Consider the following 128,064-nt stretch of genomic DNA (forward strand, 5'->3'; position numbering starts at 1 on the left):
GGAACGTCAAAAAGCGCAAGCTAGCACGACAACGTCGAATATTCTAAAATATTTATAAATTATAAGAGTACATACCGTCAAAAGCTTCAAATTTGGGAATTAATGAACACATTTTGTTGCTCTGAATCTGGTCTAACCGAAACCACTTCAAAAAAGCAACATATTAGGCTGCAACCCTTCTAAAACTGCTGTCCCAATTCGCCCCATGTGTCTCGATTCGCACCAGATGACGGTACCACTTTTGTATGGGCAACTACCAAAAATTGATGCAGATGTCCTAAGTTCTAGACAAATGAAAAAAATGTACCAAGGCGTCATCCATAAAGTACGTACGCTCTTAGGGGGGGAGGGGGGGTTACCGTAGGTGTGACAAGATGTGACGAAGGGGGGAGGGGGGGTTAGCGAGACTGTGACGTCACGCTATGTTTTTTATGATTGTATAATATTAATTCGAAATGTACACAATTAAATTAAATCCTCTTTTCTAAAATTGTTTGCTTACTATTATGTAGAAGTACCGTCATCAGGGGTGACATTGGGTCATAAAAATTTCTCCATTTTTGTATGACCCAAACTCTCCCCCCAGACCCAATGTCACCCCTGATGACGGTATCACATTATAATTTATTATATAGTCACTTTTTTTCAGCTTAACTTCAAAATTTTGCAAATTAATAAGAAAACTGCTAAAAATGGTTTGAACTTACAAAGCTGTGAAAAACAGTTTTCAAAATTATTTAACACTTGAATATTATACCAGGTCTTCTAATTTTTAAAAGGTACAAAACTGTTTTTTTATATCGCAATGTTAATTCTAAAAAATGAATAATTAGACAACTTATTTTTTTCATATTAAAATTGTCAAAAATACCAAAATTGGGTACTAAAGCCCTATGTCAATTTTTATGTACAACGATAAAAAACACGATTAAAAACAATTTCTGATCACTTTTTTTTCTTTTTAATGCAATTTTTTTTTGACAAGACAACATTTTTTCGATGGATCAACTATGGTCCCCTTGGAACGAGCTGTCAAGTAGGAACTTTTCTGTCAAGAAGGACCGCGAGGTTAATTTTTCAAAATTGATTTAAAAATCCATTTTAAACTCTTTGTGGTCGTACAAAGGGTCATTGTACTCAGAAAAATAAGCTTTATCGCTGTAAACAATAATATCAGCAATCTAAGCTTCATTTTAGGACCCAATTATGAGAGTTTAAAGAAATAAAAACTATACAAAATCCCATCGAAAACAAGGGAGGGGGGTCTGGCAAAGGTGACGTACTTTTTGAGGGGGGGTTCAACCTTGTGTGACAAAGTGTGACATAGGGGGGAGGGGAGGTTAATTTTGGCCGATTTTTGCGTGACATACTTTATGGATGACGCCCAAGAGATCTGCATATTTCGGGGAAATTGCATCATTGAAACAAAAAATAAGAATCCTTTTTAGAAAAAATACATTTCAAATTAACCACATTTTACTGTTCGCTACAAAACACGTTACTTTACGAACTGTGTAAGAGCATCCCGCGGCGGTTTGAATAAATTACTGTTTGCAAAACAATTTGCGTGCCCAGAAACCTTGCAACGCACGCGATTATTTCGAGTGTTGCGATAATAAAAGTTTTCCCAGCGTTGCGCGAATCGCGCTCAACAAAGTGGTTCCTGTTGGAGGAGCATCCTTTTTGGCGGGGCGTAAAAGATACGGCGGCGATGAGGCGTAACACTAATGAAGTAAGTTTTTGCGCGCCCGGCAATAAACTGCATTGACGTGCTTCCGGCGCCGATGTTTTCTGAAACGATTAATTAAGTGTCTGCTGAACGGAGCATTATTCGGATGAATTACGACTAGAGGGTCTAATTATTGAAAAGAATTAGCTATGGGTAAAGTGTTTTCTTTTTGTCTATCAAATTCAAAATTTGAAAAAAAAATTGAAAAAAAATTTCCTTTTTCTCTGTATGCATTGTGTAAAAAACAAACCACTTTCAAGATAAGCGAAACTTCCGTTTTAGCCAACTCTTAAAAATCTCCCCCTAAATTGCGTTCTTTTTTTTTTTGCAAAACAAAAAGCTAAAGAAGAGAAAAGAACACAAAAAAAAACTTCCGCGGTTATGTTTATATTTTTATTATACTTTCCCAGTGCCCTCACACTAACATCAAACACACACACACTCACTACTAATGCGGTTTTTCCTCCTCGTCAGGGTTGATATTGGCTCTCATCCCCATTTTCTCCTCCCCCCTCAAACATCAAACTAAGAGTGGGGAAGAAGAAACCGTTTGGTGGCGGCTGAGCTCCCGAAATCGTTTATTTCTCTCTCACTTTCATTCTTCCATGCTCTTTACTTTTGCCTGATGCTGCCATGGCAGGGTGCAAAACTTCCTCTCATCAGGATGTCAGCGTGGCGATAAGTTAAATGTGTTTATAAGTACATCCCATGCCAGCCCCCGACCACGAGTTTTGGTGTTGTGGAATGATAAGTTCAGAGGGGGTTTTGTTCTGAAATTGTTTGACTTGTACTGTATAAGTCTTTATTTTTAAATATTTTAATAATAACGATCCTTATGTTATTTTTGAAACTGTAAACTGTAATGTATATTACTGCAGACGTTTTGTAATACTTTTACCTTAAATACGTTCAAAATTTTAAATTGGAAAACAAAAATAACCAACAATCTTTTTTAAACAAAAATGAAACAAAGCTCCACCAAACACAACAAGTCTTTTCTCCTGTAAAGAAAAACGCTTTGTTCGCCTCAGCGCACAGCATTCTCTCCAACAAAGAAAACCCACCGGCCAAGAAAATGGAACCGGAAAATAAGCCCCATTTGCGATAAGCGATCGCAGTCATTTTGTGGGCTCTCCTTTTTTTATTCTTCTTTTCTTCTTGCTTTGCAAGCCATTTTCTCCCGGTTCATGACATTGGCCACCCCGTAAAAAAGGGAGGGACCATTTGGCTGCTATTATATCGCGTTCAAAAGCACTGCCACTAGAAGAAAAGGTCCACAGCCCCCTCTAGACTCTAGTCATAAAAATGTGAAGAATCAAGTCCCACGAGGAGAATAAAAAAGCAGCGTAAAAAAAGGCACAGGCTAATGTTTTCGACCCACGCCTGGATGTAGTGTCGTTGCCACCAGGCCGGGTCAAATGGCAATCGCCAAGGAACTTTGGCCCGTTGGTATCGCCCTTGATGCTCCTCGGAGCGGTGTAGTCTTATTCCGTACATTTCTCGGGTTACAATGGGTTCTTTTGGCCATTACGAAATCAAGCACTAATTTGTATTTTTCTTTGAAACTATTGCTTTTTTTCACTTTTTTATGCAATTGAGTGGAACAATAATGATCTATATCCGAAGAATGAAATAATTGCTTATTAAGCTCTGAAAAAAGGCAAAATTTCCAAGATAAATTCAATTATGATTCATTTTGGCTTTAAAAGACTGTAAAATGTTACATTTTATAACATTTTTTGCAGCAAGCCCGTAGATCATTTTTGCCCGCGTGTAAACATGTTAGAGATGTGCAGTTCTCACCAACACATATAATGCTGACGCGTCCCCGAGCAACCCTTTAGAAAGAAGAATATGTTGGTGCTCCGGCACGGTGGTAGCATGTCGGATCAACAACCAAGAAGTTAATCGTTCAATCCTCGTTCTGGCATGATTTTTTTTCTCAATACCAGCAAACAGCAGTCGGTAATGTCGATAATTGTCGGTAACGGGCAAAAATGTCATACCCCTGTATCGCAAAAAATGCATGAGGACAGATTTCATGCAGAATTTGATATACTTTCATGTAGCCATTCATCACAATCATGCGACCGCCGTTTGGGTGTAATAAATTCAATAATTTTTAAAAGAGATAACATATAAGCGAATCAGAGAAAACATTCACGGTTAATTCGATTTAGATTGTATATAATGTTAAGAACAAGATTTTATTATTTATATTACGTAAACAATTGAATAGTTGATAGTAAACCAGGTAAAATTAAGACTTAAAAGTACTTTTTAAAATAAAAACACAAGATTTTACTGGTTCTTTTGCCATTTTGAACGTTCCGTGAAATTTATTGTTTTGAAATCATGGTCCCCGTGAAAATTTGAATTTTTGAGCGTGAAATTCCATTTGAAAAGAGCCTAAGCCGAATTCAATGTTATCCGATTGGGATCAATTTTTTTCTGCGTGTTTCTTGGCCGAAATAATTAGATCGGTATTTTTTCCATTAGGGTGACCAATTTTCGCAAAAACCACATTTAAAAAAAATCATAACTGCGTGCCGTATCAACCGAATTTAGCTGTCTTGGACGCAAATGAAAGGAGATTAGTTTGCCTTTCAAGGAAACATAATTTGGAGCAAAGAGCCTGTGTCTGAAAATATTTTTGTCCAAAAATCCAGTTTTTATTTTCAAAAAATCATATCTCAGAAACGTACAGATCGACATCGTAATTTTTTTTCGAGGAATCCAATAAAAATATTTTTAGACATAGGCTCTTTGGTCCAGCCACGGTCAAACGCCATTTTAAGTTTTTATACGACTTTTTGAAATGTTTGGCTGGTTTTTTTCGGATCTCAAATTATTTTTCCTTGAAAGGCAAAAAATCACCTTTCATTTGCGTCCAACACAGCTAAAATCAATTGAAACGGCACGAAGTTATGAAAAATGTGGTTTTTGAGAAAATTGACGAAAATGGCCGTTTTTGGGACCACCCTAGCCCGGTATAGGTCACCCTACTGGCCAAAACAAAAAAAAATACGAGTCTAATTATTTCGGCTATGGCCACATTAACTTTGGAAAAAAAAAGTCCCGCAATATTCTGTAATTTGGAATACCTAGTATTTGTAAGTAACTCAAATATAAGAATTGGCATCGCTGTCTAAAGTTGTGTGTACTTATACAGCAATCACATTTGAAAAGAGCCATAACCGAAAAAAGTTTCCCTTATTATTCCCAATAAGGGAAACTTTTTTCGGTTATGGCTCTTTTCAAATGTAATTGCTGTATAAGTACACACATCTTTCGACAGGGTTGCCAATTCTCATATTTGAATTACTTCCAAATACTAAGTATTCTAAATTACAGAATATGGCGGGACTTTTTTCCAATGTTAATGTTTGAAGCATTTTTTGTAAAAATATTTTTTTTTGAAATTTAACTCTTGTTTTTTTATTACAATTGAACCGTTTTAAGATATGTTTTCCATGACAAATTGGGCAAAAATCAGTACAGTGGATGCCAATTTTCGAAAAAAAATCAGTATCTTTGAAAACTCTGGAAAAAAGGTCGAAATAGTTTTAGACTTTATTCTTAAAAGTAAAATGAATGTAAAATTAAAATTACTTGCAAATATTTCGATGCTTTCGTTTTTGCATTTTATTTTAAATAATTTGGAAAATTTTAAAATATTATTAGGCCGATGCAAATATTTTAAAAAGTTTTTGTCCCTCGGCTCTGGCCGGAGTCGAGGGGGGGGGGCAAAAAAATAAAAAAATATAAATATTAAAATAACATGCCATAGTTTCAACATTTGCATGGAAAAAGTGTTTTAAAATGTATTTTACACTAGTTCAGTTGTTTTGCAATAAAAGTTTTCAAAAAATGTAAAATTTGACGAAAACAAAAATTTTAGCGAAAAAAAAAACTTTAGCGTTAGTAGACATCGAAAATTTTCAAAAATTCAAAAGATTTTTAAATCAACCCAAACATGTTAAAAATGATTCTAAACGCAGGGGAATTCATTTTAAATTGATTTTAACTAATTGCACTTAAATTTTCATAAAAATATTGAAGTTTTTTGAAAAAATATTTTTTTGCCCCCTAATTTTTCGGATTAACAAAAACTTTAAATAAAATGTGTACCAGCCTTATTCGCTCGGAAAAAAACACAAACTGAAAAAAATATTTTGCGCAATATTTTTTTCTGTTAAAATCGAAAAAAAAGTTTTTTTTACTGTAACTTTTATTTATTATAGCTCCTAAGAAATACCTACAATTTTGCCTCAGACAACAAATCGATCAGATAATCCGTTTTTAAGATACAGATTTTTGAATATATTAAAAGCATTTTGTATGGACAGTAGTAAGTAAAATCCTTTTTCCAAAACAGCATTTTTGCTGTTTATTTTGAGTAAATTCTTTCATTTTTGGAACGATTGGTTAAGTCCTCACCAATTGAATTTTGTATGGCAATTTGTATGAGTAATACCTTTTTTGGATTTCGATATTTAAAAAATCAACTGATCGTACAATATTAAAATCGGTTTCATATTCGGTTGCTCTGGAAGGAACTGGGGTGAATCGGGACACAGGCTGAAAAGAAAAAATTACATGCACCTCGGAATACACACATTTTGTTGCTCTGAATCTGGTCTAACCGAAATCACTCAAAAATATCAAAATATTAAACTAAAACATTGCTAAAACTGCTGTCCCAATTCGTCCCATGTATCCCGATTCGCCCCAGATGACGGTACAGCGTCCTTAAAGCTGGTCTATACCTTATTTTTTGCTCGAAAATCATGTTTTAAACCAGTTTGAACATCTTTTTTAAAGGCAAGTTAGCAACATAGCTTCTTTGGGAAAGTCGTCGAGCAACCGAATATGAATCCGGTTTTAATATAGCGTGCAACGTGGATTTTTTAACCCTCTAACGCCCAGAGCTGTTTGCTTATCGTAAAAATAGTAAATGATTAAATTTTGGTACAATAATGCAGAAATACTTTACACAAACATCGAATTGGTGCAAAAAAGTTGCATTTGAAGTGGTGCACCAGAGCACCATCAGGAAGAAAAGCAACTTTTTTTAAATAACAAAAACTCGTTTTCTTCAAATCTATTGGTTCAGTTGTTTGAAAATGTTTCGAAATGTGTTGAAAACTACTTTTTTGCAATTCCGTCGTGAAACTATTTACTTTTCCTGTCATTCTTGAACGACGAAACAGCATACTTTTCTGTACCAAAAATAACAGAATCGAATAGTAAAAAAAAAAAAGTGTGGTGTAGAACACTTCGGCTGTGCTTCGTTCCAAGCCCAAATTAAATTTGATTATTTTACCGTGAAAAACTCACCGGCTGTGGTCAAGCCTTACACCATCCAACGACCGGGAGCGGCAGCTGGGGTCCCAACGTGTTCGTAGATGGAGGATCGCAAATTTTGAGGATTTTTCGAGGTATTTACGTCTGTGACCAGCGATAAAATTTGGAGCTAGCAAGCGCCGTCTTGAACAAAGCCTTGTTGAAACAAACAAACAGTCATTGAACGTCTCTGTAGTAGTCAAGTCGTCGTCAGTAAAATTATAGCTTGCTATAATCTTCTTGCGCATGAGGCTTCTCGCGCCGAATCTCCGGGCGTATTTACTTTTTGGATTTATCGTCGTAACACCAATTATCGCACACTTCTAGCTGTCCCAGGCCATGTCCGACGATGAAGGAGATCATCGCTACTGTTACGTTTGCGGTAACCGAGAAGTAAATGCCGAAAGGCTGATCGAGTGCGTCGTCTGCAAGCGGTTTGTACACTTCAAGTGCAAAAGAATTTTCGGCTTTTCCATCAACACTGTGAAGGCGAAGCCTTATCTGTGTTCGAGTGAGTGTAAAAACATGCAGTCAGCAGGCGGCAACGAGGAGGTCCTAAAGGAGATTCGAGCCCTTACGGAATCGGTTCAAGCATCGATCAAGGAGACTGCATACGTACGGGGTGCCCTCGTCCAGATGCAGGAGCAGATGAAGGTCATTGCTGATACCAACAAGAGCATCGAGGAGTCGCAGAATTTCATATCGAAGGAATTTGAAGTTCTGAAGGCTAATCTGGAAGCCTACAAACAGGAGGTGCACGAACTCAAGCAAGGGAACTCAAAGGTTCAAGAGTGCGTCAGCGATCTGTACGCAAAGAACCATGAACTGTCTACACGAGTGGATCAACTGGAACTCGAATTGGATCGCGTAAACCGGGCACGTCTGACGAAGAATGTTGTAATTATGGGTCTCCCAACCTGCGAAAACGAGAACACGCTGGCATTGGTGCGTACTATGTGTGGCGCTTTGGGGTTCGTGTGTGGGGAGAAGGATGTCCTGCAGGCTCGGCGTCTTGTATCTAAAAAGGAAGCCAAAGGCCACCCACCAATTCTGGCCACATTCAACACGGATAACGACAAGGAGAAGCTGTTCGAGAAAAAGCGGAACCATGGAGTACTCTTGGCGTCAGCAGTCGCGAACGTGTTTGCCGGCTCAACCTCCAGAGTAACAATCCGGGACGAGATGACAGCATTTGGTAGGCAGTTGCTGCAAGAAGTCAAGGAAATGCAGTCTTTTCTGAACCTGAAATATGTTTGGCCAGGACGTGATGGGAAGGTTCTAATTCGCCGACAAGAAGGATCCAAAGTGGAGCAAGTATCCTGCAAAAGTCAACTTCAACTTCTGTCGAAGACAACCAATAAGCGCGCGGCTGACGGAAGTCCATTATCGTCGTCTTTCCAAGAACCCTCGTCGAAGAAAACGAACTGCAACTGATGGAAACTTTATTGTAAACTGATTTGTTAAGAATTTTCTTTTTTCAATGTATTTTACACACAACAATATATCTTATGATTCTTTAACTGATTTAAATAAAAATATTTGCAAAACTAGTAGTTCTAACTTAAAAATACTTCAACTCAACGTCAGGAGCGTACGAAATCCAGAAAAATTCGACCGAATTCGAGAGATTCTGGCTTTGTATGTGGGAAAAATCGACGTCCTGGTACTGGGGGAAACATGGCTCACCGATGGGATTACCGGATGCTGTGCTCTTGATGGATTCAAAGGTGTTTTTTCGTGCCGAAACGGCTCACTAGGGGGAGGTCTTGCTGTCTACGTAAGAGATACTTTGGTCTACGAGGAGTTGCTGAACGAGAAGGACAACGGATTTCATCACCTGTACCTGCGTTTGAAGCTCAGTGGGGAGTCGTTCGATATCCATGCCGTCTATCGACCACCGTCCTATAGTACAACTGTCTTTCTTCAAAAGTTGGAGTCCTGGCTTGTCGATGGAAATGTCCAAAAGGTTTTAGTTGGTGACGTAAATATTCCTGCTAACCGGATAGAGTCAGGAGAAACCCAGACTTACGTTAACTTACTGAATTGTTATAACTTTTCAGTAACCAACACAATTCCGACAAGACCAGTCAGTGGAAACATCTTGGACCACGTTGTTTGCTCGGAGTCTCTCCAGCCCAGGGTGATTAATGAAACGATCTTCACTGACATCAGCGACCACTCTATCGTGTTATCATCGTTCAATCTCCAGTCCAAAACTCAGCAAAAGATTCTTTGGAAAAACATTGTTAACCACGCGAAGCTGAACGAGGACTTCGGGGTTGCACTGACCAACATGCAAGCAGGAACGCCAAATGAACGCCTAGAGTACACACAAACGATCTACAACAGTCTTAAAGAGCAGAACACTAGACGAGTCGAATGTCGAGCCAGAATAAAGGGGGACTGCCCATGGATGACCTTTGATCTGTGGAAGCTGCTCAAGATCAAAGAGAACGTCCTGGCTGGTAGTCGGAAACGACCACATGATTCTCACCAAAAGGAGCTGCTTGCCCATATCTCAAAAAAACTTCGAAAAGCAAAAGAAATTGCAAAGAAGCAGTATTACGAGAAGCTTTTCTCCAACGGAACGCAAAAAGAAACCTGGCGCAACATCAACCAACTCATCGGTAGGAAGCAGGAAGGTAAAGATGACATCACACTTCAGATTGACGGACAGCTGACGGCAGATGGACCATCTGTCGCAAACGCGTTCAACAAATTCTTCAGCACAATCGGACCCCAGCTTGCCTCGACTATAAGCAGCAGAAGAGAAATCAACAAGTTCGGCACTCTGAGACCAAAGCCGGACTCCATCTTCCTGAGACCTACAACTGCTGGTGAGGTCGTAATCAAAATCAACGAGCTCGACACCAACAAGAGCTGCGGACCTGACGGTTTATCAGCAATGCTGATTAAAACGCATCACCAAGCGTTTTCACAACTACTACGAGACGTGTTCAATGACTGTATCAAGACTGGCATATTTCCACCTAGCCTGAAGACAGCTCGAGTTATCCCGATTCACAAGGCCGGAAGCAAAACCGACGTCAACAACTACAGGCCGATATCGGTACTCTCGGTGCTCAGCAAGATCCTGGAACAACTCCTCGTGGGACGTATAACGGATTACCTTCTCAAAAAGAAGTTGTTATACACGCATCAGTACGGGTTCCGGACAGGATCCAGCACCTTAACAGCAGCTATCGAGCTCGTGGACGAGATCTACGAGGCCTTCGATGAACGCAAAATCGTGGGTGTCTGTTTCCTGGACCTCCGTAAAGCGTTCGATACCATCGACCATGACGTGCTGCTCAAGAAGTTGGACTGCCATGGTGTTCGGGGGAAATCAAACGACCTGATCAAGGACTACCTGACTGACCGGAAACAGTACGTCGTAACGAATGGAGCATGCAGCGATGTCCGAGGGATGTCAGTCGGGGTACCCCAAGGGAGTAATCTGGGGCCGCTTCTCTTTCTGGTTTACATCAACGATTTATACAAGCTGAAACTCCATGGGAAGCCTCGCTTGTTTGCCGACGACACCTCTCTATCATATGTCGGTATTGAAGCTGACTCCATCGTTGAAAAAATGACGGAAGATTTGAACAAACTGCTTGGATACTTCGCTGAGAACGTGTTGTCCTTAAACTTGTCAAAAACCAACTTTATGCTGTTCCATACCCCTCACCGGACGTTAGACCCCTACAGAGAGCTGATCGTGAACAGCACAAGGATCGAGGAAGCTGAAACATTCAAATATCTCGGCCTCATCTTCGATAGACATCTGAAATGGACCCCTCACATCAAATGCCTGCAGAGAAGCCTCAGCTCTACGTGTGGTCTTCTATGGAAGGTGTCAAAGTACGTCCCAACAAAGCAATTGGTTGACATGTACCACGCGTTCGTCCAGTCGAAGCTGCAATATCTGGTGTCGATTTGGGGAAATGCTGCCAAGACCGCTCTAAAACCGCTGCAATCTACACAAAATCGTTGCTTGAAGGCTGTTTTCCGGAAACCCAGGCTCCATGCAACACTTGAACTCTTCAATGATGCTCCTCCATCAATTCTTCCTGTCCTGGCACTAAGTCACCTGCAGAGTCTTCTCCAAGTGCACAACATGCTGTTCAAGCCAAAAGCCCACCACAATCAATCGCTCGAGAAAGTCAACCACAAATACACATTAAGAAGCAAAGGAAATCTAGTCCTCAAACGGCCTAGAACTGAAGCTGGAAAAACAACATTTGCATACCAAGCAAAAAAAGCGCATAATGCACTTCCTGCCAACCTGAAATCTGAACGAAATTTTCAGAAATTCAAAGGCGAAGTGAAAGTCCTCATTAGAAGTCGTCTCTCCTGTTTCCTCATCTAATGCCAAATCCCACTCCCCGGTTACTCCTCAAATCCGATCCACCTTGCCCAGAAAGTAACCATGCAACAAAATAAATGCTTAGTGAGATATCACATTGCCACCGATGATAAGCAAGTAGTGTCAACAAAACTTCCAACACCCCCTTAAAAGAGATGCTCAATCTCACTGGGGTTGTCAGTTGGTACCCTGCTAAACTTTTCGCAAAACCTGTGATTTAATCAAAACTAATGCATACATTGCATTCATCTGCTTATTTCGTTTCCGCCACCCACCGCCGCCAAGCCGCCACCGCCCACCGCCCGCCACCCACCGCTATCGACCGCCGCTCACCAGCCAACAAATCACCGAATATTTAGGCATATGTAAAAGTAGATTGATGTAAATTGTAAAATAATTGTAAAGATGCAAAAATAGCATAAGGCAAATCGAGCCTAACCTTACTCCAGTAAGGTAGGTGAATATTCCTAGCATGTATGCTGCGAAGTGCGAAATTCAGCCTTTCTTAAAAAAAAAAAAAAAAAAAAAAAACCCTTTTCAAAACAAATGCTGAAAAGTTCTACTTTTCAGCACTCAAATGGGTGCTGAAAAGTTGAACTTTTTTATAACAAATGTATAAATTGTATAACAAATTTATAAATTGTATAACAAATGTAAATTGTATAACAAAATGTTTTTGCCATGTTCCCTTTTTAATTTTGTAATTTTTGATATATTTTTTTTCAATTTTAATTTATCTAGTGGTCAGTATTTTACTGTTTTTTTTTTTCAATGAACATTCAGTTTGATATGATTTTATGTTTTACCACTTATTTCAAGCAAAATGTTTGAAGAGACAATTTTTTTAACAGTTTCGCAATAACTCCAACTTTTTTGGATTATTTTTTTTTGCAATTTCAAAATTTTCTTTATGTTTTCAAAACGTAAAAAAAAGTTTTTAAATTTTGAATTTTTATTTAAACAATTAAAAATATTTACCAAAAAAACCATTGCCAAACTCAAGTTGGAATCTGTTTTCAAATATTCAATCTATGTGACAAAATGAAATAGAATCATAACTCTAAGCTGGCCATTAGGCTCTATTTTTATATTAGTTTATCATTAACCTAACCTCTTGTTTGATAAACAAAAATTAATAGAGATCATATGATTCATGAAAAATATTATGAAGATCTGTGTCAAAGACTCCAATACTTATTAAGATTTTGAATGTTTTAAACAGCTTTTCCATACTCAAATATATTGAAATAGTGAAAAAACCTTAAATTTTAAGTAAGTAACTAAAGTAGAATTGACCGATTTCAATTTGAAAATTGCACAGAATAAAAAATAATTTTCAAACAAGTATGCTTTTTTTCCCGACTTTTTGACAAAAAATCATAAATTCCCGATTTTTTGCGGATTTTGGCGAATTCCCGACTTTTTCCCGACTTTCCCGACTTGAGTGGCCACCCTGCTCGTTAGATAAATGTACGACTCATGCTGAAAAACTCCTCTTTTAGCAACTTGTTGCATAAACTACTAATTATTGGCTGTTAGATCATATTTCTGAAGTATGAAATACAAATTGCATAATCTCTGCATTTTCAGACTTCTTTGATTGGCTCATTCAAAACTCACAAACACCCATTTTCAGCAAAAATATGGAAAATAATAAAACCATCGGTCTAATAACAATGTTTTGTTTTGTTTTTGAATAGTCATAACGTTTATAAACTTTTGATTAAGTTTGAAAAAATAAGATTTATCTGTAATTTAGAAAAAAGTGCTCCTGAATATTTAGTTCTGGAGTTTTTTTGAAAAGGTCCAATAAACCAAATTTTCAGTTTTTGCTTTTTAGGTGTTTTTACCCCTGACTCAAGGCGGTTTTAAAAACACCCAAAAAGCAAAAACTGGAAATTTGGTTTATTGGACCTTTTCAAAAAAAAACTCCAGAGTTGCTCATATGCCTAGGTGGTGCTCTGGTGCATCAAATTGAAAAGGTCGAAAAACATGCAAAATCGGTCCAAACTCACAATGTTATTAACAGGGATTCTTTTCCAAGTTTCAAATGATAGCAAAACATGTTTTGTTTCATAAAATTTTGTGTTTGATAATTTTTACGGGCTTTCGAAAACATGTCTTATTTATTTCCCTAAAATTGGCCCATTTTTGTTAACATTTCGCACTGTAGCTTTGCTTGTGCTTAAAAAAAAAATGATGAAATTTTGGTAGATGTTAGTATACATTCTACATGAATGGATGGACCCCAACAAGAATTGAAAATATGTTATGCTCACTAAATTTGGACAGCTGCCAAATTGGATGGAGACATGTACAGACGAACTTATGATGCAAAATGACTTCTTTGGTCATAGGAAAAAGTACAACACAAAAAAAATCAGGGAATAACTCTTTTAAATTATTTAGATAAAAAGAACTAATTTTAATGAGAGTTTGTGGGACCCAAAACTCAATCGAGTGTGTTGAGAAACCCGAGTTAAAATTTGTCATCAGCGAGCAAGGCAGTTAATTTATAAGAAGAATGTAATGTGTCCAATTTAGCTAGCGAAACGAAGCGTCAACTGATTTTATCTATAGAAAAACATTTTTCTTTTCAACATTTAAGAAGAAAAAGTAAATCTCCAACACTCCAAACAACCAAACCATTGTGCTCCCATCTGAAAAGCGACAACTCAAATCCTTTCGTTTTCAATTTGAACCGAATTTTCCTTCCACCACCTCCTCCTCCGCCAGCAAGTCGAATAACGTGCAATTTTTCCTCTTCTCAATTTTCGCACCGAAAGAAAAAAATACCGTTTCACGCCCTCTTGAACGCGATTGGCGCACAAGGATTTTCCTCCTTCTTCCAACGACACTCACGACTGTTTTCCATTGTGGCAAAAGGGGTTGGGTTGGGCGATATCATTGTACACATTATTGTGGCCCAAGAAAGAATCTATATTTATTTTGCCTCAATCCTCTCTTTTGTGGAACGCTATTACGAAGGGATTTTCGCGCGGCAGACTTGCTCCATTCAAGTGTGAGAAAGAGAATAAAATAAGAACATGTGAGGAAACGGGATTGTGGTGATCAATAAAAGAAGGAGTCTAGAAAAAATGTTTACGTATTTTTGTCTTTTTATGCAAATCCGGAAAAATAAAATAAAATCTTTTCGCCTTATCCATGCCAAGCTTAACGTTAAGTAACAGAGTTGTATAAAAACACTTTATAATAAAAAAAACACCCTCAACAATCCACCTTAACAGTACAACAGTGCGCGTGTGTGTAAAATAACAAATTGCCACGCTAATTTCCCCACTCCTTCTTAAGCCAAGGTGGACCGTTTGGCCACGAAATCCCTCGACGTAGGTTCCTTGTTGGTGAATCGTGCGTACCTGGAAAGATAAAAAAAAGCCAAAGTTTAATTCTAACCTCAAAGCAGCTCGGGAAGCTGTTGAAACTCACGTGTCCTTGTACTTTTGCACATCCTGGGGGCTCAGCGAGGGCCTCGTGCTGGCGAAAGCCTCCAGCAGGTGGCGCTGGCTAATCGTTATCTGCTCCGGAACATGCTGAAAAGAAGAAGAGTATTATCGTTTGCTGTAACTAAGAGCGTAAAAAGACAAAAATGAGCGTGTTTCTTAAGGTATTTCCGGCGCAGAGAAAGTCAAGTGTTCGCCCTCTTTATCTCATCAGAAGCAATTTAGCAGCTATTTTTGGGTTAAGAACCGTATCATCATCATAACCATCAGCGCGAGATGCGATGTGTTTTTAAAAACGGCGCGGATAATAGCGCAGTGCATGTGGGGGAGTGCTATTATTTTGCGCTTTATCCTTTTGCCGATACCGCAAACTCTATGTGAGCGTACTGCTTTAGCTAATGTACACTAGCGATGTGTGGGAGAAGAAGATGGGTAATTTAGATTGGGAGTCACGATTTTCGCGAATGGTGTTGCCTCACACTAAAAAGGACCAGCAAATGAGAACCATTTTCGATACAATGACTTTCGGTATTAGGGAGAGATTGATGAAAAATGCTAAAGAAAAGATCTTCATTGATCATGACTGATGATGTATGTGAGTCAAAAAAACACGGCCGAAGTTGACCCAAAAAAAAACTTTGCCTTCCTCACCTCACTGAGGCAAGGCTATAAAATCACTCGAAAAATGAACTTCTTAAATACGACTCCTAGATATACCTTCACGTATACCTATCGACTCAGAATCAAATTCTGAACAAATGTCTGTGGGGATGTGTGTAGACATGATTTTTTTCCACACGATTATCTCAGAACTGGCTGTACCGATTTTGGCCGGATCCGCCTTATTCTGTTCGTTTTGGGGTCCCCTGAGGCCCTATTAAATTTTATTCTGTTTAGTGAAGTACGTTTAAAGTTATGCCAAGAAAAAGTTTTTTGTAGCTACAAAAAAGGGTGATTTTTGACTTTTTGACCACGCGGGGGATTGGCAGCCACACCCCCTTGCATGCGTATCGCCCGGTTGCCACATCGCTTAAGCAGTGTCTGCGTCTCTTCTGGAAAAAAATCTGTATTAATTATGTTGCTGCATCATTTCGAGCCAAACATTTCATTAGGGCACAAAACCAAAAAGTAAACATTCGGGATTATTCCACTATTCCACTCCATAGTACACTCCCTACATGCCCTCCAAGAATCAGATTGATAGCAAACAATTTCCTATTGAAAAAATCAAAAAAACAAAAGGGCACATAACAATGTTCACTCCAAACCAGAAAAAAAGTTCAATTGTGCCCTTTTCTTTTTCGTTAGTTTTTCGTGGTTAAGGAACTTTCTATGTTATAAAGTGAACTTTTCATACATTCTTAACACTAATTCTCTTCAAAACAAAGTTTGGTTAACGTTTCACAAAGGGTTTCTGCAGAAAAAAAACTTCGTCGAAATACAATATTGAATACGGCCCGCGGCTGCTGTTCAGTACACTTTTGAAGAATTTTAATGTTTCACATACCTTATCTGCTCCATTCGATCATAAAACTTCACCAATTATCAAAATTTCCACTGAATTCCTCATTATTTCTAACTAAACAAAGGGGCCCATAAACATCATTCAAAACAACAATCCGGTGACAGCGCTTTAGTGCCCTTTTAGTTCTCTTCGAAATTGCATTTAGAAAGGGCCCATTATGAACAGCAGTTGGAAAGCTAAAAGGGCCTAATAACGAGATTTTTTAAAATTATGAGTTTTATTGCGAAAATCAACATAAATTAAGAAGCAGTAAAGCAGAGTTGAGGATAATGGTGTGTTTTATCGAATCATCAGTAAAAATACCATCAGTCATGCTTATTTTTTAAATAGGAATTGAAACAAGTTGTCCATTTTTTGCAAGCGATTTTCTCGAATCGCGGTTTTTGCTTTTGTGCCCTAATGAAATGTTTGGCTCGATTTTGTCTCGACAAAGATTTACACGAACTTTTTACTGAAATATATAACTCATGAGACTTTTCACCTTTATTTTGAAGAGTTGGTAAAAAAAGAATTGAAAATTGCTGTTCAAGTAAAATCAATAATTAAAAAAAAACAAATAAAAAAAATAAAAAAAAATTTAAAAAAAACTCTTAAATTAATTTAAAAATACCACCTAAAATACAACATGAATGCGAGGAAGGCACCAACCACCTTAAGGTGGATAAAGTAACGTTTTTTCAAAACATTAGCAAAATCACATAAAACAAGTTAAATCAAGCAAATCCATAATTTAGTCCTTATATGAATCCTTAATTCGTAAACTTTTTGAACATCGAAAGTAGTTTTTTATTGTAATTATTAATGGTGGCAGTACTTCCGAGAACCAGGCTTATTGTGTTGCATTATTCTTATGAGAAAGATTCCAAGAACGGCCATTTCCAAGAATCATGCGGAAAGAAAAGAGGCGTGGACATGCCGTACCAAACGCTCCAAGTTATTTATAAATATAATTTGCATAAAATGGCCAGTGGTTTTGGCGTGCAAGGGACTTGACTTTGTGACATTATTTCTTCACTACGGAGAAGCTAAATTGTGGAGTTTAAACCCTTCGGTGGCCGATTGGCTAGATATACATATATTTTACAGTTAAATGTGTAAATTTGGATGATTCTTAGTAAAATAAAAAAAACCTTTCAAATAGTTTTCCAATAGTGGATGCCAAATTTCATATAAATTAAAAATGCCGAGAATAGACTATAAAAAATCGATTTTTTCCATATTTTCAGTCACAAATTATCAATTAATGCATAAAAAATCCGTAGTAACAGTTCAATAGGGCGAATCTGCGTTTGTAAACAAGCAGTCTATCCCCTTCTTACTTGAGGTGAACTGTCACTTGAGCAAAAGAGATAGTCTGCTTGTTTACAAATGCAGATTCGCCCTATTGAAATGTTACTACGGAAATATGAATTTTTATGTCTTTTTTCCGTTGTAAGAACAAAATTCAAAATTTGTTAGAGGATGTTCGCATAATTAGATGATTAGATTCCTTAGGCAAAAATAAATCGTGCTTTCCATTTCATTAGGGCACAAAACTTTTGTAAACAAGAGTGTATTCCTCAGGAGTTGGACACTCAGCACGCTGTGCGTGCACTGACTTAAACAGCCTTGCACAGTTCGCGCACACTTCGCGCACTCTCGCGCACCATCACGCACCATTCTGGAGAAAAAATGATTAAAAATTTGGCAACACTTCTAGAAACGTCATATTGATGAATGTTTACAAACAAACTCTATCAAGATTTTTATAGGCTGTGTGTTCCGGCCGGATGACGCCGTTTGCTTCAATGGAATCGACATCGGCAATAAACACTCGGCTTTTGGGGAGGGCCTAGTGCAGGGGTGACCAAAGTATGGCCCGCGGGCCAAACGTGGCCCGCGAGCTGATATTTTGTGGCCCGCGGACCCATTTTAAATAATCATGTAAAATGGCCCGTTGACGTAGATTTCAATTTTTTATAAGGTAATCTTTTTTTATTTTTTGTTAATAAAAAACTTATGATTTATCAATATTTTGATCCCCACTTTAGGATACAAATAATTTATTCAAAAATGTTATAATTAAAGCAATTTCACACATTTCAATGTGAGTGAAACTAGTGAAACTAGGCGACATAAAATTTGAAAAATATTTGCAATGGCTTAACAGAAATTATTTTTTTCGTTTCGTTTCGTTTTCGTTTTACGGAGCAAGGTGGGGGACGCGGCCTCAAGTCAGTCCAAGTCCGGTTTCTTGTGGAAGAAAGGGTAGTGGCCGAACTAGTATTGCATACCAAATGAACACCACCGGAAGATATAGGGGATCGGGAGGGGGGAGGTGAAAGAAAATTAGTGTTGATGTGAGTAGTAAGAACTTGGATGATTTGAGCAGTTACGGTAATCTAACACTGAATAAAGAAAATCTGAAATTGTGATTCAAAGTAAGAAGGTCCGGAATAAATTAAATTATTAGTTAATTAAATAAGAAAATGTAACTAATCGGAGATCTATACAAAAGAAACCTATGATGTATTCCAAATTTAAAGGAAATAAAAAATACTAGAGAAAAAAAGGTGAAAACTAACTGCCGACCTGTCACGTCCGTCAATAGTCTTGTCGTACATTACAACTAGAAACAGATCTGCCAATGAAATGTTACACTTCGTTCAAATAAACTAATCATTTAAGTCCAATTATTCATCTACGGAAAACTATCTAACTTTAATCAACAACCTAAACTAAACTGTCTGAAAGTAAATTTAATCTCAAATCCCCGAATGTTTTATTATAACGCCAAATAAGGTAAAGGATCTTGTTTTTAAACCAGTCTTGCCGCTTCCAAAAACCAATAAACATAAATGAACAGTTCATAAGTTGAACACTAGTAATTAAGACGACTATTTCATGCCATTCATTTCATTAGGGCATAGAGCTTTGCAAACGAGAGTGCATCTCTATTATACCTTATGTAAACTGTCATTTGAGTGAAGGAGACACACTCCTGTTCACAAAACCCATGCGCCCTTTTGAAATGTTAGGCTCCATTTGATCGTCAAGGCTCCAGTAGACCCTCGATTCGCAACAATGGTCGATACAACCATAATCCGAAAACCGTTAGTTCAACAGATTAACGATTTTTGTCCGATATCATCGCACTATTGATTGACCGAGACTCTATGGAAATTTTGACATATCAAAATGCTACGTAACATTTTTTTTTAAATAAATTTCAAAATCTATTCTATCCTACAATGCCTAGAAGAGGCCTCTGTTTCTGTTGTGAGTAAGCGCTGGTTTCAGAGTTCATTTTTCAATTTAAAAGGGGTGGGAGACGACTAATTTGCTTCATGAACTCCTACTCGGCCTTGGGACCACCTCTTAAGACACTGATGGCTCCTAGCTAGGAATTAAACCTAGACACAGCGTCGAGGCCCGCTTCGCATGGCAAAAATGTTGGCTGGGGGGAAGTGATATTATCACGAAATTTTATTTTAAAGCCAACATTGCTAACGGCGTCGAGGTCCTTACTCATGCCCAAGGAGGCTTAACAGAAATTATTTTTTTTTAATTAAAATAACGTAATTTAATTTCTTCTAATATATATATTTTTTATTTGTAAATTTGGCCCGCAAGCTCATTTGAGCTTAAAATTTGGCCCGGTCTCCAAAAACTTTGAGCACCCCTGGCCTAGTGTGACGGAGCGGTCCCGCTATTCGGAGTTGGAGGAGATTTTGTTCCCCTTTTCGTTCATAAGCCCGAATAAACGGAGGTACGGGTGCGATGGTTCACGGCGAAGGAACCGGTGGAGGAGGTTCAGAGGAAGGCACCTTCCAAAGCCCTTCCACCGGGCCGGTTTAAGCTCCGGGAGGAATCTTCTGATTTCGAAGTGAGAAACGTCGTCGGCGAAACTCTTCATCGGCTGGATTGTGTACCCACTGAAAGGCATGGAGATCCGGTTCAGATTTGCTGCAGCATCAATATTTGGTACTATTTCCCAGCATCTACATATCGAAATGTGGCTTCCCCGGTAACAGTACAGATAACGATCCGATTAGAATTCGGTGCCCAATTAAGTTCATAAAGGGCAGGTCGAGCTGATACACCACAGCGAGTTTTCCTCATTTTGCTGCTGCTCGTAGACCTCGTAGATTTAATGGATTAGGAAAATCGTCCTGGGGAACTTGGCATTCACCAGATAAATTCAACGTTTTTTTATTTGGAGAGGGGGGAGTTTCTTTTTTCAATGCAGTTTTTTTTATTTGTGAAATATTGAAACAGATTGAAACAATGAAATTGGGTATTTAGGTGCAGCTTGTTAGTGGCTTCCATTCCAGCGTTGGAACCCACATCATGATGACGTCCCAAACCTCCGAATGTTGTCGAGAAGAATCTGTCTCAGGAATGTGTCACCGCGATCCAGAATCCTACTTTTCCGTCCACTTGATTGGTGTGCAGCTTTTCGATGCCATGGCCCAAGTTATTCTTATAGGCTTTGAGGAAAAGTTTGAACCGTTTTACAAAAATGCTGTCCTACTTGTCCTCGACCGGCGTAAACTTTATGATTTCCATCATCGGTTCATCGGTAGCTTTTATGTCTGCCTTGCTGCTGCTTAAATTGGCAGGTTTGGCCTCGTTGGCGAAACTGAAGCCGGTTCCGAAAGAGAAACTTTTAGAACCGAACCCAAGATTGGTAACATTAGAGCCCGTTTTGCGACGGCTGATTCCTTCGTGTCCATCTTGCTGAAGCTGAATATCGGCGTCAGCCGGATTCTCCTTGACGCGACAACGACAACTCTCTTCTTCGGCGGATTTCTAAAACAAGAAAAGACTATCATGCTCGGATCGGTCATGCATGGCAGCTCCGTCGTGTCGCCGCTGCCGTACCATTCGTAGTTTCACGATTCCACTGAAGAACGGATCGATGCCGCCGTCACTCCGAAGAATCCTCCAAACACCAACGACAGACCCCCTGAATCTGTGCTGCCGGCAAATCCGCGCCGTCGACCTGTTTTTAATTCACTTTCTTTCAGCTGATTTCAATTTTGAATATTTTTAGTAAACAATGATTCATTTTGACATTTTGAGTGAAGTGATGCCAGTTATGCGAAGAAGGTGCTGTGACAGTTCCACAAGTGTGATTTGTGTGCGCGCACATCGCCAGCACCTCAAACACCGCGGCGCACTCTTGAACACAACGCTCTATTCGAAAACGGTGCGAAAAGTCTAACCCCTTGGTATTCCTCTAACACCATATGCAAACTGTCATTTGAGTGAAAGGGATACACTATTGTTTACAAAAGTGTTGTGCCCTTTTGAAATGTTAGGGTCCAAATAACGGACAAAATTTAGCGAATCGGTTAAGAGTTCAGGGTCGCTATGTAGGGGAAATATACCCATTTTAATCACACTAAGCCGTTCGACCAATTCTCATCACTTTTGCCGTTTCTGCTATTATATCAACATTTTCAGATGTTTCAACAATGGAGAGTTGCTTGCTCACTTTTATTTGAGCTATTTATTACTTTGGAACAGTCAAAAACACTTTTTATAAGCTGTAATTCATGATCAAAGTGCTGATAGGCCGATAATAGAAATAGGCTGAGAAAGGGTATAGTTCCCCTATCGTTGAAGTTGGTGAAAAAATCTTTCCATACAAAAACGTCTTCTTTGAGCAATTCCATGTCAAATAGGGAATCGGTTGTACCCGACCCTCTCCGTTTTCAATCAAACTTTGTAGACATGTTATCCTACGCTTATATAAGCCATTCTTGTGTATATGGAGCCTATTTCACTCGATTATGACATTTGAGAAGGGCGTAAGTGTTTTAAATATTGTTGTAATTTGTAATTTAAATGTTGCTGTAGGAAATTTGACGGGCTAAAAAAATTCAAAAACCATTTACTGAAACTGTTTTTTTTTCGAAAATGCTCTAAACATAATTTTTTTTTAAAATCTTACACGAGAGTCGATTTTCCAGACAATTTTACATAAAAGTCTCCATATTGACCATTGTCCTAAGTCCAATCCTTGTAAAGTTACAGCGGTTTTAGAAATAAAAATGTTGAAAAAATAGGTTTTTTGATAGTTTTTGGCAATTTCTTCATGACAGACTTGATTTTTTAGTCTCGAAAATATGTTTACCGGAAAGCGCCCCCACCTAGAGCGTGGCATACTTTATGGATGACGCCTAATCCCTTTTTACACAAAGCGCGAAATAACCATGTTTGAAAATTCTAGTTTCATATCCAAAAAGATGACAAATATTACCAATTTTGAGCTACGGCACAAGTTGGTCAAAATTCATTTGCCATTTTTTGGGAAACGCAAACACAATTTTTGAAAAACCTGAAAAAGCGCTGCTTTGAAAAGTTCGTGTTTTTGGTGAAAGCTTCCAATTATTATTATCAAAATACTCTTAATTTGTTTTTACATGTTTACAATACATTTTTCATAATTTCAAATGATTGTAGAAGAGTGTTGAATATTTTATGTTTTGGTGTCTTTGTGGAGGGAGAGTCCAATTTGCTCTTCATCCGCATTGACTATTTCTTATTCATGATTTTCTGCTTTTCTTTTGCTTTCCTTAACTATCCGTCTCCTTGTTAGGGGATCATCGATCCATCCGAATTGACCAACTATCTTTAAATTTTTCTTTTTTTTCCACTTACTATCAGTCTCTGTGATACTGAGCTCAATTTGCGCTCCATCCGCATTGACCTTTTCCTAGCTATGATTTGCCTTTTCATGCATAGTTAGAAGCAGATATCGAGAAGATCGACAGCCAGAGAGTCGACTGTATTTACGTAACTTAGAACAAATGGAATAGGGTGAATTCATTCGGTTGTTTATTGTGTTTATTCAATCCAAAGAAGGTACGACTTGAAAAATAAAAAAATGTTTATTTTTTAGAAATTTTACTTTTAATACTTCATCTTAATGGGAAATCTGGCCACTTTTTCAATTTTTTTGTAGAGATTTTAAAAGCAAGTTTGCTAGAGATAAAGTATCATAAGAAACTTAACCCAAAAAAAAAATAAAGCAAAGTAGCATTGTTTTCCTGAATTATTAAATTAGAATAAGACAGTTGCAAATGTCGTCAATGTTCATTTCGAAATCTAAATAAATAACAATATTATGAAATATATTTCAGATCTATTTCAAAACTCTCCAAAACAATGTTGTAGGGGAGATGGGGGTAAGACGGCCACCCTAAGCGAGAAGTCTCATAAAATTTACACAACAGATTATTTTGATCTCAAATTACGTACATATTGTTCTACTACTAGTCCATTATAGAAATGACATAAATTAGTTGGTCTAAAAACCAATTTTCAATACTTTTCAGCAATTTTAAAAAAATAATTGAAATCGTATATATATGAAATGCGCGGGGTAAGACGGCCACCCATGTGGGGTAAGACGGCCAATGCTATAAATTAACTTAATAACTTTACTAAATCCACCCAAACACCTACATGGTTGGTTCAACAGACTTCTCTGAACATCGTAACTATTTTGGTTGAAAAAAACCAGGTTTCAAATGTGAAGAAAAATGCTGTTTAAAAAATTTCATATTTTGGCTCAGTGAATTTCATATTATTGCGACCACATTTTATGAAAAACTATGAATTTTTACTACAAAACAAACACAATTTGATATAACAAAAATTAGTTAGTGTATTTCGATTAGAATAAGTAAATCAAAATTATGTAAACAATATTAAATTAGCGATTTTTATGAAAAGTTTGATAGGATTTCATACTATTCAATGAGTTTTGCTATATCACAGTAAAGAATGTTGTCGAAACGGTAGTTAACAGCATTTTGATTAAAAATGGATAGATTTATTGAAAATGCTTTTCCTTTATCTACAAATATGTCTTAATAGTCAAAAACCGTCAAAAATATAACCTATATCAAATAAAATCTAAAAATTACGGGTGGCCGTCTTACCCCCGGAGGAGGTGGCCGTCTTGCCCCCAAATAAATTATTTTTTTAAACATTTTTTGTAAACAGTTCATCGAATTTTTTGAACTTTTTCGAGGGACATAATCTAGGGAAAACTTCATGAAGTAACATGAAAAAATATTTGAAGACAGAAAAACATATTGTTATTTAACAAAAATGCCTAAGTTGTAATTCATGAAAATTACATCCAGTTTCAAGTTCAAAAATTATTTTTTTATTTTGAGCTATTTTTATACTATTTTAAACAATATTTCTGGCAAAGGTGACTCCACATTAGCGTGTCCCAAAAAAACACGAAGTCGAGGAATTCAATGTGCTCAGTTCTCAAATGATAGAAAATCATGTTAGAAACAACTCTCTCATACATGAAAACTTTCGGAAAAATCGTTTACCACGTTCCCTGGGCATTTTTTTGAAAAAAGTCAGTTTTTTCGACAATTTCACAAAATCTGCTTAGAAAAAATGGAAAATTTTAAAATTTCAAATAGCCTATACCATTAAATGATGGTCTGTGGTCCAATAAACAAGTTATTGTATCGATTTGGCCTTTTAAAACTTTGTTTTCACTTTCCCGGTAGCTTTTATGTCGAAAAATACGAGTTTTTGCTTTACTTTTTTTCAATCTTTTCCCTCGGTATTGAACACAAAAATTTCCTCATATGTGAAAATACATGCATCTTGTAGGAAATTTTCCGCCGAAGATTTTCGTCTAAGCAACTTTGAAGTTTCATCAACTCTGAGCTGAGATATTCCAGTTTTTGTGAAGAAAGAATATTGAATATTTGAAAATGTTGATATTAATCATCATTGGAATACAATATTAGGGATAATTTAAGCCTAATTTGAAGTGCGGCTGTATCGCATCTGTTTTTAAACATGATTGGTTCATCCTTCAATACTAAGGGCCACCTGGTGTTGTTTTCTCATGGCACACTACGTGCTAAATGAATGAATTACTTTTAGCAAATAACTCATATTTAGAGCATTTTGCATTTAAACCAATCGATGCACGTTTGCTGTGTTTCCATGGATACAAATAAACAAATAACAAATCGATGCATCTGTGCTCTCTTATGCTATCTAGATAGGAAAACCAGTAAGCTTAGTACAAGAGCACAGAGGCATCGAAATATATGGTTCGATTGTACGGGGTTGGCAATTGTCCACGCTCCAACCAAAAAAGTTTTTTTTATGGACAATTGACCATGAGAAGGGGAGGGAGCTGAGATTTAAAAAAAATGTCTACGTGATTAATGGATGGATCCCTATAGAATAAATTCCAAATATTAGTGATATTTTTAATTTACCTGAACATCGGATTTATCAACAGGAGTTATAAGAAGGGAGTGTAAACGTTACGTTGTGGTTCAGATCACGGAAATGCGTACAATTGAACCTTATATTTGTTATTTGTTTATTTGTATCCATGGAAACACAGCAAACGTGCATCGATTGGTTTAAATGCCAAATGCTCTAAATATGAGTTATTTGCTAAAAGTAATTCATTCATTTAGCACGTAGTGTGCCATGAGAAAACAAAACCAGGTGGACCTTAGTATTGAAGGAAGAACCAATCATGTTTAAAAACAGATGCGATACAGCCTCACTTCAAATTAGGCTTAAATTATCCTTAATATTGTATGCCAATGATGATTAATATCAACATTTTCAAATATTCAATATTCTTTCATCACAAAAACTGGAATATCTCAGCTCAGAGTTGATGAAACTTCAAAATTGCTTAGACGAAAATCTTCGGCGGAAAATTTCCTACAAGATGCATGTATTTTCACATATGAGGAAATTTTTGTGTTCAATACCGAGGGAAAAGATTGAAAAAAAGTAAAGCAAAAACTCGTATTTTTCGACATAAAAGCTACCGGGAAAGTGAAAACAAAGTTTTAAAAGGCCAAATCGATACAATAACTTGTTTATTGGACCACAGACCATCATTTAATGGTATAGGCTATTTGAAATTTTAAAATTTTCCATTTTTTCTAAGCAGATTTTGTGAAATTGTCGAAAAAACTGACTTTTTTCAAAAAAATGCCCAGGGAACGTGGTAAACGATTTTTCCGAAAGTTTTCATGTATGAGAGAGTTGTTTCTAACATGATTTTCTATCATTTGAGAACTGAGCACATTGAATTCCTCGAATTCGTTTTTTTTTGGGACACGCTACTCCACATGCATTATTTAGCATGAGGAACAGTATTGCTGAACATTTTAGTAATATTCATTAGTATACTTATTAAAACAGTGGGGTGGCCGTCTTACCCCCAGCTCCCCTACAGTGAACAATTTGATTATTGATCCCCCTCAAAAAGACCAAAAAAGGTATCATCTTCTTTAACACAGCCTTCCCCATCAAACGACACCCGGAAGCGCGGATCTTATCAGACTCTGCTGCGTGAGTTTCCCGAGAGTGAAACTTTCAACCGCCCTCAATCCGCTTTCGGTGAGGTAATTAAATCGACTTTCAAAGGAGCGTTTCCCTCACCCTCGTAATTATAATCTTCTGTAATTAAACGCGTCCCCCTTTCTTGCGTCGAATCCTGACTTGGCCTTGACTCTCTTGACAAAATCGGCTTACCTCGTCATCCCCGGCCAGACACTCCTGCACCGCCTGCATGTTCGCCGTCGTCAGGATGCTCTGGATGTCCGCTCCGGTGTAGCAGTTGGATTTCTTCGCAAACAGAGAAAGTTGAACATCGGCGGCCAGATCCAGCGATCTGCTTTGGTTCTTGAAGATTGCCAGTCGGGATTCCTGTAAAGTTTGAAGGTTAGTTTAATTTGATTTTAATTTTGAACAACTCCAAATTTACCTCGCTCGGAAGTCCACACTCGACAAGCCGATCAATTCTTCCGGATCGTAACAACGCCGGATCGAGAAGTTCTGGCCGCGAGGTCGCTCCAATCACCGTAACCCCTTGAAGACCCTCAACGCCGTCCAATTCGGTAAGCAGCTGATTCACCACTCGATCCGTAACCCCCGTCGAGTCGTGACCTCTCCGCGGCGCCAAGCTGTCAAACTCGTCAAAGAACAGAACACAAGGTTTGGCACTCCGTGCCCGGTCAAACAGATTCCTCACATTCTCCTCACTTTGACCAATGTACTTAGCGAGCAGTTCCGGACCCTTTACGGAGATCATCCGCAAATTCCACGTCTTGGCCAGCTTCGACACCAGATAAGTCTTGCCCGTTCCGGGTGGTCCAAAGAGCAAAATTCCAGCCTGGTTCCGCAGTGGTGAACTCTCAAAGATCTTGGGGAATCGGCTGGGCCACATGAGGACCTCCTGGAAGACATCGATGGCATTTTCCAGACCTGGGATTTGATCACCCGGCACGTCGTCGTTCTCGTCCAGGTCGTCCGATTGCTGCTGGTGCTTGTGGTTCTCGATGCCCTGCAGGCAGTACGAGTTGGTCACGTCGAGCGCACCGGCAAGCATGTCCTCCGTTATGAGGGGAGAGCGGGAATCTTAGAAGAAACAAAAGGATAATAACAAAAAACGGGAAATATTGAAGAAACACAAGACAATTCTAAACAAGCTCTCAGTGAGCTGATGATCAAGTACTCATTAGGGTGGCCCAAAAAATTGAATATTTTAAAGTTCCAGTTAAAAACATTTTGATTTTTTGTGAAATTCCAATGTAAATTAACAAATAAAAAAATCCAGGATAAATAAAAAACTCACTTTTCTTGAACGCATAAAACACCGCCCGATCTACCATCTGCACCAAACTGCCAATCGTGTAACCCTCGGTCGCCACCGCCAACTTCTTCCAGTTGATTCGCTTCTCCAACTTGCACTTTTTATTCACAAACAAACTCTTCAACGCCACCTCGCGGTCAGTCTTGTCCAGGTTCGGCACCCGATAGATGTGGTGAAACAGATGGAAGCCCCTCGAAGAAAACAATCTCCGATTCAGCGTACTAACACTTCCAACCGTTGCAATCACCGAAATCGGATTCACGCTGGTAAACTCGTCGATCTGCTTCCGGATCACGTCCGAAACCCTGCAAAAATAAGTTAGACATAACCTCAATTTCGTTTCTCGAAAAACCTCTTCAAGACGCGCCCTCACTTGTTATGATACTCCGCGTCCTGGGTGTTCTGCTCACCGGCTTGGTGCGTCAGCACGTCCAGCCCTTCTAGGTGGATCACGGCTGGACCGTGGAACATGCACAGGTACAGAAAGTGGCGCAGATCCTTCTGGATCGAGTCCGGTTTGCGGCCCTTGTGCTTCGAGCAGTGGAACGTCGCCGAGAAGCAGTGGAACGGGGCTTCGCCGAGTTGGGTCAGGATCGAATGGACGATGCTCTTCTTGCCACCCTGGGAGGAACCTGTGGGAATGGTATGATGATTTAGATTTTTGAACACTTCAGTTTTTTTTAGTTTATCATCGTGTACTGAATTAAATATGTTTTTTTTTTTTGTAATTTATAATTTGTTGTTTTATTGGTTACGATAGCCTGTTAGTAGGGGAAATTCTCGTATGTTTGGCAGGTTAAGCACTCGCTCCTAACTCCATCCAATTTGCTGATTTTCACTATTTAAACAACTAATTTTGCGAAACTTTTGATAGAAACTTGCTTGCTCACTTCTTATTGAGCTATTTATCACTCGAGTTCAGTTGAAAACGCTTTTAATCAGCTTTAATTGAATGTCAAAGTTCTGACCTGCCAACATTAGAGGCACGCTGGAATTAGATGCTGTTCCCCTATAAACTGTGCACCAGGTCAAGAAATCTGAAAAAAAAATCACGAATAATCAAATTTTTCACATTTACTATCGGCTATTAGTTTCTGAGATATCGGTATGTTTCTGTCACAAACCGCCCTTTTCAAAATCTTCCGGACTTTAACTTAAATCGTTCCTTTAGCATAAATTTTCAATTAATTTATTAAGCTTTATGATTTTCAAAAGGAACTTATTACACCCTAAGTCGGCTCGAATTAGACAAAAACGGTCAAAATCGACTAAGCCAGTGTCAAGATAATTTAGTGCAATTATTTTGATCGACATACCACACAAAAACTTAGACATTCGCTCAGAATTTAATTAAAAAAAAATTATATAAATTGAAATAACAAGCCATAGTCTCAACATTTGAATGCAAAAAGTGTTTTTAAATGCATTTTACACTAGTTAAGTTGTTTTGCAATTATTATTCGCAATTCGCAATTTTCAGTGTAAGAACGGGCCTTGACCGATCTTATGCACTAGGTTCCCGACGAACACGCACTGCCCTTACACCTACATCTCACCCTTGCTCTGAGTCAGTACGAGCAACACGCTAGAACACGCTTTGAGTGTTTTTTAACTCGGTACATTAAGTAGGGTTTGATGTAAGTATAAGCGCCTAACCATTTATAGTGTGCCTATCAACTTTCATTAAATCAAAAACTGTTTTATTTTTAGTTTGAATTCAAAAACTAATTGTTATTTACTGTGTATTGTTTTCTCCTGAAATCTTCCCTATTGTTGAGTCTGTTTATCTGTTGCTATTTCTTTTGTCGCAGTATTTTGTTACAATTTTTTTGGTCCTAAGCATTTTATAAAAGTTTTTCAAAAGTACAATAGTAATATTTGTGTTAATTCTTTAATCATTCCAAAAATTGAGTAAGGGCTCGAACCTCACTTGCTTAAGAAAAAGGTGAAGTTTCAAAACAATGGACAGTGAAGGAAATATACTATGTAGAGAATCAATAGTAAAAGAAAAATAGTAATTTATGAAGTAGATAAAGACATTAACAATAGCTAATAAATAGAGGTAACAAACAAGCTTAGATTGTATTGAGGACAATTTATAGGGAAAATGAGAAATTATTCAAATACATAAATAAAGAAAAGGCACATGATAAACAAAATTGACATCGCTGCCAAATTAAGGGAAAGCAGACAGTTTGTTACAGCAGCATCAATTGGTAAAATAGAGTGGAAAAGCGTTGAGAAATAAGAGAATCAAATGAGTAAAATCGAAATCAAATGGAGGATAGTAAACAGAAGCTGCGTTAGAGAATCAGTGAAACAAAATTAACAGAATATAGATGATAGAAAAAAATGGAAAGAAGAGAAACCCCGTTGTGTGATGTTTCAGATACATCCACAGCAGTTGACTCAACATACTGCGAATCAAAACAATACCGTCTACAATCACAAATTACTTCCCTTTCCCACATTGACGCGCCCCTTTCTTCTAGCCGTCTCGACTCTGACCCTCGCTGGTCAAAGGTTTACGAGTCGTTTCCACAGGCCACCAGCTAGGTTACACCTTGTCATTAGAGGGTGACGAGCGGGAATTCCCGGGAAATCGACCATTTTTGGACCTCTCGATTCCCGGGAAATTTGGTCGAGACTCCCGGGAAATTTTAAGCTTATGAATATCGTAGCAAAATCATATAAACTAATCAGCTAATCAACTAATTCGAAATTGTTTTTGTCATTGGATGTTAAATTTAATATTCGGTGTTCAAGTTTGAATAAGCCAATGCATCTCTAATCTTCTTATTCAGAAAGTTTAAATTTTAACTTAAACATACTTAGCAGTTATTCGTTTTCGTTTTCCTTTTACGGAGCAAGGTGGGGGACGCGGCCTCAAGTCAGTCCAAGTCCGGTTTCTTGTGGAAAAAAGGGTAGTGGCCGAACTAGTATTGCATACCAAATGAACACCACCGGAAGATATAGGGGATCGGGAGGGGGGAGGTAATTCTGTAATTCTGTAATTTCGGAATACATTCGTCCGGCTTCAGCTGAAGATTCATGCTGTCCCATGTTGCATGTTCGAGTGTAGACCTACGGAAAACCTTGCCGCGAGGAGAGGTGAGTGAACCTGTACACGAGCCACCTACGACATTATTCCTCAGGCGGCCCAGGTCAACTCGAAGGCACCCCCAGTGCAGGACACATTGGGGGTAGAAAGCGGATAGAATAAGCAAAACATCAAAGCAGAGCGCGAGCCATACTTTTAATGTGGTATCTGCAAAGGAATTTGTATTAACAAAAGGGTCAAAAATAAAAAGGCGATACTAATTAATACTTCCCTGCGACCTTGGAGGTCTCTCGGTTGGACATATAGCCGTGGAAACCAAGCTTGGTAGCAATCCTTGACAGTCGGTGTGGTATTGATCACAGCTGGTGTTAATTTGTCCTGCAGCTGTGTAGCAAGTCAGATGCTCGCTCATTCGGTTTGAAACGAAAAGAACAAGAAAACATTAGATTCTGATAGTGAGTTTTACACAGATATAAAGTGTAATATAATATTAAATATATTTATAATAATAATTCCACTTTATGATTATTTATTGACACTTTATTTATTTGCTTTCACTATCACTTTCACTATTTCTTCGGGTCGTCTAATTTTCGTCGTGCTCCCGTACTTGAAGAATTCCGCATAACTAATCATTGCTGGTTAGAAGTTTCATGTCGAACATGTTACAAACTAACACAACAGTGACACAGAAACAGAACTTCACAAGCACGGACATTTTTACACGACCTCCCAGTGAATTAATACCGAGCTTTAACTATTTTTTTGTGCAACTATTAAGGGGATCGGGAGGGGGGAGGTGAAAGAAAATTAGTGTTGATGTGAGTAGTAAGAACTTGGATGATTTGAGCAGTTACGGTAATCTAAGTTTAACACTGAATAAAGAAAATCTGAAATTGTGATTCAAAGTAAGAAGGCCCGGAATAAATTAAATTATTAGTTAATTAAATAAGAAAATGTAACTAATCGGAGATCTATACAAAAGAAACCTATGATGTATTCCAAATTTAAAGGAAATAAAAAATACTAGAGAAAAAAAGATGAAAACTAACTGCCGACCTGTCACGTCCGTCAATAGTCTTGTCGTACATTACAACTAGAAACAGATCTGCCAATGAAATTTTACACTTCGTTCAAATCAACTAATCATTTAAGTCCAATTATTCATCTACGGAAAACTATCTATTTAATCAACAACCTAAACTAAACTGTCTGAAAGTAAATTTAATCTCAAATCCCCGAATGTTTTATTATAACGCCAAATAAGGTAAAGGATCTTGTTTTTAAACCAGTCTTGCCGCTTCCAAAAACCAATAAACATAAATGAACAGTTCATAAGTTGAACACTAGTAATTAAGACGACTATTTCATGCCATTCATTTCATTAGGGCATAGAGCTTTGCAAACAAGAGTGCACCTCTATTATACCTTATGTAAACTGTCATTTGAGTGAAGGAGACACACTCCTGTTCACAAAACCCATGCGCCCTTTTGAAATGTTAGGCTCCATTTGATCGTCAAGGCTCCAGTAGACCCTCGATTCGCAACAATGGTCGATACAACCATAATCCGAAAACCGTTAGTTCAACAGATTAACGAATTTTGTCCGATTGACCGAGACTCTATGGAAATTTTGACATATCAAAATGCTACGTAATAATATTTTTTTTTAAATAAATTTCAAAATCTATTCTATCCTACAATGCCTAGAAGAGTCCTCTGTTTCTGTTGTGAGTAAGCGCTGGTTTCAGAGTTCATTTTTCAATTTAAAAGGGGTGGGAGACGACCAATTTGCTTCATGAACTCCTACTCGGCCTTGGGACCACCTCTTAAGACACTGATGGCTCCTAGCTAGGAATTAAACCTAGACACAGCGTCGAGGCCCGCTTCGCATGGCAAAAATGTTGGCTGGGGGGAAGTGATATTATCACGAAATTTTATTTTAAAGCCAACATTGTTAACGGCGTCGAGGTCCTTACTCATGACCAAGGAACTTAAACATACTTAGCAGTTATTGTTTCTAATTATTATTATTTCAAAGAGGAAAAGCCTTTTCAAGATAAGTATAATTTACATATCCTCTCTCGAGCATAGCAATCCTCTCAATCTAGTTTTTTTTTGGTAATGCTAAGGTTTTTTTTTTCTTTTTCGATGTCAATAAATTGTTTTGTGTTTCGCATCAACCTCATTATTAATTTAAAAAAAAATCTGGCAATCTTTATAAAGTTAAGATCCGCCACATTTGAACATTCTGATTTTCCTAATAACTATTTCGTCAATTAATATTTACAGTTGACATTAAAAAGAAAAAAAAACAATTTTAAATTGTTGTTTTGAGTCGTTATTTATCATATTGCAAAAATCCCGATACTGGGAAATTATATATTAGCTTTTTTTTATACATCACAAAAATCTACAAACAAGTTTGTGCAACTTTTGAAAAATCACTTAGTACGAATTAAGATTCGTAAACATTTTAAACTGCAATTATGAGTCCAAAAAAAAAATAAAAAAGCGATCTTGTATTTGCAGATTCAGAAAAAAATAAAGGTAGACAGTTCCCGAAAATAACGAGGCTAGTAATTAACGTTTTATTGAAAAAGTATAAATTACAGGGTTGTTACGGAAAAGTCGAAAAAAAATCCGCGCCAGATCCGCGCCGACCCCAAAACCCAATCCGCGTGAAATCCGCGCCATATAAAAAAAATCGCGACAAACATATAAGAGAGTAACATAATGAATGAAATTTTAAACGAAAAAAGAATAATACAGAAGGCATTTGGATCAGTACCGTTGATCAGTTGTGGATTCATATCCCACCTGTACCAAATGGAACCTTTATTGCCATTTCTGAAACAATATTAGTATTTTTTGCAACACTCTAAATATCGTTGATTTAAAAACAAATTCAGGAAAAAAATTAAAACCATAAAATAAATCACCAAATTATAAAATCTAGGGATTTAGTACTTGATAATTCTCGCCAAAACTCAACTCTGGAAAATCGAAACACGAAATTTCTATTATAAACTAAAATATGACTCCGAAAATGATCCGAACTAAGAAAATGGCAAAAAAAATAATTTAATAATTTAAAAATTTAATAATTAAATAAGTTAATCATTTAATAATTTAATAATTTATTAATTTAATAATTTAATTATTTAATAGTTTAATAATTTAATAATTTAATAATTTAATAATTTAATAATTTAATAATTTAATAATTTAATAATTTAATAATTTAATAATTTAATAATTTAATAATTTAATAATTTAATAACTTAATAATTTAATAATTTAATAATTTAATAATTTAATAATTTAATAATTTAATAATTTAATAATTTAATAATTTAATAATTTAATAATTTAATAATTTAATAATTTAATAACTTAAGAACTTTCTTAAAACATTAAAAATTAACAAAAAAATCAATTGTAACATTTTCGTAATTTTTCAAATGAATAATTCGTACTTATTTAAGTTTTTTGAGTCTGTATGTTTTGACAAGTTCAAATTATGAATTCTTTTATTTATTATTTGAACATGTAAATTCTGAATTTTCAAATTGTTGAATTCCAGATTTGTTTTTTTTTATTTTAACATTACATTTCGCTTTTAGGCGGAGATTTTAGCAGATTTCTAAGTGGATTTCGTCATGTTGTGATAATTGGTAAGAATCAATTCTACCTGAATCAGAGTGGCAATAGAATTTTTAATATTTTCAATAAACCAAAAATTAAAAAAAATTATTTTTTATATTGAAAAAAACATAGAAAATCTAAAAAGTTTCACAGCTTTAAATTTTTAAAATTCTGTAACTTTCGAATTTTGTTATTTAGATTTAAAAAAAATTGTATTTTCTTTGAATTATTATGCAGATGTTTTAAAAGTAATGAGTTCTAATGTTATGTTAAATTTATATAACAAATCTCAATACATAAAAAAAATCGCTCCTTGAAGCAATCAATCATATTTAGAAGAAAAATTTCTTCATTTACAACTTCTTAGAAATTGATGTTTTCGCACTTAACGAAAAAGATTGAATTCATTTAATTCCTAATAATATTTTCCTTTGTAATTTGAAAGAATTTCTATCGTTCCCAATTATTTTGTTTATCAAAATAGCTATCAGCGCGAAATCCAAAAATTAGTCAGCAAATCCGCGCCAGATCCGCGCGATACGCGCCATCCGCGCCATCCGCGCGATCCGCGCCGTCCGTAACAACCCTGAAATTAATTGTATCTAAATTCATTGAAAAGAAACACATTAATTACTTTTCTTTATAAAGATTGGCACTATTGGCATAGTTAAAAAAAACTGCCGGGTCCCGGGAATTCCCGGGAAATTGCAAAATTCAACTCTCGATTCCCGGGAAATTGAAAATCTCGAGAATAGTCACCCTCTACTTGTCATCATGATGACTAAACCAAGCCAACGTGGAGGTAAGAAAATAGGACACTTGCAAGGAACCAGGGCCATGCTGTTTTGTCCAAACAGCACTACGGATGTAGTTGGGCTCCTTCCGGGGTGTTCCTCGCCTAGGTGTGTCAACCGACGAGTATCATCAGTATCATGCACCCTTGGCCTGCGTTTTGCAATTATTATTATAAAAAAAAGTATGATTTGGGGAAAACAAACAAGCTAGCAAAAAAAAAATTTTTTGCGTTATAAAAAATCGAAAATTTACAAAAAATTAGAAAAAAATAATCAACCCAAATATGCTAAAAATGATTTTTAATGCAGGGCGCGCATTTCAAATCGATTTCATATGATTGCACATAAATGTACATCGAAATTTTAAAGTTTTTTGAAAAAATATTTTTTGACCCCTGATTTTTCGGACCAACTTTGAATGGGAGGCAATGGCAATGAGGGGCGATGACAAAAACTTTAAATAAAATTTGTACCAGCCTAAAGACAAAAACTATTAAAAATCATTTGCAAGCAATTATGCAAAATGCATTCTTTGGTCATAGGACAGCCACCTGGAAATTTGAGTCAAATAAAAAAAATACAGAAAGTAAAATGTCATGAAACCGGCCGATTTTGTGAAGATCAGAAGAATATGTAAAGTTTATATCCACGAATATTTTTTCCAACCATGCTTTTTTCAGAAGATAATTGAATAAAAAAAAATTGATCAATATTTGATAGCCTTTTTAACTAAAAATAGCATTTTTTTCAATATCTTATCACCGCTATTTTGGTCGCCATCTTGATCTAATCTAATCTCTAATCTAATCTAAAATTTTGGTCGCCATCTTGAATTTAAAAATTCTAAATCATTTGAGAGTAGTTAAAGCTTTACAATCAAAAATAAGACAACGGAAAAAAAATGTTTCGTGATTCGATTATCCGAAGGGAAAATTACTGCCCCGAAAACAATTACCTCAAAAGGGATGTGCGACAAAAGGTCGAAAGATCAAAGAACAAACGGTTTAAAAGTTTAAAAGTAGCTAAATGATTTGTTTTGTGGTATTTAGAGAGTACCTATTTTATTATTTAAAAATTTAGCAGTTCTTAAAAAACCAAACAAAATGCCTAAATTCAAACCAATTGTAATGAATTTTTGATTCATTAATAAATTTTCGTCTTTCTGTAATATTATTGTGTGTTTTCCATTGTTTCAAAACTGAGCGATTTTTAAATAGATTTAATTATAAAAAAAACAGAACTCAAAGATAAAAAAGTAGTTAGTTTTTTCATTGATTTACACGCGAGCTAAGTAATTCCCTAGAATTTTGCAAATTACACGGTTTCATACAATTTTGCGGGCTGATCATTCAAAAATGGGCATGAGTATATTTAAAAATTTGTATCTTGAGAAGGAATTATCTGATCGATTTGGTGTCTTCGGCAAACTAGTAGATAATGATTAAGATTTTTCAGGAAAAAAAAGTTACACTGGAAAAAAAAAACAATTTTTTATACGAATTTATAAGTTGAGTTCCCGATTCTTTTTTCTTTATTTGAAAGTTTTTGATATGTTTTAGGTTTCCTGGTTTTTGGAAAATCAAATTTGCAATCCAAATTTAAGTTATTTTTCAAGGTGATTACATAGCTCCAGTTTTACAAAATTTAAAGTAAACTTTTCGAAAAATGTCAGATTTTTCTTCAACTTTCTTTTTTTAACTTAGTTGATGGGCCAGCCTCTTAAAGTTGAAATTTTGTGAAAAAAAAAGTTTTTCTAAGTGTCATGTAATTGGGTCCTAAAATGAAGTTTAAATTTTTAATACATATTATTGCTCATAACGATAAAGCTTATTTTTCTGAGTACAGTGACCCTTTGAACTACCGCAAAGGATTTAAAATGGATTTTGGAATCAATTTTCAAATCAATATGTAAAATTAAATTTTGTAACAATTTCAGCTTTTTTAATAATCTAATTCAATTTAATCCAACCCTAACGCAGCCATTCTTTCAAAGGGATCCTGGAGAAAACCTGAGGTTAGATTACGCCTAACTTTCTGCTTGTCATTTATTAACGATTGTAGTGCGCTATTGCATTAACATGCATTGAAACATCACAAGCGTTAAAGCGGCCAGACATAGTGCGTAAAGTTTCATTGAAATGGGTTGAGTTTGAGCACGGAGTGTTCGAAAAACAGCAAAATTCTAAATCTATAGGGAAGGAAGAAGCGAAATTATTTGTTGGGAGCATCATGCTCCCATCCTTTGGGATAGGACAATATTTCCACGAATGCCCTGGACACAATTTGCCATAATTATAGCGCTACAACTCGCTCGTGACATTTTTAGCTCTTTCTCATAAAAAATAATTTCAAAATTTTAAAATCAAGAGTAACCATTTTGAAAAGCAAAAATTTTTTTTTTCATTTTAAAATTATGACATGGGTATGATTTACTCACCAGCAATAATCACATTGTACGCCTTCCTCGTCTTGGACCGCTCATCCAGACACAGCTTCAACTTGATCTGATCCACGCACTCGTCCACAATCTGCTGAAACTTGGCAATCTTCACCGGCTTCGGCCCATGCTCCTCCTGCTTCCCTCCACCCTTCTTCGGCTTCTCCTCCCCCTCACAAGCAACCAAATTCCCCAAAGCTTTCACCTCACTAGCACAGGTTATTTTACTCTGCCTCAGAATCACCCCGTTTACCAAGCAGTACTTTAAGTTCGCCGGCTGCAACTTGATCGTGAGGTAGTACTCTGGCAGTTTGAACACTTGCCCTTGATTTAAAAGAACTGGATGCACCTTCGAGTTGAACAGAACAAACTCCTTGAACTTTTCGATGATGTCCGCTTCAACTTTCGGGGCGACCTTCGTCGCCGGCACCAACTCGATCAAGTCTACGATGTTCAGCGCGGTTTGCTTAGCTTTGAGGGTCACCTTCTCTCCATGATTGATCTCCAGCAGTTCCATCAGCTTGTCGTTGACTTCCACCGTCGGGTAGGCATTCCGCGGGAACCGCTCCACCTCCGTGGCCAACCTCACGTTCACAAAGTACTCCCGGTCGTCGTTGCTGGTCAGCAGGAACGGATGGTTGATGTCCATCCCGTCCGGAACGTTCTCCTTCGTGATGTAAATGTCACAAATTTGCGAATTGTTCCTGCGACAGTTCCAACTCCCCTTAATAACTCGAAATTCGAACGTTCGCGGAACCTCCCGCTGCAGCGTCGCCACCAGGTCGTCCAGATATTGCCCCCTGTTCTTGTACTTGGGCTCCACGACGTCCCGCTTCTCAACCACCGTCTTCGCGGGTTCGCTCAAAAAGTTCGCCATCGATTTGCTGTTTTGCAGCTTGTTTAAATGCCTCTCGAGATCGTTTTCAAACAGCGAATTCCGCACCGCGGTCTGCACGTTGGCCAACACTCCCCCTCCGGAGGATGTTCCGTTGGTCAATCCGTTCGTCGCCGGCGCCGCAGAATTCCGCTTCAAAATGCTTTTCTCCTTGTGATTGTCACCTCCATTCTCCAACCGGTGGTGGTTCTCCTTCCCGGTGCCATTCTCCACCGCGTGGTTGTTCCGATGCCACGTGATCGGACGCTTCTTGACTGGATCCACTGCCGCGGAAGGTACAATCAGCCCCGCAGAGTTGATCAGCGTATCGCTGATGTCGAGTTCCTTGGATTTAGTGCGTTGAAGCTGCCGTTGGCGGACCAATTCGGCGATGTTGAGGTTGGTGGCGCTGCGGGTTAGGCCGGGACCCGGAGGGAGAATCGGGTCGGGGTCTTTCTTTAGCGGGTTGCGCTTGTACGGTTCCACCACCAGTTCGGTGTCGTTCTCGAGGCGGCCGAACGGGAGGGGCGGAATGGTGAATCCTGGGAAGGGGAAAAATATTTTTAATTTGACAATTTCAAATCTGAAATTTTTTGTGTAATTTAATTCTGATTTTGAAAATTCTAAGCAAAAACTAGTATTTTCTATGCGAAAAAAGTCATTGAAATAATATTTAACATTTTAAAATAAAATGGAAAATAAGGCCGATGCAAATGTTATTCCATGACGATTTTCCAATGGAGCACTTCCATTCGAGCAGTTTTTGCTTTTTTCTACAATGTATTTCTTATGGAGCGAACTGAGCAATTCTCTGAGTTTTCGGTCATTCGATTTTTTTGTATTTTTTAATCCGGCTGAAACTTTTTTGGTGCCTTCGGTATGCCCAAAGAAGCCAATTTGCATCATTAGTTTGTCCATATAATTTTCCATACAAATTTGGCAGCTGTCCATACAAAAATGATATGTGAAAACTCAAAAATCTGTATCTCTTGAAGGATTTTTTTGATCGAGTTGGTGTCTTCGACAAAGTTGTAGTTATGGATATGGACTACACTGAAAAAAAATGATACACGGTAAAAAAAATTTTGGTGATTTTTTATTTAACTTTTTGTCACTAAAACTTGATTTGAAAAAAAAAACACTATTTTTAATTTTTTTTTATTTTTTGATATGTTTTAGAGGACATAAAATGCCAACTTTTCAGAAATTTCCAGAATGGGAAACATGAAACATTCGTGAAATTTTCCGATCTTTTCGAAAAAAATATTTTCAAAAATTTAAAATCAAGACTAACATTTTAAACGGGCCAAACATTCAATATTACGCCCATTTGAAATGTTAGTCTTGATTTTAAATTTTTGAAAATATTTTTTTCCAAAAGGATTGGAAAATTTCACGAATGTTTCATGTTTTAACATTGTAAATCGGACCTATAGTTGCTGAGATATCGACATTAGAAAATGGTGGGTTGTTTGGGTGAGACTTAGAAAACATCAATTTTCCTGTTTTTTAGCCTTTGCATAGCAATATCTCAGCAACTATGGGTCGCATCAACAAAGTTCAATAAAGCTAAATATAGAGAATTTTCTCAGCTTTTCAAAAATATTTTTTTCAAAGGTGGGCAAACATGGGGACTAATTATAAAAAATGAAAAACTGCGACAATTTTCAAAAAAGTTACCTAAAAATGGCTATAACTTGAAAACGGTGCACTAAAATTCACTAAAGTACTTTTTGATTGCAAATTCGATTTTACATCGAAAAATGAAGTTGAAAAATTTTTGCGACCGATATTTCGATTTTTTGAAAAAATCAGTATTGATTAAAAAAATCATAACTCGGTCAAAGATTTTTTGCCCATTCTGGAAATTTCTGAAAAGTTGGCATTTTATGTCCTCTAAAACATATCAAAAAAAAAAAAAAATTAAAAATAGTGTTTTTTTTGCAAATCAAGTTTTAGTGACAAAAAGTTAAATAAAAAATCACCAAATTTTTTTTTTACCGTGTAGCATTCAGTGTAGTCCATATCCATACCTACAACTTTGCCGAAGACACCAACTCGATCAAAAAAATCCTTCAAAAGATACAGATTTTTGAATTTTCACAAACACTCAAACCCCGATGGTTTGACACCAACCGTTGTCAAACGAACGGGGTCACTTTTTAGTTTGACTTTGACCAACCAACGGGGTACAAACTAAAAAAGTGTCAAACGAAAAAGTGACCAATTACCGGGGGTTGAGTGTATCATTTTTGTATGGACAGCTGCCAAATTTGTATGGAAAGTTATAAGGACAAACTAATGATGCAAAATGGCTTCTTTGGGCATACCGAAGGCACCAAAAAAGTTTCAGCCGGATTTAAAAATACAAAAATTAAAATTAAAGAAAAAAGACCGATTCCGTAGAGAACTGCTCAACTGTCAAAAACGGCTCGACTGCGGGTGCTCCATTCAACTTAAAAATAAAACAATGGAGCACCCGCAGTCGAGTAGTTTTTGACTGTTCACTCCATAAGAAATACATTGTAGAAAAATGCAAAAACTGCTCGAATGGAAGTGCTCCATTGATAAAAGATTTAAAATTATTTCCATTATTGTTATTTTACAATTAACATATTTGGAACCAGAAAAAATATTAAAAAAAATGTATTCAAAAATATGCTTAAAAGAATCTATTCTTTGTTTTTTCTCACTAAAAGTAAAATTCCTAAAACCTTAATTTTTCCAGGGCTGCGGAGTCGGGTCATATTTCAAACGACTCCGACTCCGACTCCGGCTTTCTCAGATTAGCTGACTCCGACTCCGACTCCGGCTCCGGCTTTGAACAAATGGTTGGCTCCGACTCCGACTCCGACTCCGGCCTACCAACTCTAGCCGACTCCGACTCCAGCTTTCAACAAATGGTTGGCTCCGACTCCAACTCCGACTTCACATGTTTTTAAATGTTTCAAAAGTTAGTTAACTATTATTAGTTAATTATTATTAAAACATTGATAAATAGGATTATTTAAATACTTTGCTCAAAAAAAATAAGTTAAGTAAAAGTAAAATAAAGTACATAAACGGAAAAAAGTTTCTAGATTACAAGTTTTATACGTTATGGAAACAGAAATCAAAAAATATCTTCAGTTTTAGAGGCATTTTGAGAAGAACAGTTTTGTAAGTAAATTTGGATTTACTTGCTTAACCTCAAATTTGAAAATATTTTTTTCAAAGCAAATAAATTGAAATATTAAATTGTTATTTATAAATGAATAACTAAAAGAAATCTGGCCTTAATGATCTATTGAACATTAAAATTCAATTTGCTCACTTTCAGGCTGACATTTGTAAGAAGCACAGTGATTGGCACCTTGTTTTTTAAATGACAATTTTAATCGAAACTTTGTTTTGTTCTTTTGTTAAGACGTACATGGACATCACGCCATGGCTGAAGGAGATTATTATTGCAAATCAATGTATCTAAACAAATTCTTCGTGGAAAGGACAATAAGATGTCCTTTTCAAATATCTGTGACATGGAAAATATTTTAACCTGGAAATTTTTAATTTATTTTAATTTTAAAATTCTATATACTTTAAAAAGGAGGTGCACGATACTTCGTGAATCTTCACCTAAAACGGAGCTTTATGGATAATCTTGCGCCTCCATCAAAATATATGAAAAAACTTAAAATATAATAAAAAAACAAGTATCCACAAGTAAAATATTTTCTAGGTCACAAATATTTAATTTTTTAAAGTACATTGATTTGCAATGATTATCACCTTCCGTCATATTGGCGTAAGACATACAGTATGAGAAAATTCTTACCAGTTGATAATATTTTGATTCTGTGTTTTTTATTTACAATATTTGAAAAATAAATTAAAATCCTATATTCTGTTCTATACTATTTTTATTAGTTCATTTTTGTACTGAATTCTTGAGATTTGTTCAACGATAATTTGCAACGATATCAAAATTGTTTACCTAAAATCAACATCAACATCAACAATCAATTATTATTTCAAATTTGTTGCACCTTTTTTTTTACATTTTTTGTTAGTTTAAATTATTTTAAATGCAACACTTTTATTTTCTTGTACTCAGTTATAAACAAAATGCGCATGTTGAGTTCCAAGTAAGAGATTGTTATTATCGTTGATTATTTGTTACAAAAATTAAACTGTCAGTGACTCTTTTTCGATCTGCAAAAACAGTGATTACTATTTATAATCTTTTTATGTACCTCGTAATTTTTCCTAAAAAATGATTTAACTTTAAACCTCTAAGACATTCGCTATCGGGGTAAAAGATGATTTTGTGTGTACTTTATGAAATAACTGGATGAAATTTGGTCAAATTTGAATTGAAAGTGAACATAAATATAGTCTGACTACATAACCAATATTTTTTTATTATTTTTTGAATTATGATACTACGTACTTGGGTAAGAGGTTATCATTTAGTGATTATAGTGTAATAACACAATTAGAGCTTTTCAATCACAATGAAAAGCTTCAAATACATAATGGCATCTGATAAATCAATTAAATATAATTTGTTTTGTAAATTAAGCTGTTATGTAGGAAATATAGAACAATAAAAAAAACATATTTTTTGTTGAATTTAAGATAACTCCGGCTCCAACTCCGACTCCGGATTATCAGAAATCTTCGGCTCCGACTCTGACTCTGACTCCAGCTCATAAAATTTAGCCGACTCCGGCTCCGACTCCGACTCCAGCTGTTCGAGTTTTGACGACTCCGATTCCGACTCCGACTCCAGGTCCCCAAAAAGACCCGACTCCACCGACTCCGGCTCCGACTCCGACTCCGACTCCACAGCCCTGAATTTTTCTTTATTTTTAGTAGATCAGAAAGAAAACATTAAGTGTATTTTTTGGAAATTTGGTTATTTCAGAATTTTTTGTTTTTTTCTGCTTTTTTTCGTTAATATTTGATTTTTTGAAAACTAATATTATTTTTAAAATTTTTAATCGAAATGCAATTATGTTTTAGTTATTATGCACAGTTTACAAGTTAATGCAAATTTGGGGTTAATTTCACGTATAAATGCAGGTTTTTCTATTTTTATTTTTGCATGCATGTCCTGAATAATCTGAAAATATTTTTCTCAAATAGCATAGTGAATTCCCTACAATTTTTCATTTTTGGCCGTCTGTGAACGCACACAAAGTTGAAACGAACGAATGCCGAGCTCGACACTCAAGCAGTGGCGCGGGCACGACACGAAGCTGCATGCTCTTTCTCTTTCGTTATTTTTTCTCTCTTTCTTGTTTGTGCGGTGCTGCGTGCTTACAGCAATAATTTGAATGCAGTCATGGGGAAGATGATCGGAATTTCGATGGAATTCAAACGAACGAGCTCTTCACGGATGAGAGAGGTGGTCAGAGTCAAAAGACTGTGCGAGTGATTTTGCGTTGCGCTCATTCGTTCGTGTGTGAACGCAAGAAATTGCGAATGTTCAAAGCTCTGACTGAGGCATTGCATTTTCGAAGTTTTTTTTCCAATATGCCATCATTTTTTAACTGACGATAACTTGGCAACTATCGGTCTGCTGTAGTTGAGCAGTTCTCTACGAAATCGGTCTTTTTTTTATTTTAATTTTTGTATTTTTTTAATCAGAATAAAACATTTTTGGTGCTTTCGGTATGCTCAAAGAAGCCATGCAATCATTAGTTTGTCCTTATAATTTTCCATTCAAATTTGGCAGCAGTCCATACACAAAACGATACATGATAATTCTAAAAAAATCAGTATCTTTTGAAGGAACTTTCTGATCGATTTGGTGTCTTCTCGTAAAGTTGTAGGTAAGGATAAGGACCACACTGAAAAAAATGATACACGGTAAAAAAATGTTTGATGATTTTTGTCACTAACTTGTTTTTCAAAAAAAAAAACACTATTTTTATTATTATTTTTTTTTTTTCTGATATGTTTAGGGTACAACAAATGCAAACTTTTCAGAAATTTCCAGAATGGGCAAAACATCTACAACCGAGTTAAATTTTTTTGAATCAATAATAATTTTCCAAAAAATCTAAATATTGGTCGTAAAAAATATTCAACTTCATTTTTCGATTTAAAATCGAATTTGCAATCAAAAAGTACTTTAGTGAAATTTTGATAAAGTGCAGCGTTTTCAAGTTATAACCATTTTTAGGTAACTTTTTTGAAAATAGTCGCAGTTATTCATTTTTTTTTTTGTAAATAGGTGCACATGTTTGCCCACATTTGAAAAACATATTTTTGAAAAGCTGAAAAAATTCTCTATATTTTGCTTTTATGAACTTTGTTGATGCGGCCCTTAGTTTTTGCGAACAATATTTCGATTTTTTGAAAAAAATCAGTATTGATTCAAAAAATCATAACTCGGTCAAAGATGTTTTGCTCGTTCTGGAAATTCCTGAAAAGTTGACATATAATGTCCCCTAAAACATATCAGAAAAAAATAGTGTCTTTCTGCAAATCAAGTTTTAAAAAAATCGATCAAAAAATTCCTTCAAAAGATACAGATTTTTTAATTTTCGTGTATCATTTTCGTATGAATAGCTGCCAAATTTGTATGGAAAATTATATGGACAAACTAATAATGCAAAATGGCTTCTTTGGGCATACCGAAAGCACCAAAAAAATTCCAGCCGGATAATAAAATACAACAAAAATCGAATGACCGAAATCTGACAGAATTGCTCATTTGTCTTTGAACTCTTTTTGGTCCAATAAATCGACGAGAAAAACATTTTTTTTCCTAAAAAAAACTTAAAAAATTGCATGGAATTAGACGTGTAATCAATTGAAAACAATCTAAAATGCATTTTCCTGCGTTGATACTGTGCTAAGTATGAGTTTGGGATCGTTTAAAAATATGTTGATTTTTTTCTGAAATTCCAATGTACAGCTCCGCAAAAACTTTTTTTTTCGCAAAGAAAATGTTTCCTCAATTCTTGAATATTTTGGAAACTAGTAATTGCAAAACAACTGGACAGGTGTGTTTAAACCATGGAATAACAAGCCATAGTCTGAACATTTGAATTCAAAAATTGTTTTAAAATGCATTTTACACTTTTTCAGTTGTTTTGCAATCATTAGTTTGTAAATAAAATGTAAAATTTGATAAAAAACTAAATTTTCAAAAATTCAAAGGGTTTTTAAATTAACCCAAACATGCTTGAAAATTATTCTAAACGCAATGGAATGCCTTTTAAATTTATTTCAGCTGATTGCACTCAAATTTCCATTGAAATTTTGAAGCTTTTAAAAAATGTTTGCCCCCTGATTTTTCGGGCCAAAAGTTGCTTATGAACAAGGGAAAAGCGGAAAAATGTGGCCAATTAATGTGGTAAAACAAGATAACTTACTTATTTTGATCTTGATGCTGATCGAATCATTGATCCAAACGACCAAATTCTGTCCCTTCGTAACAACTCTCGTCTGATCGAGTAAGATGGCCTGAATTCGCGCGCTGCTCACTTGCTAAAAACAAGAAGAAAAAATAAACAATCTTGGCGCCACAACAACTAATCAAACCCTCACTAACCAGCATTTCCCAGTCCTTTTCGCTGGCCGCCGTAACTTCCACAGTTTTCAACGAGCGCGCCTCAATGATCATCGCCACCATGACGCAATCGCCCTCGCGGAGTCCCATCGTGGCCGCCACCTGGGCGTTGATGCCGATCCGGTTGTCCTGGTAGCCACCGCCGCCGCCGTACGGGGACCACGACATGTAGTGCTGGTCGATGCCGTGCGTTATGCTCAAACAGCCGTTTTTCTAAAAATAAACAGACCACTTAATTAGTAAGAGATGAGCTGGGTGGTGCGGAGAGCGGAAACAGATTATTTTTATCTCGCACGCTCATTTGGCGAAAAAAACATCAGAAATATGGTGCACTTTGCGCGCGCGGAGGACTCATCATAAGTATGAGGAGGGGGCATTTGGGGCAGGATGGACAACTTGTGGCGAAGTGGCGCTAAGCTATATTTCAACTGGTAGAAAAAGCAACAAAAAATCGTCCAGGAAAAGTAAAATATTGAATATTTAACTTACTAATGGTTTGAAAATACATACTCTTACTTAAAAATTGTAAAATTGGTTGATTAACCATTTTTTAAACCTGTTTTTTATCATTCCACAGTGAGATTGTTTGTTGCAATTTAGATGCATACTAAATTATTCAGCTTTTTGTTTAGGCCGTTGCAAATATTTTTTGAAGTTTATGTACCCGACTCTGGCCAAAGTCGAGTTCATAAATTCTTGAATTATTAAATACTTATTTTCGAAAAATCTTGAAATGTTAAATTGGGTCCTAAAATTAATTTAAAGTTTTTTTAATAACCTTGCAACCTTTCTTGACAGAAAGCATCCTGCTTGACAGCTCGTTCCAATAGAGGTTTCTACGTGCGCATGTATTGCGTGTTCGTACACAAAAAAGATTGAGGTTAAATTTGGTCCAGCCAGCAAAATCAGATGGTGCGATAGTGTGCGTACGCGAAACGTCATAAAGCTCTATGGGACCATAGTTGAACCATCTTAAAATGTTTCTGTAATTTTTTTGTCATTAAAATAAAAAAAAATCGTGTGTTTTATCGTGTTTTTTACCGTTTTGTTTTTCCACATTGGAAGGGTTTTTTTTTTTTGGAAAATACCAAAAATTTCACAAAATACCGTATTTTTTCAAAAGTACTCAAATTTTCATAATTTGCAATACGGGTGTCAAACGAAGCGATATTTTGTATGCTTTTTCACTTTATGAATGCTTTTTTTCGTAAAATATTTGAAAAATATCACAAAATACCGTCTTTTTCGAAAATACTAAAATTTTCAAAATTTGCAATATGAGTATCACAAATTATTTCACAAGTTTGTGAAAATTTTAGAATCTTCAAAAAAAATCTAATAAATTTTAAAAGCATACAAGATATCAATTTGTTTGATAACCACATTGCAAATTTTGAAAATTTGAGTATTTTCGATAAAATACAGTATTTTGTGAAAATTTTAGTATTTTCGATAAAATCGATGCCAACATTTCAAAAAGCATCATGTACAAACCATGCGTTTTGAGAAAAACGCATTGGAATGTTGAGCATCCATTTTCAATTACCATTTTTATATAAAAGCAAAATAAGATGTTCTAATGATAACAAACGATGAAAAACGTTGCTTTTGTTGATACTTGATCATCCATATTCAATAAGACATTATTTCCGTAATTTTATTTGAGAAAAACAAACATAACTTCTTTTGAAATCACCAACGTCGATATCACCCTGCTGTCACTGAGGGGGGCGCTTTGTTATGATTCGTTTTTCTTCGCCGAATGTACATGGCGCTTTGTTCATGTTGCTTTTTTTTCGTCACGAGGTTTATGTAGCCTTTTGTTTGACAGGTTGACAGGGCTATATAAACAGGGACTGCTGATGGCAGTGATTTTGTTTATGTTACTTTATTTAAAATCATGATTAAACAAGCTTTACTGAAGTAACTTTTGCTCATTTTTGGTGGAGAGGTAGCTTATTAGAAGTACTTTCAGAATATACAATAACCCAGAAAGTGTCAAAATGTACATGATGCCTTTTGAAATGTTACCGTCGAAATACAGTATTTTGTGAAAATTTTAGTTTTTTCGATAAAATACGGTATTTTGCGAAATTTTTGGTATTTTCGATAAAATACGGTATTTTGTGAAAATTTTATTATTTTCGATACAATATTTTTGTGAAAATTTTAGTATTTTCGATAAAATATGGTTTTTTTGTGAAAATTTTGGTACTTTCGATAAAATACCGTATTTTGTGAAAATTTGAGTATTTTCGATAAAATACGGTATTTCTGTGAAAATTTAAGTATTTTCGATAAAATACGGCATTTTGAGAAAATTTTAGTATTTTCGATAACATACGGTATTTTGTGAAAATTTTATCATTTTCGATACGATATTTTTGTGAAAATTTTAGTATTTTCGATAAAATACGGTATTTTGTGAAAATTTTAGTATTTTCGATAAAATACGGTATTTTGTGAAAATATTAGTATTTTCGATAAAATACGGTATTTTGTGAAAATTTAAGTATTTTCAAAAAAACTCTGATAAAGTGAAAAAAATCATACCAAATTTCGCTTCGTTTGATACCCATGATGCATATTTTATAAAATTTGAGTAAAAAATATGGAAATTTGTAAAAAATTTGGTATTTTCTAAAAAAAAAACTAAAATAAAGTGAAAAGGCTTACAAAATTTCGCTTCGTTCGAAACCAAAAAATATAAAAATTTAAATAACAAGCCTAGGTTTCAACATTTGGATGAAAAAAGTGTTTTAAATGCATTTTATACGCGTCCAGTTGCTTTCCAATCATTAGTTTTCAAAATATCAATGTATTGACGGAATTTATTTCGCAAAAAAATGTTTTTGTGGTACTGTACATTGGTATTTTATGAAAATTTTAAATGTTTTCAAACGAGTTCATTTTAACTTAGTTAATTACTTTAATTTTCATTGAAATTTTGAAGTTTTTCGAAAAAATAATCTTTTTGCCCACTGATTATTATTTACATACATTTTTTTACCTTTACAGATTTTTTTTATAAAATGCCTCGTTTTCAAGATATAGCCACCGAACGTTCGAAAGAAATTGGAAAATTGAAGTTTTCTAAGTCTAATCCAAACAATATCGATATCTCAACAACAAATGGTTCGATTTTCATGTTAAAAAAAATGAAACATTCATGAAATTTAAACAATCTTTTCGAAAAAAAACCACCTTTAAATTTTTGGAAGCAAAACTAACATTCAAAAAGGGCTAAATATTCGATATTATTCTTGTTTATTTGTTTTTTTTTTTTATTTCCTGATGTTTGCAGTTATATTACGTTGATTGAATTTGCTGCGTTTCTGATTTTGATATTTTTAGCTCTCGAATTTTAGAGTTTTTGATTCCTGAAATTTGAATTTCCTTTTTTTTAATTTTAAAATTTTTTTTTTTTTTATTTTTTATCATGCATTTTTATGTAAGTATTTTTGAATTTCTTAATTCATTAATTAAAATTTTTCTGATTTTTCAATATTTTTATAATGTTTCTCGATTTAGTTTTCAATATGACTTAGGCTGGTACAAATTTTATTTAAAGTTTTTGTAACCCCTCTCCCCCACCAAATTTGCTCAAAATATAAGGAGGCAAAAGTTTTACTCAAAAAACTTCACAATTTCAATGAAAATTTAAGTGCAATCAGCTAAAATCAATTTAAAATGCATTCCTCTGCGTTTAGAATCAATTATTTTACCATGTTTGGGTTGATTTAAAAATCATGATCATTTTGAAAATTTTCTTTGTATAATATCTCAAGTTTTTTTTTTTTTTTTTTTTGATAAATTTTTGTTTTCATCAAATCTTACATTTTTTTAAAACTTATCATTGCAAAACAGTTACTGAACTAGTGTAAAATGCATTTTAAAACACTTTTTTTTATTCAAATGTTGAGACTATGTCTTGTTGTTTCAATTTCCATACTTTTTTATTTACCTTTTTTTTTTAATTTTCCACGAGGGTATGAAATTTCGAAAATGTGTCCACGTGGTTTATGGATGGTCTCAAGAAACTTGTTTGCTTTAAACTAAGTAATTTTCCATCACGTTGAGAAACTAGAGCATTACAGAATGAGTTCTGGAGTTTTTTGAATAGGTTCAATAAACCAAATTTGCAGTTTTTGCTTTTTGGGTGTTTTTAAAACCGCCTTGAGTCAGGGATGTTAAAAAACACCCAAAAAGCTAAAAATTGAAAATTTGGTATATTGGTCCTGTTGAAAAAAAAAAAAAAAATCTCCAGAGTTGTACCACTCATTATTTTTTTTAAGCAATAAAAGAGGAAACATTATGCAAACATTTTCCTGCGTGATCCATTCAACCCCGAACTCCCCGTCCGATGATCCCAAAAATATCCCGCACACACATGAATGAAAATTCCACTGTCGTCGTCGTTCAGCGGAAAGCAAATCTGCCGGGATGAATCGACAAGCATTTTGCGCCGATTGCAAAAATATTTCTATTCTGTTCCAAGGTTAACTGCTCATCAACGAAAGCCATAAATTACGAAGAAAGAGTTGCCACTCTCACAAACTCACATAACTCGACAGCATCCGGAAGTAGTTGTCCGGCAGCGTTACGTAGTTGTTCCGGAACGGCGAGTACGACACGGTCAGCGTGCGGCGGAACATTTTCGATTCTTCTTCCCAAGACTGCGGAGGCGGCCAAACGAAAAATAAATCACTTTGTACGGGAAGGGAATTTCAAACCGGGTAAAATCGTTTCTGCCACCGTATACCGAACTTCTGGAAGAAAATCTGACCCCGATCGGCGCGGCGATTACGGAACAATCCGTCTGCGGTCCGCTCACTTTTCACACTGGCCACGGAGTGGTGGTCCTGGGTTTTTTTGTTCTTCTGTTTTGATCAACCTTTGCTCCCGCACCAGGTTTGACAATCAGCTGGCTGGGTACGGATGACAAGCACGAAAAGAACTGCGGAGGAAAACAATGCGACGAGGGGTGATTCAAAGGTGGGAATGCGTGAACGTGCTCCATGGATTCAGAAAGCTGCACGAAGATAAATGATTACGCAGAAATGGGTGAAAATACTTAGTGCACGATTGTTGACATTTTAATTAAGCCTCCTAGACCCATCTTCACGTTTACTTTGGAGACAAATCATGAAAAAAGCTTTTTTGAACAACTTTAATTTTCAGTTTTAGGGATTTCCGCTTCAGCTCAGTAACAAACCAGTAGTTTCATGCTGACATCGTTGATTATTTGATAATCTTTATTGAGTTCTAATACAAAGAAGAATGGCTTTAAAAGCTAGAATGTGTACAACATTGATAAAAACTACTCTAGGTGAGATTTTATAACTTATTTAGATAAAAATCGCTACATGCGTCGAATCTAACATTGAATAAAGAACTTTCAATCTGGTTTGTGCTAAAATACAATTGCTTTACTTTTTTTGTACGGCAAGATTTTCTAAATATCTGATTGCAAACACTTCCATAGATGAATTTGTCTTTTTAGATTTTTCCAATATTTTTAAACATTAACTTTCTATTTTCCCGTTTAAAGCATCTAAAACACGATTAAATACGCACACATTGTACAGTTCTGAATAAGTTACACAGCTAGACATCCACACACGCTCTCTCTCCCCTCCAAAATACTGACTCGGCCTCACTCCATCTCTCCCAGCGGCAACTCGTTGTTGTTCCTCAGCCACGCGAGCAAAATGCTGAGAACCGGTTGCAAAAACGCGATCCTTCAAATGTCGCTGTACAGCGAGATGAACGTCGAGTCGTGGCTTATCCGCTTGTCCCCTTTGTCCGCGACGGCCAGTATCACGTCCAGCAGCAGTTCCCGCGTCAGCTCCTGCATCTTGGGCAGCCGCGCGACCTGGGAAAAGTTGTGCACGACCATGCGGAGGGCGTAGTTCTTGATGTCCGGGACGTTCATCTTGTCGGAAGCCTCGAGGATCTGCAGCACGTTGTCGTACGTGATGTTGTTCTCTAGGTTGTGCTTGCAGAAGGCCTGCAGTCGGTTGTTGGTGAACCCGTAGAAGCAGGGGGCCTGAAAAAGATACAGCGAGTCCTCCGGGGGCATTTTGGTGTCGCCGTAGTAGATGTAACGGAGGAGGGAGCTGAACGCTTCCTGGGAGGGGGAAATATCACCGATTTGGATCTACAATCGAGAAAAGCCTGTTATATCAAAGAATTCCACACAATCCACACCCAAAACTCACATTAACGGTATTGTCCGCCGGCATAAACGATCGGAACATGGCCTGGAAGTAGGTGCACCGTGCCGCCAGGATAGACTTGTGCGCCGGAATGACCTTCCCCTCCAGCACCAAGTTAATGTCGCAAAACTCCTTCCCACCAGACTTCAAAAACACCGCCATATCGTTCTCCAGCGAAGTCCCAATCGTCTTGTCGTACTTCATATCGGTCGAGTGCTTGCTCGGATTTTGCTTCTTCCGGATGATCTCCACGATCAGCATCTTCTCGAGGGCGGCAAACTCGGGCGACATGACGATATCGTTAAAGTGGTCGTCCTTTGTGATAAATCCCATGCAGTGATCCTTGATCAGGGTGAGGCCCATGCGATCCGCATTGTAGAGTGCGTCCAGAACGTTGGTTTTGGAGATTTTGAACTCGAGATATTGCACGCACAGTTGCTCAAGGCGGGGGATGTAGAATTGGACGGCCAGTTGGTACACGTCCATCATGAGGAGGACGATCTTGTTGCAGAATGGGTCCTTGACTGGAAATTGAGATCAATCAATCAATGAATTATACATTCAATTGTTTAAACAGTGAAAAATAATAATTCTTAAATTAGCAAATTCTTAAATTTTTGAACTCTAGAACAATTTTAAAATTCTAATATTCTAAAATTCTAAAATTCAAAATTTCTAAAATTTAATAAAATTCTAAAATTCTGAAATTCTAAAATTCTAAAATTCTAAAATTCTAAAATTCTAAAATTCTAAAATTCTAAAATTCTAAAATTCTAAAATTCTAAAATTCTAAAATTCTAAAATTCTAAAATTCAAAATTTCTAAAATTTTAAAATTCTAATATTCTAAAATTCTAAAATTCTAAAATTCTAAAATTCTAAAATTCTAAAATTCTAAAATTCTAAAATTCTAAAATTCTAAACTTCTAAAATTCTAAAATTCTAGAATTCTAAAATTCTAAGATTCTAAAATTCTAAAATTCTAAAATTCTAAAATTCTAAAATTCTAAAATTCTAAAATTCTAAAATTCTAAAATTCTAAAATTCTAAAATTCTAAAATTCTAAAATTCTAAAATTCTAAAATTCTAAAATTCTAAAATTCTAAAATTCTAAAATTCTAAAATTCTAAAATTCTAAAATTCTAAAATTCTAAAATTCTAAAATTCTAAAATTCTAAAATTCAAAAATTCAAAAATTCAAAAATTCAAAAATTCAAAAATTCAAAAATTCAAAAATTCAAAAATTCAAAAATTCTAATATTCTAAAATTCTAAAATTCTAAAATTCTAAAATTCTAAAATTCTAAAATTCTAAAATTCTAAAATTCTAAAATTCTAAAATTCTAAAATTCTAAAATTCTAAAATTCTAAAATTCTAAAATTCTAAAATTCTAAAATTCTAAAATTCTAAAATTCTAAAATTCTAAAATTCTAAAATTCTAAAATTCTAAAATTCTAAAATTCTAAAATTCTAAAATTCTAAAATTCTAAAATTCTAAAATTCTAAAATTCTAAAATTCTAAAATTCTAAAATTCTAAAATTCTAAAATTCTAAAATTCTAAAATTCTAAAATTCTAAAATTCTAAAATTCTAAAATTCTAAAATTCTAAAATTCTAAAATTCTAAAATTCTAAAATTCTAAAATTCTAAAATTCTAAAATTCTAAAATTCTAAAATTCTAAAATTCTAAAATTCTAAAATTCTAAAAATTCTAAAATTCTAAAATTCTAAAATTCTAAAATTCTAAAATTCTAAAATTCTAAAATTCTAAAATTCTAAAATTCTAAAATTCTAAAATTCTAAAATTCTAAAATTCTAAAATTCTAAAATTCTAAAATTCTAAAATTCTAAAATTCTAAAATTCTAAAATTCTAAAATTCTAAAATTCTAAAATTCTAAAATTCTAAAATTCTAAAATTCTAAAATTCTAAAATTCTAAAATTCTAAAATTCTAAAATTCTAAAATTCTAAAATTCTAAAATTCTAAAATTCTAAAATTCTAAAATTCTAAAATTCTAAAATTCTAAAATTCTAAAATTCTAAAATTCTAAAATTCTAAAATTCTAAAATTCTAAAATTCTAAAATTCTAAAATTCTAAAATTCTAAAATTCTAAAATTCTAAAATTCTAAAATTCTAAAATTCTAAAATTCTAAAATTCTAAAATTCTAAAATTCTAAAATTCTAAAATTCTAAAATTCTAAAATTCTAAAATTCTAAAATTCTAAAATTCTAAAATTCTAAAATTCTAAAATTCTAAAATTCTAAAATTCTAAAATTCTAAAATTCTAAAATTCTAAAATTCTAAAATTCTAAAATTCTAAAATTCTAAAATTCTAAAATTCTAAAATTCTAAAATTCTAAAATTCTAAAATTCTAAAATTCTAAAATTCTAAAATTCTAAAATTCTAAAATTCTAAAATTCTAAAATTCTAAAATTCTAAAATTCTAAAATTCTAAAATTCTAAAATTCTAAAATTCTAAAATTCTAAAATTCTAAAATTCTAAAATTCTAAAATTCTAAAATTCTAAAATTCTAAAATTCTAAAATTCTAAAATTCTAAAATTCTAAAATTCTAAAATTCTAAAATTCTAAAATTCTAAAATTCTAAAATTCTAAAATTCTAAAATTCTAAAATTCTAAAATTCTAAAATTCTAAAATTCTAAAATTCTAAAATTCTAAAATTCTAAAATTCTAAAATTCTAAAATTCTAAAATTCTAAAATTCTAAAATTCTAAAATTCTAAAATTCTAAAATTCTAAAATTCTAAAATTCTAAAATTCTAAAATTCTAAAATTCTAAAATTCTAAAATTCTAAAATTCTAAAATTCTAAAATTCTAAAATTCTAAAATTCTAAAATTCTAAAATTCTAAAATTCTAAAATTCTAAAATTCTAAAATTCTAAAATTCTAAAATTCTAAAATTCTAAAATTCTAAAATTCTAAAATTCTAAAATTCTAAAATTCTAAAATTCTAAAATTCTAAAATTCTAAAATTCTAAAATTCTAAAATTCTAAAATTCTAAAATTCTAAAATTCTAAAATTCTAAAATTCTAAAATTCTAAAATTCTAAAATTCTAAAATTCTAAAATTCTAAAATTCTAAAATTCTAAAATTCTAAAATTCTAAAATTCTAAAATTCTAAAATTCTAAAATTCTAAAATTCTAAAATTCTAAAATTCTAAAATTCTAAAATTCTAAAATTCTAAAATTCTAAAATTCTAAAATTCTAAAATTCTAAAATTCTAAAATTCTAAAATTCTAAAATTCTAAAATTCTAAAATTCTAAAATTCTAAAATTCCAAAATTCTACAATTATAAAATTCCAAAATTCTCAATTTCCAAAATAATAAAATTCAAATTTTTAGAAACTCTAAAATTCAAAAAATCTGAAATTCTTAAATTCTTAGAATCTTAAATTTTAAAATTCTAAAATTCTCAAATTCGCAAATTTTACAATTCTGAAATTATAAAATTCTAAAATTCTAGAATTTCAAAATTCTGAAATTTTAAAACTCCAAAACTATGAAATTCTAAAAATTCTTAAATTTCCACTAAATTAGAAAATTTAAAAATTCTGAAAATCATAACTCAAAGAAATTTTATAATTTTAAAATTTTGGAATCCCTGACTTTTAAAACGAAAAACATTTTCTTAAATATACTTCACTATTCTTGAACATATTCTTAAACATGTTTTTTTTTTCATTTTTCCTTTTTTAGAATTTCTAAATTCATTATTTTTTAAAATTTTTGATATCAATTTTATTTATTCCTAAATTTCTGAAGTATTTAACGTTTGTTAATTTTTTGCCAGAAAAAAAGGGCTGTTGCAAATATTGTTCAAAGTTTGCAAGATTGATTATTTGTTTACACTTCGTTTTAACGTTTACATTGTTTTACTTGCAATGTGATAGTACTTTTAGAACAAAGTTCTTTATCAAAACATATAACATGATGAATTTACTCACAATCAATCCGATCGGTGTAGATATAGTTCAGCACCATCTCGAACGCCTCCGGCTGCGCGTTCGGCAGCTTGACCTCCAGAATCGGTCGCTCCGCAAACGGCACCTCCGTCGTCCCGAACAGCTTCTCAAAGTGCAGATTCCTGGCGTCTCGGGCGGCCAATATCTTCGCCCTCAGAAACTGCGACCGCGCCACAATCATGGCGATGTGGGCGGAAACCTTCGCCTCGTCCGCTCCGACGACAAACTGAACGTCGCAAAACTGACGATTTTGAAGGAACTTGCCAAAGTCGTCCTGAAGGGTGCATTTCGGATAGCTCGAGAACTGGAACCGGTACATGTCTCCGCTGCGCACATTGTTGTCGATCGTTCCGCCGAAGATGTACATGGCGTCACCGATGACGGCGGCCGCGTGAAAGAGGCGGCCACTTGGGACTTGCGATTCCGGAGCGGGAATGACCGTGGACCAGACCTGGGAGTCCAGATCGTAGCAGTGAAGGTCGTTCGGGAGGGTCGAGTCTGCGGCACCACCAAACACGTACAGGAACCGGTCATGGTGGACCATGGTGTGGCCGTAACGACGGGCTGGCGGAGGAGGAGCTCCTCGGAGGATGTGCTCGTTTGAGATTCGACGCCATGTTTTGTCCTTGAAGTTGAACTGGAACAACGTGTTGGTGATTTGCAAGCCACTTTGGCCGGAGAACACGTACATGCAGCCGCGGGCGACGGCCACCGGGAAATTGCAACACGTCGGAGGACATTCGCCCTTCTGCTGGACCTCTTCCCACTGGTGGGTTTCCCCAGTTAGCCGGATTGTCCACATGTCGTTCAACCGGGCGTTCCCATCGTACCCGGCGTAGATCCACAGCTTATTATCGTAGACGGCCGCCCCATGCGCACTCCGCGGCACCGGCGTCCTCCCCACAAACTTCCACTCGGTCCACTGCCCGTTCTGGAAGTTGTACTCAAACAGGTCGTTCTTGTTGGTCAAGTTCGAGTTCGAGTGAATGTCCCCGGTGTATCCGCCAAACACGAACATCGACGTCCCGTGGACCACCGCCGAGTGATGGTACCTCGGAGCAGGGGGCGTCCCCGTGGAAAATGCCCGCCCCCAGGACTTGTCCTTCACCCCGAACCGGATCAAATCGTTCAGCATGTTCTTTCCGTTGTCCCCGCCGAACACGTAGATCGCGTCCTTGTACGCCACGACCGTGTGCTTGGACCGGCGGGCTCCGACAAACTCGTCACACTCCAGCATCCGCTTCCACTTGTTGGCCGCACTGGGAATCGGCAAGCCGGCCGGAACGGGCGGACCCGACGTCGTGGAACCACCCATGCTACTGCTTCCGGCGAGAATCATGGCTGATCACACAATTGATGAATAGAAGTGTGGTTCTGTCGTGAAAATCCGGATTTTGAAGGGCAGATTATTTTTCTGCGTGGGCGGATTTCTACACTGTTTTTCTTGAACCCCTTTTCAATAGCACTTTGAGGGTTATGAATTTCACAGAGTTACTTCCGCTTGGTTAAATATATTGAAATCATGATTTAAAAACAAATATCGTTTTAAACTACAAGTTTTTCACTAAAATTCTGAGAATCTTGAAAATTTCACGACCGTTCTTTGTGATGGAACAGAAGCAAAACAACTTTTTGCACCTTGAAAAGGACGCAGATTGATGACAGTTTATTGTGAACGCACTCCAAATCACATCGCATTTAGATGCACGCCTTACTAGAACATACAATATTGGGTAATTTTAAAAAGTTTATGATTTAAATTTCAAATCTTTTTGAAAAAAATTAACAGATCTCTCGCTTACTTTTTCACAAGGTCCTATGAGCATAGGAAACTCATGGTGCATTGGTTGTTTTGAAAAAGTAATCTACACTCAAAGTAAAAAGTATCCTTTTTTCAAGTTCACCCGTCGTCACCCTTTAAAAGGGTATCGAAAATGTACTGAATTTGACATACCCTTTTAATAGGGTGACACCGGAGGGCTTTTGTTAATTTGATTATTATCCACCGGTGTCTACCGCGGTAAATGAAATACTTCATTTTGACATTTCCAGATACATTTTCGTGTAGCATGTTTTGTCACGCGGTGGGTACGTTCAGTGCTGCCGTTGTTGCAGCACCTTGTGAACGCTTCCCACAAACGTCAGTTTGACAAATAGAACTCAGTGAACGCACCCCATAAATGTCAATGGTGAATGACAACTGTCAGTTTTATATCAAAACAAATGTATTTCAATTTCTTCATTCTGCGCGTGCCAATTTTTCAAATTCTCGGGGCAAGACAGAAAGTTTTCCAACAAAGTGGAATCGGGGAAATCGTAAAGTTGTTCCTGCTGTAAGAGAGTTTTCAGCACATTTCGAGCGATTAGAACCAGCACCATTGCGAGACACCGTGTGGATGTTCCGGAACAATTTGAGGTTTGTGGCCGTGGATTCTCATTCCAAAAAGGTTCTTTCCAACTATTTCCCATGTTTTGTGTTTTTCAGCAATTCAAGGAATGCGTGAGTGCTGGCGGAAATCACGGAGCAGGGGGAATCTGCGCTGCAGGAGGAAATTTGGCAAGTGGTGCTGGTGGATATTAATTGAGGAAAGTACGCCGACTGTCTCGTCCACCGCGTCCTCACGGCGGTCCTCGACCTCGCCGAACCACCCGCACGAACCCCCGACGAACTCAGCCAGCTCGCCAACATCTGCAACGCGAAAAAGTACAACGCTAAACTGGCCGGCGATTCCAGCTCGCTGCTCTACTTCAAAAACTACCTCAAGAAGGCCAAGAGCATGGAAACGACTGCCGCCGTCTCGGACATTGGCCAGCAGCTGCTCGAGCTGGTGCTGATCACCACCGGGCACGTCTGCAAAGTTAGCTACAAGGTAAGCGCCACCAACCTCCTTCAAACCAACCCCCCTTTACACTTCACTATTTCAGCAACTCGCCAAGGTGTCGGACTTTAAGCTGACCGAGGACACCAAACCGTTCCGCCACTGTATGCTGCTGCCCAAGGACCGCAAGATCGGGCCCGCCGAGCTGCGGCTGTTTTCCGAGGTACGCGTCACCGTGCAACTGGTGAAGGAGGCGGTCACGGTGACGAGCGTGCTGCCGCCACTAGCGCAGATGCAGAGCAAGGAATCGTCGGTAGAAGCGCGAGCGGCAGATTTCGGAAGTAAAAAAGGATCGATGAAGATGATTCCTTCCAGTTTCTAGGCTATTAAAGTCAGCACCAGTGCAAACAAGCCTGTTATTCCGGAACCACAATTGTGAACTATTTATATGTAAATGTACACGTTATAAAATTGTGAACAAAATTTGTTTAATATGCTTTTTTACCAAAACCCAGCAATAAGTTTTTATTTGACTAAAATTTTTCGGGGGCTTTCATACGACCAAAGCGGCAATTTTGCATGATTAATTCTTTCAATAGCTTATATTTTTATAAACGCAATTTTTCAAAATAGTAAAAAAGTAACAAAAATCAGAAAAAAATCTTTTTTGAAAATGAAATTAAATAAATTGTTTTTAATATAATGCATCGTTTTCAAGTTTCAACCTTTTTAACCTTCTACTGCCCACATCTTGACCCAAATAATTTTTGAAATGGTTTTGGTAGGAGGATATTTTGAGCAACTTTTATTTTACAAAATACTTACCTTCTCTTGTTATATGATTTCTTAAACTAAATTTATTCAGATTTATTTATTGTTACAGTGGACTCTCTCGTTGTCGATATTGAAGGGACCGTTGGGAGCGGGAGTTATCAAATTATTGAACGGAAAATCAAAGCATGCTTCTTGAAGGGACTTAAAAATTTATTGACAGCTGGAGAAATATTGATATCGAGAAGATCGACAGCCAGAGAGTCGACTGTATCCAGGTTTTTAAGCGAAGATGGCGTTCGAATGTTGAACGTCCGAAATGTCAAAATCGCGCAAGAGCACCAACATTAGAAAAAAATGCGGCTGTCATGCCATGGCACACTTTTTTCGTAAAGTAGGTACCACTGCGTGATTTTGACATTCCGGGCGTTCACCATTCGAACGCCATTTTCGCTTAAAAAGCTGGATATGCATTTCTGGAGCAACATTTAAAAAGGGCGCATAAAAATTTCGATAGCAGCACTATTTTGCATATTCTGAGCCTAAAGGTAACTATTTCACAAAATCCGCAGTGTTAAAAGGTAGCTGGGTAGACCAGCTATTTTTCTGCAGAACGAGCCTTTTCAACATTTTAATTTTTGTATTTTTTTTTTTTAACCGGCTAAAACTTTTTGGGTGCCTTCCATATGACCAAAGAAGCCAATTTTCATGATTAGTTCATTTTTTTCATAAAAATTTAGGAGCAGTCAAAACAAAAATGGTATGTGAAAAATAAAAAATCTGAATCTTGATCGATTAGGTGTCTTTGGTAATGTTATAGGTATTGATGAGGACTACACAGAATTGTATTTATTGATGTTTTTGGGGACATAAAAAGCCATATTTTCATAAAATTATAGAAAGAGCAAATAATCTTTGACTAAGTCATGTTTTATTATTATTTTAAAAATACTTTATTTCAAAATTAAAATTTGAAAATCAAAAAAAAATTATTTGAGAATCCAACACATTTTTGATGAAGTGTGATCACTTTTGTGCAATTCTGTACCAAAAAACAAAAACTCAATTTCCCAAAATACGTATTTTTTTGATTTTCGAGATTTTTTGATATGTTTTAGAGGACAAAAGCCCGCAACTTTTGAGCCATAGTGAAGTATGGTCAAAAAATCTGCCACTGAGTTATGATTTTTTTATACAAAAAAATGAATTCAAGACAAACATTTTAAAAGGGCTAAACAATATTACGCTTTTTAGAAATGTTAGTCTTGATTAAAAAAAAATAAAAATAATAATCGAAAAGATTGGAAAATTTCACGAATGTTTCATGTTTTAACATTGGAAATCGGACCCTTTATCAAAAAATCTGTAAAGTACTTTCGATTTCAAATTAAATTTCACATAAAAAAATAAGGTCAATATTTTTTTTGAATGATTTTTTTTTCCAAAGATCAATATTTTTTCAAAAAAATCATAACTCGGTGCAGATTTTTTGACCATACTTCTCTATGGCTCAAAGTTGCGGGTTTTTGTCCCCTAAAACTTATCAAATAATCTCTAAAATTGGGAAATTGAGTTTTTGTGAAAAAAAAAGTTAATAAAAAAAAATCGGCTAATATTAAATATGTTAACCGTTGATTTCTTATGAAATGTTTTGCTCACAAAAAGATAAACGTTTAACTAGCGTTTTACAGTTCTTCTGCTGAAAAAAGTTTTTGGGAATATTGATTTTTAATCAAGTTTAATTCATTTGCGTTTTAGTGATGTGTCCAGTCACTTAGCAAAACAAACAGTTTGGAAATATTTTGACAAATAAAAGTATTTATTGAAATAACAGAAAAATCGACAAATGTTGCATAAATCGTGATTCGTGACGCTGCCAGGAGTAAAATAATCAATTTAATTCAAATCTCATAAATATTTATTGTTTTTAATAAGGCAGGAAAAGGGTTCTACCCTCCAATGGATTTTATATTTAACGCTTCCGTCACCAAGCCTGTAAATGATTTGGTAATACCGTATACCAGGGTGACATTGATAGGCTTACCATTTATTTTTGGAATATTTTCCAACTGTTAAGATTTTTCTTAAGATTATTATTTTTAAAACATGTACTAGGGTAGGCCGCACAAGGTCCATCAACTATTTTTGAATAAAAGTTTTTTTTTAAATAGTGCTTAAAAAAATAGTTGCGTTGAACATTCTTATTCTGAATTCCAGGGTGATTGATAGTCACAGTTTTCTTGTTGAAATCAGATTTAAGGTGTTCAAATTTTATTTTTACGTCGAATTTACAATTACTAAGGTTACTTATATAGTTTCTAAGAAAAAAAAATCAAATTTATATTTAGTTTACTAAGTTTATAAGCTTTTGAACAAAATACACATAAATTTTAGGTAAAATTGTTGAAAAGCCAAATTTTACCTGAAATTAGTTAAAACTAGTTTTCTTTATACAATTAACAATTAATTTACAAAGATGCCTATAAATTTGAAGATTTTTTAAAATTATATTTCAAAAACACATAATATTTTTAATTTACAAACTTATTTTAACTTCTCCTAGTTCAAAATTTTCCAAAGAATCCGAAAATGCATTCCGTTTTTCAATTTGAAATCATGTTCATTGAGAAAATCATGACACTTTGAGAATATTAAAATAATGCTAAATTATAGTTAACTTCAAGGTTAACTTACTATTTTATGAAAACTTCTTCTTGAAGTGCTTTGAACACTTCTCTGCCATAGTCAGTATTCCGTACGTATTTAATTTGTACTCTTCACTTAGCTGAAATATCTCAAATCTATCAGTCATCCCGTTTTACGGTATGTAGTTCCTGGTAACATTGCAAACATTGAAAAAACTTTTTCAAACTATCTAACATTTCAAAAAGCTTATTTAAGAACCTCAAAATAAATAACATTTGCGTGGTTTAAAAAAAAAACATTTTTGTATTTTTTTTTTAAATACAATAAGTTCACTCGTAGTTTTCGGTGTGGTTAATCCATTCTAAAGCCCAAAACCAAGGGTGGCCCATGCTGCATCCCTGGACCAGTCTGCCCCTTACCCCTAAAATCTTCTAACTCAAGAATTTGTTTAAAAAAACGAGTTCATCTTTCCAATGCTAGTTCAAGATCGAAAATTAGTTGGAAAAGGGATTTTTGGTGAAACTACAGATTAAAACTCGTCTAGAAGCGGAGTTGGTTTATGATGGCAAGTCGTCCAGCGAAAAGCGGCCAAGAGGCCTTTTCAACGCGAATGCCAAAACGACAATCTGGTGCAACACCATCAATGCGGCTGTTCGCCTTTCTCGAACGAGGAGTGACTTCGATATGATGTTTTTCCGCTTGGAAAACTACACCACCTTCCGTTCGGTAATGGTTCCGCTGGCGTTGGCGGGTGGTCGTTGCTGCCTGGCGGGATGCGCTGTCGAAGTGTTTCTTCCGCGAGCAACTTAATCTGGAAGCGGGCCAGCGCCAGAACATAGAAAACGATCTGGAGCTGCTATCCTGTGTGGTTTACGTCCAATGTTACCACCGTCTACCATGCCACCTTCACCGCATGGACCTCCAGAACCTTGTTCCTGTCCCGGTCCCTGCTGGTCTGGCTGGTCGGGCAGACCTTCTTGAAGCTGCTGCTGCTGTTGCTGCTAGCCTTGCTGTTGGTCCTGCTGCTGCTCCATTTCGTGGTTATGAAACCGAGACTGCCTCTTTCGTCCTCCGTGGCCGTAGTCGCGAACCTCCCATCCGAAGCTGTTATTACGATTTCCACCGCCACCACCACCTCCCTGGTTCATCATATCGAAGAATTTGTTACGGTTATTGAAGCTGTTGTTGCCTTGAAAGCCCATTCGCTGGTCGGACATTTGCTGCTGAAGTCGCTCGCGGGAATCGATGACGAAGTGTTCCTTCATCTCCCACTCGGTCTTTTTGCAGTCCTTGTCCAGTTCCCGCATGCGGGTTGTTCACGCAGCTACTGGATCTCGTGATCGTGGCGGGCAAACTCCATCTGCGCCTCGAGCTTCTCCTCCGCCATGACCTCACACTTTAGTGCCTCGACTTGGCAAGTTATTTCATCGAACAGTCTACCAGGTTGATCTTGCGGATGCTCGGCTCCGGGAGTGCATGGGCGTACGAGCGATGTACGTCCAAACAGACCAATTCGGCATACCGGAAATCTAGAAACAAACCGTAAATCTTCAATTTGAGCAAAACTGCAAAATAAACACAACCTACCGCTCAGCATGCGCAAATCGGATCCCAAACTGGTCAGCAGCTAGCTCACCCACTAGCCAAGTATGAGCCAGCAGATAGCGGCCACGGAGGTTTAGCCGCACAACAGCGGTCAGCGCCAGGCCACGGAACGGAAGCGACAACTCCAGGGACCAATCTGCTGCTCGGAATGACTTGCTTTGACAAATACCTCAAACACCGCCAAAAAACAACAAAACAAACAGCTGTCAAAATCTACCGCTTTGGTGAGCTGCTGCACCCAGCTTTTTGTGTGGTGAGCCTGATCAATGTTTTGGTGGAATTTCAGCAGAGAAATGTTTCATTTGAAATATTCTGAAATGTGTCATGCGACACCCGCGCGTCGCATGAAGTATTTCAAGAAAATCCACCGCGGTTAACCGCACTCAAATTAACAAAAGCCCTCGGGTGAACTTTAAAAAAGGATAGTGTAATTTTTCTACACAGCTCTGTGTTAAATGGATTTATCGTGCATGTTAGCGTGCATGATCGGATCACGTTCACAGAGCTTTGTGTACAACGTGTGCCGAATTCTGAATGCGACCCTGTCGTTGTTCAGAACTGTCAGAATCTTCCTTTTCCGGCGTTTTGTTTTGGTTCCTTCTTCCGCATGAAGAGTATTCGTGCTTTCAGATGGCAAAATTTCCCAACAATCGCAAAAATTGGCTATACTTTTCAAATTAAAATTTAAAAAAATTGATATGCTTTAGTGAAAAGTAGTGCGCAAATTGCGTGCGAAGACAATGGAATCCGACGCCGACAGTGACGACGACTTTGGCCCGGACTGGGACGAGCTGGAGACGATAACGAAGTTTGACGGAGGTTTGCGGTTTTCTGGAACAATCGATAAATTTGAAACTAATGTTTCGTTTTGCATTTTTCAGTAGGTTCCGGTGCGGTCAACCTGTCCTCGGTGACCCGCGCCTCCACCGAACTAGTCGGCAATGGCCTGCACAGCCGCTTGGCCGCCAAGGCCAGCACTCCGGTTTCTCTGCTGGTGGAGTCTTTGGTGCAGCAGCTGTGCGCTCTGCTGGACCCGGACCCCAAACGGTCCCAGGAGCTGTACAACACGATCTGCGAGCGTCTTCACGCGGTCAACCTGATTGACGAAACGTACGCCATGGGCGAGTTCGAAATGATGCGAAGTCAGTACCAAAAGGCGCTGTATCAGCTGGTCAGCATCGCTCGCGGTCAGAACCTGCCCGTTCCGGTGGCCCTCGAGAACATGTGGCCACTGCAGCCACAGCCGACCGTCGGGTTGGAGTGGTCTCGGTACCATCGGGAGTTCACCGAGCTTGGGTTCATCGCCGGAGGGGGCTTTGGAAAAGTGTACCGCGCTCGGAACAACCTGGACGGTGGAGTGTACGCGGTCAAGAAGATTACGATCCGTTCGACGACCATCAACAACGTGTTGGTGCACCTGGCGGAGGTGAAGACGCTGGCCAGTCTGAATCACATCAACATTGTGCCGTACAAGGCGGCCTGGTTGGAACCGTTGTTGGCGAATGCCGGTCGTGGGAGGAATGATAGCGGAGGTGGGGGTGATGGGAACGGGGTGGACGGAGAGAATGGAAGGTCCACGATGGATGATGATGAGGATGAGGACGAGGAGGAAGAGGAGGATGATGACGACGATGTGGAAAGCAGTGGAGGAGTTTCGTTTAGCTTGAGGTCGATCACGCATCAGGTGAGTTGAAGTGTTGAAACTCTCGGTAAATTATTTTGTTGATTTAGATGAATTTTTCGTTTTATGAAATGCCTAGGTTGTGAATTCCTTTTTTAATCAAATGAGTCACTTTTAATCATTTTTGAAAATGTGGTTTGAACTGATTGAAAAAATACAAAAATATTTTTTCATATTTTTTTTATATTTTGCAAATTTTAGTATCTAGTCTTTAACTCGAATTTTTCGCTTAATTTGCTTGATCAAATCATCAACACTTCAATAAAATTTTAATTTTAAAAATGTAGTAATTGGCAGTGTTAATTTTCAATGTTTTTAATTTGTGTATTAATTCTTGAAAATATGCAAGGCCTGTGCAAATTTAATTCAACTAAAAAGTTATATTAAAAAGGTTCATACTGAAAAAACTTGTAAAATTGATTGTAAAATACATACAACTACAAACATGAAGGTAAACAATAAAAAACAATAAACTACAAAATAAAACTTAAAAACTTGAAAACAAAAAAAAAAACAATCAAAAACTTATAATACTTGGAATACTTAAAATACTTAAAATACTTAAATACTAAAAATACTTAAAATACTTAAAATACTTAAAATACTTAAAATACTTAAAATACTTAAAATACTTAAAATACTTAAAATACTTAAAATACTTAAAAAAACTTAAAATACTTGAAATACTTGAAATACTTGAAATACTTGAAATACTTGAAATCCTTGAAATACTTAAAATACTTAAAATACTTGTTCAACTTGACAACCTTAAAAAACTTGAAAATCTTAAAAACCTGAGAACTGAAAAAACTTAAAAAACTTGAAAAGCATAAAAACACTTAAAAAACTTAACATTTTTTTGAAAATCTTAAAAAAAAACTAAAAAAAGCTTTAAAAAACTTTAAACAGAAATTAATAAAAACTTTTACAAAACTTAAAAAACTTGAAATAAAACATAAAACAAATCTTTCAAAACTTAAAAAAAACTGAAGACTTTTGAAAAAACTTTGAATAGGCTTTGAAAATATAAATACTTTATAAACTGAACAAACTACCTGAAAAACCTGACAAACTTGAAGAACTCAAAAAACTTTAAAACCTTTTTGAAATACGTTAAAAATTTAAACTTTAAAAGCCTGAAAAGAAATTAAACGAGATTTAAAAAACTTTGAAAACATAAAAAAAAGTTAAAACCGTTAACTATAAAAACATAGAAAACTAAAAAAAAAAACAAAAAACTTAAAAAATTAAAAATTTTATATTTTTGTAGACCTCAAAACTAAAAACTTAAAATTTGTTCTGAAAATCTAACAAAAGCTAAAAAAACCTGTATAAAACCTAAAAAACAATTAAAAAAATAACATTAAAAACTTGAAGAGTTGAAAATCTGGAAAACCCTAAAAAATCTAAACTTTAACAACTTGAAAAAATTAAAAACCAAAAAAAAAATAAAAAAAAAGCTTTAAAAATTTTAAACCTTTCAAAATTTTTAAAAACTTGAAAAAAAACTTTGAAAACTTGAAAACTTAAAAGAACTGAAAAAAAAAACATAAAAAACAACTTTTTGAAAAACGTTAAAAACTTTTAAAAAAACCTTAACTTTAAAAACTAAGAAAAATTATAAAAAAATTAAAACCTTAAACAGTTCAAAAACTTAAAAAACATTAAAATCTCAAAAAACTTATTGAAAGTCTTTCTTAAAACTTAAAAAAACTTCAATTGAAAAAAACTTTAAAAACTAAAATCCTAAATCCTAAAAAACCTTAACATTAAAAACTTTGAAAAAATAAAAAAAAAACAAAAAAAGATAAAATAAACTTTAAAAAATTAAAAACTTGAAAAACCTAAATAATTCGAAAAACTTTATAAACTTTTAAAAGTTTTAAAAACCTTAACTTTAAAATCTTGAAAAACTTAAAAAATAAAAAAAAACTTGAAAACTTAAAAAACTTTTTGATAATCTTCAAGGCCGTTGCAAATATTCCCCCCCCCCTTCAAAATTGGTCCGAAAATTCAGGGGGCAAAAAAATATTTTTTCAAAAAATTTCAAAATTTCAATGGAAATAAAAGTCTAATCAACTGAGAACAATCTTAAATGCCTTTTTCTGCATTGATAATCATATTTAACATGTTTGGACTCGTTTGAAAATATTTTGAACTTTTGTGAAATTACAATGTACAGCACCGCAAAAACTTTTTCTTCTCGCAAAAATAACATTTTCGTCAGTATTTAGAAATTTTGGAAATCAATGATTGCAAAACAACTGGCCGGTGATGATGCATTTTAAATCACATTTTTCATTGAAATGTTGACTCCGTGGCCTGTAGTTTCAATTTTTAGCTTTTTTTATTTTTAAACGCTTAAACAACTTGAAAAACTTGAAAAAATTAAAAAAAAAACTTAAAAAAAACTGTATAAAACTTTAAAAACTTTAAAAACTTTAAAAACCTAAAAACGTAAAAAATAAAAAAAAAACATTTAAAAAATTCAGCTTAAAAAAACTTGAAACAATTGAAAAAAATGAAAAACTCAAAAAAAAATTAAAAATTAGAAAAAATTAAAAAAACCTAAACTTTACAAACCTGAAAATCTTTTAAAGCTCTTAAAACACCTACCTAAGCTTTAAAAACCTGAAAAACTTGAAAATCTTGCAAAACTAATGCTTGAAAAACTAATACTTGATAAACCTTGATTTTTTTTTAACTGAAAAAACATTTTAATTTAATTTTTAATTCCAGTCCAAACCGCGCACCCGCCGTCGAACCCTTTCCGACTCGCTGAAACTCCAGGACGAGACGACGGACGATTTCATCCACTTTGAGCACAGCCAGCCCAACAGCATCGACGGACAGGACCGCTCCTCCAAGTCCAAGTCGAAATCCTCGTCCCGAGATCGCCAGCTGGCCGAGCTGGAGGACGCCCGCGGAAGTGTCCTAAGCGTGGAGGAAACGCAGCCCCACGTCAAGCTCAAGTGGGCCACGCTGTACATCCAGATGACGCTTTGCCATTTGACGCTGAGGGAGTGGTTGGACGACCGGAACCGGTTCGGGTGTTTCGAGGAGTTTTACAGTGGGTTTGTGCGGAGTCGCCGGCCGGACTTTGTCGCGAGTACCATTCCGAAGAATTCTTTTTGTCGGCAGAGCTCGCAGCTGAGCGGGATTGGATGTTCTGGTAATGAAGAACCTAGTCCGGTTCAGGACGACCGGACGGCCAACAGTTCGCCACAGCATTTGGACGTCGTAACGGACGTTCTGCATCAGCTGCTAAACGGGCTGACGTACATTCACTCCCGAGGCATCGTCCACCACGACATCAAACCGAGCAACATCTTCGTCAGCGTCAACGATCACGACAAGTCGATTTCGATCCAACTGGGCGACTTCGGGTTGGCCTGCCCACTGCAGAGTTCCCACACCGGTGCCGGCTTCGGAACTCCACTGTACGCCGCCCCAGAACAACTGGAAGGCAAATGTGACCCCAAGTCAGACATTTACTCGCTTGGAATCATCCTCCTCGAACTGCTAATCTCCCTCGACACCGACATGGAGCGGGCCGAGATGATCAAGCAGGTTCGCGAGGGTCACTTCCCGCGGGACCTCGACCCCGAGTACAGTGCCCTGCTGAAGAACCTGCTGAACAAGCGACCCCTCAAACGTTTAGACACATTCGCCCTCACCGAAGCCGTCAACTGCATGAAGCTCAACCGGGACAAGGTCATCTCCCAGCTGCGGCGAAGTCTAACGCTGCAGGGAGAGCAGCTGCAGGAGCTGCAGAACCAGGTCGAGCAGCATCGCCGACAGCGGCAGGAATCGCTGGAGGAGATCGGACAGATGGAGCTGCGAACGAGCGAGACGTTGATCGTGAAGGAGCAGGAATTGATCATCAAGACGATGGAGATTGAAAGTAAGGAGCAGCAGTTGCGGTTTAAGGATATCGAGTTGCGGAATAAAGACGAGGAGATTTTGCGACTTCGGGAGCTCCTGCGGAGCTACCAGGAGAAGAAGGACGACGATGAGGGGAAGGAGGGCGGTTCGGAGCGAATGTAATCCAAGTTATGTGTTCCTGCCTTAATTAGTTCAGTAAGTTTTGTGATGTGCGTTTTTTCTTTTCATGGAGGTCGACGACGACAGGAGAAGATTACATGTTTCATTAAGTCATTTTCCATTATTTGATTGCGAAATGTAATTTAGTGCGAGTGAGCAAGGAAGCAATAAACCAAATGTTTGCTTGATATTTTTTGAAATGTTTGATTTGATTATTGAGAAAATCTATATTTAAGTAAAAAACTCCAGTCTTCGGTATAAAGGAATCTCTGTTTACTCATAGAATCCCTTCCACCGCAGAATTCAAACTAACTAAAAAACTTTTGGTACCCGAACATGGTCATCGCTGAAAAATTAAATTATCGGTGCTAAGACTTCAAAACGTTCACGATTTTAAAAACGACTCCTAAACAAGCTTCAAAACAAAGTTTATAAAAAAAAATCTTCATCCAATAGTATTACGTTTAGCCAGTTCCAATCTCCATTAAAAAAACAACCTCAAAGCTCTGCAGAAAAAAAAAATTATGGTATAAGCAGGAGCAAACGTGAGCCAGCTCGCGTAGCGCTCCTCCGAATGAGCGAAAAATGCTCGCTTATGAGCGAATGAGCGCTCAACATCGCAACACTGGTTTAGAGAGATGATATGTCCTAAATAATGTGTTTTAATATTTTGAATGATCAAAATGTGTTTTTTTTTATGGTGAAAAAGGCAGCTAGGATTTTTTTGGGGGCCTTCCCTATGACCAAAAAAGCCACTTGTGTCGTTTGTTTACCAAACCTGTTTCTTTTGACGGAATTTTCTTATCAGTTTGGTTTTTTCGGCAAAATTGTAGATCATATAGGTGTAATGAAGACTATTCAGAAAAATATGGTAAAAGAAAAAAAATAAAAAATTTAAAATAACAGTTTTCAACAAAATACAATTTCCCAAAATCCGTATTTTTTTATTTAAGAAATTTCTCGATACGTTTTAGGGGACAAAAACCGCAACTTTCGAGCCATAAATTTAGCCGCCGAGATATGATTTTTTTTATAGGACAGTACATATAATTTCGGAAAATAGAAATGTCAGTTTTAAAAATAAAATCAAATTTGTAATCGGAAAGTACTTCAAATATGTCGTATTGAAGTGCTTAGTTTTAAGGATGTAATCACTTAAAGTTTAATTTTAACTTAAAAATTTAAGTTTTTCTATTTCTTTTTAAATAATTTCCATCATTGTCTATTCCTGAAATATTTTTTACATTGATGATTGGACCTATTGAGAAATTATCTTATCTTTTTAAAACTTCTAAAAAAACAAAAAAAAACATCAATTTTCCTTTTTCATTTTTTCACTTCAACTGAAATGCACTGAATTTTTTAAAAAAAGAAAAGATAATTTCTCAATCAGTTGTAAAATGAGGATTTATTAAATGATACAAGGAAATATTTTTCTTCGCAAAATTTTAACTTCAAGAGGCCATATCTCAGCAATCATCTCTCCAATCAACAAAGTTCTTAAAGGGAATTGGAAGCTGGGCAAAGTCATACCAATTTTGAAGCATCAAAAAGATCCAACATCGCCAACAAGCATTCATCGCCGACAGCTTGCTCAGAGCAGACGTGTTGTGACGTGCGCGCTAAAGGCAACGTTGCGTGCCTCGAGTTGTTTGACAGATGGAGGTGGAAGAGACCGAAGAGACCTCCGAGGCGGATGATTTCCAAATCATCCCCGGAAATCGGAAGCGGAAGAAGACCCCTGAGATCACCGGAGCTGTCGTCGGAGAAGGAAAAGTGGAGCAGAATGTGCTCAATAACAACAAGTTCAGCCCGCTAGCGGAAAACGAAAACAACAACAATGTCAGCCCAGCAGGAGGAGGAGACGCCCCGGCGGTTTCACCACCCGGCCAGTCGGCAGGCAAACAAAAGCAACCACCTTTGGTGGTGAAGAACACCACAGATTTTTACAAGCTCGTGGCGATAGTGGAAAGTTGTAAATTTGGTTTCAACCCGATTTACAAACTAACCCGATTTGGAACCAAGGTGACCTGCTTCTCTGTCAAAGATTTTGACAAGTTGCAGGAGCTCCTCAAGAGGAAGAAAGTGGAATTCTACACCCACGAACGACAAAGCGAACGAAATCATCGGGTGGTTCTTCGTGGTTTGCCTGATGAACTGAAACCGGATGAGGGCAAGTACCTGCTAAAGAGAGATCTCAAGCTGGACGCGCTGGAGGTGCTTATCATCTAGCGGAAGGAAAAGTCCACCGTGGACGAAACTCCATACATTGAAGGTTGTGGCAAGCACTATCATATGGTGGGAGGCCTACCGGAACAAGCGGCCGAACGTGACCCAGTGCAGGAACTGCTTGCAGCTGGGTCATGGAACCAGGAACTGTCACCTCAGGGGGAGGTGCAACAACTGTGGGGGTCCCCACAAGACGGACGAGTGCAAAGTCCAAGAAGCCGTTCCGAAGCGGTGTGCCAACTGCTCTGGAGCCCACGAAGCCACGGACCGCCGCTGCCCTAAGCGTGCTGACTTCATCCTGAGGCGCCAGCAGGTGTCGAAACCGAAACCGCCGGCAAGGAAGGCGGAGAAGCAGAGTCCAGCAGTTCCGGCGTTCACGCCGGCGGAGTTCCCTCCGTTGCCGGGCGCAGTCCCGGACGGAAAATCGAAGGATCGCCCTCGCCCCGCAGGAAGCAGCCAAGGAAGCTCCCGAGACGGTGGAGCCACGAAAGAGGAAGCCGGGGAGGTGCTCTACAGTTCTGCTGAGCTGTGGGGCATTTTCTCCGAGTACATGGGCAGGTTCAAAACCTGCAAGACCCGCTTGGACCAAGTAACCCTCGTCAGTTACATGATCTCCAAGTATGGAATTTAAGGAGCTGTTTTTGTTTTTTTTTTTGTTATTATATATTGTTTTACTGATCCTCGGTCCCAATCTGGTCACAGCACCTGATAAAAATAAGTTAAGAAAAAAAAAAAAATCGCCAACAAGTTATCGTCCCATTAGTCTTTTGAGTAGTCTGTCCAAACTCTTTGAGAAGGTCATCTATTCAAGGCTTTTGGATTTTACCAACGAAAATAATATAATTATGAATGAGCAGTTTGGCTTCCGTAAGGGACATAATACTGCTCATCAGCTTACGAGGGCAACTAAAATCATCAAGCAGAACAAGCTTGAGTCTAAATCAACTGCTATGGCTTTGTTGGATGTTGAGAAGGCTTTTGACAATGTTTGGCATGATGGTTTCGCTTCGCTTCGCTTCGCTTCGCTAGGAGACGGTGATTTTAGCGGATTGCAGACTGGATTTTCGCCATGTGATGTGATGATTGTCTAAGCCCAAGTTGCCTAGGAATCGATAATTGGGAATAGAACCAATTCCACCTGAACCAGATTCTCACCACCATGGCAGCCGTCCATTGCCGGCCGCTCCCATCTCCACCGCGCACCAGGGACAAGGAAAGGGAATTGGAAGACGGGAAGTGTTGATGCTCCACTTTTTTAAGAGTATTAAGGGAAAATCTCCACGGTATCCTCAAGTAAGTTTCGCTTGGAGTTGGACGGTTTTTGGGAAGGTGAATGGTCTGAGGAGCCACCCTAGGCGAGTGGTAACGACCTTTGGCATTGTTGTTCGAATTCTTCGTGTGTTCTCATTTCTAATGGGAATGCTTTCAATTCTTCTCATCTCTTATTGGATGAATTCTATCAGTCGCCCAGGCTATTCATAGCGAGGTATTTTTAGATTCAATTTCAACTGCGCTTGCAAATCTTGCATGCAATCTTGTTTGAGTTCTGATGTTCAACTTGCATTCAATGCGATTCTAAGTCCGATTCTTGGATTCAACTATACCAGTCTGATTCCTCCTCAAGCTACCAATGCTCCACGGTTAAGTGGAAAGCATTTTGCTTACCAATCCTAAGGACAGGGGATCGAACCCCGCCGTGAGCTTGAAGTTTTTTCATTAATTCCAAATTCAATGAGTCCAGAACTTTCTCGTTGGGAGCAGATGGGTATCGAACCCAGAACCATTCGCTTATAAAGCGAACATCGTAACCATTCAGCCACGACCGCTCCGACAATGTTTGGCATGATGGTTTGATACATAAACTGTATTTGTACGGTTTTCCAATGTATCTTATCAAAATTATCCAGCACTATCGTTCGAAGAGATCGTTCAGGGTTTTTCTGAATGGGATTGCTTCTGGATTATTCAACATTGATGCTGGGGTTCCCCAAGGAAGTATTCTAGGCCCACTTCTGTACAACATTTTTACATCTGATTTGCCTACCCTTCCTGGTAATGGTGTGTTGTCACTTTTTGCTGATGACACTGCCGTTATTTATAGGGGTAAAATAACCAGATATTTAGTTGGCCGTCTTCAGAAGGGTCTTGACGTTCTTTCCGAATACTTTGGCGACTGGAAAATTCGGATAAATGCAGCCAAAACTCAAACCATCATTTTTCCTCTTTCCAAATCGGCCAGATTTGTCCCAAAGATGATGTTTTGATTAAAATGAATGATGTTTCGATACCCTGGTCAAAGGAAGTTGTCTACTTAGGTCTCATACTTGACTCGAAACGTAGACAAAATATTGAACAAGTGCAGCATTCTCATCAGGTGCTTACACCCTTTAATTAACAGAAAATCAAAGCTTTCTTTGAAAAATAAGTTAGCAGTATACAAACAAATAATTTACCCCGTTATTGAGTATGCAGTACCTGTTTGGGAGTGTTGCGCTAGAACTCATAAATTGAGGCTCCAGCGTGTCCAAAACAAAGTACTCAAAATGGTTTTGAATGTTCCTGGCTGGACAAGATCAAGTGAGATTCATGGATTAGCAGAAGTAAAAATGTTGGATCAGAAGATTCAAGAAAAATGTTTGAAATTCAGGGAAAAATGTGCTATTTCTGAACTGCCGTTTTACGGCGATATGATGTATACGCCATTGAGGTGATTTTGCTGTAGACACGATTTTCTGTTTTTGTTCATTTTTTCAATTTAAATTGACTAATTTGAGGTCTGCTCTGTAGAAACTGTTAAAAAGTACAATAAAAATGTGGCCCCTACAAAATTTCTTGTACGCAACGTCACGCTTTCTCAAAACCCCCCTCTTCCCTCAGAACGTGACGTACTTTATGGATGATGCCTAATGGAAGCCCCCTTAGGAATTAAATCGAAATAATGTAATAAAATATTGCCCAATCTGGATTTGGTCCCAAAACCTCAAATCAACAGTATTGAATTTGACTTCTATCAATTCTCAATGTATACATACATCATGATGAGTAAAATTGGCGTATACATCATTGTTTGTTTGCTTAATAAAATGGGCCCCAGAGCAGTTTTTTGAAAAATTCTTTCGTCAGGAGGTACAGTCATCCCACATATTCGGAACACCCACAAATTCGGAACACTTTTGTGATAATTTGTCAATATCATGCCAAAAGCATCTTTTCAGGTGACCCTTCTATTTTTAGGACCTTTATTTGGACATTCTCTTGCTATTTCACTAGTAAAAGTAGTTCTTTTTGAACAAAAAACTGCATTTCGAGACTATTTTATTCAGAGCAGCAAAACACTGCCTCCAAATTGCCTGTTCCATAATTGTGGGATGTTATTGTGCCTCTCACAATTGTGGAACACCTGAATTTAACAGATATTTTCACAAAGAAAGTTGTAAGACCATTTTAAAGCATTATTAAGCTTTAGTTTCATTGTTTCCAGTGTTTGAAGTCATTATTTTGTAGAAAATATGTACTCCTGGAGAGAATCAAAGTTTGTTTACATCCGTAAGAAAAAAGTGTTCCGAATTTGTGGATTTCAAGGGTCAAAGTTTTTCTTCAAAAACTTGATATAAAAGTTAAAATTTGCCGTTGTTCGATACAGCATTCGAAAGATCGCAAGAAATGCTTTCAAATGAATCATTAAGTTCAATTATCGATTTTCTATGATTTTTGGAACATTGGCCGATCTGTAAACTGTTCCGAATATGAGGGATGGCTGTATGTACACAGAAAAAAAAATCGTGGTAATATTACATCTGGGAAGGGGTACATCTTTTATGTCAGAAAAAAGCTTTAATTTTACCTCTAGAAATGTGTAAAATTACCTCATATATGATGAAAATTTACCACATATAAGGTATAAATTGGTGCCTAGCCGAAAGAATATTATTAGGAACTATTTTTTGCGTTGAGTGCAAAAACATAAATTTTTAGAAGTTCAAACAGAAACAATTTTCCGAAATGTTTGAATTTATTTTTAATAGATTTTTATAGCACTTCGGCTATTTTTTTTGCAACATAAAAAATATGTTTTGAGCAATCTGGAACTCAGTACAGGCCTCTAAACTCCGTTTTTTAAATGGCCATTTATTACAAATCAATGTTTTGAAAAAATGTAATTCAGCCGCAAATCAGATTAGGCCAAAACATGATTGATAGACCAATCCTATTGGTAATTTAAGTTTTCACAACTTTACTAAAATCAAATTTGTATTTTCTTTTTTTTAAGTTTTTGTCTTTCATAAAGAAAGGTCGGGGTGGGAGAGAACTCAGTCAAGAAAAGCTGTGTCTTAAATTCTAAATTTCTAAAATTCTAAGATTTTTAAATTCTAAAATTCTAATTTCATGCGACCAAAAAAACAAGCAAGAATTTATTTTGCAGTAATATTATAGTTTTTTGGTGTTGGCACCAACTGTTGGAATCACTGATCGATTTAACATATTATAACTATTTGAAGTCTAAAACGCGTTTTCATCCCATATCGAGAAATAATTATCTTAATAAGTATTTATCAAGCAAGTTTCTGCCAAATCATTTTTAAAATAATTTATTTAAATCGTAAGAATTTGCAAATTGGGTGGAATTTTTTTTTGTTCCGATTCACCCAGATAACAGTTAAGTGACTAAAAAAACTAAAACTAAATATAGAAAATTACTTACCCAAACAAACTGATGCAAGCAGCAGTCAAGTTCCATGAGATATCATCACACTTGATATATTCACCTAAAAAATTACAAAATTTTTAACAAAGTGTCATGTTCATAAGACAAAAAATACTTATCTAAGGCCTCGTTGTCCTCGTTTATTGGTGGAAAGAATGATCGTCGAGTTGTCACCGGTTGTTATGACAATCGACGGAATCTGCCACGAATGTTGGACGCACGAGCATCCCAAACTCCCGGACGCGACGACTGGCAACTTCCTCCAAGTGGTCCAGAAGAAACACCAAAACACGCACACACACGTACCCACTTCTAACGCAGACGACGGCAACGGAATCTGCCACGAATGTTGAACGCCGGAGCGACCCAATTGGCCCAAACACCCGGACGCGACGACCGGCTGCTTCCTCTCACTGGACCGGAAGAATCAACAAAACACACTCTTCAGGTGACGACGGAATCTGCCGCGAATATTGGTCGCCCGAGCCGCCTAACTTCCGCACGCGACGACCGGCAACTTCCTCCGGCCTGACCAGATGAAGCACCAAACACGCGCACACACTTCAAACGATGACGACGGCGATGAAACCGACTACGGATGTGGTTCAGGCATCCGGATGCGGCGACTGAAAACTTCTTCCAATCGGACCGAAATCTGCAACTTCCTCCAACTGGAAGTTGGTGAAAGCACCAAAACACACGTACACACACGCACACGACGATGGCCGCGGAATCTGCCACGATTATTGTTTGCCCGAGCGGCCCAAACTCCCAGACGCGACGACCAGCAACTTCCTCCAACATTCACAACAACAACTTTTGACAGTTGTAAAATTTGCTGTCTTTCGAACACTTTTGTGTGCAATATTGCATCTTAGAAGACGAAAAATTGCACCTTCCGTCGAAATAATAAACATTTAGAGAGTAAAAAGTGTCAGGCTAATTTTTCAGTAGCAATTCGTCTAAAACAGATGTAAAATTACACATTCCTTTTTTAAACATTCCATTTTAAAGCTTCCATTTATACATTATTGCTGTGTATATCTAAATACAATTTAAAAAATAAATAGTTCTTTTTTCACATTCCAATTTGTTTGGAACTTTGTTGAAAAACTTTTCTCGAATCAAGCTTTTTATAGCTTTTACTAAAGACTTAGAGCATCTCAATTTAATTCAGGACGAAAACACTTGCCTTCTCATGATAATTACACCATGCAGCTGATGATTCTGATGTGTTTGCTCCTCTTCCCCTCTCTTTGTTCACAACTCTCTCCCTCACACACACACACTTTTTATCACAGCGCATTTGAAGATAATTAAAAAGCGGCACGCTCGTTCGCGTGGCACCTCAGCCGCGCCAAAACATGGACGACCCCTCAAGGCGTCAGGTTCGCAGGACGCGGAGAAAAAGCGACTGAATCTTGATTGGAAAAGTAATTTTGATCGCAGCATGCTCTGTTTTTTGTTGTTGTAGGTAGAATGATAATGAAAGTGAGCGCGAAAAAGGGGGTTGGATTTTGGATGTGATATTCAATAAAAACGACACTTGAGGGGCGGCCATAAATCATGCGACCCGAGCAAGGTGTGCGTGCACTTATTAGAAAGGTGATTGAATAAGTGACGGCAGGTTGGCGGTGTTTGCATTAATTACATTAAGTGTGGAATGTTAATGAACGCAAATTTTCGAGAACAAATTTTGCAATATCGGTAAAATTTAAATTTGATCTGCAAGATTTATCTTTATGTCATAATGCAAATTCAAAAAAAAAATTGAGCGATTGTATAGAAGGCGTATGGCTTTGAAAATAAATTAGCAGTATTTTTTGCAATGTGTTTTCAGGTGTAGTAGAGCAATTTTCTATGTTTAGTCCTGACAAAAAGACTTAAATCTTGCTTAAATCCTTGAAGATTTCCAAATTTCGCTCACTTGACACTAGAGCTGTTTGGTAGTGAGCGTGAATGCATGGTTCATAAATTTAATTAGCAAAAAAAAAAAATCATGTTTGTTAAACTAGGTTAATGCAGCCATAACTTTTTGCCGTAAAGAACAACCAAAATTCACATTTCAGATAAGAACCTTCGCTGTTGACACCGGGATGCATAATTGTCACACCTTTCGCCCAAAATATCCCAGCCTGGAGCTACGGGAGCAACTGCGGAAAATTAATGCAAATTTGAGCAAAAAAAAAAAAAAAACAAAAAAACATGCTCACTCAAAAAAATGATCCCATCATCATTACACGCCGGTCAGGGCCAGAGTGTCGCCATCGGGACGCGTGCGTGTGTCCTTATTGAATCTAATGGTGAAAGGTTGACTTTTGGTGTGCACTCCTGATGCCCATCGGAATAAATTATCCCGGAGCGGCGGTGGCGATCGACACCGGGAAGATGGTCAACGCACTTAAAAAAATAATGTCGAAAGTGAACCGCAGAAAAAAAATCGTATCAAAATTAATAACCGGTTGTCGTCGGTTATGTTTTAGGCAAATTGCGGTCGTAAAAATTTAGAGCACCTTATTTCTGGAGAAAAAACTTAACCAACCCAATCCAGCAGAGGTGCTCTAATGATGATTGCCGCGAGGACGACGACGACGACGTTGGGGACGAAATTGTGTTGACACCTATAAAATTGGATGAGGTAGGGTTATCATTTGAATGGGTTATAACATCTTGTATTTTGATAAGACAAAAATCATCTGTTTCTGAATTTTGAATTCATCAGCTGGTGTCTCAGAAAAAAAAGTTTTAACTTTTGACATGAATTTCGCATTCAACATAAATGAGCATCGTTATTTGCTTAATTTTATTTTTTTTGGTCGAAAAAAAAACTTAAATGGCTTAAATAACTTTGTCGAAGGGTGCCAAACGATCCGAGTTGATCCTGATTTTTGGTGATTTTTCTAGAAAAAAAGATAGATTTTTGGTCATATTTTGTGTTCAAATGATAATTTCACATGGAAACCCAAAATATGACCAAAAATCGATTTTGCGACACTTTGGGTCAATTCTGAGGGCAGATTCAGATTCAGCGGGAAAAATTACATAGAAAAACATATATATATATTTGGACAATTTTTGAAATTCGTTAGGGTGGTCCCATAAGGTTTTCCCTTGAAAATTAGCCTTTTTCAAATTAAGATATCTCGAGTTTAAAGAAAAAAAACCCCTGGAATTTTTTCAGCGTCAGTAGTGCTGGATCTCTTCTTTCAAATGCAACCTAGTGCTTAAAATTTGGCTTTTGCCTTTTCGAGATATTTAAGTTTTAAATTTGCATCTTTTTTACCTTAAAATAGCTGGAACTTTTGACCCTTAAGTTCAAATTGACCTGTCAAAAAATAAAATTGTTTGTTTTTTAGAGCTCTAAAAGTGCCTCGGACATCACTTTTCTCTAAAACATAAACCTGAATTGCCACATTCAAAAAACTGATTTTTGAAGGTTTACTTAGATGCTTTCTATTAATTTGGTCGTAGAAGGCGTAGATTACGAGATAAAATTTTGGTGTCTTCGACAAAGTTGCTTTTATTTGCAAGCTCAACAACTTTCTAGAAGACATAAAATTCCCAAAAATATTCCTAAAAAGCAGGGCTGTGGAGTTGGAGCCGGAGTCGGTGGAGTCGGGTCTTTTTGGAGACCTGGAGTCGGAGTCGGAGTCGGAGTCGTAAAAACTCGAACAGCTGGAGTCCGAGTCGGAACCGGAGTCGGCTAAATTTTATGAGCTGGAGTCGGAGTCGAAGTCGGAGCCGAAGATTTCTGATAACCCGGAGTCGGAGTCGTTGCCGGAGTTATCGTAAATTCAACAAAACATATGTTTTTTTATTGTTCAGTATTTTCTATATAACAGCTTAATTTACAAAACAACAACAACAGATGCCATTATGTATTTGAAGCTTTTTTATTGTGATTGAAAAGCTCTAATTGTGTTATTACACTATAATCACTAAATGATAACCTCTTACCCAAGTATGTAGTATCATAATTCAAAAAATAATAAAAAATATTGGTTATGTAGTCAGACTATATTTATGTTCCCTTTCAGTTCAAATTTGACCAAATTTCATCCAGTTATTCCTGAAAAAAGTACTGAAAAATCATCTTTTACCCCGATAGTGAATGTCTTAGTGGTTTTAAGTTAAATCATTTTTTAGGAAAAAATTACGTGGTACATAAAAAGATTATAAATAGTAATCACTGTTTTTGCAGATCGAAAAAGAGTCACTGACAGTTTAACTTTTGTAACAAATAATCCACGATAACAACAATCTCATACTTGGAACTCAACATGCGCATTTTGTTTATAACTGAGTACAAGAAAATCAAATTGGTGCATTTAAAATAATTTAAACTAACAAAAAATGTCAAAAGAATTGCAAAAAATTTGAAATAATCATTGATTGTTGATGTTGATTTTAGGTAAACTATTTTGATATCGTTGCAAATTATCGTTGAACAAATCTCAAGAATTCAGTACAAAAATGAACTAATAAAAAGTGTATAGAACAAAATATAGGATTTTAATTTATTTTTCAAATATTATAAATAAAAAACACAGAATCAAAATATTATCAACTGGTACGAATTTTCTCAAACTGTATGTCTTACGCCAATATGACGGAAGGTGATAATCATTGCAAATCAATAAACCTTAAAAAAATTAAATATTTGTGACCTAGAAAATATTTTACTTGTGGATATTTGTTTTTTTTTATTATATTTTAAGTTTTTTCATATATTTTAATGGAGGCGCAAGATCATCCATAAAGCTTCGTTTTAGGTGAAGATTCACGAAGTATCGTGCACCTCCTTTTTAAAGTATACAAAATTTTAAAATTAAAATAACTTAAAAATTTCCAGGTTAAAATATTTTCCATGTCACAGATATTTCAAAAGGACATCTTCAGCGTCCTTTCCACGAAGAATTTGTTTAGATGCATTGATTTGCAATGATAATCTCCTTCAGCGTCCTAACAAAAAAAAAAAACAAAAAAAAGTTTCGTTTAAAATTGTCATTTAAAAAACAAGGTGCCTGTCACTGAGTTTCTTACAAATGTCAGCCTGAAAGTGAGCAAATTGAATTTTAATGTTCAATAGATCATTAAGGCCAGATTTCTTTTAGTTATTCATTCAAAAATAACAATTTAATATTTAAATTAATAAGCTTTGAAAAAAATATTTTCAAAACTGAGGTTAAGCAAATAAATTCAAATTTACTTACAAAACTGTTCTTCTCAAAATGCCTCTAAAACTGAAGATATTTTTTGATTGCTGTTTCCATAACGTATAAAACTTGTAATCTAGAAACTATTTTCCGTTTATTTACTTTATTTTACTTTTACTTAACTTATTTTTCTTGAGAAAAACATGACGCTTAGAGAGTATTTAAATAATCCTATCTATCAATGTTTAAAAAATAGTTAACTAACAATAGTTAACTAACTTTTGAAACATTTAAAAACATGTGGAGTTGGAGTTGGAGTCGGAGCCAACCATTTGTTGAAAGCTGGAGTCGGAGTCGGAGTCGGCTAGAGTTGGTAGGCCGGAGTCGGAGTCGGAGTCAGAGCCAACCATTTGTTCAAAGCCGGAGCTGGAGTCGGAGTCGGAGTCAGCTAATCTGAGAAAGCCGGAGGCGGAGTCGGAGTCGGAGTCGTTTGAAATATGACCCGACTCCGCAGCCCTGCTGAAAAGTTAGATTTTCAAAATCACCCTGGTAGTGAACCACCCTAATTTTCAACAAAACCAAAAGTTGCCCCTTTCTATTTGCAACAACTCTTCTCAAGACACCAAAGCTCCAAAACTTCACCATTTTTCGGAAAATCCGTTTTTCACTTAATTTTGCGATCTGGACCACTGTGCAGTTTATACTCGCATATCCCAAGCCTCGATTGTTCGGAGTTTTGTTTATCCGAAGTTCCATTATCCGAAGGTTTGTATGGGACTTCGGATAATCGAATCATGAACCAAAACATTTTTTCTATTTTTTTAATTTTCTAATTTTAAACATTTAATTCGAGTTTTGTGTCCCCTTTTTTAGTCACATTTGAGTTGTTGATTGCCTTTTAGCATACAAAATACATTTTTTCAGTATTTAAAACCCGCCATTTTGGCCGCCATCTTGGATTTAAAAATTCTAAATCACTTTAAACTTGTTTGGGTTCATATTCAAGCTTTACAATCAAAATCAAGACAAAATTTTTTTTAGTGATTCGATTATCCGAAGTGAAATTTCGAGCAAGGGTTTCCAGCTAGGCCTCAGACTAACAAATAATTAATAATTACTTTGATTTTATGCTGGTAATTCGGTAATTCATTAATTATTCAGTAATTAATAGTCATTAGAGTAATTAATAGAAATAAATGAGAAATGAAAGTAATTTTGAACAACTAACTTTGATTTTTTGTTCAGAATCTATTATAACAATAAATAATTTTGATTATTTTTCAAAAGGAGTGTTACACAAAGATTCTAAAACTGACTGGCTCTGAGAGCGTCTTCCCAACTTTTTTCAATTAAAAAGGTGATGTTGGGGACTTTAATTCTCTTGATTAGTGAAGCTGATTAACAACAATAGGAAACCCAGATTTTTTTGTGAGTCCTTTATCTATGCATTTTAGACAAATATTTGACAAAAAATATGAATAATTTCACAAGATAAGTTGCATTTCCTTCGAATAGGCAGTCACAATATTTTTTCAAGTTCATATAGTCTATTGCGTTTATCCAATGACTCATGATTAAATAAAAAAAGTTTAAGTGGTTAAATCTCCAAAAAATTGGAAATATTTTTTAAAGTAAATATCTTTGAATGTGAATGAAAAATGTCAAAAAATCAGAATCAGAATTTCTTAATACCTAATAGCTGAAATTAAAAAAAAATATCATTTAAGTAGTTTTTCAAACTTATTGAAATTTTGCTGCGGTTCGAATACAATTTTATCATTTTTAAATCATTCCATATATTGAAAATATCATAAAACATAGTTGTAGAAATAATCCTCAAATTTCAAAAACGATTTGAATCATTTCAGTTCGCAGTATTAAAAGGCTTATATTCAGAAGCAAATATTAAAGTCAGCGTCAAAATAGCAATTATCGATCAGACTTTTTTTTTCGCTTGTTGAATTAAAATCTTTTTAATTTGGATGATACAGGGAAAAAATCCCGATTTTTTTATTTGACTTTCAATGCGTGTTTTTAATGTTGAAATAAAAATACGATTATTGCAAAAATATTATCAAATCAAATTGAAAAATAATAATTTTCAGACTCAGAAAAAAAATGTAGAGTCAAAAATGACCTAACTTTTCAATTTGTAATATTTTTGACCTTTTCAAGTCCGACCGTTATTATTATAATTTTATGTTTGGTTCAAAACGCAAGGGGAATTTTCTTTTCTAAAGATCTATAATTTTTTTAAGGAATTTGATTTGCAATAACATGTAAACAAGGTAAAATTAATTTTACCTCGTTGATATTTAAAAAAATATTTTGACATTTCAAAAATATTTTGGTATTTATATTAAATTTCGTTGTAAAACATTTTTAATTGGCGAAAAAACAAAAGTTTTCTTCAAAACTGTACTACAATATAATACATAACATAACATTTTCTCATTGAAATGTCAAAAATAAATACTTTCAGTCCTGCTCTAAAATTTAAGGATTTTTTTATTATTAAATTTTAAAAGAGTTATTGGAAGAGCAATTTCAAATAACTTCATTGTATTAGTTCATTTAGAGTCAGTATTTGGAATATTGTTATTAAAGTGAAAAGTAATTAAGTTATAAATGTAATAAACCATTTTAACTCAGTAATTTGAGTAATTAATTAGCAGACTGGCAAGTAATAAATGCTTTTGGAAACTCTTGATTTCGAGTCTGGACTGTATATTGAATAAATAAATATTTTTGTAAACATTTTATTTATATTAAATATTTATTTAAGATATTCGATTTTCGAAAAACTTCTACACAAAAAAAGTACACAAATAGACTTTTCTCAAGCATTTTACGCCGAGGCTTCTGGAGCCTAAGGGATGCATTTTTTAGCAATATTTTTTAAAGGAGTTACATACATGTAAAAACTATTAACTAAACAAATTTGATGACATTTGGTTGAATCATTGCTGAGATATAGCTATTCGAAGTTAGCAGTTTATAAAAATCGGGTGTCACGACATTTCCACACTGCATTGACCACATAGGTTACAATTTTTGGCGAAGACTCGTTAAACTGATCCCTTGTGCATGACGAAAGCCGATTTTCAAAAAGTTCTTTTAAAAATAAGATTCAGAGAAAGTTCTTTCGGAGGCGTAACGCTCTTTTTTGCCGATTACTCTTAAACCATACAAAAATTTTTGCAAGCTTCAAAAAGCGATTGCAAAAGTGTTGCTTCATTTCAGAGAATCCGACAAATAAGAAAAAAGTGAAGCATCACAGAAAAAAGGGGTAATTGTATGTTTTTCCTACAACAAAATCTCCAGTCTTCGATTTTTGTATTTTATTTTAAAACAAAATTTCAAAATCGGACTTCGTCATGCACACGGGACATGTCTTGAGAGTCTTCACCCCAAATTTCTTCCAATCTCGAGATATAGTGGCACCCGTAAATCAACTTGGTGTTTATTTTTTCGCCAAAAATCTGTTTTACATTAAGTTAAGATTTTTATAAAACATTGGAAAAATGACTCTTTAAATGTAATAAAACGTTAGCATTAGAAGACTTGTTTCATGTGACTTTGACAATGTTTAAAAAAAAATCTATTTTTTTCTGGGTAAACTTTGCCTGTGGTTTTTACTTAATTGTCTATATTATATGTAAAAATAAGTATGCAGTATTTATTTTTGTGTTTTGCTGGGATTCCAAACTTTAACGTTGTATTGGGAGATATAAAATGTAAATAGTAGTTTATGCACCAATGTCAAAGAGGATTTTTTCAACGAGTTCCATACAAATTTTTTTGCAATTCCAAAAAACACACACTAAGTGAAATTTTAAGTCAAATTTTCATGTATTTTGTCAATAAATTGTTTAAATCAAAAAATGTTGAAAAGTGTTACTTTTCGAAACAAGTGCTGAAAAGTTGAACTTTTCAGCACTTGTTTCGAAAAGTAACACAACCATTTGAGTGCTGAAAAGTAGAACTTTTCAGCATTTATTTTGAAACGTGTTGCTATTCGATTCTGTTATTTTTGGTACAGAAAAGTAGGCTATTTCGTCGTTCAAGAATGATAGGAAAAGTAAGTAGTTTCACGACGGAATTGCAAAAAATATTGTTTTAGTTTTTGTAGTCATTTCTAATTGCATTAAATGTGTTATTAATTTTTCTCCCAATAGATTTTGTTTATTGATTTTCTGAAGATTCAAATTTGTTTACTCAAAATCAAGCGATTTTTACATTTCGTTCAAAATCATAAAGCTTTGAACTTTTTCCCGTTATATAATAAGTTTCCAGATGCTCTTACCAACCTTACGTTGCACAACTTTTACCCTCAATTTCGCCCGTAAATTGTCCGAATCCTATCACTCGATTGATCTGCCCTCATTTGCCCTTTTCCCAGTGTTGGCTTCATCTTGGAGTTATTTTCCAAAAGGTGTTGCCACCACATTCGAACGCAGATAACACTTTTAATTTGAACGCGTTACAAATTTGTGTTATTTCCAATTCTTCAGCCCTCTTCTGCGAACACATCTGGCCCCTTTATCAAAGTGCCATTATTTATTGCATCAAATGTTTGCTTTCAACACTTCTGGGTTCGAATTTATTGGCGATATTGTTTCATCTTTACAACTATCACGGCTCTTTCCCTTTTGCAATGCAAATATCTTTCTGTCTTCAATTAAAAAAGAGAAGAAAAAAAAGTGCACCAAAATCCAAGGAGAAACCCAAAAAAAAAGCTGCAGTCCTCGGAGAGAGCAGCAGCAGTTGCAGCATAAATGGCCAGCACCTGCCTTAATTTCATGTTGCTGATGCTGCCGCTGCCGGGAAGCTGCTCTACTCTGCTCGAGGAAGGAAGATTTACACACTTTACAGCCTCACCTTGGCCCCACACACCACACGCGTCGTCGTCGTCGTCGTCGGTGGAAAAGGTGATTTGGCCAAGCGACGAACCCCTTTCGGCGTTCAAGTCTCTCTCTCTCCCTGCGGTGCGTGCGTGTGCAGCCCAAAAGGACTCGTGCCGTTTTCATTATTATTGTTGTTGCTATTATTATTTTTTTTTCGGTGGGGCTTACTTTCCTTATGCACACTTCAGCTTTCATGCTTATGCTCGGGAACATGTTTGCGATATGTGCGTATTATGCACGGAGGGCCACTTCCGAAATGATGTTGTGTCATTTTTCTTCGGTCCATTTGGCGCAGAAGAAGGGAAAAAAGACGTCTGGATTCTAATGAGGTAATTGGTACAATTGTCTGATAAAATCCGTGAGATAAAAGAGGATGGGAGAGAGTGAGAGAGAGAGAGTGAGAGAGAGAGAAGAAAATTATATTCAACAGAGTTGTTCTTCCCAAAAAAAAAATAATTTTCTTGGAAATTAAGATTGCGTTATTTTATATTTGACTTGAACTTTGAGGATTGTTGATCTATAATAAAAGCAACATTTTGCATAATAAATTCGATCAATTTTAAACACCTTGCACCTGAATGAAATCATTACAGAAAATAAAGCTTTTCTGAGTAAGATCAGACAATCTTCTTTTTTTCGTTTAAATGTTTTTTCGGATACAAAATTTCACATTGAAACAATTAAGCTTTTATGCCGTTTTTCAACTATTTTTTAGATGTTTTTTCAGTTTCTGCAATGATTTTGCCTTCCTCACTGAGGTAAGGCTATAATCCTGCTCTGAAAATGAACTTTTTATTAAAAGCTCCTAGACCTACCTTCATGTATACATATCGACTCAGATTCAAAAACTGAACAAATGTCTGTGTGTGTGTATGTGTGTGTGTATGTGTGTGTGTATGTGTGTGTGTATGTGTGTGTGTATGTGTGTGTGTATGTATGTATGTGACCAAAATTCTCACTGAGTTTTCTCAGCACTGGCTGAACCGATTTTGATCAAACCAGTTGCATTCGACTTGGTTTAAGGTCCCATACATCGCTATTGAATTGTTTGAAGTTTCGATAAGTAGTTCAAAAGTTATGTATAAAAACGTGTTTTCGCAAATATCCGGATCTCAATTATATGCACGTAAACGATGTCCGGATCCATCATCCGACCCATTGTTGGTTAGGTAATAGAAAGGCCTTTCCAAAGAGTCCAAAACATTGAAGATCTGGCAACCCTGTCTCGAGTTATTACCACTTAAGTGATATTTAAGTACTTTTTTGAAACCGGATCTCACTTAAATGTATGTAAACTATGTCCGGATCCATCATCCGACCCATCGTTGGTTAGGTAATTGAAAGGCCTTTCCAATGAGTCCAAAACATTGAAGATCTGGCAACCCTGTCTCGAGTTATGACCACTTAAGTGATATTTATGTACTTTTTTGAAGCCGGATCTCACTTAAATGTACGTAAACTATGTCCGGATCCATCATCCGACCCATCGTTGGTTAGGCAATTGAAAGGCCTTTCCAATGAGTCCAAAACATTGAAGATCTGGCAACCCTGTCTCGAGTTATGACCACTTAAGTGATATTTATGTACTTTTTTGAAACCGGATCTCACTTAAATGTATGTAAACTATGTCCGGATCCATCATCCGACCCATCGTTGGTTAGGTAATTGAAAGGCCTTTCCAATGAGTCCAAAACATTGAAGATCTGGCAACCCTGTCTCGAGTTATGACCACTTAAGTGATATTTATGTACTTTTTTGAAGCCGGATCTCACTTAAATGTACGTAAACTATGTCCGGATCCATCATCCGACCCATCGTTGGTTAGGCAATTGAAAGGCCTTTCCAATGAGTCCAAAACATTGAAGATCTGGCAACCCTGCCTCGAGTTATGACCACTTAAGTGACATTTATGTACTTTTTTAAAGCCGGATCTCACCCAAATGTATGTAAACTATGTCCGGATCCATCATCCGACCCATCGTTGGTTAGGTAATTGAAAGGCCTTTCCAATGAGTCCAAAACATAGAAGTTCTGGCAACCCTGTCTCGAGTTATGACCACTTAAGTGATATTTATGTACTTTTTTGAAGCCGGATCTCACTTTAATGTATGTAAACTATGTCCGGATCCATCATCCGACCCATCGTGAGTTAGATAATTGAAAGGCCTTTTCAATGAGTTCAAAACATTGAAGATCTGGCAACCCTGTCTCGAGTTATTACCACATAAGTTATATCTGTGTTTTTTTCTGGAACTAAAAAAAGCTGAAATGTGTGTCCAAACCACTCATATTACCCATTTTTGGTAAAAAGTGAGGAAGGCATCAACCACATAGGTGGATTAGGTTAGTTTTTAATAGCATTTAGATAACTGAGCGACTCTGCAGAATTTTGGCCATCATTTTTTGGACTTAATTTTTGTACTATACAAAAAATGTATTTCAATGTTCTAGAATCTGTGGTATTGCTGATCCTCTAAACATTCTAGAATCTGTGTATTAAAACGAAATTTTTGATGTCGCCGGCAAAGTTGTAAGGACAATTTGCAAAAAGTCGGTACGTTGTAAAAAAAAGGGCTCGTACAGTCTAGACTCGATTATCCGAAGACCTTGGCAAAATTTCACTTCGGATAATCGAATCAAGAAATAAAAATTCTTTAGCTTTAGTAATTTTTAAATCTAAGAAGGCGGTTAAGATGGCGGTGATGGAATGAAAAAAGGCATTTTTAAATTTATCAGGCAATCAACCATTAAAATTTGACCTAAATGGGGTCACAGATCTCGAATTTATTGTCAAAAGATAGAAAATAAAAAAAAAACGAAAACTTTTTTTTTGTTCAGGATTCGTTAATCTGAAGTCCGAAGCTTCGAATAATCGAGTCTGGACTGTATTACAATATTCCAATATTCCAATCAGATAATCGATTTGCAAATTATTTTTCAGTAAATTTTTGGATTGAAAAAGGACAACCTTTGTGCAATGACCAAGAATGGGCAAACTTTTTAGAACAATGTAGGGGAGAGTGGGGAGACTTGATCCCGTTTTTTTGTATCGCACATAACTCTGTCAATTTCTCACAAAACTATGAACTTGTTGCATGAATTGAAAGCTTAAACATTCAACTATGTTTGGCTGATAAGGGTATTTCATCAGATAAAATCTTCGAATTATGCCAAGCGTTTTAAAAAATTATTTTAAATCGGCATTTTCAAAATGTTGGGGGTAATTTGATCCCCCTTTCAAAATTTTGAAGAAATCTTAAGCAAAATGTTTCTTATTCATCCAAACTTTTAATTTTCTATAAGTTACAGCGATTTCACATTAAACCTGTACGTTTGTGTTCAAAATATAACAAGTTTAGCATGCATACCGGCTCCGTGGCTTAATGGTTGCGGCTTCTGCCTCGAATGCAGAAGGTTCAGGGATCAAATCCCGGTCGGTTCCCTTGAAATTTGGAATCAGGAAGTGAACTTTAAATATGAACAAAAAACCTTTAGGTGGGTGGGATTCGAACTCACACCCTTTGGATTGATGGTCTGGGACGCTAACCAGTCGGCCATCATGGAGTTAATGCTCTAGAACTGAATTGATCCGTAGTGGCGAAATAATGTCACAAGGTATAACATATCAATCCATTATATAACTACTAACACCGTCTCAAAACAGCCCAGGGCCATCTCATATACTCATGAACTGGACGAGGGAGTCGTGGATTGCCTGGCCCGAGTCATCTGCATTACCGATCTTTGTCCGTACAATTTCAGAAGAAATCGTTAGCCAGAGAAAGGTATTCGCTTCAAAGGTTCTTGAGATATATGGTGGTTACTAACCGAACCGTCTCAGTTGAAATATACTGTGGTCATGGCCAAGTCCTGCCAAGGCGGGGGTTCAAATACATACATACATACATACATACAAAATATAACAAGTTTAGCATGCAAAATATTTAAAACCTTAAAATTTTCTTTTTAGACCAAAATTGAGCATGTTTACAAAAGCTGGTAATTTTTGTTTACAAAACTTTTGAAAAATGGTTCAAACTGCAATAAGTTATGTACAAGTACAGTCATCCCACATATTCGGAACACCCACAAATTCGGAACTTTTGTGATAATTTGTCAATAACATGCCAATTGAATCTTTTCTGGCGACCCTTCTATTTTTAGGACCTTCATTTGGACATTCTCTTGCTGTTTCACTAGCCAAGGAGTTCTTTTTGAATAAAAAACTGCATTTCGAGACTTTTTTGTACAGAGCTGCAAAACACTGCCTCCAAAATGCCTGTTCCATAATTGTGGGATGTTATTGTGCCTCCCACAATTGTGGAACACCTGAATTTAACAGATATTTTCACAAAAAAAATTATCAGACCATTTATAAAACATTAATAAACTTTAGTTTCATTGTTTCCAGTGTGTAAAGTCATTATTTTGTAGAAAGTATGTACTCCTGGAGAGAATCAAAGTTTGTTTACATCCGTAAGAAAAAAGTGTTCCAAATTTGTGGATTTCAAAGGTCAGAGTTTTCCTTCAAAAACTTGATATAAATTTAAAATTTGCAGTTGCTCGATACAGCATTCGAAAGATCGTAAAAAAGCTGTCAAATGAAGGTAAAAGCGAATCATTAAGATCAATCATTGATTTTCTATGATTTTTTGAACATTGGCCGATCTGTAAACTGTTCCGAATATGAGGGATGGCTGTACACTAAAGGAAACTATGTACGAAAACCCAGCCCAATTATTTGATCTTGAGGCTGATTCCAGTGACTGTAAAATGCAAAGAATTCATGTATAAAAAATATTTTTTGAATAATTTTTGAGTGTTTTCTATACTTATCAAACAAAAAATCTCTTGGAAGTTTTTTGCAGCACTTTTTAGAAAAATGTGTGTAACTCAATCCAAACATTATTTAATTTTTTTCTTTGTGTTCTACAATGAGTTTTACTCAATTTCGCACAACTTTCTAGAACAAAGCTAATTGGTTTACCCACATGCTGACGAGATACAGGCTTGGGATCAAATGTCCCCGGGGATCAAGTCTCCCCACTCTCCCCTAAATTCAAACTTGAAAATATGTTTAAACTTGGACAACCATAAGCACTACTGAAAAAAAAACAATCATTTTCTTTTTTATGCAAAATATTAACTTTAGGTAGATTTATCTCGTAAAATGTTCACTCTTTCAAATTCTGTGAGGTGCTTTTGAATTAGACTTAATATTTAAAATGATCGTGTGTTCAAAGTTTACAAAAATGATGATTTCAAAAATATTATAGAGGCATATGTTTTTTTCGGAATTTTGAGTATGCCAACAAATCGGGCGTCGAATTTTCATGAAATAAGTACAAATAGTACTCAATTTTCAAATGTCTCTCAGCTACTATTTATCCGATACAGAAAAAAATCGGGTTAACTTTGGATCTTAGCAATAACATATATATTTTTAAACTATTAATTCAAGACATGCATTGAAAAAGGGCCTTAATCTTACATAAATAAATCTTATGTACATAAGTCGAATCCTCATTTTTTTAGAACTATTTAACTTGGAACTTAAAAAAAAGTTTGAACTTGTGCAACAATTAGCACATTTTTGTAAAAAATGTGTCCAATTTTCCCGGGTTTTGAATTTCCCGGGAAACGGGAAACATATTTTTGAAATCCCGGGAATTCCCGGGATCCCGGGATTTTTTTTAAACATTCATAAAATCTATATTTTCATTATATTTGTTATGTTTTCAAGCTTAAAATCATAGAATCAGCTCAATTATATTAATTGGTGATAATCTACACTTCAATCTAAACATATACGACAGCTTTTAAATAGCTTAAGGGGTTACATAAATGTAAATCAGCATAAATGTCAGAGGTTGGTATGAGAACACATTTAAACTTTTTCATATCTATTTTCAAGACATTAAAATATATATTTTCATCTAACAACAAAATAAATTAGAAAACATTTGGTTGTACCGTTGCCGAGATATAACAATTTGAAGTCGGCAGTTTAAAAAATGGTTGCCACGATAGCGCAACACTGTTTTGATCAAATCGGCACATAATTTTGGTGAACACTCGTTAAACACTAAATCCGTGTGCCTGACGAAGGCCGATATTCAAAAAAGTTTACTTTTAAATAAGATAAAAATATTTTTATGTTTTTCATATAAAAGCTAGAGAGCTTTTGATTCTTGCATTTTCAAATACGCAAAATCCATAAATCGGGCATCGTCATGCACACGGGAGGTCTTGTGAGTCTTCTCCCTAATTTCAGCCAATTTGGTCCATCCTATCTTGAGAAAAAAATGTTCACAAAGTTTGACAGTTTGCTTAGCGCATGGCAAAATTTTGTGCTCATCATCTCTTACTCAGTTTAATAATGAAATATCTTCATGAAACTTTCAGGACTGATCATCTTTCAAGTGGATTTAATAAATTTTCTGTAATAAGTTTTTTTGCATTTTCTACATGTATGTAACCCCTTAAAACAAATTAAAAATATATATTTTTTGTTTTTTATTCTGCTTTGGCCAACTGGGGAAAACCGGGACTAAAGTCTGAATAGTTTAATATATTTTTCCAATTTTTAAAATTATTAATATTCATAAATGTAATAACCAGTCTTTGAAAAATATAGAGAGATAAATAAAAAATATTGAAAACACTAGGAATTTTGTGAATCAGTAAACTGTAAAATTTGTTTTTTTTTTTTAATTTCGGGAATTCCCGGGACAAATTTAAAAAAAATCCCGGGATTCGAAAATTCCCGGTTTTTGAAAAATCCCGGGATTTTTGTCCCGGGAATTCCCGGGATGGACGCACTATGTTTAGGCAACCATTTAAATTTCAAAAAAGGCAGATTTCGAAAAGAATTGCACAATGAATGTCTTTCCTTCAACAACAAGCTATTTAATTTGATATAGGCTAATGTAGGGGAGAGTGGGGAGACTTGATCCCCGGGGACACTTGATCCCAAGCCTGTATCTCGTCAGCATGTGGGTAAAACAATTAGCTCTGTTCTAGAAAGTTGTGCGAAATTAACTAAAACTCATTGTAGAAAACAAAGAAAAAAATTAAAAAATGTTTAGATTCAATTACACACATTTTTCTAAAACGAGCTGCAAAAAACTTCCAAGAGATATTTTTTTCTTTGTATTGATATGTATAGAAAACACTCAAAAATTATTAAAAATATTATTTTTTATGCATGAATTGTTTGATAAACTTATCAACTCCAAAACCCTTACGCATTTGATGTTAAATTTATCGTCATACTATTTTTACAATCAATTGTTTAAAAAAGTGCGTTTAGGGAGACTTGATCCCTGCATTTTTACAGTCACTGGAATCAGCCTCAAGATTAATTAATTGAGCTGGGGTTTCATACATAGTTTCCTTTAGTATAGTTGTACATAACTTACTGCAGTTTGAACCATTTTTCAAATGTTTCGTAAACAAAAATTTCCAGCTTTTGTAAACATGCTTAATTTTGGTCTAAAAAATAATATTTTAAGTTTTTAAATATTTAACATAATAAACTTGTTATATTTTGAACACAAACGTACAGGTTTTATGTGAAATTGCTGTAACTTATAGAAAATTAAAAGTTTGGATGAATAAGAAACATTTTGCTTAAGATTTCTTCAAAATGTTGAAAGGGGGATCAAGTTACCCCTAACATTTTTAAAATGCCGGTTTAAAATATTTTTTTAAAACGCTTGGCATGATTCGAAGAGTTCATCTGATGAAATATCCTTATTAGCCAAACATAGATGAATGTTTCATTGTTATCCGAGCATTCGTTGGTGAAGGTTGTCTGAATCAACATGACTCGTCGCGTCCCGGCGCAAAACGCCGGCAATATTGCCCTACCTGCGGCTCAAGCAGGCAAAAAAGTGGGAATTTCCAAAAGGAAGGTTGAGGCCTCGACTGATGGCCAAAAACCGGGGATTTCCAAGAGGAAGGTGCTTTTGGAAGTGACATCGAACAGCAAAAAGACGAAAAAGAGCGACGGTACTGTACCGATGGATGAGGAGGAGGAGAACTCTTCGTCGCACGAGGAGCAGCTATTGAAGAACAACAAGTTTGCTGGACTGCCTGACGAGGACCAGGTAGCGGAAGCAAAGGAGAATGAAGTGAAACAGCGAAAGGAGAAACTGCCTCCTTTTTATGTGCGGCAATCAGCAGCAACGATCGACTTTCGAGCGGGGCTGGTTGAACTTATCAAGTCTGGGAAAGTCCTAGGCAACATTCGTCTGTGTCAGGACGGATTTAAGGTGCTGGTGCAATCCAGGCAGCACTATCAACTGGTCAAGGATTACTTGACCGAAAACGAGGCGGAGTACTTTACCCATGATGTCGTCATGGATAAGCCGTTCAAAATCGTCGTCAGAGGTCTGTACGACATGCCAGTGGAGGAATTAGCTGCCGAGCTAAAAGTTTTGAAACTGGATGTGTTGGCCGTGCACAAAATGAGCCGACGCAACAAAGACATCAAGTACCGTGACCAGCTCTACCTGCTGCATTTGGCTAAGGGATCGACGACGCTTCCTGAGCTGAAGGCAATTCGAGCGGTTTTCAACATTATCGTGTCGTGGGAGCGATACCGACCAGTGCATCGTGACGTCACACAATGCTTCAACTGCCTGGGCTTCGGGCACGGAGGTAAGAACTGCCACCTAAAGCGTCGTTGCGCCAAATGTGGTACCGATGCGCACATCACATCCCAGTGCATCCAAGATTCGCTGGTGAAGTGCCTCAACTGCAACGGTGAGCACTCGTCAACCGACCGAAAGTGCCCCAAGAGAGCTGAGTTCGTGAAAATTCGGCAGCAAGCATCGACGAAGAATCAGCCTCAGCGTCGTAGAACTCCTCCAGCCCTGGTGGAGCAAAATTTTCCACCTCTTCAACCGCGACGCCAGGTCCCGAACTTGGCACCGTTGCCGTTGGATCCCAGGAAGAGAGCTGAGATGAATCATCCACGGCCGGGTTCCAGCCAGGAGCCGAGACCGCCACCACCGGGCTTTAGCCAGGAGCCAAGACCAACCCAAGAACCAGCAGTTGAGGAAAATGGTAATGATCTTTACACCTCAACCGAACTCCTCAATATTTTCAAACAGATGTCCGCTGCACTGCGTGGATGCAAAACCAAGACCCAGCAGATTGAAGTGCTGACCTCGTTCGTCATCCAGTATGGATCGTAGGTCCCTCAAGCTGCTGAATTGGAACGCTTGCTCCATTAGGAGGAAGAATTTGGAGCTGGTGGATTTTCTTCGCGAGAAGGAGATCGACGTAGCTGCCATCACGGAAACTCATCTGAAGCCCGGTGAAAAAGTTTATCTGCAAAACTACAAGATCGCGACACAGCTCGATAGGACCACCTCTGGAGGAGGAGGTGTGCTTGTCGCTGTTCATCGTGATCTCAAGCCACGCCGGCTGCCACACTTTAAGCTGGACATCATCGAGGCCGTTGGAGTGGAAATTCCCACTTCGGTTGGCCCAGTACTCTTCATTGCTGCATACTGCCCACGTCAGGTGAATTCCAGAGATGGTTCAGCAGCAAAACTGAAGAGCGATATCCAGAAGCTGACACGGCGGAGCGCAAAGTACATCATCGCTGGTGACCTCAACGCGAAGCATGAAGTTTGGGGCAACAGCAGGAGGAATCGGAACGGAGTGATTCTGCACAACGATCTGCAAAACGGATACTACAACGTGGTGAGTCCAGATCGTCCAACGAGGGTGGCCCGGTCTGGGAATCACTCAATCATCGACTTCTTCATTACCAATATGGCTGAGAACGTGGCTCATCCTGAGGTGTTTGAAGAGTTGAGTTCTGATCACTATCCGGTGGTTGTGGAGGTTGGAGCTTCCGTTACTCCGCAGCGGCAACCAACCCGGAAAGATTACCACAACGTTGACTGGCAGCAGTTTCAGCAAGTGGTCGACAGCAACATCGACTATGATCAACACCCGGAAACTTCTGCTGATATTGATCGTTCGCTGGAGGTGATCCAGCAGGCTATCAACCAAGCAGAGGCTGCCAACGTTCGGGAGGTTCCTGTTAATTTTAAGGTAACTGATATTGACGTAGATACTAAACACTTGATTAGACTTAGGAATGTTTATAGGAGACAATATCAACAGACTGGGGACTATGACAAAAAGATTTCAGTGAACAATTTGAACAAAATAATACAAGACCGACTTGACAATATCAGAAATCAAGAATTTTCAAAACATGTAAGCCAGCTTGGGAATTATTCAAAACCATTTTGGAAACTTTCAAAAGTTCTTAAAAACAAACCAAAGCCTATTCCTCCTCTTATTATTGAGGATTCTCCTTTGATTACATCCGAGGAAAAGGCAAATGCACTTGGGCTTCATTTTGTTAGTTCACATAATCTTGGCGCTTCCATGACCAGCCGTAAAGAAACATCAGTTGCCAATAGTATTTCAACAATTAATAACTCTACCTTTGAATTTCCTGCAGATTCCCATGTTTCTGGTGAGGAAGTCAAAGTTGCAGTTAAACAAATGAAAAATATGAAAGCTCCAGGCTTTGATAACATTTTTAATCTAGTGTTGAAAAAACAGAGTGATCAGTTCTTTCAACATCTAGCCAATATTTTCAATAAATGTTTGCAACTTGGTTACTTCCCTACCAATTGGAAACTGGGCAAAGTCATACCAATTTTGAAGCCTCAAAAAGATCCAACATCGCCAACAAGTTATCGTCCCATTAGTCTTTTGAGTAGTCTGTCCAAACTCTTTGAGAAGGTCATCTATTCAAGGCTTTTGGATTTTACCAACGATAATAATATAATTTTGAACGAGCAGTTTGGCTTCCGAAAGGGTCATAATACTGCTCATCAGCTTACGAGAGTTACTAAAATCATCAAGCAGAACAAGCTTGAGTCTAAATCAACTGCTATGGCTTTGTTGGATGTTGAGAAGGCTTTTGACAATGTTTGGCATGATGGTTTGATACATAAACTGTATTTATACGGTTTTCCAATGTATCTTATCAAAATTATCCAGCACTATCTTTCGGAGAGATCGTTCAAGGTTTTTCTGAATGGGATTGCTTCTGGATTATTTAACATTGATGCTGGGGTTCCCCAAGGAAGTATTCTTGGCCCACTTCTGTATAATATTTTTACATCTGATTTGCCTACTCTTCCTGGTAATGGTGTGTTGTCACTTTTTGCTGATGACACTGCCGTTATTTATAAGGGTAAAATAACCAGATATTTAGTTGGCCGTCTTCAAAAGGGTCTTGACGTTCTTTCCGAATACTTTGGCGACTGGAAAATTCGCATAAATGCAGCCAAAACTCAAACCATCATTTTTCCACTTTCCAAATCGGCCCGATTTGTCCCAAAGGATGATGTTTTGATTAAAATGAATGATGTTTCGATACCCTGGTCAAAAGAAGTTGTCTATTTAGGTCTCATACTTGACTCGAAACTTTTGTTTCGACAGCATGTTGACAAAATATTGAACAAGTGCAGCATTCTCATCAGGTGTTTGTATCCTTTGATTAACAGAAAATCAAAGCTATCTTTGAAAAATAAGTTAGCAGTTTACAAACAAATAATTTACCCCGTTATTGAGTATGCAGTACCTGTTTGGGAGTGTTGCGCTAGAACTCATAAATTGAAGCTCCAGCGTGTCCAAAACAAGGTACTCAAAATGGTTTTGAATGTTCCTGGCTGGACAAGATCAAGTGAGGTTCATGAATTAGCAGAAGTAAAAATGTTGGATCAGAAGATTCAAGAAAAATGTTTGAAATTCAGGGAAAAATGTGCTATATCTGAATACCCCTTGATTCAAGGATTGGGTTAGTTTATGGTAAGTTTAAGTTAGTTTTAGGTTAGGTTATGTTTTCTTAACATTTTTTTTTTCCTCATTGTACCTAGTGTTACAAAAATGATAAATCATATACTTTTAAAGTTAAGAAAATGGACAGTGTTTAAATCACGAAAAGCAAACTAAAGCTGAAGAGCCACAGCTGACCACTTATTATGTAAACCAAATGTAATTATTATAAGAAAGATTCAATAAAGTATATTTAATTCAAAAAAAAAAAATAGATGAATGTTTAAGCTTTCAATTCATGCAAAAAGTTTCTAGTTTTGTGAGAAATTGACAGAGTTATGTGCGATACAAAAAAAGGGGATCAAGTCTCCCCACTCTCCCCTAAATAAAACTTCATTTTTTTGCGTATTGGGACGAAAATTTTTAATAATTTTTTTTTCAGCTTCATGTTAAAAAATAAAATGAAAAACGAGATAAACAAAAATGTTTTGAAAAAACATGAATTCGGTGCAAGAAAAAAGTTAAACCAAATAAAAAAGTTAAAGTTTTTTTCTTCAGATTCTAGGGGAAATATACCCATTTTAATCACTCTAAGCCGTTCGACCAATTCTCACCACTTTTGCCGCTTTCCGCTGTTCAATCGAGATTTTCAGATACAATGGAGAGTTGCTGGCTCATTTTTATTTGATTTATTACTTTGCAACAGTCAAAAACACTTTATGAAAGCTGTAATTCATAGGCCGCTAATAGAAATAGGCTGAAAAAGGGTATAGTTCTCCTACGACAAGACCAATCCGTGCCTTCCATTTCATTAGGGTTTTTGTAAGAAATTTACAGCTTAAAACATTAGTTTAATAGCATAATGTGCGGTGAAGAAAAGCTTAACAGCTTATTCGTGATCAAAAACCAAACTCTGCATAACAAAATTTCAAACAAATTGTCGGAATAAAGTTCAACATAATAAATACTAACTTTGTTTTACTTTTAAATTTAATATAATAATTCCTCTTGATCATAGGTGCCTTTAACGTCTTCAATTTAAATTGTATTTATTCCAAACCGAGTGCGTACCTCAGAAAAAAAGTTTAAATTTTAAGCACTTTGTACGTCCAAACAACAGCAGTTTGATTTTCTGCCACTCTCTCTCTCGATTCAAGCCAAAATTGAACAGTTGAAGAAACGCATCAAACCAACAAACGTTCCCAAAACCGCACCACCACCTCGGAAAGTGCGTCAGGTTTTGGACCTCGGCAGAAGACATGACAGCCGGCACGCGTTACCTATTTTTCCATTGTTTCGGTGCCACAGAGGTGAAGGAGGATGAGGGTTGCACTTCCGCAAAATAATGCACTTCCTGCCACATCTGATGTTCCACGCAGTATAAAGCAAATTGCAGAGGTGGGAGGTAACGTCACGTCAGGGCACGAGCCCTTATAGGGTTTAAAGCTTTTTGGCAGAACAAAAGGAATTTAGAAGAAGAAATGCTAAATAAATGTAATAAATTTTAATGTTTATGATCTAAGCTCAAATACATAGAAAAATGATTTACAATCTCCCAAAAACTGAAAAATCTATCGAAAAAGATTCAAATTCGAAGGCTTCAACCCAACCCCAAAGGATTCACCCCCGATTCAAAAGTCAAAGCGATTTTCCCATCAACCGTATGTTCCTTCTCCAACCTGAAATTCCTCCCCTTCTGACGTTCCGAAGGCGTTTTGGAAATCATTGAACCCGAAATCGTTAACATTTTTCAAGACTGAGGGCGCACGTCCTCAACGCAAAGAACAAAAAAAAAGGAAACAAAATACTTTTATATACACCTCAGCCAAGAAGTCAATTGGGAATCTCGATTCGACCCCTGTTTGAAAAAAAAAAACCGAAAGAAAAAGCAGGAAAATCCAAAAGGTCCTAGCCTCAGCTCAAACACATGTGCCAAACGCCGAACACACGTCGCCCATTATGGCAAACCAAAGGGAAGGGAATAAGTTTGAACAAAAAAAAAAAAATACTTTGAGGGTTCACCCCTCAAAACGACCGCGCGTGGAGGTCCTTTTGGCGAAAACCAAAAGCATAATGAATCCAGAAGGGTCCTTGCCCGTCTAGAGGTCAACCGACGTACGATTCGAGCAAAGACGAAAAAAATCAACGAATATTCATTTTTCGAAAAATGTGGTTATCAGCGCTTGACAATCTTTATTGCTGGTGCCGAATGTCGGTTTCGATTCAGGGCAGGCCCCTTGGACAGGACCCCTAAGCTGTGTGCCAAAAACGGTGGCACGTGTGTGTACGCCATGCTGGGCATCGGAAAGGGAGATGCCATGTGGTAATTAGTAAATTAGTAAATTAAAGCTTGCAAGGATCTTGATTGTTTTGTGTTTGGAGGGCTTAGGAAAGGGAGAAAATATGTCGGATCCTTTGGAGTGTTAGAATTTTGAACATGTTGCTTTTCATTTTTCAATTCATGAACTCAGCTCAAGAATTTATTAAAATGTCATTGTAATAAAACATACAAATCAAATAAAGCAAGATAGCTTTGCATATTTTAAAAATCAAGTTAATCCAACGAATAAAAATAGTAGTTCTCAAGATTTTCGCAAATTCTTTTGCGATTTTTAAATTTGTAATTATTTATTTGGCAGAAACTTTGTTCATAAATTCCCAACGTCAAAAGAAGCAATTTTGCTTCTTCAGGTTTTCCATACAAGTCTCCATACAATTTTTCGTGCTTGTCATACAAAATGCGTATATAAATATAAGCTTACCCAAGTAACCGCGGGACTGTATAAGGTAACATTAAATCCCCTCTATATCAACATATAATGTTTGCCTATAGAGTCTCTAAACTTTATATTCACTTTATACGCATGGGGGTAAAATTGAGTGGCGAAGTCTAGAGTTGATATAAAGTTATACCGTGGTAAAACGTCAAAGTACTACTTTACCGACAGTATTTTAAATAGAAAAATAAAAAAACTTTGCGCGCAGCTCTCTCTCTCTCTTGGGAGAGAATTTTCATGCTGGGATGACGATTTTAAAAGTTTGTTGGTTTATTTGCTGTGTTTCTCCACTTTTGAGATTCTAAGCTGTGTGTTGGGAATGATGTACTGAGTTGTCTCACCGAGATGCCCTGCGCTAGCCGTCTCGTCCGTCCTGAAATATGTTTAATTAGATGATTTTTGTCGACTAAGTCTTCCTTGAGGAACCACTTCATTTTATGCAGAAAAAAACGAGAAAACTTGTCAGGTTAAAACACAGCATTTATTAACTATTACACTACAAAACACTACCAAATATTCACAAAATTCACAATAATCATCGAAGAACAGCTCAGGGCACGGAGCGCCGATCCCGGGGTATTGGTGCAGTTTCCGCCGATGGCACGCAGCTTAATGTGCAGCGTGGTGATTCCGAGCGACTTGCACTTTTCGGCGATGTCCTGCGCGGCCAAGATAGCGGAGTAGGGCGAGGCCTAGTCACGATCGGCCATGGCCTTCATGCCGCCGGTTACGCGCGAGATCGTTTGCTTGCCTGAAAGATCCGTGACGTGAACGAAAGTGCCGTTAGAGCTGGCGTAGAGCAAAATCTGGACCTCCTTTTTTCAGTTTTGTTTTTGCAGGAAGCCATCGCAGTTAGAAATTTGTCTCATGGGACGAGAAAGAGCTGTTAATGAAAAAGAGAATAATTTAATACTGAGCTCAGCTAACTAAGCATAATTAACTCACATTTTTATAGCCGCCGAACATTTTTTCCTGCAGCAATCACAAAAAATACCACGAAACTGCCAAACACTTATTACCCTCACTAGTGTTGAGTTAGTGTTTTGAAACATTTTAAGAAATGTCAAAATGTGATATAACATTAAAGGCTTACTTTACAGTGATATATAAAGCTTACCATTAATGTTTTGAAACATTATTGGGCTAAATGCTTTGAAACTTTAATTGGCTGTTCTATATGTCATTATACAGTAGTTTATAATGGTTCAAGCTACAAATGTTTCGAAACATTTGGAAAGACTATTTAAAGTGTCATAGCATCGGGAGTGTTAAGTTAGAGTGAATTTAGAGTTTTGATATAGTGCTTGTGGTTACTTGGGTAAGCATAAGCATAAGCATAGGTGCCCACCCGCAGTTGCTACTCCGTTATTGACCTCCAGAAGTTACATCCACGAGCCGTGGAAGATAAGTGGGAGCTATCTATCCTCGCTTCGCAACTTCTCAAAGGCCTCTACCATGCTGATCAATACCGGCGCCGGCCACGACCAGTGGTAGGGTCACGGGGAAGTGGATGGGAATGTTAGTCCGATACTTGAGTGATAGAGACTGCCCAATTGACTGCATCTCCGACAAAGTATCACATGCGTTTTGAGTGGGTTAGTAGATGGGTATGAGGTCAGGATTCACGAGTGGCAGTGATGTGACCATGAGCATTTTGTTTATCGGTTGAAATTTTTAAATCTTAGGCAGCCGGCTGCGGAAAGATAGATAATTGATTATTTAAAAAGTTTTTTTTTATCGAACGCGTGCCAGCCGAGCAGTAGTGCTATGGGCTGGACCTATCAGTATATTTTTACTGTTTTTACAATTTAGATAACGTGAGCAAATTTTAAAAATAGTAAATAAATGACGCTTTACTCTTCATAAAATCGATAGTTTGATGAGTTAATACTAAAACTGCCAGTTGGAATAAATTTTTACGATCATTTACGACGAAAATTATCGTGAAAAAACAGGACTGCGCGTCCCCATAACCACTGCAGTTATGATGTCATTATTCAATTATAATAACCAATCACCCCATGCACACAAACAGCGACACAAAAGAAATGAAAATGAGCATGCAAAAACAAGACAGCGCGTCCCCGTGGGCAGCGCACTAATCTCATACAAAATGCGTATATAAATGTATAAAAAAATCGAGTTCTTGAGATGAAATTTTGTTTTGGATGTTTTTATGTGTTGAATGGGTTTCAAATATTTTTTTTTGAATTTTGTATTTTTTGCATTTTTTTTGATATCTTGAATGGGTTTCAAAGAGATTTTTTTTTGGAAAATATCGAAACCGACGTCAGACAAATCACAAACTTATATTGAGAAGCCAAATTAAATTTAAATCGAAAAGTACCTTAACGATTTGGACTTGAAGTAAGAATATACTATAATTTTTGAAAATTTTAACAGTAACATTTTGAGTTTTTTTTATTTTCTTAGAGAAAACTTCACAAAGAATTAGAATATATGAAAATGATTTTTTCTAATTGTCACCTAATGATCCTGTATTTTTTAGCTGACGATATCATGCAAACTGAGGGATCGATTTTCAATGTTAAAAAATTAAGCTTTTGTGAAATTTTCTTTTTTTTCAACAAAAAATATTTCAAGATTTTAAAAGTTGGTCAAAAATGTTTGGTAGAGTAAGCCAAATACTTTTAAAAACAAACATAAACTCAAGCATAAACTAAACAAGATTAAGGTGAAATTTTAAATGATCAGAAAAATGGCCGAAAAGGCTGCCGTCATTTGACCTTAATTTGAATCAATGATTACAAACACAACCTTAGCCTCGACTGCCTGAGAACGACCGTGGCCAGAATAATGGTTTTTTTAGCACTACGTTTACCAAATTGAAATATTAAAAATGACACAAGAAAAACATAAAACAAGAGAAGTAAAGTTTTTCGTAGAACGAAAGTTGCTCAAAATGACCTCTTAAACACGGAAAAATAAGAAAATCTGAAAAAAATGGGCATTAGAGGATTAATATGCCCTATTAACAATTTTAATATTAATCTTAACTCAAAATTAACCCTCTACAACCTAACCCCGCCTGTAGACGGTCTTCGATCTGAAAAATCGCCAAAAATCCATTTTTCAACAAATTTTTAATCTTTAAAATGCATTGAAAAGAAGAACTCTTGAAATTTTAGAAAATTTTAGGGTTGGAAGTTTTACTTGTTTTATGTGACTTTCCCAATGTTTTAAAAAATGTAATTTTTTAAGGGGTCAACTTTGGCTGTGTTTTTTACTAACATTTCCTATATCTTAAGTAAAAATAAGTATGCAGTAATTTTTCTAGTGTCCCAGACTATGCCTCTACGCATTTGTTCACAATATAAATGATAATGGAGCCATTCTATAGCAGAAAAAGTGAAAAACAAGTAAAAAATTGAAAAAGTGACTGTAAAAACCTGAAAAAACTAGATAGGCAAAATGTAATGATAGGAGGTGTTAGAATAGGCCAAATACTACCAAAAACAAACATAAACTAAACAAGACAAATGAAAATTAAAATACTAAAAATAAAGCAAGAAAAACATAAAACAAGAGAAGTGAAGTTTTTCGTAGAACGAAAGTTGCTCAAAATGACCTCCTGAACACGGGAAAAATAAAAATTTTCAAAAAAAAAAAATTGGGCAGTAGAGGGTTAAGTAAGCTTTTTTTTCTTTAAACTTCTTGTTAGAAATCATTATTGTTTTAGATTAACTTAGTTTTAGTAATTTTTGGCTAACATAATTTCACCACAGAGTAACACAGAGTGAGCAGTCAGAAGAAATGTCATTTTAATGTTTGGCTCCATAAGGTTTGCTGGTAGCAGGCGTACGATGTACCTGCGATGTACCACAAAGTGGAACCAAAAATCAAATGGCAGTAGTGACTCTGTCTTACTCTGTGATTTCACGCTTGTGAAAATCTTTTTTTTTAATTTTTTTTAATAATTTCACTTTTGTTTGAATAAAAGCCTTCCTTATAACCAAAACTTCCTATTCAATATCTCCATACAAAGATATTTTTCAACGGAATTCTTATACGTCAAACCATCCGAATCCAGATCAAAAGTGTTCCGATTTGGCTCAAATTTGGTATAAGAGTTCTTTGGCCAGAATTAGACACGTATTTTTTTTGTTTGGCGATTGGGTTTGTCCTATCCAAAAAAGGGTGATCAAAAAAAAAAAAAATGATAACGCAGAATCCTGATGATGGATATTGACTATTTTTGGATATGTTACGTACACGGAGAAAAAAGAGTTCCCGAAATCGTGAACACCCGTTCTTGAAATGGGGAACTGCGAACAAAGTGTTTAAATGCCATGGTGCGATTTTCAAAAACGTACCATGGAATTGAACGGGTGTTCACGTTTTTGGGAACTCTTTTTTCTCCGTGTAAAACATACTGAAAAATCGTAGAAAAATATGTTCTGGTGTGAGCTTATTGGTCCCAAGGCCATAAAAAAGCAAATCGGGTTTCCATGTGATCCGTAAGGGTATTCAAATATGTTTTTAAAATGTCTAAGTATTTTTCATTGGAAGCCAAACTAATCACCTATCTTTTGAAACGTGCCGAGCTGAAATTGGTTAAGCTTTTCCAGAGATATGATTTTTTTTTAAAGTGTGTGTATTTTTTTTAAGAAAATCCATATTTCGCATAAGATTAAACAAAAAAATAGGGGTCAAATAATTTGGAGAAAGAGACACCAACATCAAATTTGAGCCATGTCGGAGCACTTTTGATTTGAATCCTGAATGAGTTATTTTTGTATGGACGTCCACATTTGGGCGGAATTTCTGGAGCAACGTGAGAAAAGGGCGGATAAGCATTTTGACAGCTGGAACTATTTTAAAAATTCAGAGTCAACAGACAACTTTTTCACAAACTCGAATTGTTAAACTATAGCTGACCTTCTCAGCTACCTTCTAATGCTACGGACCTGTTGTACCGAAATTTGCAAAACAGTCTTAGCTGTAAAAATGCTTATGCGCCCTTTTCAAATGTTGCTCAGGATTTGGTGTGAAATGTCCAAAAAGTTGTCCACGTGGTTTATGGATGGCCCCGTATGTGTGTTAGAATAAAATAAAAATATAATATTCAATCTAATGTTTCACAAGATCGGATTTTCTGGTCTATTTTGCGTATTTGGTTGCGCATATTGATGAAGACAGTTCCTTTTTTATTATATTTTCATTTCATTTGCATCGTTATATTGAGAGTCAAAAAATAGAAATCTCAAATATTACGATTTAAATAAAAAAATGCAGCTTTATTTGATGATTTTTGTAATTATTTCATTTTTTTGCCTTTCTTACTAAAGAAAGGTATAGGTTTTACTTTATGGCTGGACGTCATTTTCATCTTCGTAAATAAGACGATAGAGCATGAATATTTATCGGAAAAATCGCTAAAAAATCACACTGCATCGATTTTCGACGCTCTATCGATTCATCTTGACAGAACTCGTCTATCTCCAACCCTCGAATTTTGAGAAAATAAATTTCGTGGAGATCGAGTGATGTTCGTGTGTGGTAAAATGTGTCGCGTCGTTCTCAGCTTCCTTGAATCCGATTTTGATTCTTCTGAATTCAGATGGGAGCTAGTGTGCTGAACCTGGTCGAGTTGCCGCTCAAATTTCGAATTATCCATCTGTTTGCGGATGTGGCAAGACTTTTCAACAAAATAAACAGTTTTCAAATGAAAATATGGTCAAAATTTTTCATTTTCATATCTTTAATTCATCTCAAAAATTGCATTTTTTGAGCTCTACAACCTCCCAAATTTTCATCCAGATTCATAATATGGTTCTGGAGTTAGAGCCGTTTGATAAATCTACCATAAGAAAAAAAATCCCCAAAAAAAGGTAAAAGCCCACCTGGTGACCTTCGCCAACATTTTTCGTTTCTTATTTTATCCGAGATTTCTTCCTACATTCATAGTACAAACCATGAGTGAGCATCTGAAACAAATTTGACATCGATCGGCAATCCCGAACAATTTTTAGAACGATTTACTTTTTGCCTTTCTTACTAAAGAAAGGTATAGGTTTTACTCTATGGCTGGACGTCATTTTCATCTTCGTAAATAAGACGATATAGCATGAATATTAATCGGAAAAATCGCTAAAAAATCACACTGCATCGATTTTCGACGCTTCGTCGCCAAGTCGTCAAGTTGAGCTTCGAATACTGGCGCGAGAATGCTGGCGCATATATGTTTTGGCTCGACTTATACTCGTTTGTCTACCGATGTTTCCTACAACACGTAAGATATCGTAGCTTTTCGGTTTCTTTTGCTCTGTCCGTTTTTGCATAACTGTCCAATGTTTATGCAAAAACTTTTGTGACATAGGACATTCATCCGGCTACAAACAATTTGTTTCCCGTGTGCTCCTAAAATCGCCTTTAAGTAGGCTTCATTTTGTCGTGATTTCGTAAGTTTATTTAACAGAGTTCATTGGATTCCAATAGGAGCTTTCGAAGCTTCTAAGCTTTATATCGTTTTCAAAGTTTTCAATGCTCGCGACGCCAATGGCTATCTACCTAAGGTATTGCGATTGAGTGTGTAGTGGTGCGGTTGTTAAAATAGCTATCTCTGACTCTCTCACTTTTGTAGATGCTGAATGGCAAGCTTCTCACTGTGTGTTCCTCGGTTTTGCTTTGCGCCTGCTTTGTTCGGTTTTTGGAATCGTACCAAAACTAGAAAACCAAAACCGCGGTGTGCGTCGTCACTGGCTTATGGGAAGCTTGCCATGCTTGCGTTTGTCATAAACGCTTGTTTGATTAAGAATTTGTACGATTAAAAATATTTTTTTGGTGAAAATTGCGTTTTCAATTTCTTTTGGAAAACACATCATTAATTATACCTTGCTTTCATCATAAGATTTGTATCATCATCATAATTTTGTGCAGACGTTATAAATAAACATAGTCGATGTTATGAATTTAAAGAAGTTATATTCTTTAGTAAGAAAGGCTCTATCTCACCCGTGGTGGGATTAAATCGGGCTTTTTTTACAAAAATATATCAACTCGAAACAAAAAAACATGTTTACGAAATTCCTCGTTACAACAACTCAGCTAAATTTACAATCAAAATCGTTGCTCACCGAACCGTCACAAAAAAAGCTCATCATTTCGTCCTCTCTATCGTCCTGATGTTGCACATACGCCATCACTCTGCTAGTATAGGGTGGGGTAGATTACAGAATTTATGTGAGGGGTGAAAAACCGGTTCCTCCTTCACTTAGTCCGTGCGTCAGGCGTTAGGTGCTGCGTTTCTTCCTGGGCCGCGGCGGCTGCTCGAAGGCAAAAACAACGGCACGCGTTCCAAAGTAATGATGAAAAAACAAGGAACCGAATTTTTACCTGCCGACTGCCGCGCGATGAATCGCGATGAACTCTGATTAATCGAGATGAGTTGCGGGCCATGAATTATGGGCCAAAGTGCAACGGCCAATTTTCCATGGCCTGGGGCAACCAAAGAAACGTGTGGATCAGTGGCTCACCCCATAATGACCGTTGGTTTTGCGGGAAAGATCTTAATCACAGGCGCAATTGAACTACATTTGGGGTTTTTGGAGCACGGCGGTTGTTTTTTTTTGAAAAATTATTCAGCAGAGTAAATAAAACGCTTTTTGTGAAATTATCCCCGGATAACTGCCGGCTGCTGGATAAGTTGGTAATTTCCGTTCGAAAGATTACTGATCTTTGGGGTTATACATTAATCATGTAGTTACTTTAGATGTGCTGAATCTGATATTTTAGAAAAATAAAATGAAATTTTGAAAATTAAATGTGTTTGAAAAATCAGTTTTATAGAACTAACATGATAACTAACAGCTGAAGGAAAAGCTACAAATAAAAGTTATCTACGTGATTCCAGGACGTCCCCCTTGGCGGATTACAGGACTCTTTCCCGGGAAGGTCGTAACGGACACAGAACATCCACCCAAAAGCGGAGCAAAAGGACGCGCAAAGCCATCATCAGAGCGAAGTCACGCAAGAAGAAGCAGAGAGAGGTAAAATAAAACGGTCATCAGGTATCGTTGGGGAGACACACAGGAGAGGAAAATCCACCTGTCTTCCAACTGCCTTTTGCGTTGGGCGCGTGCTGGTCCACGTGCCTTGTTTCTTCGTCGTCTTCCTCTTCCATCCCTCTTGTTGTCTACCTTTCCACCTGACTGACTCCGGACTGCAGAGGGACATTCGATCTCGCGTGATCTTGTTACAATGTCTGGACGTGTAAGGCAAGGATTCACCCTAGAGTACCCCCGGACTTCAGGGGTCTTAAGTGAGGATCGTTTTACAACACTCTGTTAAGTGCTGTTTGGCGCCCTCGTTTCACGATTTTATGACCCCCCAAAAAAACTCTGTTTAGAGAGGGGTTCGGTTTTATAATCTTGGCAGTAACGAGGAAGATCCTCGTAAAATGTGGATCCCTGTTACAAAAGATCTCTAGAGCAAGTAAAATAAGCGTCACATTTTTTTTTAATTTTGAAGTGCATTCCATAAACTTTTGTTTTATTAACAGTAAAACATATGGTTTTTCTATAGTATATAAAGACGAATACGACCATTTGAAAATATACTAAAATTTCACTTGCTTGATATTTGCTTCGAGGCATCTGGCAAGTCACCTGACACACATAGCGCGCGTAAACCCACACACAGAAACCGTAATTATGTTCGCAGCCGGTAAGGGTGCAATTTGGGGAGAAATTTTCAATAAACTTTATAACGTGAGTGTAAAGATGCGCAAAATATTTAACGAATAGTGGTATTTTTCGTTTTCTGATATTGCTTTTGCTAGGGCATGTCTAAGACAGATTTTGAACTAATAAAACCGATCATCATGAATCCAAATTAAATCATCATGAATCCAAATTAAATTCATTAGAACTCAAATGAATGCTAAGATGTCCCATTTACAAACTCGACACTGGATTTTGGCACTGTTCAATAAAAATTCAGTATATAAGTATTCACATTGAGTTTCACATAATATTTTAATAAGTTTTTTTTCAAGAATTATATTAAACTATACTCAAACAAGAAACCTTTACTTTTTAAACTAAAAAGCTCGAGAAAAGGGAGTTATTTGTAAAAAAACATTCTTAATTTTCTAGACCCTAAGAGTTTCAGTAAAAATCTTAAACCTGTGAAAAAAATACAGAAAAAGTACCTTCTTAAAACTAGTTTTTGAAATGAGCAATTCCAGCTCAAATCAGGAATTTTTCTGGTTCTTTTGTACCCGACCCACTCCGATTTTAATGAAACTTTGTAGACATGTTATCCTAGGCCTATATAAGCCATTTTGGTGTACATGGAGCCAATTGTACTCGAACATAACATTTGAGAAGGGCGTAAGTTATTCAAATATTTTTGTATTTTGCACTTTAAAAATTACTGTATATCGAAGCCGTTGCATCGTATCAAAAGTGGTCAAAGACAAACTTGTTCAAAATTGGACGGGCTTTTTGAAAAAAATAAACAAAAAAATACACTGAAATAAAAATACACGCCACTTCTATGAGATTTGCCTTTAACAGCTTTTTAATTTGACTCGTCCTAATATTTGCGTAAGCTTTCAGTTATGAGCAATGTATTTAAGCTTATATCTGTTTGCCAATACATCCAATTGAAAAGCTGTCAAAGGCAAACTTATGGGAAATTGGACGAGCTTTCGGGTAAAAATATTTACGAGACTGAAAAATTAAGTCTGTCATATAGAAATTGCCAAAATCACCAAAAAACCTATTTTTTCGACATTTTATTTTTTTAAGCCACTGTACCTTCCCAAGGATTGGACCACTTTTCTAAAAAAACAGTTTTAGTAAATGATTTTGGTATTTTTTTAAGAGAGACATACCATCCTGCATTTGTGTCAGTCTTTTTGTAACATCTTAGGCTATTTCCTCAATGATTCTGAACGAAAAAAAATTATGACATCACCCTAAAATTTTACATTAAAACTTAAAAATCGAAAAATCTCATAGAAGTGGCGTGTACTTCTATTTCAGTGTATTTTTTTGCAGAAAGCCCGTCTAATGTCCTACAAGTTTGTCTTTGACCACTTTTTGATACGATGCAACGGCTTCGAGAAACAATAATTTTTAAATTGCAAAATATAAAAATATTTAAATACCTTACGCCCTTCTCAAATGTTATTTTCGAATACAATTGCCTCAATATACACAAAAATGGCTTATATAGGCCTAGAATAACATGTCCACAAAATTTCATTGAAATCGGAGAGGGTCGGGTACAAAAGTACCACAAAAAATCCTGATTTGAGCTGGATTTGCTCATAAGACTTTAAAAACTTGTGAATTTACACAATTTCGGAGACAAAATTACGTTATTTTGAGTCATATTCTACATGATAAGATAGAAAAATTGCGTATGCAGGTTTTTTTTTGCTTTTTAAATCGTTTCTTTTATTATTTTATGAATTTTATTATATTAAGAGGACTTCCAATCGATAAATTTTGACTAAATTTTTCATTATTTCCAATCTACAGTTTTGCTTGCTGCACACATCTTTTTAACTCTCCACGAAAACAGAAAATAGATTGCATTTGTAATTTTTGATTTTGATTGAACTCTGTGAAGGACATTCATACGACCCAAGAGAGAATTTGGCATAATTGGTTTATCCGTGCAAGCCTGCCTTCAAAAATTTTATGTAACTATACGAAAATCTATATCGTGGGAAAGGATTTCTGATCGAGTAGGTTTGTTTTACAGTTGTGGTGAGCACAAATTAGAAAAAAAGTTACAATCTAAAAAAACTATTTTTTTACGATTGGGACCATCCGCAAACCACGTGGTGACTTTTTTGGAATTCTCACCCCCCCCCCCCCCTCGTGGACAATTGTCCATACAAAAAAAAATCTTTTTTTATGAAGTGTTGACTATCGCAACCCCCCCCCCCCAGAGTCCACGTGGTTTATGGATGGTACCATTACTGAAATTCCCAAAAATTGTATTTTTGACGTTTCAAAACGTTCAATTCAATTCAATTCGATTTTATTGGTGAATAATCAAGATACAATCAGTTCTTTTGCAAATCATAACAGAGTTTTGGAGTTCGTTTCAGCTGTGTGTTGCTTCATAGTCCATTTTGGAACAATTATTTCTAGAACTAAGGCACTAACAAGAGGGTAAAAAATAAAATGAAAAACGTGCTAAAATTGCAAAGGAAAGGGGAAAGAAAGAAAAAATAACTAATAACTTACCACTAAATCACAGTATCCATTTTATCCTTAGTAGATGTGCTTAATCATTAGCTCCCCAAGGGCCAGAAATTGCTCCGCCTTGTTACGGCAGGTTCGAAACCCAGTCATCATCTTCCCCGCGAGAGCAGTTTATTTTTGGTAACTTTTAGCTTATTTTTGATTTTTTTTTTAAATAGTGTTCAAAAAAAAGTCCATCTCAGAAAATATTTGTTAAAGGTAATTGAGAAAATTCTCCACATTTTTGGATTCTGAAAAATAAAGAAAAAGATGCTGCGATATAGCATTGAACAAAATTTAATTTGTGAAAAATAAATTTTCTATGTGTTTTTGAATGGTCTTGCATTTTAACTCAAACAACAGCTCGCCAACTATTCATACAAGTTTAAGTATTGAAAATTGTCATCCTATTCCAACTAAAATTATTTTTTGCAATTCCGTCGTGAAACTATTTACTTTTCCTGTCATTCTTGAACGACGAAATAGCCTACTTTTCTGTACCAAAAATAACAGAATCGAATAGCAACACTTTTCAAAATAAATGCTGAAAAGTTCTACTTTTCAGCACTCAAATGGGTGCTGAAAAGTTGAACTTTTCAGCACTTGTTTTGAAAAGTAACACTTTTCAACATTTTTTTGATTTTGAAACGATTTATTGGCAAGATACATGAAAATTTGACATAAAATTTGTAACGGAAAGTCACGTGCCCCGAGTTTCATGCGCCGATGGCTCAGACCCGCAGGATCCCTTGCGCGTTCAACTACGAAAAAATCTATACAATAGAAATAATATCTAGTATGTAAGAAAATTGTAAGTAGTCTACATAAGCTTGACGAATAAACAATAAACAAAACAAAAATTTGACATAAAATTTCACTCTGTGTGTGTTTTTTGGAATTGCAAAAAATGCTGTAGGGGAAGGTGGGGCAAGACGACCATATGGGGCAAGAGGAACAATCGCTCCTACGGCCGTAATTTGTACAATTTTGATTATTTCCAGCATGAGGAATTGTTGCTAGCAGTGCAATTAGCTGATTCTACTACCACATAACCGCCAAAATGACGTAAACGCCACGGGGCATAAGATTTAATGAAGTTTTTTTCGAAACCTTTGTTTTCTTATAATATTTGGAAAGTACAAAATAAGGCTTAGGGTTCGTTTTAAGGCTCATTTTATCAAAATGCTATTTTTCCTAGATCAGTAGTGTCCCTACAAATGACATGCACCTATTACAAAGTATGATTTAACTTTTGGTTATTTTTGTTGAGAGCTTTTAAAAAATCTTGTTCAGGTGGGGCAAGTGTATCATATGGATTTTTAGTATGGAAAAAATACGAATTGCTGCAAAAACATATTTTATTGGTAAATAAATACATAAAAGTACTTAAAAACTAATAAAAAATTGTTAAAAAAAATTGTCCATACAAAGTATAGTGATATTATGAAAATTTACTATTTATCATCGAAGTAGTATTTTTTTTCGTAAAAACGATAAATTTTTTAGTAAAATATTATTATTTAATCTAAAAATGGAAGAAACCATTCAAATACATTCTAATCTGATGTATCTAAGTGATAACAGTTCAATTGTTAGCAAATTACCATATTTTTTCATGCATTGTTCCTCTTGCCCCAACGGGTTGCTCGTCTTGCCCCACTAGTTGAGTAGAACGTACGGAAAATCAAAAATTTAAAAATCAATTTATCACATTAAAAAACAGGATTTTTTAAAAACTTGTTTAAACAAAGTCTTAGTCAAGACCTAGAATAAGATGATTATAATAAAATCCGACAGATTTTTTAACTTTTTGATGGGTTATAACGAGCATTTCCTTAGCTTGTTACACTTGCCCCACTTTCCCCTATGGAACTCGTTGCTCGAACTAAAATAAAATGATGTTATCTGATTTCTTATAATGAACTCTAATGTTTATGTTCATCTCCTCTTTCAAACTCTCTCACCTCACTTTATGCTCTCCCTCTCCCATTCCATCTTCGCTCTCTCGCATGAACTCTGCTCTCCCTCTCTTTCAACGTCACATAAACCAAAGCTCGCAGTACATAAGTTTTCGCAAAAAAGTGGGCGGAGCATAGAAGCTTTTCCACTCTCGGATCGCCGCTCAGCTCTACATATTCCTTGCTTCTATTTTTCAACCTCTGCCGAAATCGCTGTGAGCCGCTCAACTTTACATAACCTTTTTCCCTGGCTTCATTTTTCAACCTCTGCCGAAATCGCACGTTTCAGATTGTCACATTTCATAAGCATTTCGTAAGGGTCTCAGCCATTGAAGGTTTGCTCTAACCCTCATTTGATTTGAAATTGTTGGCCTTTCGAACCGTTTCGTTCGTGAGCTTTATGCTGGTTGGTCGATTCTCTGTGCTGCACGGTATCTGATTTTCGTTTTGCTGGCTTGTCTGTTATTTTACATTAGTGCCTTACATTTGTTGGTTTGTGTGCTGGGGGTAATTTGATTTGCTCATTTTGCGTTAGAGCGGAAGGTTGGGCCATGAATTTTAAGAAATGGAGGCTAATTTCGTGCGAATGCAAATTTGTTATCAGTTGGTAGACCAGAAATCAAGGTTTGTTTCAAAGTTTGATCTGTTTTTTTTAGTTTATTTTTTTATAGTTTTCAACAGACAACAAGCCAAATGTCACCAATAGCTTTGCTCCCTAAGCCAAAAGGTACAATTTGGATTCACCCCTTTTTTTCGTTTAGAAGAAGAAGCCAAACGCTAACCAAGTGCCGATGTCAGATAAATAGTTTAAAGTAAAAAACGAACGTTGGCTTTTTTCAAGCTCTCCCCCTTGACGATAGTTCAACGGCTTTGGCCGAGGATGGATGAGCTGATTTGTGTGTGAAGTGGTTCGATGAGGGTACCACCTCATTTTATGCATTTTTTCACCCAGTATGTCTGAGTGTCTCGAAGTAACATCACCAGCCGGCGCAATTTGTACCCTGAGAGGGTGCGAGTTGGTGGAGGAAGCGTGTAGAAGTTCAACGATGGAACCCCCTTCGGAAAGTCAACGGCTTTTTCCCTCATGTTTTGAAATGATAGAGTTGCTTTGCTTTTACAGGGTAATTATGAGGAAGGTGAGTGGTTTGTTTTAGGCACATGGTGACATGAGATGATACATTTTGGAGAATTTTCAAATGATATTTTGGTTTATCTTTGGAAATTTGACTTTAATTGGTTTTTTCAGTATTACTTTTTGGTACAAGTGCTAAAAAGTTGAACTATTCAGCACTCATATGGATGCTGCATAGTATTTTTTCAGTGCCGTCATCTGGTGCGAAACAGGACACATGGGGCGAATTGGGACAGCTGTTTTAGCCTTGTTAATATTTTGATATTTTCGATTAGTTTCGGATAGAGCAGACACATAACAACAAAAAAGGTGCATCTTTTTTTCCAAATTTCAAGCATCTAAGTGCTCTTAAAGCTGCTGTCCCTTTTCAGAATGTAGTCCCGATTCGCCCTATTTGATGGTACTGTTATTATTGGTGTTACAAAGATGCCGAAAATAATGTTTAAAAGAATACTATGCAACTAGTACCTGTTGGTATATTTTTGGAAAAATAAGAACATTTTGTTTGTTTTATATGAAAGTTTGGAGCATTTTTTTTTCGCAATTCTGTCGGGAAACTACAGTAAAACGGAGTGACTTTGATAGCCGAGGTGACTTTGATGGTTTGAGATTTTTCCTCAAAATTTAGAGCACAAATTTAATACGGATGGAATGCTATGGAATTATACTGACCATGGTAGAGAAGTGTTCAAATTACTTGGAGAAATTTTCCAATGAAAGAAGGTAAAATAAGTGTTTAAATAGTAAATACAGTCGACTCCCTGGCTGTCGATCTTCTCGATATCAATATTGCTCCATGTACCGATGAATTCTTCAGTCCCTTTAAACTTCATACTTCGAATGTCTTTATTCCTCGATATTTTCTCTTGCTTGAAGGATCTCTTCCTCGACGGTCCCTTGGATTCAATTTGGTTTAAACATCTTTTTCGGTTGTCAATAATTTCACTTCTCATGGCTTGCGTAGACATTGTTCTTTGAGAAACGAAGCTTTGAACAGAGTTTGATATTTCTTTGTTTTTGTTTGCTGGACGTTGCCATGATTCTCTCCCATAGCTGGTTAGCAAGAAAAAACAAATTTCAATCGAGTCTTCATTTTGCAGCGTTCTGTAAACTGATGCTTCTCTTCCTCGACGGTCCCTTGGATATTGACAACTAGAGAGTCGACTGTATTATTTGTATTTGAAATATAATTATAAAAAAAAATCAAATTTATAGACATTTTCAGTAGAACAAATTTCATATAAAAAGTGAAAACTTTTGATTCGTGCTTGGAATTCAGTTTAAAATGTAATATGAATCGATGTAACGAATTTCAGGCAAAATTGTGACTTTTTAACAATTTTACCTAAAATTTATATGTATTTTATCAAAAAAAAAAAAACTCATAAACTTAGTTAACTAAATATGCATATTGATGTCTTTTCTTGGAAACTATATCAGCAACCTTAGCGATGGTACATTTCACCAAAAAATTAAATTTGAATACCTTAAATCTCATATTAACAAGAAAATCTATGACTATCAGAGTAGGGTGCCCAGAATATGGGACTTTTTCTCAAAACCTCGCTCCACAAGTTGAATATTGTTCCTTGACGTATTTTAGGACTCTGGGCCAAATATGAGCAAAATCGGTCATCATTTACCCATTGATACTCGGAGGAGAAGTTTGTATGGGAAAGATCGAAAAAATGTTTGGAAAACCCAAGTTTCTTACGGTTTGGTCTGCACGGTACGCTACTTCCATCCAAATATTCCCAAAAGTGAGAATGTTATTGAAAATTTAATGCTCTACAACTTTGTAGAACATACCAAAGCTGTAAAACTCGATCCTGAAAAGTTATTAGCGATTAAAAAAAGTCATTTTTGTATGAAAAACATTTTTTTCACCAGCTTTAGGCTCGGGTATCAATGGGTTAATCTCATCCATTTTCGCTCAGAATTTACACAGATGCTTAAAATTACCCAAAAAACCGTTTTCCGCTTGTGGAGCAAGGGGTCATTTTTTCTGGGCACCCTACTATCAGAGTCATCCAGGAATTCCAAATAAGATTTTTACGTATCTATTTTTTAAAGCACTATTGAAAAACTTGTTTTCAAAAATAATGCATGGACCTTTATGCCTACCCCAGTCTATGTTTTAAAAATAATTATCTTGAAAAAAATCCTTATTAGTTGGAAAATATTCCAAAAATAAATTGCAATCCTATCAATGTCACCCAGGTTTACGGTACTAACTTTTCCTGTTATTCTCGATCGACGAAAAGGCATACTTTTCTCTAACAAAAATTATCTTTCAATGCCAGTACTAAAAAGTTCTACTTTTCAGCACTGCAATGAGTGAAGTAAAGTAACATTTTTCAATATTTTTTATTGATTTGAATGATGAATTTACGTATCACATGGATATTTGACAAAAAATTCCACTCAAAAAGCGTTTTTCGGAATTGCAAAAATTTTGTAAGCAAATTGTTGCAAAACTTGATTTCAGCACTCGTCGTATTTATCATATTTATATTTATATCATAATGAACGATTCGTGCTGAAAACAACTTTTTCTGCAACGTGTTGCATAAGCTACTTTTTCATTAAAGGGTTTGAACGAAAATGTTTCATCGCAAAAAAACTAAAGTTATCACTTTATTTTGAAAAAGTCATCAAACACAAAAAAAAATTATTGATTTTTCTTCATTCCTTTGAAATTAAAAATTAATAGAACATCTGCACGATAAACAACACAATTTCAATAGATAACGCAAACCATTCCAAAAACGTAAATTCAATCTGCCCAGGAAACCATTAAACTTTACCAACCGTCACAAAATATGCTGGCACCCTCAGGAACTTATATCTCTTTCCCAGTAACGACTTTATACATAACCTCACGCGTCCCCTCTGCCAACAGACCCGAACCATCATCAAATTCGAAAAAATCTAAATCAAAATGGCTTCCCGGTGGGAACAACAATCAAAACTTATTTCCACCTCACAAACCGGTGAACCATCAGGTCCTTTTTTTTTCCGGATTCAAAAAACCAGTTGAAAAAATGCACCCCTCAGAAAAAAGGAACCAAACCAACCAAATCAACCCCCTTTCGGGGTGCGAGCGGATTTCAAAAGCTGCAGCGCTGTAATTTGTAACGGAAAGTCACGTGCCCCGAGTTTCATGCGCCGATGGCTCAGGCCCGCAGGACCCCTTGCGCGTTCAACGAACCGCGACCAGCGGGCTGTCGACCGGCTTAAGTGATGGCACGGAAGAGGATTGTTTTGCTGGGGAGGATCCTTCCGCTTGATGGTGGATAGTGGGTTAGTTTGGATCAAAATTTCACTAAATTTAAAAAGAGTAAAATTTTGAGCTTTTTTACTCTTAAAAATGTTTATCAAATTATCATGAATTATCGATGTCAAATCATAATAAAATTAACATTGCATTGATTTTTGCCTTCCTCACTGAGGTAAGGCTATAATCCTGCTCTAAAAATGAACTTTTTATTAAAAGCTCGAAGACCCACCTTCATATATACATATCGACTCAGAATCGAAAACTGAACAAATGTCTGTGTGTGTGTATGTGTGTGTGTGTGTATGTATGTATGTGTTCAAAAATCTTGCCAAGTTTTCTCAGCACTGGCTGAACCGATTTTGATCGAACCAGTTGCATTCGACTTGGTTTAGGGTCCCATACATCGCTATTGAATTGTTTTAAGTTTCGATAAGTAGTTCAAAAGTTATGTATAAAAATATGTTTTCAAATATATCCGGATCTCAATTATATGCAAGTAAAAGATGTCCGGATCCATCATCCAACCCATCGTTGGTTAGGTAATCAAAAGACCTTTCCAACAAGTCTACAACATCGAAGATCTGGTAACCCTGTCTCGAGTTATGACCACTTAAGTGATATTTATGTACTTTTCTGAAGCCGGATCTCACTTAAATGCATGTAAACGATGTCCGGATCCATCATCCAACCCATCGTTGGTTAGGTAATCAAGAGACCTTTCCAACGAGTCCACAACATCGAAGATCTGGCAACCCTGTCTCGAGTTATGACCACTTAAGTGATATTTATGTACTTTTTTGAAGCCGGATCTCACTTAAATGTATGTGAACGATGTCCGGAACCATCATCCAACCCATCGTTGGTTAGGTAATCAAGAGAACTTTTTAACGACTACACAAAATTGAAAATCTGGCAACCCTGTCTCGAGTTATGACCACTTAAGTGATATTTATGTACTTTTTTGAAGCCGGATCTTACTGAAATGTATGCAAACGATGTCCAAATCCATCATCCGACCCATCGTTGGTTAGGTAATCAAGAGACCTTTCCAACGAGTCCACAACATCGAAGATCTGGTAACCCTTTCTTGAGTTATGACCACTTAAGTGATATTTATGTACTTTTCTGAAGCCGGATCTCACTTAAATGCATGTAAACGATGTCCGGATCCATCATCCGACCCATCGTTGGTTAGGTAATCAAGAGACCTTTCCAACGAGTCCACAACATCGTAGATCTGGCAACCCTGTCTCGAGTTATGACCACTTAAGTGATATTTATGTACCTTTTTGAAGCCGGATCTCACTCAAATGTATGCAAACGATGTCCGGAACCATCATCCGACCCATCGTTGGTTAGGTAATCAAGAGACCTTTCCAACGAGTCCACAACATCGAAGATCTGGCAACCCTGTCTCGAGTTATGACCACTTAAGTGATATTTATGTACTTTTTTGAAGCCGGATCTCACTTAAATGTATGTAAACGATGTCCGGATCCATCATCAGACCCATCGTTGGTTAGATAATCAAGATACCTTTCCAACGAGTCCACAACATCGTAGATCTGGCAACCCTGTCTCGAGTTATGACCACTTAAGTGATATTTATGTACTTTTTTGAAGCCGGATCTCACTTAAATGTATGCAAACGATGTCCGGAACCATCATCCGACCCATCGTTGGTTAGGTAATCAAGAGGCCTTTCCAACGAGTCCACATAATTGAAAATCTGGCAACCCTGTCTCGAGTAATGACAACTTAAGTTATATCTGTGTACTTATTTTTCTGGACCTAAAAAAATAGCTGAAATATGTGTCCAAACCACTCATATTACCAATTGTTGGTAAAAAGTGAGGAAGGCATCAACCACATAGGTGGATTAAGTTAGTTTTTTCATGCTAAGCTCACTGTTCCGAAATAAGTTGTTATTATGAAAACTTTCTCATCGTCATTGCCCTCCCTTCGTCAAAGGAAGGGAAAAGCACAAGAGTATCGTCCGGTCGGTGGTTGGAAATTGAGGGCGCGTGCCTAGAATTTCAGACCTCATTCGGGAGGGCACACGCTTCTCGAGGTGTACTTTTGGCCAGTCATGCATCCTTGTGGTGGAACCTTCGCTCTTGTGTAGTTACGATTTGGCGCGAACGACGCGTGCCAGGTTTGATTACGAGGAATTGAGTTTTTTTTGGTTTGGTTACATTTTTGGTGTCGTTAGGAAGTTTATTCATCAATCAAATTTTCTGGATATTTAAATGGATTGTTTTTAAAACACATTGTTTTTTTTAGCATTTTTGCCAACATCCTCAATCTGACTCTTTCCTCGAAACTTTAATAAATACAATTATATTCGAATTTTGTGATTTTTTAACAGCTTTATTTGAGAGCTTATTACATTTGTTTGTTTTAGTTTTTTAAATGAGCTCATTATTTTTTTTAAAAGAGTATTTTTGTGAGATTTCTGATTCTTTCAAACATGAGCATTTCCGGATTGTTTTTTAAAATTGTTTAAAAAATTTCTTTAAGTTTTAGAAGTGTTACGCCTTTTTTGCATGAGTTTTTTTTTAATTCTAGTTTATTTTGAACAGACATTTGAAAATTAAATTCAATTTGAATACTTTTAAACCTGAGCAACTATTTAAAAAAAATATTTGAGGTTTTCTATCCTTTCAATTTGATGAAAACTTTTTTTTTCCTTTTGAATTTTTTGAAAGCCTTGAATAACGTTTGTTTTTGTTTTGTAATTGAATGAAAATATAATAATATTAAGATTGATGTCCACTTTTGGCTTAACTTCAAATAAATATTGAACAAAAGCAGTTTATTTAAATGAGTTTTGCATGAAGGTAATATCAAATTGTTGAATTTTTTTTAGGTATTTCATTTGTTTGTGGATAAGAATTATGATCTGTCAAACATACACTTTCTACAAGCATCAATGCCAAAATTATGATTTTTAAGCATTGAAATCAATTTGTTAAAAATTTATGGGGGAATAAAGTTCTTGAAAATTAGCCAGTGATCCAGATTTTATCTAAGATTTGGACTATTCTTTTAGCATTTGATACGAGTGTGTCCTGAAAATTAATATCTCCTCCAGTGTTTTCAAATAGATGCATATTTGTCTTGAGATACCAATGAAATTTATGTTCTCCAGCAGATGCAATTCATCAGATCGACATTTTTGTTTTTTTTTTTTTAATATTATTTGAATGAACCTTTTTCCCTTTGTTAAAAGAAGCAATTTGGTATCATTAGTTTTTCCGTAAAAGGCGCCATGCAAGTTTGCTTGCTGATGGTTATATAAAACGGGCAAGTGAATATTCGAAAAGTTGTATCTTGAGAAGGAATTTTCTGATCGATTTGGTGTTTTTTGTAAAGACGATTGTTTTGATGAAGACTTTTTAGAATAAAATTGGTACACGGATTTTTTTGTATTTCACTTTTTATCCCTTAACGTTGAATTCGCAAAATAAGTATTTAAAATTTTATTTAAGAATACTAAAAAGGCATATTTTGCGCTAGAGTTTAGAATGGTGCGAAATTTCGCATCGATGACATTATTTTGTTAGCAAAAAATAAAAATGATTTTTGAAGAAAAAAAAATTAAACATTGTCATCAAACTATGAAATTTCCCACAATTTTCTTTTTTTGACTTTGTTGGTCGGACTGCCGCTTGCAGAGGAATATAGCATCTTCATTTTTTTAAATGTGTTTTTCTCAGTATCATTTAACAAACCCTCTATTTTCAGTTAGCGATGTCTCAGAAACTATTTTGAAATTTTCTGCTCTTTACTGTTATTACAGTTTTGATTTGTTTCAATCAAGAGTATCATTTTTAAAGGCTAAATACTTATTTAGAACATTTTTAAATGTAGAGCATAGCTAAACTTAAAAAAATGCTTTACAGGTAAATAATGAAGACTAATTAGGTGACTGAGAAACACTCGTTTTTCAAAAAAATTAAAATCAAGTGATAGTGTCTTTACAACCAGCATTTCAATTCACTGAACAAAGTCGAAAAAATAAAATTATTGGAAAAAAAATAATTGATCATCGATTCGAAAGTATTTTTTGCAGGTGTGCAAGTATTACTCATGTAAGAAAACAACATTTAACCCTCTACTGCCCACATTTTTTTCGATTTTTTTTATTTTTTTAGTGTTTAGGATGTCATTCTGAGCAACATTTGTTATACAAAAAACTTTACATTTCTTGTTTTATGTTTTCTTGTTTCATTTTTTGTATTTAAATTTGCGTTTATCTTGTCTAGTTTATGTTTGTTTTTTAGTAGTATTTAGCCTATTCTACCACCTTTTATCATTACATTTTGCCTAATTCTAATTTTTCAGTTACCTTTTAAATTTTTGTTTGTTTTTTCACATTTTCTACTATAAAATGGAACCATTATCATTTAAATCGTATAAAAATTGCGTAGAGGCATAGTCTGGGACACTACAAAAATTACTGCATACTTCTTTTTAGTTAAAATGTAGGAAATGTTTGTGAAAAACACAGCCAAAGTTGACCCCTAAAATAATGACATTTATAAAAACATTGGCAATGTCACATAAAACAAGTCAAACTGCCAACCTAAAATTTAATTTTCTAAAATTTTAGGGGTTTTCCAATGCTTTTTAAAGAAACTTGGTTGAAAATGGGTTTTTGCGATTTTTTTAATCAAAGCCAGTCTTAAGGCGAGGTTGGGTTGTAGACGATTAACATCATAACAACAATTCAAAAACAAATCTATACTTTGTACATATTATAGGTAGATCAACACTGCAGATCTTTTTGAATCGAGATATGATATATTTTGACACTATAAAGACATTGGAGAACATGAGGAACAAATGATTTTGTTTTATTTTATATTCAAATTCTCAGAAGGTAAATGTTTTGTAATTTAATCAAAATTCATAAAAAAAATAAATTAATTCATTTTGTAATAATATCCACCTTTTGCTTTTCAAAAAATAAGAAAAAAAACTATAATAAGACAGAAATTCAAAATTTTAATGAAAAATTGAAAAAAATGCAGTATAAGCCAGTAAAGCAACTGGATTTGCAATCAATACTTTTAGAAAAATTGAAAATAGGGGAAATATATCATTTCTCAGCCTATTTCTATTATCGGCCTATCAGCACTTTGATCATGAATTACAACTTTCATAAAGTTTTTTTTACTGTTCCAAAGTAATAAATAGCTCAAACAAAAGTGAGCAAGCAACTCTCCATTGTTTATGCATCTGAAAATGTTGATTTAATAGCGCAACACGGCAAAAGTGATGAGAATCGATCAAATGGCTTAAACTGATTAAAATGGGAATATTTCCCCTTTGACGAAAAAGGTGCAGGTGGTTATGTTACACATGACCAGTATGACAAAGAACTTTGCAAGATGATTGTTGAAATTTTCGATTAGAATGTCCGGTCCAAATTCCCCTCTTATAATAACAGTCCTATCGAACTTAGGGGACGGAAATTGCAAGTGGAGCTGAAATAGAAATCGAAGTGAAATCAATTTACTTTTCTTCACCACTCGAAAGTTATTAAGATGCGGGAATGTTTTTACAAGGCTGTTGCAAGCAATCGGCGGCAGTAAAGGAAATTTGAACAGCAGACATTAAAAACTACCCTTTACAGGGCTCTTAATGATTACAAGATAGTTATTCTAAATTTCCAGAAACAGATTTTCACAGTGGCACAAAAAATGTGCATCGCAGTAGTCTATTTATTACTTCCTGCCTAATAAGCAATATATTTTAACTGCTTAATTTCAGATAATGGCCAAATGCAACTTTTTATGTCCATTATCAAAAACCATAAAGTTTGATACCCATATTGCCCCAACTCTTACGGTCCAGCAAATGTCCCCCCATCGGAACATCCGCGGGGCCTCCGGCCACTCCGGATTGTGGCCACTACTGCTTAAATGTCAAATTTCATGTCCAGTATCAAAAACCATAAAGTTTGATACCCATATTGCCTCAACTCTTACGGTTCGGCAAATGTCCCCCCATCGGAACATCCGCGGGGCCTCCGGCCACTCCGGATTGTGGCCACTACTGCCAAAATGTCAAATTTCATGTCCGGTATCAAAAACCATAAAGTTTGATACCCATATTCCCCCAACTCTTACGGTTCGGCAAATGTCCCCCCATCGGAACATCCGCGGGGCCTCCGGCCACTCCGGATTATGGCCACTACTGCCAAAATGTCAAATTTCATGTCCAGTATCAAAATCCCTAAAGTTTGATACCCATATTGCCCCAACTCTTACGGTCCGGCAAATGTCCCCCCATCGGAACATCCGCGGGGCCTCCGGCCACTCCGGATTGTGGCCACTACTGCCGAAATGTCAAATTTCATATCCAGTATCAAAATCCCTAAAGTTTGATACCCATATTGCCCCAACTCTTATGGTTCCGCCAAATGTCCCCCCATCGGAACATCCCCGGGGCCAAAATGTCAAATTTCATGTCCGGTATCAAAAACCATAAAGTTTGATACCCATATTCCCCCAACTCTTACGGTTCGGCAAATGTCCCCCCATCGGAACATCCCCGGGGCCTCCGGCCACTCCAGGTGGTGGCCACTACTGCCAAAATGTCAAATTTCATGTCCAGTATCAAAATCCCTAAAGTTTGATACCCATATTGCCCCAACTCTTACGGTCCGGCAAATGTCCCCCCATCGGAACATCCGCGGGGCCTTCGGCCACTCCGGATTGTGGCCACTACTGCCAAAATGTCAAATTTCATGTCCAGTATCAAAATCCCTAAAGTTTGATACCCATATTGCCCCAACTCTTACGGTCCAGCAAATGTCCCCCCATCGGAACATCCGCGGGGCCTCCGGCCACTCCGGATTATGGCCACTACTGCCAAAATGTCAAATTTCATGTCCAGTATCAAAATCCCTAAAGTTTGATACCCATATTGCCCCAACTCTTACGGTCCGGCAAATGTCCCCCCATCGGAACATCCGCGGGGCCTCCGGCCACTCCGGATTGTGGCCACTACTGCCGAAATGTCAAATTTCATATCCAGTATCAAAATCCCTAAAGTTTGATACCCATATTGCCCCAACTCTTATGGTTCCGCCAAATGTCCCCCCATCGGAACATCCCCGGGGCCTCCGGCCACTCCAGGTGGTGGCCACTACTGCCAAAATGTCAAATTTCATGTCCAGTATCAAAATCCCTAAAGTTTGATACCCATATTGCCCCAACTCTTACGGTCCAGCAAATGTCCCCCCATCGGAACATCCGCGGGGCCTCCGGCCACTCCGGATTATGGCCACTACTGCCAAAATGTCAAATTTCATGTCCAGTATCAAAATCCCTAAAGTTTGATACCCATATTGCCCCAACTCTTACGGTCCGGCAAATGTCCCCCCATCGGAACATCCGCGGGGCCTCCGGCCACTCCGGATTATGGCCACTACTGCCAAAATGTCAAATTTCATGTCCAGTATCAAAATCCCTAAAGTTTGATACCCATATTGCCCCAACTCTTACGGTCCGGCAAATGTCCCCCCATCGGAACATCCGCGGGGCCTCCGGCCACTCCGGATAGTGGCCACTACTGCCAAAATGTCAAATTTCATGTCCGGTATCAAAAACCATAAAGTTTGATACCCATATTGCCACAACTCTTACGGTCCGGAAAATGTCCCCCCATCGGAACATCCGCGGGGCCTCCGGCCACTCCAGGTGGTGGCCAGTTCCAATGATCGACTCCCGCGACTGGCATGTCTTAGCTGGTCCTTGCCTCCAAGCCATCTGCTCCCGGACCTCCAGGCAGTCAGCTACCGGGCCAACAGGCCATCTGCTTCTGATGTGTCCTCGTCGACGTCCAGCAATAGAATGAATTTTCGGGACCAACCTTGCCGAGTTTTGTTGGCTCGACGACGATCCGAAAATTATGAGGTGGAGTGGGGGTGATTTTAGATACATCAATCTCACGTCTCTCGATCGACTGATTGGGAAACGTTCGTTCATCCAACCTGCGTGCACCAAAAAGAGGGGAAATTTGCCGAGAGGGGAATTCGTCACGTAACGTTTTCGCTTCGCGAAAATTTTGGATTGACACCACGTATAGAAACCTTAGGACAAAGTTCTTTGTCAAAAAAAAATTAAGCCGCAAAAAAACTTTTTGAAAATTCACTAAAATTCAAATGATTTTTGAATAAATCCGAACATGCTTAAAATGATTCTAAAGGCAGAGGAATGCATTTAAAATTGATTCCAGCTTACTGCACTGAAATTTCCATTGTAAGTTTGAAGTTTTTTCGTTGTTAAATTGGGCGTGTCAAAAACTTTGACTTATACGAAAAAGCAAATCAAGAATTTATATTTTCAGTTGATGCCTTTCAGCTGACAAATCTGCCATCACAATCTTGATGCGCATTTCTGTTGACCTTGGAAAATCCATCCCGATGATGACAGCAATATTTCAAATGCAATTAAACATTAATGCGACCATTAGTCCACAAACCAATCTCCATTTTCCCAACTGCACCTCATACTGCACATTATGTGCACGACTCTGCTCTATTCGATGAACTCTGCTCAACTCCTTTCCTCACCCTATCCATCAATCCGAAAAACGAAGGAAAAAGCACACACTCTCTTTC

General features: G+C 36.2%; 4 protein-coding genes, 1 long non-coding RNA gene and 2 pseudogenes across 7 annotated transcripts; 2 read left to right on the forward strand and 5 right to left on the reverse strand.

Annotated features, from left to right (window-relative positions):
• Positions 1-14,542: 14,542 nt before the first annotated feature.
• LOC120426724 (peroxisome biogenesis factor 1) lies at positions 14,543-51,347 on the reverse strand. The gene is made up of 10 exons (XM_039591495.2): positions 51,030-51,347; positions 46,450-46,680; positions 46,271-46,385; positions 38,030-39,445; positions 28,463-28,721; positions 28,072-28,394; positions 27,202-27,854; positions 26,970-27,143; positions 14,889-14,992; positions 14,543-14,818 (listed from the first exon to the last, which is right to left on the reverse strand). Exons 1-10 carry the CDS (start codon positions 51,120-51,122, stop codon positions 14,749-14,751), a joined length of 3,438 nt encoding a protein of 1,145 aa, XP_039447429.1. The 5' UTR covers positions 51,123-51,347; the 3' UTR covers positions 14,543-14,748.
• Positions 16,688-21,748, reverse strand: LOC128093000 (uncharacterized). Its single transcript, XR_008212161.1, has 2 exons — positions 21,291-21,748; positions 16,688-21,218 (listed from the first exon to the last, which is right to left on the reverse strand). It is a non-coding gene; the product is annotated as an uncharacterized LOC128093000 (long non-coding RNA).
• A 341-nt stretch (positions 51,348-51,688) lies between the features above and the next one.
• On the reverse strand, positions 51,689-58,304 carry LOC120426725 (leucine-zipper-like transcriptional regulator 1 homolog). Its single transcript, XM_039591496.2, has 3 exons — positions 56,657-58,304; positions 52,689-53,209; positions 51,689-52,627 (listed from the first exon to the last, which is right to left on the reverse strand). Exons 1-3 carry the CDS (start codon positions 58,011-58,013, stop codon positions 52,211-52,213), a joined length of 2,295 nt encoding a protein of 764 aa, XP_039447430.1. The 5' UTR covers positions 58,014-58,304; the 3' UTR covers positions 51,689-52,210.
• Positions 58,305-58,673: 369 nt separating this feature from the next.
• Positions 58,674-60,173, forward strand: LOC120426728 (uncharacterized). Of its 3 annotated transcripts, none has more exons than XM_039591498.2 (3): positions 58,674-59,090; positions 59,160-59,544; positions 59,600-60,173. In XM_039591498.2, the coding sequence occupies exons 2-3, from the start codon at positions 59,452-59,454 to the stop codon at positions 59,873-59,875; spliced, it is 369 nt and encodes a 122-aa protein (XP_039447432.1). In that variant the 5' UTR covers positions 58,674-59,090; positions 59,160-59,451; the 3' UTR covers positions 59,876-60,173. The 3 variants fall into 3 exon arrangements, with proteins under 3 accessions (XP_039447432.1, XP_039447433.1, XP_039447434.1); XM_039591499.2 differs by having other exon boundaries at positions 58,674-59,064; XM_039591500.2 differs by having other exon boundaries at positions 58,674-59,007.
• Positions 60,174-62,871: 2,698 nt separating this feature from the next.
• On the reverse strand, positions 62,872-64,904 carry LOC120426723 (hrp65 protein-like; annotated as a pseudogene).
• A 191-nt stretch (positions 64,905-65,095) lies between these two features.
• LOC120426726 (eukaryotic translation initiation factor 2-alpha kinase 1-like) lies at positions 65,096-70,430 on the forward strand. Its single transcript, XM_039591497.2, has 3 exons — positions 65,096-65,334; positions 65,397-66,199; positions 68,936-70,430. The coding sequence occupies exons 1-3, from the start codon at positions 65,256-65,258 to the stop codon at positions 70,241-70,243; spliced, it is 2,190 nt and encodes a 729-aa protein (XP_039447431.1). The 5' UTR covers positions 65,096-65,255; the 3' UTR covers positions 70,244-70,430.
• A 31,910-nt stretch (positions 70,431-102,340) lies between these two features.
• On the reverse strand, positions 102,341-102,853 carry LOC120426722 (40S ribosomal protein S14-like; annotated as a pseudogene).
• Positions 102,854-128,064: the final 25,211 nt, after the last annotated feature.

Source organism: Culex pipiens, chromosome 2 (assembly GCF_016801865.2).
Source record: "Culex pipiens pallens isolate TS chromosome 2, TS_CPP_V2, whole genome shotgun sequence".
NCBI lineage: Eukaryota > Metazoa > Arthropoda > Insecta > Diptera > Culicidae > Culex > Culex pipiens.

Coding starts and splice junctions, on each gene's coding strand:
- LOC120426725 (XM_039591496.2), bottom strand. CDS start 58,013: ATGATTCTCGCCGGAAGCAGTAGCATGGGTGGTTCCACGACGTCGGGT. Junction 53,210..56,656: donor CTACACCGATCGGATTGATT/GTGAGTAAATTC, acceptor CTCAATTTCCAG/TCAAGGACCCATTCTGCAAC. Junction 52,628..52,688: donor CGGCGGACAATACCGTTAAT/GTGAGTTTTGGG, acceptor TCTCGATTGTAG/ATCCAAATCGGTGATATTTC.
- LOC120426724 (XM_039591495.2), bottom strand. CDS start 51,122: ATGTTCCGCCGCACGCTGACCGTGTCGTACTCGCCGTTCCGGAACAAC. Junction 39,446..46,270: donor CAGCATCAAGATCAAAATAA/GTAAGTTATCTT, acceptor TCCCCTTCCCAG/GATTCACCATTCCGCCCCTC. Junction 28,722..38,029: donor GTACAATGTGATTATTGCTG/GTGAGTAAATCA, acceptor CCATTCCCACAG/GTTCCTCCCAGGGTGGCAAG.
- LOC120426728 (XM_039591498.2), top strand. CDS start 59,452: ATGGAAACGACTGCCGCCGTCTCGGACATTGGCCAGCAGCTGCTCGAG. Junction 59,545..59,599: donor TCTGCAAAGTTAGCTACAAG/GTAAGCGCCACC, acceptor TCACTATTTCAG/CAACTCGCCAAGGTGTCGGA.
- LOC120426726 (XM_039591497.2), top strand. CDS start 65,256: ATGGAATCCGACGCCGACAGTGACGACGACTTTGGCCCGGACTGGGAC. Junction 65,335..65,396: donor GATAACGAAGTTTGACGGAG/GTTTGCGGTTTT, acceptor TGCATTTTTCAG/TAGGTTCCGGTGCGGTCAAC. Junction 66,200..68,935: donor TGAGGTCGATCACGCATCAG/GTGAGTTGAAGT, acceptor TTTTAATTCCAG/TCCAAACCGCGCACCCGCCG.